The 144,179-nt window shown below is 39.9% G+C and overlaps 3 protein-coding genes and 1 long non-coding RNA gene across 11 annotated transcripts in view; 1 reads left to right on the top strand and 3 right to left on the bottom strand.

The window, feature by feature from the left end:
• Window positions 1-17,878, bottom strand: part of LOC115581070 (deoxycytidylate deaminase-like) — a 163,759-nt gene extending 145,881 nt beyond the window's left edge. The window contains exons 1-6 of one of the 4 annotated variants that reach the window (XM_030415927.1): window positions 17,790-17,871; window positions 14,942-15,026; window positions 12,469-12,601; window positions 10,284-10,400; window positions 6,158-6,254; window positions 4,493-5,654 (exon numbers count right to left, since the gene is read on the bottom strand). In XM_030415927.1, coding sequence (XP_030271787.1) covers window positions 5,639-5,654; window positions 6,158-6,254; window positions 10,284-10,400; window positions 12,469-12,601; window positions 14,942-15,026; window positions 17,790-17,830 — 489 coding nt within the window. In that variant the 5' untranslated portion in view covers window positions 17,831-17,871 and the 3' untranslated portion in view covers window positions 4,493-5,638. Of the gene's footprint in view, window positions 1-4,492; window positions 5,655-6,153; window positions 6,255-10,283; window positions 10,401-12,468; window positions 12,602-14,941; window positions 15,027-17,789 lie in introns of those variants that run through there. The other 3 variants (XM_030415932.1, XM_030415948.1, XM_030415917.1) reach the window with 3 other exon arrangements.
• An 8,237-nt stretch (window positions 17,879-26,115) lies between these two features.
• Window positions 26,116-26,797, bottom strand: LOC115592625 (uncharacterized). The gene is made up of 2 exons (XR_003986194.1): window positions 26,411-26,797; window positions 26,116-26,277 (listed from the first exon to the last, which is right to left on the bottom strand). It is a non-coding gene; the product is annotated as an uncharacterized LOC115592625 (long non-coding RNA).
• Window positions 26,798-46,342: 19,545 nt separating this feature from the next.
• Window positions 46,343-126,063, top strand: LOC115591152 (glutamate receptor 2-like). 4 transcript variants are annotated; one of them, XM_030432889.1, is made up of 20 exons: window positions 46,343-46,654; window positions 59,049-59,189; window positions 63,866-64,105; window positions 67,140-67,261; window positions 69,644-69,718; window positions 70,802-70,855; window positions 71,754-71,912; window positions 72,446-72,613; window positions 79,513-79,617; window positions 79,748-79,855; window positions 80,048-80,111; window positions 82,857-82,999; window positions 84,549-84,764; window positions 88,823-88,977; window positions 90,673-90,871; window positions 93,082-93,329; window positions 105,400-105,514; window positions 112,525-112,659; window positions 116,513-116,688; window positions 122,114-122,250. In XM_030432889.1, the coding sequence occupies exons 1-19, from the start codon at window positions 46,504-46,506 to the stop codon at window positions 116,681-116,683; spliced, it is 2,769 nt and encodes a 922-aa protein (XP_030288749.1). In that variant the 5' UTR covers window positions 46,343-46,503; the 3' UTR covers window positions 116,684-116,688; window positions 122,114-122,250. The 4 variants fall into 4 exon arrangements, with proteins under 4 accessions (XP_030288749.1, XP_030288762.1, XP_030288739.1 ...); XM_030432879.1 differs by lacking the exon at window positions 105,400-105,514 and adding an exon at window positions 104,293-104,407 and having other exon boundaries at window positions 46,346-46,654; XM_030432902.1 differs by lacking the exon at window positions 116,513-116,688 and having other exon boundaries at window positions 122,114-126,063.
• Window positions 126,064-127,503: 1,440 nt separating this feature from the next.
• On the bottom strand, window positions 127,504-139,542 carry LOC115591166 (zinc finger protein 239-like). Of its 2 annotated transcripts, none has more exons than XM_030432916.1 (3): window positions 139,380-139,542; window positions 136,965-137,029; window positions 127,504-130,476 (listed from the first exon to the last, which is right to left on the bottom strand). In XM_030432916.1, exons 2-3 carry the CDS (start codon window positions 136,980-136,982, stop codon window positions 129,367-129,369), a joined length of 1,128 nt encoding a protein of 375 aa, XP_030288776.1. In that variant the 5' UTR covers window positions 136,983-137,029; window positions 139,380-139,542; the 3' UTR covers window positions 127,504-129,366. The 2 variants fall into 2 exon arrangements, with proteins under 2 accessions (XP_030288776.1, XP_030288785.1); XM_030432925.1 differs by lacking the exon at window positions 139,380-139,542 and adding an exon at window positions 139,100-139,349.
• Between the last annotated feature and the right edge of the window lie 4,637 nt (window positions 139,543-144,179).

The raw sequence follows: 144,179 nt of genomic DNA, 5'->3' as shown, positions 1-144,179 counted from the left end.
CAGGTGCTGACCACTCTGGGGTTTCTGGTAACAGGAGCCTTCCAGAGGGAACTGGCCGACCGGTCAGGAGTGTGCCAGTCCACTCTGAGCCGAGCCATGCCAGCTGTGTGGGACGGGATCATAAGAATGTCATCCAGGTACATCAAATTCCCATACAATGCTGTTGAACAGGCCAACATTAAAGCGCAATTTGCAGCAAGAGCCGGTTTCCCTAATGTAATCGGAGCTATGACTGCACACATGTTGCTATAAAAGCGCCATCACAGGATGAATTTGTTTTTCCCAACAGGAAACATTTTCATTCAATAAATGTTCAAATAACATGTGATGCGCAAAGGCAGCTCACCAACATCGTGGCAAGGTGGCCTGGTTCAACGCATGACTCGTTCATTCTTGCCAATAGCATGGTTGGTAACAGGCTGGAGGCTGGCACGGTGCGCGATGGCTGGCTTCTCGCCCCGAATTTAACCCCGCACGTGCATTCAAATATGTGTATTTGTTTTTCCCTGGTGAAAATAGAGCGGCAGAGCCAGTGACGGAGATTTCTATCTTTTTCTCCGCTCCCACCTTGTGTCGCTTGATACCTCGATTCATTTTTTTTCTAGCTTAAACTCAGTCAACTTCCAACTTCCAACAACCACACTCAGACGGTCCACTCGATTCAGTCTTGAACTTCCCAGAAGGCATTGCTTCATTTTAACTTTTGCAAACAACTATTCAAATACAAAAAATGCAGGTCGATTTGTTTTATTTCAAACCAATGCACGTTTTGAACATCTGAATAAGACATTTCGCCACAAAACAATGCAGAGTGATATAAAAATTTGTGACTGTAGAAGGTAACCATGACTGTGATATAGAGAGACTCGTATGTGGCATATAAATTGTGATTAGAGCAATATTTTATGTAGTGCATAGGATTTGGAGAAATTTGGCTTCCAGTTGGTTTAAAAAACTTTATGAACGCTTGAAACATCCGTGAGAAATGAGTTTGGGACTGTTCTGTGATTTGTCAGCCGGCCCGAATTGCTCATGGGGGCCGCTGGCACCTCTGGACTCTACCTCTAATTCAAGATTACCGCTCCGTCACTGCATTTGACCCATCATCTCATCGATCACGAGACAATCCACTAACGACCATAAAACCTTATAATAGATTAGAGATTTATTCATTTGCGGCCGCCTATTGATGCAGCCGCTCCGCTTTATATTTATTCATTTAATTATTTATTTATTTGTGATGCGGCCGCATCACCAGGCATCACACACCTGAGAAGGTGTGCCGCATTGAGCTGGCCTATGGTGTCCTGCACAATGTGGCACACCGCCATGGCATACCACTGCCAGAACACATCCCCCCACCAGAGGAACCGGATGCCGGACCCGTCAACCTCCTCGACCCAGCCCGGGAAGCGATACGGGCCTGGCAGCATCTGATTTCAACGATGTAAAGAGGCAAGGACACAATTTACTTTTTGAGTGCATTTATTGCGTGACAAATATCTCCCAGGACATTGACAATTTGATCTAGACGATCACTGACGCCACGGATTGCTCTCACTATTTCCTCCTGTGAATCCAGCACAGCTTGTGTGAGGACACGGCCAGTCGGGCGGACGTCAGCAGCTGGCGTGGAGTCGCCGGGGCGCGTGGTGCTGGAGGAGCCAGTGGAGTCGCCAGGGCGCGTGGTGCTGGAGGAGCCAGTGGAGTCGCCGGGGCGCGTGGTGCTGGAGGAGCCAGTGGAGTCGCCGGGGCGCGTGGTGCTGGAGGAGCCAGTGGAGACGCCGGGGAACATGGTGCCGGTTGAGACGCCAGGGTGCGAGGTGCTGGTGGAGACGCCAGGGTGCGAGGTGCTGGTGGAGACGCCAGGGTGCGAGGTGCTGGTGGAGACGCCAGGGTGCGAGGTGCTGGTGGAGTCGCCAGGGCGCGCGGTGCAGATGGAGGAGCCCTCTCCTGGCTGGATCATCGTCTGTTCAGAAATAATGATAATAAAAAATGAAATAATTGAACATGAGTCAATGCGTTTATATCCTGGCAACTTTACGCATGAGCATGTGTAATGTGAGCAGCCTATTGAACGACCATTTCCACATTTCTGAGTTTAACACATTTACCTTGGGGATGATCTGTGTCGCCTTCATGGGCCCCCACAACTCCGCTTAGAGCTGTGTCCCCCACAATAGCCGCCACTCTCTGATCAAAGGGGGTCAGTTCCTCGCCTCCTGTCCCCCCGCCCGTTGCGGTCACGCTTCGGCGGTGGGCCGAAATCCTCCGCTTCACCTCCACCTTCACGTCGGACCATTTTTTTTTTATTTCAGTGGGTGCCTCACACCCACGCTCCCACTCAAATTTCTTTTTTTGTGTGTTCATCCCTGAAGAGAGGCTACCAAATAACACAGCTCTTCGGGTCTCCACTTCATTTAACAGAATTTCGAGCTCAGACTCGTTGAAGTTGCACTTCTTCCCTTTACTCATCGTGTAAATCTGATGGTGCAGCGAGGGAATCCCGGTGCAGGCCCTATTTAAATTGATTTGCATATTTAAATTGGGGCGTGGACAGGGAGGAGTTTAGCACTTCTACATGTGCGCTCAATTCCACGTCGATTGGGATGTACAAAGGAAAAGTGCTTGGATCCATGCATACACACTTTGATACATCTGAATTTTTTTGTGCTGTACGACAGTTTCTGGATTCTAGCGTACGCCATATTTCAGTAGGAAATCCACGCAAGTCTTAGTACATGAGGCCCCTGGAGAGGAGAGGTGCCTGAGATCAACCACCAGTTATATGCAATTGCTTATTATCATACTTAAAGAGTATAGCAATAATGATGCAGTGACTATGGGAGATCCCTACCGCAAATGATTGAGGCATAAAAATGTGCTGATGTGTGACTGACCATTCCAGAAAAAAAAAAGATCACTGCATTACAGTCCTTAAATAGTTCTTCATTAAATTCCACAATGTGAATATGCATTTTTATCCTTTCATATCACTATTTGGATCTTTCAAGGAGCCCAGAAAAAACGTTCACTTTCAGCAGTGAATTCGAAAACAACTTCTGGGGACAAATATTTACACCAACATTGTATTGCTTCATCCAATAATAATAGGGTGTTTGGGGTTAAATTTGGCTATCAATAATAATAAATAATTATCAGGGATAATTATTATTAGGCTAAATAAAAAATTTTTTTTTTCCAGTCAGATTACACTGTAGGAACACAAGCCCTTTCATCTCTGCATCTTAGAGAGGTCCTGTTCTGCCATGATGACCTTTGTCCCAAACTGGCTCCTTCCTCAACAAGCAAAGGGTAGGTGTCAGTGCCTTGCACCTCAGCAATGTCCAGGATGTGAACTAGCATCCTCCAACTACAAGTCAACATTATACTTTTTTGGGCCGAGTAGGACTTGAACTGACAACCTTCAAGTCTCCAAGCCAAGTCCCTATGGACTGAGCTATCCAATTTACATTAGATTGACACCACCCTTTGAAGAAGGCAAAACGATAGACAATTCACCAAATCAGTCTCATAAAAAGTTACTGTCAGTTTGTAACTCTGATTAATGATTAAGTTAATAACAACAACCAAAATTACCATAATGGCTAGTAACGGTCGAAGGATTTTAGAGTCCTTGACAGAGTAGAAGTTGGCAACATTCACTCAAATGCAATATCGAATAGCCAGCATGGAGTTTCAAACCTCGTTGGCATTGTTTGTATGCACTTGGTTTTCTGCTCAGATTGTTGTACCTGTGTTGTCATCTGTGGTGGAGAGGGTGATATTGCCCTCAGGAAGGGGGCTGGATAGGGGTGATGTGGCTTGTGGTCCCAGTCTTTTTGACCCCACTGTACTGTAAATTATTTTTTATTTATTATAGCACTTTATGTTTTTATTAAGTATTAATGACCAGTTCTAGCACAGAGCGAGGAAATTACAAATAAGGGAGCCAGTATGTACTCGTCAGTGGACTACTCCAGCCGACCTCGAATCTTCCTGGATTAGATGAACCATTCCAGTATATTTTTAGACTCAACTGTTCCACAGAGGATGCCACTTTCTCAATTGCATCTCTGATTTTTATGGTCTGACGTCTACTATTTTACTGTCTGATTGTGTTCGCTTTCAGTTGTTTCAGGAGTTTTGAGTTACAGGTTGAAAACCAAACATTTCCTGGATTTTGCTGCTTCATTGTGAAAGCTGTTGATAACAAAATAACGGGGACTTTTTATTGTAAAGATTTATGAGAAATTAAATGTGTGAGCGTTGTTAGTAGCAATTCTTCTGTGGGGATGAACAGTATTTACAGTTGCTTGACCACAATTCATGACAAGCAATTTATTAATTCAAGACTATGTTGTAGAAATAATAATCCCTGCTGTACTGGACTGACATGCTGAGTCAAACCGAGTAAAGCCAAGCTAGCACATGTATGGAAAAGCTCCATTAGATTAATGACATCTTATAATACACATCCAAGAATAATGAGCATTGGTCCAAAACATTTATTGACTCCAACTGCACTGACAACTGATGTGGTTATAAGAATGATGGTATAAAGACAGAAAAGTGTTTCTCTGTCATCCAAAGCACATGTGTACATATAGCAGTTGATACACATTACAGACAAATATTTAGCTCTCAAGCTCTTTGTCGTAACACATATTACACAGTAAACAGCGAAAGGTTCAATTGTTGTCGGCTAAATAGCAGCTGTTAAAGACTATGGTAAATTATCATGTTTTAAAAAGCCTTTTAGTAGCGTGAAGAAAATCAAAAATTAAGTGACATTTTACGTAACACACTCCAATTACATTACAACATTGTCTGACCGACCAGAGACAGCGACACCTTGTAGAACACAATAGCAAAATGGTAATTAAAATAAAGATCCATATCACCATACCAGGAATATGTTAAAAACCCTATATGCACACAGTAACTAACCCTAGAACATACAGATAAGGCCAACAATGGCTACTTTTTTGCAAAAAATACAAACCGTGCCAACACAAACTACAAATTACCAGTAAGTAAGCTAGTAAGAGACACATCAAGCTTGACAGAAACATGTCTAGTAAAAGCTATATTTATATTATGGTTAGGTAATTAAAAATCTGGCAATTCTTTACTGTGCACTTCAAATATTCATATTCATATACTTGTTGCCCCTGTTGTTACGGGGCAGACAGTAACACTCAGCAGCTACCAGTATTTAATACAACATGATTCACTTATTGGACAATTTCGACTGGGAATGTAAAAGGTCAAATTAACCGATAGATCTATATCTGTCTGGAACTTCATTTGAAGAGGGAAAGAAGATTTCAGGTTTTCCCCTGTGGAGACAACCATGACCAGATCTAATTCACAACACAAAAGAATTTAAAATCACTAAAGAAAGTGTGTTCACTGTCTGTGTGCATTCATAAACCCAAAGGTAGATTTAAAAGAATAAATGTGACAGTATAATTGAATGACCTTCCACCAGAGTTAGCCAAAAAGGGCGAAGCATAGACAAAGAAAACATAGACAAAAAAGGCATCAGGTTCCCTTTCAGTCTCGTCAGTCTTCCTCTGCTTCCTCATCTCTTTCAGCAGCTGCATTGTTCCGCATTCCAGAGTGGTTAATGGAATCAACAATTAAACTGCCTGCCAAAACACACAGAAAAAAGCAACATACAGGTAAGTCCTGGATGCACAGGTATGAGGGCGTATGTGAGAAACACCACAGCATGGATAGGGATAAAAGTTTTTGAAGTCCTACTTTCATCTCATCTGTTTGACACTCCTGTTAATATTTCACAAGATCGGGGCAATTTGTACACAAAGAAGTGTTTGTAAGAGAGAAAGGGAGCAAGACCCAGAAAGAAAAACATTACGAACACCCTTACCCTCAAAAAATGCTTAATGCACTGTCGTAGCTCTCTGGTTGTGTCTACCTTCACCACTCTCATCAGCTTAGTTTTTAAGATACAGCAGGCAGCCATTTCTCATGTTCATGACTGACAAAGTCCAACACAGGTATATATACTAAGTCTGGGGCAGATTTGATGATGTAAATAAGGTTACAAGGTCACCTCAGACAAAGTTCAAAGTTCTTAATTATCAAGTGTGCTAAGTAAATACAACACCAGAGAAAAATAGATACTTACTCGTATGGTATGCCTGCGGTGTCCAGCAACCTTCTTGAAGCCTTAGTCTCCTGTGTGTCATGGTACTTATCATCAAGATAGATCACTTTGCTAATACCTGGACACAGAGTGGGGAGAGATATTGAGGTGAAACAGAAAGCAGGAATGCAAAATACGTTTGAACCCATCTGTCCATCTGTCCATCCAACAGCCACACAGCCAGCCCTAGTAAATCAAGGCCGGATTTCTTATAAATATCAAAACAGGGGAAAACAAAAGAATACGACGACAACAAAGGTATTACCACGACATATATTATGTGATGTACAGCACTGAAAAAGTCATCCATGTTCTCAACGTTCGCTGTGCTGCCCATTTGCCGATTCTTTACTTATTTGGTATGTGGTGTAATAGGTCAAATGGATGAAGGTCCAGTAGCAACTAGCTGAAATCGGTGCATATCAACACCTACTGTGGCAGACATCAATCTGTCAATAAACCGATTCTCCCCGGGTGCTTGGATACTGGGGCAGTAGGTCTAATCAAGCTATGACTGTAGCTTGATTCAATTGTGCATGGAAATGTACTGACTGATACCTGAATTAACATACTCGTCAATCTCATTCTCCTTTATACAAACAAGTCACAGGTGTATTACAGTGCTTCTCATTGGCTGTCAGCATTTCTCCCACAATACCTGTATTTGCCCATGTCACCACAATAAAGGCTTCTTTCCACAATTGAGAGCATATTTTACATGTTAACACCCCCACTTGCTCTCACACTGTTAACTTCTTTAACATACGTTATAAGGTTTTCTACCTTAAACTTACATCATGTAATCTTTTATTACATGTTATTCTCCAAACATAAACTCTGCAAACTTACTCAACTTTATCTTTGTTGCAGGTTTTGTCTTCACATCTGCTACTATCTGGTCTGATGGACAATACTCCAGAATTAATTAATCATTCACAGTTGACCTTAAAAAGTGATATTTTATGTCAACATGTTTACACCTCTGTCTGCTTACAGGATACTTGCTAGCGCTATTGTCCCCTGGATACCCTCATAAACCTTGAGTAGTGTTTACTGACATCAGTCAATACCCTCTAACAGTTCTACTAGATACATACACTCCTGTATGGTTGAAGCTAATGCCATATACTCTGCCTCACAAGTGGATAGAGCAACAGTAGTTTGCTTTTTGGTTTTCCATGAAATGACAGGTCCATTTTCATTTAGACTTACACAATAACCAGTTCCACTATGTCAGTCAGTTACATCAGCCACCCAATCTGCATCACTGTATGCTTGTAGCCCTGGTTGCCCCCAGTTTGTATCCTTGAGAGGTTTGGTTGTTTCCCTGTCAACATAAGTAAGGTTTTTGCTTTGTGTGACTGTGATAGAATCTGTTTCTCACTAAAGCTGCAGCCTGCACTGCATAAGTCCAAAACTCTTTCTGCAACTCGCTCTCTATAAGCATAAATCTAGGCATGTCAAATTGAGTAACATTTTGGTGTGGTGAGTATGGCGCTGAGGTTTCATGCCTTATTCCAGTTTTACAGAGTAGTGTCTGATAATTCTTTTGTGTGAATGCCATCAAATCAAACCTGATACTTTTGATCTTCCCGTATGGGGCAACATCAGCAAGAAACTTCTCTGTTGCCTGCACTATGTCAAATGCACCTTGTGCCATCAGGCAACTCCATGCAGTGTGTGTCAGTCTGAAAAGTGTCATCAAGGCTTCTGAACTTTGTTATATATACTGTATATATATTGTTATATATCCATGATGATATTTGAAGTTCCACCATAACGCCTTTCTTCCTGACCTCATGTCCTTGCTGGATTTCCACTGAACGCATACTCTCTTGTTGCTCATCTGCTCAGAAATGTTCGTTGCACATTTTTCTAAGTTTGGAGGTCAGGCTTCCTTTTATAAAGTTCAGAAGAGAAAAAATGGGAACCCACTACCTCTAAATATTTTACAAGCTGATCTTGTTTAAGTCTTGGCATCTTATCGATTCTGGCTGAGTAAAATATAATCTAACCTCTGATGACGACGCTGAGTGTTTCTAACCTAGCAAGCGGGAACTATTATCTTTTTAATTGTATCTAAATAGTCATCACTTCTTTTGGATATGAATCTGCAAAAACCATTAAAACCATTATTGTATTTTCCATGGGGGGCGTTCCATAGTGTTCAGAAGGAAACATGAGATCTAGTAACACAGGGTGTGATCTGATTCAGTAATAGTTGAAAATTCAGTTTTCATGACCAAGGGAAAAAGTGTATTAATTTAAAAGATATCTATTCTACTGTATTAATGGCGTACCGGGAGAAAAGGAAAGACTAACTACAATGAAATAAAATATAGCCGCAAACGGCAATCCGCAGGTTCTAGCCCCTTTCGCCCCAAACCAGCCACCCTGACCCTCATCCCCCGCAGTCAATGACATCGGCCGCCGTGTTCCTCAAAGATCTGTGCAACACATAGCCATGATAAGCCCCAGATTTCTCCAAATTGGTTTTTCAGCTACATGCTAATGGAATTTATAGCGCCTCCTATAGGTTGAGCTCAACATGCTTTGGTAGGCAGATTCCCAGTACAGTTGTGAACCTACCCACCAAGTTTTGTGATGATAGGGCAAAGGGTGTGGGAGTTATGGCCAATTATTTCTAAGCCCCGCCCATTGCAAAGATACATTGGTCCGTGGTGGCCATGTTTTTTGACCAAGCTGGCTCATTTATATTAGAAATATGTCTTTTCATCCCCCGAAGACGTATACCAAATTTGATGTCGACAGAGTCAATCTTTCAAAAGTTCTATTCATTTGACTGTCACATTATGCTAATTAGCAAAAAATCTAAGTAGGCGGAGCTATATGGTCCAAGAGGCTTTTTTGTAGAGCACATGGAGCTGGACTTGTGTGTCAAATTTCAAGTCAATAAGACTTATGTCTTGAAGGTGTGGCCTTCCCAAAAACGCATTTTCAAGCCCTAATTACAGCGCCACCATCTGGCTGACTGGGCTCATATTTTAATAAAAGTTGATGCACATCATTTCCAATCATTGGGCCAAATTTCAAGTTTCTGGCCCATTCCAGCTCACGGGAATTTGAGCTCAAGCGGCAGACAACAAATAAAAATAATAAACCGGCACAATTTTAGAAGGGTTCTCCCCCTTCGGAGTTAGAACCATAACAACGCAGTGGGTCAGCACTTCCTATTCCATCCACAAAGAGTTTTTAGGCATCAACATAGCAGTTCCAAGTGTTCTGGAATTGAAATTAGAATAGAACATGTGGCCAGCCCAAGCTTTTCTTAAAGCCCAGATCAGACTGAAGATTTGCAATGCAACAAAACCATTTTGACTGTAACAAAATGCACTGCTTGACTGAGACCCCTCTACAGAGAATAAAAGAAAATATCAGTTGCAAAAGAAGAGTCTCAGTCCATAACCTCAACCCACATCACACGCACAAATAAAACTAAACCTATGCCTATGCTATCTCTGAGACAAGCTGTAGGTTAAACATTATTCCCCAAACCCTCTGGAAGTACAGCCTATTAACCAATGAAAAAAATAAATGGCAGTGGATGAGCACTATAACAGCTTTAAATCAATCAATCAGTACGAAAGCACATGATTGCAAATTTTAATAAAATGTAATTAACATACCTGCATGATGGGTCAAATGGAGTCAGGTATTAATAGCTAACCAAACAATAACATCAGCATGAAGGATTATACCTCGAGTTCTGAGTTAGAAAGTTAGATCTCCAAGCTGGATTGTCCAGGGCAAAATGCTAACGTTACAAGAATTGTTCAGAGATACCAGTCCATCCTTCCCCTCAGTAAATTTTAAGTTTCAACTGTTTGAAATAGCCTGAATTAAAAAAATATATATAAAAAAGGAAGAACAAAAGAAACATTCCTAATCTTGAACAACATAGCAACATGTGGGCACACAATTGGCACCAACTTTAAAAGGATATATTATCATTAAATATCAATAAATATTAATATGAAATATCATCCACAGCCTTCAACAATCTGTGTTAATGTAAGAACTGATTACAGAACTGAGTGTGTGTCTGTGTGTGTGTGTGTGTGTGTGTGTGTGTGTGTGAGACACCAACCTGCCTGGATGATAAGCTTGGCACACTCGTTGCAGGGGAACAAAGTCACATACATGGTGCAGCCTTTCACATCAGCACTGTTCTTGTTCATAATGGCATTCAACTCTGCATGGCACACTGTAGCACAGAGCGTTGAGACACAAGTTGTCTTGTTTAGGTTTCATTAGGTTGTATTGCAAACAAGCCCTTAAAAATAAAAGAAGAACTACTGCCTCAAGGTTGTATGCCTATTAGAGTTTAGATTCTCAGCCTGAGCCCGATCCGGCCCGAGCCGACCCGTGGATTGGGTCGGGTTGATATTTCCCGCCACTGACATCGGGCCGGGCTGGGCCCTTGATCAAGCATTTGTGGGTTTTTTTTTTGTTGTTTTTCTTTTTTGTGTTATTTCTAATCATTACATTATTAGCCTTATTGGGTGGGGAGAGAGCTATGCCATGATCAGAAATATTATATATATTTTCAGCAAAATAGGCCTAAATAACAAATGTGTACAAAGTTGCACAAAATTAAAAAAGGCAACACGTGTCACAGCGTAATGCACTCGGCTTTGTCGAGTGCATTAAGTGTGGCACTTGTTGCATTATTTATTAAGATCATTCTAAACAGATTTCGGTCGGCTTGATTATTATTATTTTATCATAACTAATAATTATCCCTGATAATCAGTAATTATTATTGATTGCCTAAATTAACCTAAATCTCCCTATCAATGTTGCATGTAGCACTAAAAAGTGCTAATTTTACTTGGAAGTACTTCAGTACCCCTTCAGTTCAATGGGAAACCTGTCCATTCAGTTAAAATATAGAACTGTACTTTATTAAAATTGTTGATCAATTGTTGACTACATACAGATGTTAAAATACCTAATTGGCTCCTTCAATATACTGTATATGGCACTGAATCATAATGTGAGTTAGACATGATGGTCTGGGCCTTTGCTTGAGGCAATTTTCTTTATATGGACCCCTTCGAATATTAATTGAATACCCCTCTTTGATTTATAATTCAATACCCTCAATGGTCTGAGGTCCACCCACCATAGTCTCATGAAGTCCTGTGGGAAACACTGGAAAGGCTGATGAGCAGGTGGTGAATTTCTTAGTAACCTTAGTCACCAGTGTATAATTGTGTCTGTGTGCACTTGAATAGTCAGAAAGACTATAACATCATTGTATAATTGCAATCCATTTATTAGGTAGTTATGTAAAATGTAAAGAGAGCATTAAAATTACTTTAGTAATACACAAAGTATGAATGGGTGACTGCTGAAAAGTATTTTGAGTGTTCGATAAGACTAGAATATGCCCCATCTAAACACAATACATTCACTATGTACAATAGGGAAAATGTGATGAAAGTTACATATTACAGTTAAGTACTATCATTTGATTGTTATTACTCATGCAGTAATGTAAAAATTGCATCATAATTTCATTATGAATTAATCTGCTGGTTATCTTCTCCAATATTGATTGACTTGTTTGTTAAGAATCTAAGTAATCAAAAGGAACACAGAAAATCCTCACATTTTATGAAACTGGAACAATAAAATTTATTTACATGAAAGATTAATGATCATTATAATAGAATTGAATTGAAGTTGATGATCAGAATCATTAAAATCAAAAAGATAGCAACCCTAGTTTTGTGAAGCCATGGTGACCTTTGACCAATAAATTCTAATCAGTCTATCTTCGAGTCCAAGTGGATGTTTGCATAAAAGGTAATGTAACTGCCCCAGTCCATTCTGCCTTCATTAAGGCCACTTGAGGGAATCAGCAGATCTAGTGCATCCACAATGGCTACTAGTAGGCTCATGCATGAACACTACAGCATCTATTGGACATTTATACTATATTAATAATTTGCAGTTCATCACATCCTAAATTGAGCAGTTAAATAGAGGGGAAGACAGGAAGAGAAAAGAGAAACATTTAGAAAGACATTTTAAAAGTACAATGTGAGGCGTCTTATCGTGGGACAGAGTTCTTCATTACTTATCCTCTACCACCCTCTACAGGCCAAAAGTTAGTACTTCAGACATGAAGCAAACCCAACAGCATTTTGTGGAAAACAAATGTGTTACAGCTTTTCTGTGCAACAATATGGTTTTATGTTTCTAAGTAATTAAGGAATTAGATTGTCTCGAATTAAAGCTAGGAGTGAGAGGGCATGCACTCTTACCATAAGGATATTTAGTGTCAAGCCGGTCATCAGCAGATCTGGTCCACGGTAGCTGGCCATCGCAGCCATTGGGCATACAATTGTAACCAATGCCGACTATCTTTTTCTCTTGGTTCACTATACATGCCCCCACCTGCAGAGATGGAAATAAGTTCAACAATTAAGACAAGCTGTAAATGTTTAACAAACATCAAATAGTCCAGTATATCATAAAATAATCCATGATCAAACACAACAATCCACTACCGTCAGTAATATCTCACACACTCTAAAGCCTTGGAAATGAACAGGGTTCCCTTGCATTCTGCTTGTTTAGTCATGTCCATTTCTGAATTTCAAAGCCAGATTTTTTCTTTCCATTTTGTTTACTTGCAAAAATGACTGTTTAAATGGCTCAAGGGATTTGAGTATGACTTGCATGAGGAACATACATATTTTAGTCTTTGTAATATGTTTTTGTTTTATTATTCTTATTCTTATTATTAATGTTATTATCATTGTTATTTATTAGAATTGTTAGAGCCATTTTTTAGTATTTGGCTTTATTTTTGTGTAATACCTGGATGTCACAGATTGTATCTAACAATAAGCACTGCAGAGTGCTCCAATGAATGGTTGTTGCTTCACTGATTATGTAAAATGTCACTGAGAGAAGCATTTATAAACCATATTAAATAAAAAAGAAGTAAACAAGTTTTTGTGAGCAATGAATTTTATAATTTATAATTTACACTGGAGCCATCATCTCTCTGCTAATGATTTTAATTTGGTCCTGAATTGTGAAGCACTTTGTCTGTTTGACCATGAGCTCTATAGATAAACCACTGATCATTCCTCTTATGTGTAGTAATAATGAATGCAATATCATCACTGGTGATCGTTTACTTAACCATGACACAATGCTAGCAAAGCAAAAACGTGCGTTTAGCCAGTAGTGGCCATAAACCTTGAACATTTGCAGGCTAAACAAGCTAGCAAGAACGACAACTTTAGCAAATGAACCAAACAGGCTACTCAATTTAACACCATTCAACAAGATGGTAAGAAAGCAATATTAATCTAAAAACTAGGGCTGTCAAACGATGAATTTTTTTAATCGCGATTAATCGCATTTTGTCCATAGTCAACTCGCGATTAATCGCAAATTAATGGCAATTTTTTTGGCAATTTTTTTGGCACATTTCTTTCTGTTCTAAATGTACCTTAATGTATTTTGTTCATGTTCTTAATACTTTTAACAACATAAGAAAGGGCAAATATGCTTGCTTTATGAAATGTTTATTCGACACTTAAAATCATGCACTTCAAATAAAAGGCTAAAAAAATATCCCCTCACCCAAAATGGGATCAAAACATGGTGATGTCTGCTTTTGACAAGGGGGGTGGAGGCGGTGGCCTCTCTGCATCTGCCGTGTGTTTGGCTTGCAAATGATATTCGAGACTCGACGTACTTCTATGGTAACTCATTTCATGTCGACAGTACGTGCAGATAACTTTTGTCCTATGAACCGAACCATCTGGCAGTGTTTTGAAAGTGAATTTGCCGTTCATAAGTCCTTTCTCCATTTACTCTCACTTTCGCTTTTAAGTCCACCGTGTTTTTCCCGAACGCCAACCCTGCTTCTTCTTCTTCTGATTCCCTTTCTTATTCTTCTGCCACCCTCTGGATCAAGACTACAGGTGCCACTGACTGCCGTAAATCAAACAATGCGCGTTCCTTTTTTTTTAATACCGAGTGTTAATCGTGCGTTAAATTTTTTTACGGAAGTTGCGTTAACGCGCGATTAACGCGTTAACTTTGACAGCCCTACTATAAACATAAAAACTACCACATTTACCAGCCAGCATAATATAACATTATTTGGAGTTTGGGCCACTTAAGTTATAACATTAGATTAATCTCTAATAGGAAAATAAGAAAATGTTGATATAATTTTCCAGGACAACACAGGGTTTTCCAGGACTTAGCTTTTTCTGGCATTTTCCATGCATTTTCCATGACTGTAGAATTGGAGGCGTGGGAACCCTGATTAACATGTCAACATGTAGAAAGTGATATTATAACCTGCTCTGTCCAGTCCCTCGTCCACTGCCACCATTTTTCAAGTCAAATTTGGACTCATTAGTTATATTGTTCTTAGGTTTTTGGTGCAAGTCACAGTGATTTACTGCTTGTCAATATCAAACTTGGACTAGGCAACTTGAGCACACCATTGTGTTATGATAGGGTGGACAGAATAGGCAAAATGTTCTGCACCATTTGTGAGAGAGCAGGTAGGACAAATCATAGCTGTGGTAATGAGCATGAAGTTTGCAGTAATGTATGTTAAAGTTACAGTTGTGAGCCTAGCAGCGCAGTTTGTCACGGCTATTATTGTCTGTGAAATAACGTTACAACTCCAAAGCCAAGTTCATACGTTGCTCGCTGCTGACTAAAGTGACGGATGTTTAAAGACTGTCTGAGCACACATACCTGTGTGTTCGGGTCCTTGCTATTCTGGGCTGCCCGACGGGCTTCATCCATAAACCTTTCCATTTCCAGGTAGTCTTCTCTGTCCCTGGTTGTGTTGTTACAGAGAAACACACAAAAAGGGAGAAGATGTAAACATTTTGTGACTCAAGAGAAAAATCTAATCTTTAAACAATTTCTATTGCTTTCGATTGACTACAATCACAGATCATTTCTGAGCAATCCCTTTGTTTACAAACCTATGCAGGTTCATACATTTGAATCACACTGAAAAATCTATTTAATAAAAACATTGTTCTCTTAATGCATGCACACAGGCCCTTGCCTTTTTTTCCTTATGAAGGTGCCAAAATTAAATAAAATCAAAACTTCAGGAATTTGTCCACCTGCATGTCTGTGGAGGGAGCTTGTTGTTAATTAAGTAGCCAGTCAAAACCGATGTTCAGGTGCACTTTTTTCTACATAACAGCATAAGTAGACCTACTTTAGGTAGGAGAGGTGACATCACAGTCAATGTATTTACTGGAGGGAGGTAATACCACATTGACTGACAGTAGATGGGAGGAGAAAAGTGAGGTCAGATTGTCCACATCAATCGTGGATGGCGTCATTCTCATGTACGGATTTTAAAAAATGAAAGCATAAATGCTATGGGTGACCAAATATTCTCAGACAGCCAGCCCAGGTAAAGTCTATCTGTGAGAGGCACTGACAGTACCCATCGTATGAACAAATTCACTTCTATGGAAGCATATTGCTGCCACCTGTCAAATAAGATATTATGGTGCAATTCCCAGAGGGACAGGAGGGATACGACAACCCCAACCTGCAAAAATATCATTTGTAGTATATCACTGTAAACAAAACTAGCCATGTTTGCAGTCGCAATGTAGTTTTCCTCAGTGGGCAGGGTGACAAAGTATTTGTTAACAGAGTTACAGCCCCACTTTTGGAGGCCAAACCAGGAATCCATGCAGTTGTGCCCTCTTAAGTCGATATGAGATTTTCACCCCTGTAGGTTTGATTTGTCAGATGAGTTAAAAAGATGACCTGCTCCCACCTCATATGTACTTTACAGCGCATGTTGTGATCATACAAAAAACATGTTTGCTTGCTAGACAACACTGCTACAACTCCATCCTACGCGAAACACTGAATGTGAAAAGCTGTGACAATGTCGAAAGTTGAAATTCCAATAAGTATGAGTACACTTCAAAATGCATTGGACTGAACAGAGGAAGAAATCCGTCCTCCTTCCTCTGTAGATCACATCATATCACATCGATCAGCTGGCACACCATGGATACAAGCTACCTAGCACAGACACTGACAGTCCCACATTTTAACATGAAGTTTGCTTTTGATCGTTATCAATAATGAATAAAGATGATGATGATAACTCTGTTTGACTGCAGTATGCTTTATTTAAATGCAGGAGAAGGATCACTGCTGTGCGTCTGTGTGTGTAATCAGAGGAGCTGTATAGGGGGAAAAGTTAGGACAATTCCAAAAAATCGGCAAAAATTATTATAAAATTATTAAACCATCATCATTGAGTATATATTTCAAATATATCAATGAAATTAATTACATCTTTGTTTTTTACTTGTTTTTGGCAGTAAAAGTTAAATATCCCCATTGACCAAAAAGTAAACATCCATATTGACCAACCAGCCACCCTGTATCTGCATGAAATGGTTTGGTCCTTCCTTAGCGCACTTAACAGTGAAGATGTTTAGTTGCAGTCAGTAGATGCGCCAGAACTAGTGATGACAATTGTCTTTTTAAAACTGAATTCAAGTAATGAGTAAATAAAAGAAAACTCTTTAAATGAGATGCAGTGGACTGAGTTTATTCAGGCAGGGGTTTCTCATGCTTCTCACAATATAGTTGAAGCAGGGTTATTTTAAGTTACATGACCCCTTGGAATTTTTTATCATCTAAATTCCTTGAAGGACACACAATGAACATTGTGCAAAATAGTAGAGCCCGACTGACTTATTTGTAGGCCGATTTTATCGATTTTATTAGACTATCACAGATATGTTGGTATCAGCGTATATATTGTCCAATATGAAGACCTTATATTTAAAAACTACAAATACAGAATGGAGAAAGTCACTCCAGCAGAGTGTGTTTCAACGGGAGATAGAACAGCTGGTGTCAGAATATGTAACAGCTACCTCAGTAATGGTTAAACTGTAAACCAGCACAAAAATGACTATTACCAACATAACATAAGCCACCATGTTCTGAACAGACACACTAAAAACACTTACAAAAAGTAACATTTAGTTGTAGAACATAAATAGCTAACTTACTATTAATATTAAACTGTCAGAAAAAACTCATCTCTGAAAAAACTTGAACATTAGGCTACTGAAAATAAACATGTCGTGTCTGCTACAGGTTTTATTCCGCCCTCCACACGGCATCATACCGTGAATGTATAAAGACAACTAGATTCATAGTGGGAATGTTTCAGAAGCCTTTTGCCTGCCCGACTTTGATGATCTGGCAATTTTACTATGTTCTGTCAGCTGGAAGCATCATCAGCTACCACAGCATCAATCACTCAACAAAGAACAACTTTAACAAGACAATTAAAGTTTAAGTGAGACAAAGGCATGAAGGGACTGAATGCACAATTGTCTTTATGATTTCATGATAAATGTAAAAGAGATGGAACTTAAAATGCTACACTGATTCACTAAACTAAACTAAGCTACTGAACGGAAAATAGTTAATCAACAGCATGTAGACAGGACATATCTCCATCAGCGTGAGCTCTGTCTCCTCAGCCAGTCAGACATGTAATATCGAGTGTAGCTCAAAGGCTCAAACTAGTTACCTGTCCTGATGAGAAGGCTTCGACTGCTCAGGTTCTGCCATAGTCTTCCAAATATTGTGCGTTGGATGTGAAAGTTAGTCACGTCAGTACAACATGCCACACTGGGTTTGCACCATAGATATATATACATAGACGCCTCACTAAGTGGGTTGGCCCGCTGCTGCGATACGTCCACATCACCGCTATATTGGAGGAGGCAGCTCCGCCCCGTCGACTAATACTGACTCCTGACAGGTAAATATGATGTCTGTGGGAATAAAAAGCACCAACGTCGTTTTTAAATACAGTGATTTTTGATAATCTAAGTATCAATGATAACAATCATGGAGACAAAATATTAACAAAGTCTGCAAATCAAGATAAGAAGCTGCAACTGGCAGTGAGCTGCTTTCTTTTCTTTCAGCAGTGAAGTGATAAACTCCATGACAGAACATTATAAAATATGATAATGTACACAATAACATTTAATGGTAGAAAAAAAAAAGTAAAGTTGCAGTAGGCTACTATTATACACCATCTCTTTAGGTTTGAACAAGTCAAATGTAAGACTTTTTAAGACCTCTTCAATTTAATTAAGGACCTAAATGAAGTATGAAAAAGTAAGGAAAAGTTCCATACAGTTTATTCAACAGTAGCAGAGGAGAAGCTGCAGGAAAGGAAATGACAAGGGCCTGTCACAGACCTCCCCTCACATCAAACTGGAGTAGAGAGGGACAACTTTTTACATCCAAATCTGTTGCCAAAATGTTTAGCAACGGTGTTCAAAATCCAAAGCACCTCTGTTTTCAACGTCGGAGTTGAGACGAGGACGGTTTGAATGCCGCTTGTCTGTGAGACGGCAGAGGCAGCGCTGAGTTCGGGTCGAGCAGAACTGGACGAACTTGGACCGCGAACTGGTGATATAGGCGTATTGGACAGGCACGTGTGATAGTGTGACTTTGCTGGAGACTTTTAGAAGCTAACGGTGTTTTTCCGATTTTGTTTGTGACACCAGCACTTTCACACCGAGTGTGTCAAAGTTGAGGGTCGTCTTGCAGAGCGTGCACTGCGCTTCAGATTCGGCTTTTAACAGACCGAATTCTGGATGTTCAAGCCAACATTTGTTAAATTTACACTTTCCAATAGTTGTAGCAGATTCCGCAGTCCAAGTCTTTATGGAACTGGGGCCTCATGTATCAATGTTGCGTACGCACAAAAACGTGGCGTACGTCATTTTCCACGCCAGCGTTCAAAAATGACCGTGGAAATGTGCGGTGCGCCACGCCAGCTTCATGGCTGGTGTAAGCACGTTTCTACAGCTATTGCTCCTTTGGCGACACTCAGAGGTGATGCTGGGAAACTGTTAATTCTGTGAAAACAATTAATCCTCAGAGTAATGTGCACATCAGAGACACATTAATGGACAATTAACACACACGTGTTTGCAATCATATGGATGGATATAAAAGCATGTGCAAAGTGATGAAAAAATGGCATTAACAATGGCAGCCTTGGCCTTGTTAGAGGACATCGCAAATGGTCATATCAGACGTGAGAGGATGTTAGGAGAACGGGAAGATCTGTTGACAAATGACGACAACTGGCTCATGATTTGTTTCAGGCTGCCGAGGCCAGTGTTACTGGAGCTGTGCGCAGAGCTGCGGCCGGCCCTAGAACAGTTTTGACCCACAAAACAAAAAAACGACTCCACTAAACACACTACACCAAACACTACATAACACACTAACTATACACTCCAAACACGCTATATGTCACATATATGCCTTTTTCCACCAATGTTTTTTACCTTGCAAACACTTCTTTCTTGCGGACACTTTCATGAGAGAGGGTCATTTTGACCGTTTCCCCCTGCACCAAATACGCAGCAAACAGGACGGCACTGCTCGCGAAAAAGTGTGGCGGACATTATTTATCATAAGTCCAGTTTTATTTGGCCTGTCAACACAATTTAAAAACTGCTATATAGTTTGAAGGCCGCACCAACACATAAGTCGGAACAGAGACCCACGGAGGCTGCATCTTGATGCTACGTCACCTTAAATTGGTCACGTGATTTGGACACGCCGGCGCATATGCGACTCAGGAGGTGGGGCATGGGGGTGGGCTCTGCAGTGTTTGGCTCTGGTGCGCACATGGCTGTGGTTGACAATGCTAGCGGAATTCGTAAATCATTTATTAAATAATTTATTAACAGTATCATTGTAGTCCAAACAAATCCGAGGTTGCACACCCTTCAACCATGCAGCAGCCATGTTGAATATCTCAGGTCAGTCTGATCCTGATCTGCAGAGATATTTGAGGCACACACACACACACACACACACACATACACACAGACAGACAGACAGAGCTTTATGCTTTTATAGAGAGATGTATCATCATAGTAACAGGGTTACATATATTAGCAGCTGTAAACACTCGTAAAAACATTATTAAACACATGCGGTGGTCTGGTGCTGACCTGTATACTGAACATATACTGAGTAGTTAACGTTTATAATCATCAGAGAATGTTACAGACGTTGTTTTTGGTTCCTCTTTGTTTCCTGTATATATCCGTATGAGTGTGAATGTGTAAATGAGAGGCATTAACTTTTAGCACTTTGTAGAAGGAGCTTTATAAAGTTTACTACATTGACTTGTGTCAATTCATGGGGCTGAGCTGCTACATCCAATATGGCGGCGATATCGATATACGGTCCAGCACTCAGTGAGGTGTCTAAATAAATATGTCTATGGTGCAAACCTAGTGTCCTAATGTCCTACTGACATGACTAACTTTCACATCCAGCTAGGGCTGGGTATTGTTAAGAACCTCACCATTCGATTCGATTCAATTTCGATTCTTTAGGTCGCAATTCGATTAAATATCGATTCGATTCAATATTGACTTAAATGCTTCAATATCGATTCAGTAATAAGTAGTAATAAACAAATAATTAATTAGAGTACCTGTTGATAATTTTTTAATTAAAAAAAGTAATCTTAAATTATACATCTTTCCTCTAGGAAGTTCTAGTTCAAATTGAAATGTAAACAAAGGTACTCGATGTGTTTAGTTATAAAATAGTGCAACCATAGTTAAGCTGAGAAAGTGCCATTGTTTCTGGGACTGCATGGTACATTTTTGTCTGACATAAACATAGAAATGACCGCAGTCCCTCCGCCCTCCTGCTAGACACGAGGGGGTAAACATTGACACTGAGCCCCCCTCTCTCCCCGGAGGAGAGTGCTACTCGCGGGCGCACGGTGCAGCGGCCACGATGAGACCGGCTGCGCTGGGAGTTTACAGTCTCCGAAAGAGCGGTGCGTCAGACATCAGCTACCCGCCTCCGCAGCTCCGACGGTGTTTCCGCGGCTCATCACCCTCCGACATTCGAACGAGGTCGTGGGCGAGACGCTTCCAGCTGCTGGAGGAGGGGACTGAGAGGTCTGGCGAGGGACCGCGGGGGTCGCTTGCCTGAATCGATTCAGAGGATTTTATTAATCGATATTGAATTGGGAAAATATATTGCAATGCATTGATGAATCGATATTTTTACCCACCCCTAATAAATATGCCTGTAACCAATTGCTTTAATATATCATTGTACTTGTAATCACTATCTATCATGCAAATATACCAATTAGAATATTACATGGCTAAAACAGTTATCAGGCACTAGTGTTCCTGGTCTAGGAGGAACACAAAGGAGTGATAGTCATTTTAAGGAAACTGACGGCAGCTATTTTGAAAATGGGGCCTTTCTTGGAGTCAAACTTTGGTAAACTTTTAGTAGGCTATGTTTTTAAGTACACCTGATAGTACTGTAAAGTACTGAGAAACCTTTTGTTAGAATTTGTTTGGGGTCAAACCATATTTGCAGCTGACTACTAGTAGCAGATAGTGTGTTACAAATCACAAGTGGCCGCGGTCAGCTCCGGCGCACTGTGGAGTCCAGCCGGGCACGGCTGATTTGTGATCCGGCTGCCTGGTTTATTTTTGACGAAAGCCTGAACAAGCTGCACAGAGCAAATCATGCCAACAGTAAGTCAGAAACACTGGAACGGCATAGAGCATCCGGCCAATTGTCAAATAAAACACCCTGTGCAGACTCCCAATTGTATAAAAACGAAAAATTACCAGATGATCAAATTTGGGCAGACAAAAGGCTCTGCTTCTGAAATGTTCCCGCTATGAATCTTGTTCTATTATACATTCATGGCATGATGCCGTGCGGAGGGCGGACGCGACATGTTTATTTTCAGTAAGGTTAAAGTTTATTCAGAGATGAGTTTTTTTACATTCATCCTGAGGAATTTAGATGGTAAAATATTCCAAGGGGTCATGTGCATCATGTAACTTAAAATAACCCTGCTTGAAGTGTATTGTGAGAAACATTAGAAAAACCTGCCTGAATAAACTCAGTCCACTGCATACAATTTAAAGATGTATTTACTCATTACTTTAATTCAGTTATACAAAGACAGTTGTAGTAGGTAGAGAAGGACGATAACGGGATAAAATGGAATTGTAGATTTAGAAATGTCGTGCTCCCATTGGGCCATCCCACTGTTAAAAATTTGCAAATAAGTAACAAATAGCTAGCTAGTGTCTGAGACGCAGTGTTAGCATGTAGACATCAGTGAATAAACGCTTTACCCCTGCGACTGTCTCAATGACGTCAGTTTAACTGTCTCGGTTTCTCTGTTATGAGAGCATCTGGTGTTCCTAGCTTGCTGTGCTGTAGCGTTAGCGTCGTTAAATGGATAAAGATGCTGTTAAAGTTGATAATGATCCTTGATGACAATCTACAAACCAGCTGATGGAAAATTTACATCAGACCAGGAAGAGGCCCTGTGGTTGGATGTAGTCTCTTTATTTCCCCATTCTGATGGTGCGTGGGAATAATTAGACAACAATTCAATCAGGTCTGGTAGGTTTCATTACATTCTCTAACAGACAAATGTCCAGTGACTCATTATGCTGTTCAGCCTAAACCTGTTCAGGTGCATACATGAATGATGACTGTACCAAAGAGTATTAAATCAGAGTTTCACTTCCTGGTCTTTGCTCTGCCTCATCTGATTCATCTTGTTCTTGTCTTAGACTTGAGCTCACCTTTGCCCTTTACTTTTCTTTTGTGGACTTCAGCCTTGACAACATCATTTTGTGTGTTGCTGTTCTGTCTATCACACTCACTCACACACTCACATACGTCATGTAACTTAAAATAATCCTGCTTCAAGTGTATTGTGAGAAACATTAGAAAAACCTGCCTGAATAAACTCAGTCCACTGCAAAAAAAAACAAAAAACGATCACTTACCCCAATAAGAAGCCCTGGGTAACTAAAGAACTTAAAGATGTGATCAACAAGAAGAAAAGAGTTTTCTATTCAGGTGACCTCCTGGTAGTGGCGGTTCGAGACCAGATTTAATAGGGGGGCCAGGTTGGGGCCGGCTTTTTTGTTAGGGGGCACATACAGCCCAGGAAAAAAAGACAAATCCCTCATTCAAACAAGGGATAAATGAGACGTCAAACAATGTTTACAGTTTCAACAATTTTGATTGGGTAGTAAACTGCTGAGACACTTTATTTCCACCTTTCCCTTCAGTACAACATCAGTACAAGAAATCTGTCATTGTATTATTGATGCAGACTCCCTGTCGGGGGGGCCACAGGGGGGTTAGGACTCAGAGTTATGAGGGCACTGGAACCTGTTCCCCCCCCCCCCAGAACCGCCCCTGCCTCCTGGAGAAAAAAGCAGTCAACTAAAGAAGTTAAGGAGCAAATAAGGAAGTCCAAAATAAAGTATAGAAATAACATTGAAAGTCAGTATTGTAGTGGAGATCTTAGAGCTGCCTAAGAGGAATAAAATCTATGGCATCAATTAATCAGTCATTTTGTGAGACCAGGCAGCTCATCCGGGTAAATGGTGAGGATGATAACAACTTGGCAAACTGTTTCAATTCATATTTCTCTCAGTTTGAAAGGTCTGATTTTATGAATAATATTTCCATGTTGCTGGAATCTCTGTCCCCACAGATTGATATTGTGATATTACAAGAAAAAGTCACAAATCTCCTCAAGAGGGTAAATATACATAAGGCTGCTGGCCCTGACTCAATCTGCGGTCGCATTCTGCGTCCCTGTGCTGACCAGCTTAGTGAAGTGTTCTCACTACTGTTCAAGATGTGTGTTGAGAGTGGCCAGATACCGACTATGTGGAAGACATCCACCATAATTCCTGGTCCTAGAGCTCGTAATCCAAGAGAATTCAATGAATTCAGGCCAGTCGTTCTCACGTCTCTTGTGATGAAGATTCTTGAGAAAATATTGAAGGATGAAATTGTCTCCCTTATAAATGGCAAACTCGATCCACTACAATTTGCGTATCAGTCCAGGAAAGGTGTTGATGATGCTAAGATTTTTATCTTAGATGGGCTATAAAAGCACCTTGAAATCCCAGTGCAAATGCACAGCTTTTATTTGCTGATTTTTCCTCAGCTTTAATAAGATGCAGCTTCATATTTTAATTGAACGTCTTGCTTCTTACTTTGATCTACCTGCTCAGATTTTATTGTTGCTCTTAAATTTCTTAACAGACAGAATTCAGCGAGTATTTGTGAATGGTCATATGTCCACCACCATCACTTCGAACACAGGCTCTCCACAGGGCTGTGTCCTTTCTTTTTTGTTATTTATCATGTATACCAGCGGTCCTCAATAGGCGGCCCCCAGGCCGCATCCGGCCCGCCGGCCTCCTGTTTGTGGCCCCCGAACTATTATTCCTTCACTATGAGTTTTGGTTGGGTCAGCACGTGTATACCGGGACTTGTCTCCATGCCAACGATACACAGACAGAGCGCAACTTTTAACTTTCACTTTCGTTTTCGGAGCACTTCGCGTATTCACATTTTGCTGGTGGTAAGAGATTGAATATGGCGTGTTTCCAAGTAAACTGTTATGACAAAGTGGACAATGATAATCGGCAACTCGCAGAAATACGATCTTCAAAGTTGCATTTATTCTGCCTCCAACCGGGACAATCTCCACGTACCTGACAGTGCAGCGGTTTTAAATCCTTCGTCTTACTTTACCACTCGCGTAGTTTGACAAATTTTAGTTAACGTTAGCGATCTCATGTATATGCAATGTTGCATAGAGTGTAACGGACGGGGAGTTTCTCCCGGCAAACACCCTTTCACTCACGGTGCCAAAATTTGTATCATCCTTGTTAAAACCCCATTTAATCACAGAACAAATGACGTGAAATAACCCACAACCATCTTACATATCATCTTATTCACAAACACATTCACGAACCATAATTACACCAACAACAACAGAATACCCAAGATCCATTGCGCCACAGTCCACAAGTGGCGTTACAATATGCCAGGAGAAGCTGTGATGAAGATTTCCAATTTGAAACGGCATTATGAGACGAAGCATAGGAACTTTGAAGAGACATTTCCTCAAAATTCAGAGATAAGCACAACACAAATAAATGCACTGAAATCGTCATATCAAGCTGCAAGCAGGATTCTTGACACATCTATGTCACAATGAAATAAAAATAATGCATGACTGAAGTGATGGACACAATGTTTGAAGGCAAACCAAAAGAGGAAATACTCAACTACGTATTTTAATTTATGTTAAAATGGAAATTACATTTTATTTTAGTTCATATTTTGTTGTTTAGAATGAAAAGGACATTTTGTTTTGAATATAACAGTATTATTGCATGTGGCCTGACCGACCTCAATACATGGACCTCTGAGTCATTCAAAAAAATCTTTGTGGCCCTTTAAGATTTGTATTTGAGTACCCCTGATGTATACTGACAGCTGCAGGTCTTCCCAAGTGAGCAGCCATCTTGTTAAATTTACTGATGACCGGGCCCTACTGTCACTCCTCCAGGGGGCCCAATCAGATCATGGCTGTGCATTACCTTCATTTGTGGAATGGTGCGGTGATAACTACCTGGACTTAAATGTGACAAAAACCAAGGAGTTAATCATTGATTTTAGGAGGAACCGTCCTGATCCTGCTGCACGCACTATCCATGGAGGAAGTGTAGAAACTGTGGAGACATACAAGTATTTAGGCACAATGTTTGACTCCAAACTCAAGTTTGACGAAAACACAGAGTCGATTGTTAAACGGGGCCAACAACGTATCCATCTACTGCGGAAGATGAATTCTTTCAATGTTTCTAATAACATTTTATGTAACTTCTATCAATTCTTTTATTGAAAGTCTGTTGACATTTTCTTTTATTTGTGTTATGGCGGGGTTCTAGGTCAGGACCCAAAAGCAGAAGGAGCTGAGGCAGAGGTCGGTTTAACTTGATTTATTTAGGTTCAGAGCTCGTAAGGAGGTGGGGTCCGCAGGCGAGCGGATCGGCAGGTGTAGTCGGTGTAGGCGGGCCGGCAGGCAGGTGGACAGGCTAGCAGGCTGGCTGGCTGGCGGACTGGGCTCGAGAGGCGCAGAGATCTATCTGCCGGGAGGCAGGAGCGCAGAGGAAGGGAAAGAAAAACAAAATAGTGAGACGGGCTCACAAAAACACACTAGACACGTTTAGCAAGTTCAAAAATTCACATAAAGCTATGCGAAGGCTTTGATAAATTCACCGTAACTGGCGGAACAATCTGGCATCGGAGTGGAGGCACGGCTGGGCTTAAGTAGCAGGGGGATGATGAATGAATGAAAACCAGGTGCGCCTCTCCGCTGGAGCCGGTGCGGTTGGCACACCCACAGGTCCGGGAGCTGGTAGACGGGAAGCCGGTGAGGGAAGAGAAAGGGGGAAAACACAGAATACCCCGATACGCGCGACTGCCTCCACTCACATCATGACAATTTGTCGGTTTTATGGTCTGTCTGTCTGTGAGTGAGAAGAACTGTCTCAGTAGCATTATCAAAGTCTGTTCCAAGATCATTGACAGACTTAAGCTCCTTCTGGAAAAAACGAGTTATCCAGAAAGCCAGAAAGGTCATTAGTCATCCTGACCACATCCTCAGTCAGGAATTCTGTTTGATGCCCTCAGGGCAGCGTTACCTTGCCAACCCAAGGAAGACAAACAGATTCGCAAATTCATTTATTCCCTCGGCCATCATGCTTTTAAATGCTGCTGACAGCTAATGAACACAGGCCAGGCATTGTAAACCTGAGAGCCTTAATGTGTATATTTATTTATTATTTATTTCCTATTGTTACTTGCTGCTAGCTATGGTTGCCTATGCAAACCTGCGGTACTGACAGAGTGGATACTGTATGTGTTTTTTGTTTTTGTTGTTGTTTCTTTGTTTCTATGTGACTGAGGCTGCAAACTGAATTGCCCTGCGGGGATAAATAAAGTTGTTTGGATTGAATTGAATTGATTTGAATTGAATATCATTTAAAGATGTATTTACTCATTACTTTAATTCAGTTATAAAAAGACAATTGTAGTAGGTAGAGAAGGAAGATATTTGGATAAAATGGAATTGTAGAATTAGAAATGTCACAGTTATGGTTAAGGTGTCCTGCAGCAATGTCCTTTGGGAGGTGTACATAGGTGTGTCGGAGCAGGGTGGTGCACCCATTGGGCCATCCCCCCATTAAAAATGAGCAAATATGTAACAACTAGCTAGCTAGTGTCTGAGACGCAATGTTAGCACATAGACATCAGTGAATAAACGCTTTACCCCTGCGACTGTCTCAATGACGTCAGTTTAACTGTCTCAGTTTCTCTGTTATGAGAGCATCTGGTGTTCCTAGCTTGCTGTGCTGTAGCGTTAGCGTCGTTAAATGGATAAAGATGCTGTTAAAGTTAATAATGATCCGTGATGACAATCTACAAACCAGCTGATGGAAAATTTACATCAGACCAGGAAGAGGCCCTGTGGTTGGATGTAGTCTCTTTATTTCCCCATTCTGATGGTGCGTGGGAATAATTAGACAACAATTCAATCAGGTCTGGTAGGTTTCATTACATTCTCTAACAGACAAATGTCCAGTGACTCATTATGCTGTTCAGCCTAAACCTGTTCAGGTGCATACATGAATGATGACTGTACCATAGAGTATTAAGTCAGAGTTTCACTTCCTGGTCTTTGCTCTGCCTTATTTGGTTCATCTTGTTCTTGTCTTAGACTTGAGCTCACCTTTGCCCTTTACTTTTCTTTTGTGGACTTCAGCCTTGACAACATCATTTTGTGTGTTGCTGTTCTGTCTATCACACTCACTCACACACTCATCCAATTCCCATTCTTAATCTCCATGCACTGTGCTCAGGTGGGAGCCACATAGGGCAAAGTACATTCATCTGGAGGAATTTAGATGGTAAAAAATTCCAAGGGGTCATGTGCATCATGTAACTTAAAATAACCCTGTTTCAAGTGTATTGTGAGAAACATTAGAAAAACCTGCCTGAATAAACTCAGTCCACTTCATACAATTTAAAGGTGTATTTATTCATTACTTTAATTCAGTTATAAAAAGAATATTGTAGCAGGTAGAGAAGGAAGAGAACTGGATAATATGGAATTGTAGAATTAGAAATGTCACAGTTATGGTTAAGGTGTCCTGCAACAATGTCTTTTAGGAGGTGTACATAGGTGTGTCGGGGCAGGGTGGTCTCCGATTGGGCCACCACCTGATAAGATTTAACAGATCATCTACTGGATTTAGTATCTTGAAATATAGATTTAGTATCCCAAAATAATGAAAAAGTATCTCAAAATATTGACAGAATATTTCAAACATAATGGGATAGTATCTCAAAATATTGACTTAGGATCTCAATATATTGACAGAATATTTCAAAAATATTGATTTAGTATCTCAAAATAATGAGATAGAATCTAAATATATTGACCTAGTATCTCATATTGACTAAGTATCTCAAAATAATGAGACAGTATCTTAAAATAATGAGACAGTATCTCAAATATTAACTTAGTATCTAAAAATAACGTGATCATCACAAAAATCTTTGCCAGCTGTCACAGTTCATGACTGAAATCATTGAGTGTATTCATTTATTTTCATCTTTGAGCCAAGAAATTGTTATGTCAAGTTAAGTAACATTTTGGCGGGCATTAGTTTACGTTACTTTAGGTTGAGGCTTCATTGTAAAGGAAATCTATGGCAAACTGACCATTGTAAGATTGTTTTAATTAATACATGCCTCAAGTAAGCATACTTGATGTGAGCATATAGTATTCATAGTTTAAACATCTAATAATGATCATACATGAGTTAGATTGTTCTGTTGTTCTGATAGAATGTAAACAATTCGTAAATTAAGAGAACACAATATACACTGCCTAGCGAAAAAAAAAGTTGCCACCAAAAAAAAAGGTCACACACCCTTATATTTCGTTGGACTGCCTTTAGCTTTGATTACGGCACACATTCACTGTGGCATTGTTTCAATAAGCTTCTGCAATGTCACAAGATTTATTTCCGTCCAGTGTTGCATTCATTTTTCACCAAGATCTTGTATTGATGATGGGAGAGTCGGACCACTGCACAAAGCCTTCTCCAGTACATCCCCAAGATTCTCAGTGGGGTTAAGGTCTGGACTCTGTAGTGGCCAATCCATGTGTGAAAATGTTGTCTCATGCTCCCTGAACCACTCTTTCACAATTTGAGCCCAATGAATCCTGGCATTGTCATCTTGGAATATGCCCATGCCATCAGGGAAGAAAACATCCATTGATGGAATAACCTGGTCATTCATTATATTCAGGTAGTCAGCTGACCTCTTTCTTTGGGCACAAAATGTTGCTGAACCTAGACCTGACCAACTGCAGCAACCCTAGATCATAGCACTGGCCCCACAGGTTTGTGCAGTAGGCACTAGGCATGATGGGTGCATCACTTTATCTGCCTCGCTTCTTACGACCACATTTCTTCCTCGAAGACGATGGTTCTCTACTACCCTTTCAGTTTTTAATAATACACTGGACAGTTCTTAACCCAATTTTAGTAGTTTCTGCAATCTCCTTAGATGTTTTCTCTGCTTGATGCATGCTAATGATTTGACCCTTCTCAAACAGACTAACTCCTTTTCCACGATCACAGAATGTCTCTTTCAACATGGTTGTTCTTTCTTCTTGACTACAGTAATCACAGCTGCCAGTGACATGTTTTCCTATTTTGTGTAGTGAACTGATCAGTCCAGTGTGTCCAAAAATAAGTCTGGATGTGACCGTCTCAACTTTTCTTTTCCTTCCTTTACACCACATTTCTCCTTCTTTAAGTAGGGGTAATTTTCTTTCTTCTTTTCATTGCTTTTGCCACCTTTCCTTCAATCAGTATTTTATAATGGGAATCAATAATATGTAATAATCTGAACTTCATAAAAAGAAATCAAACATAAACTAGAAATTATGTAGTCTTTACTAGACAGTTAACAAAGACAGTTATCAGATGAGTAAATGAATAATACGTAATAATCCATAATTTGTATCAAACTAGACAAAACATTTTCAGATATAGAGCAATTGTTGTAGCCCTGAACAGGAAATACATAACTTGAGTGAGAAAAAACAGTGTTATTATTAATAATTCATAATAATAATTTATTAATAATTCACAGCAGGGGAAGACATAACTTGCATTGGAAACAACAGCAATTGCTCTGCTCTCCCACACCGGACCAGGAATCTCCTCTAGTGGTTGTGTATGGAAATTACATCATTAACTACTTTCTCTTTCAGTTTCCTTCAAAATAAGACAATAATAAAAATTAACACATAACATTAACATGAACAATTATAGCATTATATCTGACACAAAGTGCAAGAGTAAAGTACTTAATGCTTTTTATATCACCCACTACACACGCCCCCTAAAAAACAGATGTTGGCCCCACACCTTGCACCCAATATGAAGCTTACTATGGTTCCCAGTAGCAAAAGAAATACTCATTCCGATCCAAGCATCTTAACTTTTATTAACATCGACACTCACCAACTCTGAGATTAAGCATTTTAACACTTGTTGGCAATTTGTAATCATTTGCATATGGACTTAACAGTAAACCTATTCCATGTTTATACAAATTGCATTTAACACAAACTGAATGTACTGTAAAATAAATTTGCATGTTGACAAACTGCCCCCTTGGCTGGTTAAAACATAATAAACTGCCCACTTGGGAGCCAAAACTCGTATTAAAGTGCCCTCTTTACTGGCGAGAACGCACTGTGTGTGCCCCTTTTTTTCTTTTCGCCCCTGCCCTTCAAAAAAACTGTGCACGCCACTGAATGTATATATGCTGTTCAGGAAACAGTCCCTGAAGTGTGTTAATGTGTGTTGTTCAGTATGCATGTAAGGAACCTGGCTGGTGGTGGAGGAATGGCACAGCATGGTGGTGAAGGAATAGCACAGCATTTGTCTCTGCTGTTTCAGGTTCATATGTCAGGGGCTGCAAATGTCTGAAGGGCTGGAGATCTGATATTGTAACCAACTGGTTTCCTCAGTTAATTGTAGGTGAGGACTATAATTTCCACTCAGGCCAGATGATGGGGGTGTCAGCATGCTGTCAAAAGCAGCCTCACCTGGAAAAGCACTTCCACTCAATTTGGGGTGCTCCTTTGGACCAGCATGTGCGAGCCACCTTGATCCTCATCCCTCTGCGGTTCTAGTTCCTCCCTAGACCCAGTATTCATTGAATCATTGTAGTTCTCGATTTCAGCTATGTCACTCATGTCAGCTGCCTGAGGGAGAGGCTACTGTCAAGCAAGATTCTACTGTCTGTCCCTTTCCATGGCTCAAGCACTTCATAGATTTGGAGGTCCTTGCTGACATGGCGGATTACTTTGTAAATACAGTCTTCCCAGTGGTTGTGGAGCTTGCCTGTTCATGTATTGCTGGTGGTCTGCGGTTCCAGTCTCTGGTGTTAGTCGAAAGAATAAATCTACAGGAAGCCACAGGACTCTCCCGAACAGGAGACGGGAAAAAACCCTGTAACATCACTCCTTGTGCAGTTGTATGAAGACATAGGCTTGTTTAACCCTCATATTGTCTTCCTATTTACTACGCGCCTTTTGTCATCTTGGGTCAAATTTACCCAGTCTGTTTTGACTGCTTATAAAGCATGAGGTTCAAAATGATCACCACATTTTTTTCGTTTCACCTTTTTAATTAACATATATCCTATATATCTAACATATATTTTACACTTATGTGTGTAATTTATGGTATGATAGACATGAGTTAAAAAAGCAGGAATTATGAATTATTTTTACTATAGTTCAGATCAGAGGCACATATGTTGATGCATTATCACAGACTGGTATATGTCAAAGTTTAATCAGGATATTGTTTTGAAACCATTTACATTTTTTTTAATGGCAGCAAATAGTCACACCTGGTGTCCTTGTGGACTCAACTGTTTATAAAGCGTTAAATGATCACACCATTCTAACATAATTTTAACCAACTATTTCTATATTTTAAACTTGTTTTAAACCTCTTATTCCTTTTACTATGCTAAATTTATGAACAATAAACCTAATTTACATGAAATTATACCATGTTTTTGAATAAAATAAGCAGACATTATTAGATATTTCAGATAACCGCTACATTAGCCAGGATATCCCCAGATCAAGCACAACATTTATTTCAACATTTATTTCAAAACTTCACCAAAACTATTTTCAACTTGTTTAAAAAAATACAACAGAAAAACTGTGTGTGTGTGTGCATGCGTGCAACTTCATAAAATCAAAAACGGAGAAAAACAGTTTGTGTGTGTGTGTGTCTGTCTGTCTTCCCTTGCATAAGTATCAGGTTATGATGCTATGGGTTTTGCAAATTTTGTTGTCCCTCGTGCAGAATCAGCACCTCTTCCTTTTGGGTTATGGGTGAGGGGGAGCAGCTGCAAAGGCCAATGCATCCTGCTGGACTTCCATGACCAAGCTGGCAGAGGCTGGCATGCGGGGAAGTGCCTGGCGTCGTCTCATGAGAAGTTCTCTTCCAAGTCCCTAAAGGAACAGCCTCCACAGGTTTGCCTGTGTTAATCTGCATGTTCCAGGCGTAGCTGGTCTGGGCATCGCAGACTACCCAGATTTTGATGCCGTACTTGCCAGGTTTACTTGGCATATACTGTGTGGCGGGCGGTCATGAGGTTGACCAGCAAACCAGTATAATATAGGAGCCAACAACGCCACCTTGGGATTTCACCCAAGGAATAATACTTATACCTCAGACTAAAAAACTGACATTCAAAGACACAGAGGTTCGCCATACTTATGAGGCTAGAGAATAGAGATGTGGTTCCATTTAACAATAATCCATTTTTATTTTACACAAACACCATACTTATAAAAGGTCAATAACACAACAAAGACATTTATGGAGGGGGGGGGGGGTGGCCCAAGCTAAGGCTTACCAGTGGGAGGATGGGTCACCAGGAGTGAGGTATCCAAGGGAGGGAGTTGCCCCAATCACATGTGCACACACCTCTACGCACACACCTCCACGCACACACGGGGAGGATTACACCATGGGTCGACAACACAGCACACAATGAGGACACCACCCATCAACAGGCACCAACCACCGCCACTTTTAGGCTCTTTACACCATGGGTCGACAACACAGCACACAATGAGGACACCACCCATCAACGGGCACCAACCACCGCCACTTTTAGCGTCAACACAGAAAAGGAACAAACACAACAATTAAGCTGCAAGAAAATAAGGCCAAAATGCTGCAAGAAAATAAGATACAAGCCCACCAGGCCTAGAAAAGATTTGACCAGATTCTTTGAGTGAGGCCGAGGACTGTTGCGGATGGCCTCCAGTTTGTCCATCTGAGGTCGGATCTGGCCTCCACCAAGATGGTATCCCAGATACTGCGCCATACCCCCTGCCCAGTTGCACTTCCGCTGGTCCAAACTCGGTACTTTTTGGTACCGGCTCCTAATTGGGTCGGTACCAGGGTACCTTTAAGATTCTGGACAAATGGAACTGTTATTGGTACTTTTTTATTTTTTTATTTTATTTTAATGATTTTTTATCAGCTTTTGACATGGATGGTTTTTGAACGTTATCCCAACTGTAATCCGAAAACAGGTGGCGCTGCCACGGCGCTGCAGTCTTTTGCATTAGCCGGGCTGCTAACTTTACTTTGTTACAGCAATCAAACACGCCGCCCTCCTTTAGCTTCATACGATGCACGCGCTTCAAGTGTTTGGTGATGATGCTTACCCCGAATTTCTACTGGACACTGTCTGCTGCGTTACAGTTCAGATCTGGTTTTGCTCCACCATTCGCCATCCGCCATCCGGTAACGTTAACCCCCACAGGTTTCGTTTTGAGTCCGCCACAACGCAGTGCGGTAGACTGCTGCCGTTTCCGCGATAATCACATAATCACTCGCGACTGCAGTTAAAGGTCTGTGTTATAACAACAACGACAGCAAGTGTTACCGACCAAAGGATTAGCAGAAGAGCTTGCGTTTCTCTCTTTTTGGAGATTTCTGTGCTGGTGTCAACACAGAGTGTTTTATTTTGAAAAGTAACCGCATGTTATATTGTTATATTGCTTGACCTCCTGTCAGCTTAGTGCTAAGTTCAGCTGAATTGCTGTGTTGTGCTCCGGCATCCGCCAGATTTTTTTATCTGGTCCTGGTCCTGATTATCTGTTGTGGAGTATTTGTAATTGTTGTTAAAGCTTTATTATTACCTTGTGGTATTAAAAAGAAGGTTGAATTTTAACATCTTCTAAAGTCTTTAATTTTTTTTACACAAAATTACATGTTGTAGTATCGATAAGTATCGCTACCAATAAGGAGTATCGGAATCGGTATCGGTATCGATATCGATAAAATCCTAATGATATCCATCCCTACCTGGCAATGCCAATCATTTCAATCAAGTCATCAATCCTGGGCACTGGGCCTAGGCATCAAACCTTGACACAGCATTGAGTTTCCGAAAATCCATACATACCTGGAGTGTCTCATCCTTTTTGGGCATGATGACCACTAGGCTGTGTACCTCACTTATTGAGGCCTCAATGACTCCCAGTTCTTTTATCGTCCTAAACTCCTTCCTCAAAGTCTCTTGGGAATGTGGGAGGGTCTTTGATAGATGGGTGGGAACTCTCTCAGGTGGGTGGCATGCTGCAGCACTGATGTCTTCCCTGGACTCTCTTGGAACAGGTCCGGGTACTTCCTGAACACCTGCTGCAGGTCCACGCGTTGGTCCTAGCTCAGGTGACTAAGATCCATGGGGGCTCTGCTCTTGCCTGATTCTAAGGTCACGGGGATCTTTGTCTTCCTCCAACTTCCTCACCATCAAGGCATTGGCTAGACTCTCTTCCCACTCCTTCCATTACTTTATAAGATTGATGTGATAGGTCTTCTTCTGCTTGCCTGTGACTTTTTTCCATCTTCTGGGTGATGGTGTATGCCCCCTGCCATTTTGCCAGGAATTTGCTTGTTCAAGTTGGCAGGAATTTGGCTGGTACTCCCGCCGTCAAGCGTGTTCGTCATACCAGCGCTTCTGGTTGTGCTGAGCTTTCTTCAAATTCTCCTGAGCCTCCTCTAGGTACTGCTCAAGCTGGTCACACATCTGCAAAACATACTGCACCACTCTAACGTTACCTGGACTGCTGGCAGGTGCTTCCCAGCTTTTCCTCAGGAGTTCAAACGAACCCTGCATGGACCACCCGTACAGCTGCTCAAATGGGGAAAAGCTAGTTGACGCCTGTGGCACCTCCTGATATCTGTGTGTGGGTAGTACAGTGTTGTGCAGATAGCGGTGATGCCAGACTGGTGGTGAAGCTGTTTCATTAGGCGAGATGTGAGGACTGGTGAGGATTTCCTCTGGGAAGCCTGACCTAGAAAAGAGCTGTACCAGTGCGCTAATGACCTTTGGTGTGGTAATGGAACACAAGGGGAAGGCTCCAGACGCATCTCGGTTTCTGTCCGTCTCACTCCTTCTAGTCTCCCAGCTCCCTGGGTTACCTCAAGTGTGGTGCCTGTCTCTGATATCACGGGTACCTCGAGGCAGAGATGAGTACTGACGTGGTGGTACCCCTTTGTGTGCATTGAGATACTGCTGGGACAGCTTAGCAGCCAACTGACCACCATTTGGCTCATGTTTCTTCGACCACAAGCAAATGTCTACAGGAATTTGCTGCAGAAGCTGTTCAGGGATGATGGCGTCTTCGACGTCCTCCTTGCTGTGCTGCTCTGGATTTATCCACTGCCTGTAGAGTCCCTTAAGCCGATGGAAAGTCTTCGTCGGTGTCTCTCCCATTGGTATGGCTGCCCTCAAAACCGCTGGCAATAGGTCTCAGTAGCGATGTCGAATTTCTGCCACAGCGCCCCCTCAGATCATCATAGCATTCAGCTTGGTCCTCATCCATAAGTAACCATCCAGGGCTCAACTGGTCAGCAAAGGCACCAGGCAACATACCCACTCATCTGTTGGCCACTGCCATTTGCGAGCCATGCGCTCAAAGCGGATGAGGTAGTTTTCAATATCTTCCCCCTGCTGGTAATCTGGCATTTTCGGGTCATGCATATACCCCCTTTTCATGTTTCCTTTATGAGGGCTGGCGCCTCCAGCAGATGGAACTGCTGGCTGATATGGCAGAAAGTGGTTGTCATATCCTCCTATGGCTCCCCCTGATCGTCATGGCTCTGGCATTGGAAACCCAAGCCTTGTGGCAGCCGTGCAATATAATATTCACACTGACAAATCAACAAAAAAAAAAATACAAAACATTTTGCTTCATTTTATTCGTTTGTAAATCTCAGGCTCAACTGTACCTACTTAATTTAGATCTCCACATCAAATGCCCGCACCAGGCTTCCTCAGCCAGCTTTTAGCCCTGTAATGCCACCCCCATGGTCCCATCTAAATATTGCAGGGATGTCACAACATCATATATCTTTATGTTACAGGGTAGACTTAAGCATATGAATTCACATAGTCTTCACACAATATGAAAAATAGTAATGTAATGTGTGACATGGTTATGTGTGTGTGTTTTGACAAGAGATAACCGCCGCTAAACGGTGCGTGTACTCACTGTCGCAGCTAACACAAACAGAGGGAAAGATTAGTGGTATGTTATGATGGAAGGTTGTCGTGTTCAGTAACGGAGCCCACTGTCACAGTGATGCAATAAAGCATCTTTCCTGCCTGCTCTCGATATAAAACTGCAAGAGGCCCTGATTGGATGCATCTGTGTGGAGGACGAAAGGTTTGCTGAAATCTGGAAATGCCCGGATCTGTGGCTCAACCAGACAGTTTAGCAGTTTCTCAATCAACTGTTGGTGGTTCTCAGTCCAGGTGATGGGCTGATGGGAGGGAACCCCCTTGCATTTCCCTTTGACTGATGTTGTCTTTGACTTTACACTGTCAGCCTGCTGCATATCTGGGGCCTACTGCATTTCATTAGGTTGTAGAGAGGGCCAGCAATGCATGAGAAATGTCTTAGTAGCTCAAGAGACCCAAAATAGCCCTTAGCTCCCCAACAGTGCATGGTTGTTTTTTTTAGAGCCCTTACTGCCATGATGTCAGCTGGATCCATTTTATTGCCCCCTGCTGATTGAATACACCCCAGATAGCGTACCTCTAGCTTAAACAACTCACACTTGCTGGGATTTAGTTTAATGCCATGTTGCCTTAGCGGATGGAGCACTGTTCTGAGATCCTCCCCATGAGCTTGAAATGATTTGCTAAACACGATTGCTTGATCAAGGTAAAGAATACAAATATCTCTCAAACCTTTGAGGCAGTTCTCCATACATCGCTGGAAGGCAGCGGGCACAGTCACTAGGCCAAAGGGTATCCTTATCCACTCATATGACCCAAAGTGGTACGGTGTCTGCTCTCCTCTTCCATGAAGGCTTTTCTTTGGTCTAACAGGCAGAACGAGGAATTGCCTCCCAGGCAATGTATGATATCTTGTACCCTGGGAATCAGCTGGCGGTTGTGAGAAATGACACAGTTTTCCATTCAGTAATCAATGTACTTTAAAGAACATATCAGGATGTGATAGGAGGAGGGGAGATTTCCCTTTAAGGTGTAAGGGTCAGAAAGTCACATGAGGGGCAATTCTCTCTGCCTGAGGTGTTACAGGAAGGTAGATGGGAAGACATTTACTGTCCTAATAAAACATCAAAGGTTCACTGTCCTGGAAAAGGCATAATCCAAACATCAGGGGTCATTGTTTTGGGAAGGAGTAATTACTAACTGTTGTAAAAGCATGTATCCCGGAAATCTCCCTAATTTTCGGCAGTTAACAACAATTTACAGCCTGTGAACGTCACGTTCATCTGTGTCACATATTGATGGAAACCAACCATTACATATGTGGAGCTAGCGGAGGTGCTAATGGCTGTAATTAGCATATGAGTAGCAGCGAAACCACGCCTGGCCAGAGAATGCGTGGCCTGGCTTGAATTTCCTCACTCAGTATTGGATGAAACCACTACTTGGTGATTGGTTGGCAGATCTGTCACTATTGGTCACCCTGGGTCATTATAAATGATAACAATATCAATTTCTTTTTCTCCCACTGACATTAAAATGAAAAAAAATAAATAATAATACAATTCTAATCAAATCTTGTGTTAAGTTTTGCACCAGCACACATACACACACACACATGTGTTTGGAGCCATCAATAGCAGAGAGAGAGAGGTCTGGTCAAGAAATTGCACTTAATGTGACTGGTTCTGAATGTCGTTCTTTTATCAAGAACAGACGTCTCAACCGTTTGGTAGAGGACGTCTTTTATTATGAACAGACGTCTCAACCGTTTGGTAGAGGACTATATCTGAAATATTGTAGGGTCTAATTAAAAAAAAACTATTGATTGTTGTTATTGTTATCATGATTGAATAAAAAATGCAAAGAAATAATTGTTCCTTTGCTTTTTTCTTGGTGCATATCTTAAAGGGTTAACAACTGTTGTTCTATCTTTAACTTGTCCCCAGGAGAGAAAAAAATAAATATATAAATAATTTTGTGTTTATTTTTACATAACATTGGCCATTGCTAATGACATACACAGTAATCAAGTTTACTTTTATTAAATACATCAATTCAAGCAAAAATTTAAGAGTCTATAATTGGGCTATACTTAGCCTGATCTATTTATACCAGAGATTTTCTTAAAATGAAGTTAAAGTCCATGTAAAGCAGAAATACATTTTTGTTATGAGTTTGTCACACCACAGAAACATGTGTCATTGACCACTGAGCCAAATTTGAAAGATTAAAAAAATTGCCAAGTATATAAAATTAGGTCACAAAATCATGGAAAAACAAGCACTTCTCTCTGCCATGAAACGCTGGGGGCGTGTCAGATAGAGGCGCTGGAACCACGCCCACGCAGGGAGGGGAGCCTCCTCCGTGTACTGTACAAGGACGTAACCTACAGTAACAATGGAAGCTAACAGCATCATCGGACAGACCCAGCCCGACCTGTTTGAGCCATCAGAGCCAGAAACTGACTCTGAGTCAGGCACTGATAGTGCTCAGCCTCTTTCCTCACAGTCCATGTTTTACATTACACACAAACGTAAAACCCCAGTCTACATCCTTGTCATAGCTATATTGGTGCGCATAAAATATTACCTGAAGATTATCATTGTGCTGTCGGATGGAGGCCAAATCATGTCATGATTAAATGCAGTAACATTTACTAACATTACATGGGCATGACAGGATGCATGATGTAAAATCACTTTCAGGATTTGCACCTTCAGCAAAATGCATTTATTTGCCCAAATGTACATTATTTATAACATGCATAAGCACACACTTAGACTTAGAGCTTAGATCTGGCCCAAAAAAACCAAGCCCGACCCAACCGGAGCCGAGCCCATGCAGTGATGCCGGTAATGCCTTACTCTAATCTGACCACTTTTTCAATGAGGAGGAATCTTACGCGGTAATATTACCGCGTAAGATACCGCGTAAGATAAGTATAAAGTAAGGTATATAAAATTTGTATAGTATATAAGCATATAAAATTAGGTCTCAAAATCATGGAAAAACAAGCACTTCTTTCTGCTGTGAAACGCTGGGGGGGGGGGGTGCTTCCGTGTACTGCACAAGGACGCAGCCTACAGTGTGACGGTACACGTCATGTTGGTGACGTTGGTGTTTCCCCAGGTGTTCCCCTTGTCTATCTAAACCCGCGGACCGTTTATAATCATATGGATGCTGTTATAATGAGTAGTGATTAAGATCCTGACCCACCAAACATCCTGGAAAGTGACGGAGTGAAGTTTTTCGCGCTAAATTACATAATCACCATCAGTAAACAGGACGCTGTCTGACTCTGTCAGTCGCGGGGACGGAGGCTGTTTTCTGGGGGAAAGCTCCCTGAAATCTCGGTCAGGAGGGCTGGCGGTGATTTATTTTTGTCACAAACACTAAGTAACAACTAAGTAAGTTAAAGTCTTTGCCAGTGACTGACGCTGTTTTCTGAGCAGAAATGTGAGGAAGAGTCGGGAGGACAGGCGGAGGATGGACAGGAGGACAGACACTTCTCCACATACAGCTGCGGTATTTGTGTTCCTCATAAGTTGCCAAAGACAGTAACAGTTACTACGTTACTTTTGTTCGGTCATGTAACGTTGCTTTGTGGGACATTTCTCTGTATTTAGTTGAGTGAAGGACCTGTGTAGTTATCAGATTGTCAGACCGGCACGCCCTCGCTCCGCACCTCCGGATTATCCGTTCACACTGGGACGGCTCACCAATAATGCGGCCCTGATACTACCGCCACATACCGCCGGTGGGACCCGCCGTCAGCGGGACGGAGAGGGTCCGCTGCGGTGGCCACATTATGCCCAGTGACCAGCGTCAACGGACTCTGCAGAAATCCAGACATTACCTGGTGATAGTTGCTGAAACTATCAGGGGTAAAGTGGACACTGCAGAGAGGTGTTGGTGGTGATGTTTAACTCCCCGCAGTGACGTTAGCTCCTCTTGACAAAATCAATCCACGTTTCCTTACGTTGTCATCCGAAGGAAACTTAAATAAGCTAACAGTGCCGTCACCCTGCACACTGTGGCATCCAGGAAAGATGCAGAGCGATGTGGAGGAGACATGACTGGTTAGCTGACTGGTTGGCTGGTTAGCTAGCTGCAAACTATTGTAAGCAATGCTATCCACGACTGGAGAGTGAGTGGGAGAACTGCTGAAGCGGACGCGCTGAACGTATTTATACCACTTCCGCAGCAGGGCCGGGTTTATGCAAATCTGGTGCAATGATTTGCATGATTTCTGACCCGCTCATTAAATCCTGAACACAGAAATGTTGAAAAACAGTTTGTGAGCCTCGCTCCAAATTAAATTCTAAATGGTCGAATGGCTTTTACATGTTTTAAGTAAACACATTTATGACCTGTTTAATGTGTTTAGAAGAAAATGGCTGATTTTGCTTTACACGGACTTTAATACCTTTTAGAAAAATGTCCCTTTTGGTAAAACTCCCCCTGCTACCCTGATTTGCATTTCTATAGCTCACAGCATTTTCATTTACATGTAAAATCCTCCCCTAGAATTGGGGGCTGTCCAGACGAGAATGCTCTTTTGTGAAAACGCACACGTATTGCATCGTTTTGGTCGACCGTCCACACAGATCCTGAAAACGCACTTATTTGAAAACGGGTCTCAGGGTGGAGAAATCTGAAAACACAGCCCTCCCGTTTTCATGTGGACAGTGAATCTGCATACTTTCCAAAACGCTGAACCCTGCGACGTCTCATAACAACAACAACAACAATGGCGGACTACATGCTCGTGTTCGTGCCACAGAAGATATTGAGCCTTTCTTGCAACTTACTCACCTTGTAGTTGAGTGTGAGTCGCAGCAGCAGTTCGACCTCATTAACGGTCCACACGAACGATTCTGGTTTCCTTGCACTAGCCATATTCATCTTCTTCTTGTTGTGTTCGGTTTCTCCGTCTACTGTTTGTTTACAGCGCGCAAGCTGTATGCATGCTCCATCTCTTTTTCTCCATTTTTGGTGAATGTCAAGCGCCACCTATAGGCCTGGAATATGAACTACAGCGTTTTCGGTCGTTTTTAGCGGATCCGTCTGGACCAGGGCATGTGAGCGGAGCGCTAGAAATATAGTCGGAGCGCAGAGCGGGTTTTAATCCAAAGTCCAGAGCGATGGTTCCGTTTTGCTCCAGTTCCGTTCCGATACCGCTCTCCACGAGTCTAGGGCGTGCACAAGTCCACACAGACTCACGTGTGCCTTCAAGGAGGTAATTCGTTGAGAGATGGAGTTTGTAAAATATTTCGAAAAGCAAGCAGACAAGTCATAAAGGTGCAACGTCAGGAATTGCTCCCTCTTTTAAATTTTAGCAAGCGTGGAGCGAATGAAATTTTAGGAGAGCGGTCTTTGAGCGGAGCTGTCTGGTATAACTTTGAGCGATGGAGCGATGGAGCGAAGGAGCGAACACCCACGTAAGCGCTCAGCTCCGCTCACATGCTCTGGTCTGGACGCAAATATTCTTGAAACGATGCAGAGGAAGACGGAGGAAAAAAAGATAGTTTTCGTCCGTGTGGATAGCCCCTTATGTAGATCATGCAGATAGTTCTTAATTTCTCTAAACAGTGGTTCGGGCGCAGACAGGTAGGTTTTTGCAACAGGCTCAGTGTCTTTAAGTGAGAAGGAGAGCTGTAACCTCTCTATGCACCCGATGTCACTTTCATCTTTTGTACCACATTGTTACGACCAGGGCCTAGGGACATGTGACACTCCCCTCTTCCCATCCTCCAAGCACCATCAGCAGCAAAGCGTTTTAACATAGTTTTATTGAAAAACAAAGCTGGTACACAATCACATGCTGGCAGTTTTGGACAGCAGAGGAGAGCCTACAGGAACTGGAGAGAAGCCGGCCTTTAAACCCTCGTCTTCCAGGCAGGAACCAATCAGCCCCCAGGGACAACCTACAACCACTCAAACACACCTGCAACCAATCACACACTCATAATTTGACTCGGGTAAAAAAGGGATATTTAAAACAGTCAAACATTTATGACCTCTAGGGTCGTAACACACTTTCCTTTCAGGCTCGGAGAGATGACTTAAGTCAACTGGAGGGTCCCATGCATCAGGAGAGTTTATCCTCCTCATCCAAATGACTCACTATAGTTGAAGGTGAAGGATGGGGGTGCTCAAAAACAGAGGCAGGATAAACAGCTTTGATGGTTTGAACTGTTCCAATTATTGTTCTCCCAGTTATGGTCTGCGGGGTTCTGTACGTCAACAATGATGAGTGGTTTTACTCCCTTTTTCAGTTTTCACAAGAGTCTCACAGAATTCCAACCACTCTGCCCACTGCGGGTTTACATCAGGCTCAAACAGCAGTGTGGTGGTTTCGTGGAAGGGAGATGTCTGCACACGGCTAGACTTAAGCTTTGATTGAAGTGTGCTTAGGTTCATTCAGTTTCTCTTTTGTAATCTTAACCATGTACTCAAATGTCTGTTCAGCACTTACTTGTTCCACACAGGCTTGGACATCATTTGTCTCAAAATGAGGGAAGGCCGCCGCATCAGTATAGATCAGTTGGTGCTTTTCAGTTGTGTTGAAATGTTTTAGTTCTGTACCAAGTAGTCCTATTACATAAGAGACCAATGATGGGTTGAGCCAGGCTTGCACCTTTCATGTCAAGTATGGGGACAATAACCTCTCCATTAGAGGCTAATTTGAAACAAACTTTTTTTGGCCTTTATATGGCTTTATTGACAGGACAGATTGAGATTGACAATGGTACATCAAGGTACATTACCTCATGACGCTTCTACTCATCTGCAAGTTCCTCCACAACTTCTAGAACCAGCTTATCTCACCCCCTTGTATAGCATCAAATAACGAAACTTGTCAGAAAAGGACATTTATTAAAAAGGGGGTAATTGAGATGTTTTGGCTTCCCTTTTGGGGAGCTGTTGTCCTGTCCATCTTTATATCAAGTCTAAAGGCAGGTGAGAGTGAGTGTACTTTAACATTACATATTTAAACATTATATCTAAACATAAAAACTAAAAGTTCAAGTTTGAGATGGTTTTAATCTATTTTATACAGTATTTTTAGAGATTTTTCTTTTTCTTCTGGAATAAACTTTTATTTTGCAATCTTGAGCATGTGTTTACACTCTATTAAAGGGGGGAAATCTGCCAAACTTCAAACAATATCACTTTATTGAAGGTGTTTGATTGTAATATTTCAGGGTAAATCTAAAAAAATAAGAGTATGTCACTGCAAAACCTTTATTGTAATTTCTTGAAATGTGTTGTTTTTGTATTTTATTTGAATTAAAATACAATGCTTTTATTTTTATGGTTTTTGTGTTGCAGCCACTGCTGCCAGTCATTTGACAATTGTTTTTCTCTTTTTTTTACAGTGTACTTTACTTTGCAAAAGGACACTTATTTTGCAGAGAGACATTCAAAATTGCCATAATTGAGTTTTGACCCAAAATCGAATTAGGGAACAACTGAAACCATGTTTGCCATCCTATCTATCCAACTTCAAACATTCTAAGGTGAGAAAAAAAAAGAAACTTTTTTTTTTCAGTGAAATCTAGCCGGATCCATTACACAGTGCAAGAAGACGCTTATCCAACTGAGAAAAGCTTAAATTTGCCATTAGTGAGTTTTGACCTTAAACAAATTATAGACAACAACTGAAACCATATTTGCCATAAAATTAATCCAACTTAAAGCATTCCTATCCAAGATCTCAATTGAAAAACCCTTTTTCACTGAAATACAGCTTAATCTCCTTTTTGTTTTTTTTTTTGCAAAAAGAGGCATGTTTTGTGGAGAGACGCTCAAAAATGCCATAATTGAGTTTTGACCAAAAACCAATTTAAGAAGAACTAAAATCATGTAAAACCACAAAACTTTTTTCAGTGAAATGCAGCTAGATCTATTACACAGTGCAAAAAGATGCTTCTCTTGCTGAGAAAGGTTCAAAATTGACATAAGTGATTTTTTGACCAAAAACCAATTAAAGAACAGGTGTAACCATGTTTGCCATCATATTTATCCAACTTCAACCGAAGGTAGGAGATTTACTTAAAAAAAAACCTTTTCACCGATAAACATTTCATCACCTCAGCTGTCCACACAAGTGATGACCAGTTCGAAGAAAGTCTTCCTTTACTGCTTTCTTCCCTCACTAGACAAAGTTCAGACAATGTAATAATGACGAGGGGAGAGCTCTGTGAGGTGTGGGCCCTAGGGTGACCACCCACTCTGCCCTGGAGGTAGCTCCGCTTCTGGCTGTATAGAAAAGTCCTTGTGACTGAAAGACCCTCCTTCTTTCAATAGATCAATGCAGGGTTGGTAAGCTGTTGCAGGAAATAACTCTTTTTCTTGGAATCATTTTTTTTTCTTACTTTATACACTAAATCTTGGATTTGGATCTGCCACCGGAATACTTAAAGTTAATCTGTAATTACTCCTTCTTGTTTTAAGTTTATGTACCAGTAACTGTCATGTCATGTCATCATCTGTAACCGCTCTATCCCTTTTTCAAGGGGTCACAGAGTTTGTTGCTGGAGCCAATCCCAGCTGTCTCCGGGCGAAGGCAGGGTACAACCTAGACAAGTCGCCAGCTCATGGCAGGGCCCTCAGGAGCAATTTGGGGTTCAGTATCTTGCTCAAGGACACTTCCACATGCAGCTCAGTTCAGCCCAGGAGAGCCGGGATTTGAACCAGGGACCTTCCGTTCAGTAGCCGACTCTACCCGCTGAGCTACAGCCACCCCACCAGTAACTGTATGTATGTTTTTTTTAATTTTTTTTTTATCACACCAGAGCCCCCAGAGCGGTGTGCTCAGCTCCCTCCCATTCGCACTGTAAACCCATTACTGTACTCCCACACATCAAGAGAACTCTAATGTTATGTAACTTCATGGGCCACATTACAAACAAGGATGAGAATTCATATTGTGAGGAAATCAACAGTCTTTCACAGAACAATCTACTGCTCAATACCAGAAACCTTAACATTGTTAAAGGAGAACAGGTACTGTTCTGGATCTGGAGTTTTAATTATGGTTAAGCCACACATTATGTGGTTTAATATGGATTGATCCAGGGCTATTTAGTTTCATATTGGATTAGGCTTGACAGAATTAAAGCAGACTGGGCCTTAATGGCGGTATTTGTCTACTGAGTTCATGCATTAAATCAGCATGAGTCAATCATTAGGTAAGCACTATGTGAGTATTTATACCCTGTTATAACGTGTTATATGTATGAATTATGTTACTGTGCGCCACCGTAGATACCATAGATCTATCAGCGTAGTCACTGTTGGCCTTTTGTGCGATATCAAATGAAACGATTGTATAAAAAATATTGAGAATATAATAGCTAATCCTGTGCAGCTGTAATGTTTGCATTGATGATAGTGTACTGTACTGTCCCATAGCCTCCTCTTGGTATGGTAACACTGCTTCATGTGCAGCTGTAATGTTTGCATTGATGATAGTGTACTGTACTGTCCCATAGCCTCGGCTTGGTATGGTAACACTGCTTCATGTGCAGCTGTCGGCTCTTCTCGGCTGTCTCGCGCCTCGTCGATATGCCTTGGCCAGCCGCGGCGCGCGCCCGCACTCGAGCAGCAGCAGCAGCAGCAGCAGCGCGCGCGCATCTCAGGAGAGACGATAGGGCATCTGCAGAAGTCTGAGCGAACCTGGAATGACGCCATGAGCTGGTATTATGTATGATAGAGATGATGTTTTGGTAGGATCCGCCACCGTAGGCTGCTGTGGGCATCGCGTGAGGAACCTGATCACGACCATGAAGCTGCTGCTTGTGGTGACACTTTTATGTCGCGAGGCGTTGTGCGGATCTCCGAGCGTCCAGATCGGTAGGATTTACATTTCTGTCATCTCCCCTCCATTGTGATTTTCGCCTCTCCCTTTCATCGGTGTGTCTTAAATTATTCGCACATTTCGCCTTTCTCCTTCCCCCATTCATCGTTCAATGACTGCCTCCTTCTAATGTGGGCCTCTCGCATCCTTGCCCTCTTTGTAGCGCCCTGATTAGAACAGGCCTCCTGACTGTATGGCTGCTGCAGCGCTCAGTAATGTCAACATTTTCATCTTTTAATAATCGTGTACGTGATTATATGCGCGTGCATCTTTCAGGCAATACAGTGTGTGGACGCCCGTGTATGTGCGTGTGTTTGTCTTCAGTGTCAACTGGGAAGAAGGCAAATATACATCATGATAAAATCCAGCACATGAGACGTCTTTCCCGAGCGCTATTCCATGATGCGCATCACACACACACATACACACACTCATGAATATGTGTATATATGTATAAAGTATATCTCAATCTCTCTCTCTCTGTCTGCCCCCCCCCCTTATATATATATACATATATATATATATATATATATATATATATATATATATATATATATATATATATATATATATAGATATATATAGATATAGATATAGATATATATATATATATATATATAGTGCGTGTGTGTGTGTGTGTGTGTGTGTGTGTGTGTTGGATTTCCGGCCACACAGCATAGTTTGTTCTATTGGTCAAAGTAAAATGTTGCATGTAGTTGGCTATCTGAATGATTTTAGCTGGTGCCCCTTGCATCTCAGACAGTTACTATTGCACACCAATCAGGTCCATACTCTCTCATAGAAACCACATTGCTTTATGATCATCGATATTGAATAAACAATGGCATAATACAAAATGTAAATACGATATAAAAAAGGTATTGCATAGAATATATAGTGTTCGAAATCAGTGAGAACATACTTCTTGCCTTATCAGTTCAAACAGATGGCCAGTCTGCAGGGTCGACTGGTGCAGCCTTATAGTAGGTGCCTGTGTATCACTGGGATGTGCTGAAATGGAGGGGACAGGTGCACTTGATGCAGTATCACTGGGCCCTTCTCAGGTGGAGGGGACAGGAAGACCTGCTTTCTGCATCCCTAGAAGCTTCTAAGGTGGAGGTGTTGGTGGCTGAGGTTTTGCAGTTGTGTGAACAAAGTATTTCAAAAGTCCATCTGAAGAGAGACTACTAGGTGTTACATTATATTAATACAACTGCTGATGGTGAATCCTAGCACCTAAGCCACATTAGAGCCAGTGGTGGAACACACATTCAGATTTCTTACTCAATTAAAATATGTTATTAGACTGTATTAGATTTAAAGTACTGGTTTGGCCTGTCTGACTGATTATTAATTATTATATATGGCATAATTAGATCGTTGATATTGAAGCATCAGTGTGTAAGGAGCACATTACTGTTGTTGCTGCTGGAGGTGGTGCTAGTTTGAGATTCTTAACATACAGTTTCATGTACGGTGACATCAGATAAAGCTGAGGGTTCATGAGATGATTTTTAGGAGAGGACAAGGAAAAAAAAAGAAAAGTCTGATCTGTTTTTAGTTTTTGAAATTTTTTCCACTCTAATCCTCTCACATGGTTTCATTTCAATAAATGTTTGATGACTCAATATCTCACCAAAATGCAGTGGTTAGTGAAAAACACTGTGTGTGGCACCATGCATAGAAGTATAAAAGCTTGTTACATTATCCATTGTGTGAAATCTTTTTTTTCCCACCACTGAGTGTAACCTATAACATTCTAACACAAACAGCAAGGGTAGTTACACTTTGAACAAAACATGTATTCAATGAGAACTTGTTTCACATGACGCATGCTGTTTGCTTTGACTTATGAAAATGCAAAGGCTTGAAACCAGTTGGTACAAAACAGGATTGGAATGGGAGAGCATTTGGTTGGCTAACTGGATTGAGATGTCAATAAAAATATATGCCTGGTTTCTTGAGGCAGACAGTGGATGGTTGGTGCATCATACTTAAAAGAAAAATGATGTTTTCAAAATAATTTTGTTGGTTGTTCCCCGTACATCTGAATAGCCTTCCCAATTTGTCAGTATATATATAAAGTGGGAGTAACTGATGCTAACTCTTGCTCTTTATTAAAGCAAAGGTGCCGCTGGGTAAGTGTAGGCAATAATATCTGGGCATGTGTGGAGCTGCTGCTGGCAATGGACGCATTATTCTTCATTTAGATTAATTTAGATATGCAAGATTCTCAAGTTTAAGCTTGTCCTGCAGATCATTCCAGGAACAAGGACCAAAGTTGAACAAGCTTGATTTGCAGGCCTCTCATCTAACAGAAGGAGCTTTGAACAGAAGCCATTTATGTGCCCTGAGATTATGACTGTTTTGCAATGAGAAAGTAAATCTGCATTTAATGATAGGGAATTTATAACATAATCTTGTAGATTAAGATGTTCAAATTGTGTAGCCTACGCAAAGTGAGGGATGACCATCCCACCATGCTGTATAATGGTACAGTTATGGATCAATTTGAGTCAGAAAGAGGCCAGCAACTAAGAGTTTTTGTAAGCCATAGACTACAGCCTGTAAACAAAGACAAGAGTGAATTTCAATTTCTTAGAACAGTGGTCTATATTACAATTAAAATTTAAACTCTTGTTCAACCAATTGGCCAGGTAATTGTAGTTGTCAACAGACTGAAAAGTGAACACAGTCCAGAGTGTTGATGAGGAGAGTTGGAACCTATGTTCGCCCAGGTGAAAAAAGCATAGTTGTGGTCTTGTTTGGATTTAAAAGCAATTTCAGATCCAACAGCATGCTGAAGGGTGTTGAAAATCAGTCTGCGGATTTGAAAAGGCCATCTCTGCGGCTGGAGCTCATTACTGCGTTACTGATAAATAATCTAAAAAGCAAAGGTCCCAAAACCCTTCGTAACAGTGATTGGATCAGACAAGACATGGCCATGTTTAACAGTCTGCAAGAGGTTAGTCAGGTAGTTGAGGAACAATTTTGATGCTTTGAATCCAATGCCAGCACTGAACAAGATGAAAATGAGTAATCGGTGATCACAGTATCAAAAGCCTTTGTAAGATCTATGAACAGTGAGTGAGTTTGTTGTCCAAGGCTTCTTTGATATCGTCAATGACTTACAGAGTGGCAGTTACAGTTGGGTGGCAACCAGAGATACCAACATTTTTGAAAAGACAGAGAGGTTAGAAATTGGCCTATGGTATTGGCTCGACCACCAGCTTTAAGTTGAGGTGTAACATAAGCTTGCTTCCAAGCAACTGGGACCTGATTAAAACCAATAGACATGGCAAACATTTATGCGACATGCTTTGCTATGACAAAGGCAGTAGCTTTTAATAGGTAGCAGTCTGGACCATCAGGCCCAGGTGCCTTTTTTGGGTCAATTGTATTTAGAGCATGAAGAACACCAGACACATGCAGGCTTCAAAATGAAATGAGAGAGATCAAACAATGAGGAGATAACTGATTGTGTAAAGCTCACTGACTAGTCATCAAAAATAGGACCTCCTTTTCAAGATAAAAATAAATGACTTGTTTATCTGTGATGGAGGCATCTCCAATTTGCAATTACAGTCTTTTGTCAATATTAGATAATGATTTGATTTAGATTTCTGGATGAGCTGTTCTCTCTCAAATATTTTTTTATAATGAAGCTTAATTTCAAAATAGCAATCCACCAAATTCTTATTACTATGCTTTTTTTTTTTAATAAAATCAAAATATCAAAAAGGACATGAGCAAAAATAAAAATAAACAAATAAATAATAGGAAAACAGAGATTAGCAAAACATTTATTTTAGAATCCCCTAAAGGTCGCAAAGTTTTCTCAAAGGCTTTAAGTTTGTTGTTAATGAAGAACCGGATCCTCTCAAGGTGGAGTGTGTCCATCAGCTCCGTGAGCCATGACTTCTGTGTGGGGATATCCTTCTTATTCCAGAATAAGAGGATACGCTTTATTGCAGTCCAAATGCAAAGAAGCACTGTTTGCCAGTGTCATTTCTTTGCATAAAAAGGATGAGCAAAGCGCACTGACTTCTCAAAGCCCCGAAAAGCTGCCAAACATGAAAACTTTAGGTACATTTGGGTTAGTATTTTTGAGGATCTGAGAATGAGGAACAAAAATCATCTTTCCTTAGAATCGTTTGAGGAGTTTGCCTACGTTAGTGCTACATTGTTTTGCTTTAACTGGCGTCCTTAATGCACACACACAGGCTTGCCTCTCCTTTCTCTTTCTCTCTTATTTTAGTTTTCTCTCCATTGGCACTGTTATCTCCTTTCTTAGTCAGCAGTAAGTTTTATAAAGTTGACCAAAAACAACACTCCTCTGGTCGCGGATATTTTTTTTATCCACAATTCTGTTATTGTAGCAGCAGGTAAGTCAAAATCAACAGGCACCAAGCGACATTGCAATAATCAGCTATACCTACAAGACTGTTTTTAAGACAAAATACCAGAGAGCATCTCTCTCTGTGTCTGCAGAGCATGTGTGATTGACAGTAGATGGGTGGGGAAGAGCAGGGGCTGATTGTTCACTAGTTAATCCATCGTGGATGGTGTTGTTCTCTCAGATGGATAAAAAAAAATAAAAGTAGCCCAAAAAGCGATTAAAGGATCACCAAATACACTCGGGCAGCTGTAAGTACACCGTGGCAACCCGTCCAAGTAAACTGCATGTGTGGGAAACACTGCTGACAATTATCACAGGGCAGAAGAAGCTTGTGTGTAACGTTAACAGCAGAGCCAACTGAGCTTGCGTTGCAGTATAAGGGCCTTTGTGTGCACGACTGCTAGCAGTAGGATCTGGGCTGAAGTGTCTGGTGAGAGAAAATAACGCTGCATTTGGTTTTTATCAGTATTTTTTATCGGTATTTAATCAGCTTTACATTGTAAAAAGTGTGACCAGTGGTGACATAAATGAATTATTGCAACAAATTGACATGTAATATGGTTAAATGGATTAATCACTGCAACTTTGACTAAGAACTTTTCAATCATTTAACTACATTTAATCAAAACAAAAAGTTCAATGAAGTAAAGCAACAGTTTCAATGTGTTGGATTAACTTAATAATATGCAAAATGATGACTTGTATATAATATAATATTAAGTAAATACAAAACAATTTCAATTTCAAGGAAAAATAATTTAGAATTACTAGGTTTCTGAGTAAAAGTAATTTAGATTTACGGAATACATGGGTGAAAATGATTTATATTTACTAAATATCTGGGTGAAATTAATTTACATTTAACACACTTACACTGCTATTATTGTACTCAATAATGACTATCCTAGTTACTTAAAAATGTACATACACCTTTACGTGCTAATGTAATTCAAGTACTGGACTACCCTATGCTTTGAATTGTTGCTTATATTCCGACCTTAATGTCTGTTCAGTTTAATGAAACATCTTCCACTGTAATGCAGTTCAATACAACACCACTTTTAACTGTGACCTCAATGATAAACAAAAACTCAACATTATAAATTTGAACAACTCTATCTTTTAAATTTGACACTGGCTGTATATAACTCTTATTGGATAGCCGGCAACCTCAACCCCATGATCCCGCCCACAGGGTGGAAGTGGTGGAGCTCTTGATATAAGATTCAAGTGAACATTTTTTTTAACATAAGAAGCATACTCATTCTGATTAGAATTGTCATGTTATTTTACCGTCTCAGTGATCATTGGCAGACAAAGACGTGCGGATCTTAAAATGCTATTCTAGCCCAAGGAAAGACACAAATATTTTCAAGATTGTTGTTACATAACAAGAGAAAACAGAGAAAGTGGGCTCTGTTATTTCCAAGCTGGTATCAAACAACATGTTTTTACAGCTAAAACAGGCCACTACACTATGTTACTAAATGTTTGCTCATAACCACCTTGTTCTGTAGTTTCATCAGAGCTATTGTAGCTTCCATTTTAATAGTACATTAAGAAAAAAGTGCAGACTTCTGGTTCACAAGCTTTCTCTGTTTTAGCTAAGTACTACACTAAAAATGTTCTTCACAGCATGTTAGGGGATAGGCAGTGTAGCAACAGATTCTTGGACTATATTTTAGCAGGACAGCCAAGCGGCTCTTCTTCCGCAGATCTGTCTGTGCTCCTTGTCTCTGTGGACACATGCTGACAAAATACGGGACAGAATTCTCTAGTTGATCCAACGGCCCTGCAGCGGCCAGATGAGTGTGGGGTGCCGGGAGACCTGTCCTGATGTCCATTGAATAAGAATGAAGAGATGCACTGTAATGCAAATGATTTGTTTGGCCTCTGTCACCTTCCGAGATTTTGTCAAACCTCTTCCATAAATTGATTCCATCTCTTTTATCAACTGCCACTGCATGAGAAATTTCTGAAAAAAATATAAAGAATTACATAGCAATGACAATCGTTTCTACTGAAGATTTGTTTGAAATGACTGTAACACACCTGTCACCTGAGTATAATAGGTCATGAGTCTTGTAACCACCCCCACCCTCTAAAATATTCAAACCAAATACTATTTAATTATTATTGGGCCACCGTATCATGAGGTCATCAATAGTATCCTCCATATTTTTGTTTTGCAACAGTACTGCATGAAAGTGAAAGTAATATGACTAGGGATTTATCAGGAAGGAAAAAACTGTCTGCTGTACTCGTCTGAGCGACTGACTTGATCTGCAGCAATACCAGGACAAACTATTATATTGTAAACTGGGTCAATATCAGAGCAAATGAAGTGGAAGCCTTCACAGAACCCATACATGCTGTGGACAATAACATCAAGTTCCCACTGGAGGATGTCAGAGGACACAGTCTGCCCTTCTTGGACTGTGCAGTACACACTGAAGAAGACAGAAGCCTCAACATTGAGGTTTACAGAAAACCTACACACACAGATCAATACTTGCTGTTTGACTCTCATCGCCCACTGGAGCACATGCTGGGTCATCAGAACCCTAAACCATTGAGCTCAGACTGTGCCCACAAAGACAAAAGCACACCAGGGGAGCACTTAAAACCTGTGGTCACCCAAACAGGACCTTTGTAAAAAACTCTACAAGATCCAGAGCAGACAGAGGAGAGGAGAAAATGTGACAACATCTTTATTCCTTATGTGGCGGGAAAATCTGAGAATCTCAGGAGGATCTTCAATAAACATCATATCCAGTTCACTTTAAACCTACCAATGTGCTGAGGCAGAAACCTGTCCATCCTAAAGACAAATCACTCAGGCAGAAACAGAGTAATGTAATTTATGCTGTTCAATGCAGGCAGGACTGCACAGATTTGTACACTGGGGAGACAAATCAACCTCTCGATGAACAAATTGCACAACACAGGAGGGCCAACTCCTCAGGTCCAGACTCTGCTAGCTAGCCGTCAACGTTAGCTGTGTAGCTAACGTCAGCGATCGTCAAAATGGACTTGCCACATCATGGGTACCATGGGTACATCTGAAGAACAAAAATCATTCCTTTGAGGACAACAATGTAACATCTTGGCCAGAGAAGACAGGTGGTTTGAAAGAGGAGTAAAATAATCCATCTATGTCAAACTGGAACGAAGATGGTCTAAGACATTACTTATCACCCACCTACAATACAGTACTGAGTTCTCTCCCCTGGCATCTTAGCAACCATTCACACCTGGGCCCACCTAGCTCTAACATCCCACATGAATGCTAGTTAAGTCAATGGCCCAAAGGTGGCCCTAAAGACTTAGAGCAAACACATGTCCTTTACAACTCTGTAAGGGCACTCGCACACAGAGTGCAACTCCCCTCCAGTTAATTAGAACTGAAGATCTTGGATGAGAGGTGTATTGTCTTTGGGGAACTGAAACAAGTCCAGCTGCCTATGATACAGCACTTAGCATTACAACTACCTGGATGCCTGAGAACCTTAATCAACATGTAAGAGCTGAAAAACAATTACTGTTAGACCACGCTGTCAGGTGTGTGTTAAAATCTTAGAGCAAACTCTGTTAATTCACTGTGAAATTATAGTTTATGTGTGAATTTCAAAATTTCAACATTTTGACTTTTTGAGTTTATACATGCAGTCTTTATTCAGTTTGGGAAATACCACCATCTCTGGAGCATTCAAGGCGGACTCAACAGGGACTAGATATCATAATCGCTTCACCAAACGAGGCTTTTTCTTGTCTGTGTTTTGTGTGGCGTAGGATTGCTTCCGACTCGCATAATGTGAATATTTCTAATAATATACTTTTCAAAAGTCAAAATATATTGAAAAAAGATCAAAATTGATAATAATTCCCAAAATCACCAACATGTTTTTACCTACAAAATATGTGCAATATGTGTTTGATCACAAACAACATTTTCAATGTAGCAAAAAGAAAGTTTGCCCTCGATTCTGCCCTCCGTAATCAAACAGCATGAGAAATTAAGTCTATATAACTACAATAACAAACAAGAAACAATAACTTTTTTCGGCACAGGATAATAATTTGTCACGGTACCACTGCAGATCATGTCAGCCACTCAAAGGATTGTCACTCATGCAGTTTCTGTTAAATCATTAATTTCCCGGCCATATTACTTTCACTTAGGGAATCAAACTCTGTCATACACATCACATACTGTATGCCTATGATACAGTAAGAACTTCAGCCTCTATCATCACTGCTCTTGGATAGATAAACCACTACAAGTGGTTTCCACACATGGTGCTTAGGGGCATTACTATTCAGCCCAGCATCCACTATGTCATCACGGGACATCCGTTGAAGGACTCAACCAGGTCAGAATCACGGACCAGTCACTGATCGGTTAGGGCCCAGTCACGGAGGAAGATTGAGGGGTCTACATGTATGAAATTCAGTACATATGTTTACTGCACAAGGCCTTAAAAAATCCCTCCATTTGACTCCAAGTTGCAAATCTAGGAGCCATTTTTGTGTGACATATAAAACTTTAGTTAGTAGTTTCTGAAGTCCCTTTTCAGTTGCTCCTAGAATAAACAAACTTTACTTTTGAATATTACACTGGCTTAATAAGTTGATATTCTATGTAAGCAAATATATAAGGTTGTAGCCACTGATGACTGAAACACAGAGGTTAACAAAGATAATTAAAGGCTAAAGCTTGAGCTGGATATTTCAGGTATTGTAAAATTGATAATAGTAGCTAATAACCTTGTGCTAGTTAATGCTAACCTTATGCTTAACCTAGTGCTTTGGTAAACTCCCCACTCAAAGATATCTTTATGTATGCCCCTATGTTACAAGAAATATTGATAATTTTGATACTTGCAACCAAAGAGCAGCAACATTTACATTTATGAGAGTACAACCTTCTGAGGACACAGTTCTTTCCCCGTGCTGAAGGTGGAAAACGTTTGGTTTTTGGAAAGTGCCCTGAAGAAGAGATTGTCCATTCAAGACAAATAAAGTTGAAACAAACAATATAACAAATAATACATTAAAACACTTTAACTTTCTCACAAAACTGACATATTGACATACATACTTACATAATGTTCATTAAATGATTTATTAAAACCCTGAATAACACTGAGCTGTTGAGTGCTAGTAGATGAAAATCTTTGAATAATGTGTCAAAAGGTAAGATGCCATGGCAATCTCAGTAAATTCATGATGCCTCAGTTACAAAATCCTTAAGGTAGCCTATTAGAAGTACATTAGGTTAGGGTAACATATTTACTCTCCAGCTAACTGCATGTCCAACTTCAATTTCTGCTCTCTGCTCTGACTTGCTGCAGCTGGCTGTCCCGTCCTCTCCAATCTGTGTTCACCTAGTTCTTTTTTTTATTCTACTCACTGCCTGTCCTCATCTTTTGTCCCATTCAGCCTGTTCAAATACAGGGTTGCTATGAAAAATAAACACCACAAGCAATACTCAATTTTGAAGCCAACATTATAGCATTAATAACTTGCTCAAGACTTCTTAATGACACCTCATCATCGAACCTGTCCTCTACTCGGTCCCGCACTCTATTAGCGGGGTTGACTGCAGCTAAGAGAATGCTGGCCTTGCGCTGGAAGCCCCCCCATGCACTCAAGCGCACCCAGTGGATACAATAATTTTTTAACATACTCTACATGTAGTTGTCTGTAGCAAGAATGCATGGTCTAGTCAGAAAGCAATCCAAACCTGGGCCTCTGCAGCGGCAGTGGTTAAAGATTTACTGAGTTGATTAATATGTCTTTATTTGTAATTTCTGTATTTTTTTTTCTTTCTGTGCACTTACTTTGGCCTATAGGACACTGATATGACTGATGCACTATGTATATCACTATTTGTATTGTATGTGACATAGTAGATCGTGTTGGGACACTGAGGGAGGGGGGTTGTCGCCTTTCTGGGGGGGTATTCTGGAGGGGTGGGTAGAGGAAAGTGGATACTACTTGTTGTATTACTGTCTTTGAATTGTGTCATGCCCTTCTCTCTTGAAAATAAAAAAATAATTGATCGCAAAAAATAACTTGCCCATAGACTTCATCTTGAAAACATTAGCAAGGTAACCACTCCATATTAGCACACAAAAACCATTCACAACTTAAAAATGTATCCTTTTGACTTATGCCACCAAACAGTCACATTATTGAGAGACATTATTGATCTAATGTTACCCATGTTGTTTGATTGGCTGTCATTTGTAGGTAGTCACACAGATTATAACTCCTCAGAGTTGTACTTATCAAAGCACCCACATTTCCTGAAGGCAATATAATTGAGGAAGGACTCGAGCCTTCTTTGTCACGCAGTCAATTGTATCAAAATTCAACAGAAATTGAATTGAACATTTCCTGCACCTATTTTTAGTTTGAATACATTACTTTATCTTTTTATATACTGTACTTAAACTTTCAGTCTAAAATAGTATTTTTTCAATTAGTCAACAAACCTTTTTGCCACGATTTGACTCTATAAGAGCTTAGTTACTCAGTCAACATAATTAACTAATTAGCAAGCAATTCTTTTTAGCAAGGTTCTGCCAGCAAGCTGTTTGTGACTGTGGGGATAGATGGACTGGTAGCACAGAGTACCAGTCAGTGTTTGCAACTAGCTCTGAGACAGCACTGCGTAGAGAAAGATAACTACAGTAGATCAGTGATGTGCACAAGGGGCACTGGCAACTTTGAGTTTGGAGTTACAGAGACTTTACATCAATGTACATTTTATTAATCCTTTGTCAGAGATTAAAATAACCAGATACGAGTAGTGACCCGGTGGTGGGGTAGTGGCTTCAGGGAGCAAAACACCTCTGTAGACTGAGACAATTGAAATGTTACTGAATTCTGTGTCGTACTGCTTCTCTTTTTGCAGTTTACAGTCAACATTTCATTTTCTTTTAATCAAATCAATGAACTATAGATTAAAATAAAGTAAAGAAAGGTCCTTTTGTTTGCGAATCGGTATTGGCCGATACTGCTTCCAGCAATCAGTGATTGGCACCAAAAATCCTGACCGGGGCACCCTTACTGAAATGGCATCAACTGCAGCACAATCATGCATTACGTCAGTTGTCTGTGTCACTAACCAGTAACTTCTCCATTACTCCTATTTTGCCAAGGAAGTCCCCAGACCCCCTTAACTTAGAGCATATAATGCAAGTGGGTATTCCATGGGTGTTGTCATGGGCTCCACCTTGATCACAAATGCCACTTCAGTGTTCCCCACTTTAACTGTGGCAGTGGCTGTCCAGCTAGGGTGCATTCGAGACCTCCTCTAACTTCCGCTTTAGCGCCGAGCTAACTTGAACGGGGGTAAAATGTAATTGCCGGCTCTTCAAGACTCCCCAAATGTTTTTTTACAGACGTGTCTGTCACAATGTTAGCTTTTGGGAAAACGCCCCTAGTGCATCACGTGACGATGTAATTACAAGGCTTGACCACAACAAAAACTGTCTTCAAGGCCTGGCACTCTTTGTGGGGGCCTTATCTTGACGATGAGGCCAGCCGTCTTATTTGCAAAGGAAGTTACGCTCAAGCCAACTGCTTTAAATAGTCCTTCATTGGTTTCACCGATGGACTAAAAACCACACCGACATCTACTGTATCGGAGTGTATAACATCATACTATTCACTGACATGTGCACTGTCTTGAGTGGGAGAGAATGGGACGCATTACTCCAAAAACAGAAAAATCACGTGGTGGCCAATATTGATTGCAGCAAGAAGCCACTCTTACCTTACCTGATCTTAATGTACAGTTTAGTTTTGATGTACTGAAAAGCTAAATAATGTTTTGACTAGCTGTTTCCTACAGAAAATTCTGTAGTCATATTTTTTATGATCTATGTTGTTTACAGAAATTTAAAATTCTGCTGTTGGTCTTCTTCTTCTTCTCTCTTTTCTTGTCCACCTGACTCTGTGTGTCCATATGTCTGTCTCAGGTGGTTTATTCCCCAGGGGTGCAGACCAGGAGTATAGTGCATTCAGAGTCGGCATGGTTCAGTTTGGGATGGCAGATTTCAGACTGACTCCACACATAGATAACCTGGAGGTGGCCAACAGCTTTGCTGTCACTAACTGCTGTAAGTATCACTTTCTTTTATTCTGTTCTGAATACAGTTTGATATACTACTGATATTATCCACCACAGTCATTGTAGCAGATCATTTTAAGATGTTTTTATGCTTTTGAGATAACGGAACATTATTACCATTAGTATTACAGAGCCTGACCAATGGGCTGTATTTTGAGTCATTATCAGTATTTGATCTGTTGTCATTCTGTATTTGGTCAACAAATCTGATGAAATGATTCAACAAAATGTGTTAATCTGTAAAAGATATGATTTATAGTGACATTCTGAGGATTGGTATCAAAACAGATCCTGACATATTTTATCAATCTGATCTGGAAAATGGGTTAGAAATTAGAAACAAGTGAGAATTTCATTTGTTTTTCCTGTATCAACCAAAGATTGAAAATAGACATGTATTTTTCCATTTGGCTCGAAAGGTAGTTTCCCCAGTAAACCTACCACACTCGTTGACTGTTACAGTCCCTCCTGACCTGCCGGCTGCTGCTCCTCTTGGATTATACTCCTTCTCCTAAACTAGTCTTCGCTGCAGGAGATTATCTGGGCGAAAGAGAGTGGACAGGCTGAATGTCCAAAGGGCAGGCTGCCCCTCAACGCTAAAAACCAAGTCAATCAAGTGTTTGTGTGGAGAGGTAACCCTCCCTGCAGACACTGCCTGTCTGCTCTCTCTAGCCCAGAGACACAGATGTGAGCAAAAAGAGTTGTTGTGTTTGAAGGCAAAAATACAGCTGGCAATCCGTTCAACGCCGCCAGCAACACAGACATGCCAGTGCACATGTATACATGCTCACTAAGGCGTAGACCAACTGTGTAGGTCACGACATTGGCACTGCACAGAGCCAATAATAAAATTGAAGAAAAACATAGATTCATCTTTCTATTTTGTTTCGTTTTTTTATTTATTAGATTTTCTCTTTCAAGCAGAGATGCGAAACAAACCAGTTTTTTTTCCAATCACTGATGGATACAGAAAAAACTAATAAACTAAATTCTCACTTGATTTGTCATTTTTGTATGCCAGATCGGATTGATTAATGATTAAGAATAAACACACGATGATCCACGGCCGTGTAGTTTCTTTGAAACTTTATGCAGAGAAACAAGTTGTTAAAAACAGGGTAGAGGTTAAGATAAGGACTGAATCTCTGTCATTTGTACTACCTTGTTAGAGGAGGTTGTTTCAGTTAACTGTTATGGTGCGGTATTAATAATAGTATAAGTAAGGTCATATACCACGTTATCTATAATAGATCTCATAATATCTTTAAGTCAAAAGCATGGATAACACGCAATCAGTCAGTCCACACAGATGTCCTACATTTTTATACACCTCACTACAGGCATATGCTATGGTTGTTTTAGTAGTGGGCTCAGGCCACAGACCTTTGATATTCATTTGGTTTGTTATTCTTTTGGTGTGATACGTTTGCCCAATAAAATAGATTCAGTTATTTTTAACTGGGTTAGTGTAGAGTCATGTTACATTCCAAACTGCAATATTTAAAGCAATGGGAATGAGGACTCATGGATGCTGTATCCTCTGCCTTCATCAGAGCATGATGTAATGATGGCCTGAGGCTCAAAGCTCTGCTATTTAAGGAAAGTGCAGTCCACTGAAATAGCAGTTATTGCATGGAGTCCTCATTCTGCTTTCTACACTATTGGCTAGCAACTGCTACAAAGACATATAATGTGCAAATACTGCACTTCACAAAGACAATATGCCTACCTTATGTAGTTATGGAGATGTTCCGAGGAACTGTTGTAATCAGGAAATCCAACAGGTTACATGCAGTGTTGCCAGATTGGGCGGTTTTCCGCCCAATTGGGCTACTTTTGTTGACGCCAGGCGGGAAAAAAATACATTGGGCGGGTGAATAAAATTTGGGCTACTTTTGTCCACATTTGGCGAGTTTTTAATATTGTGAAAACAGCACTCTGAACTGCGGGAGCCCATGAGGAGCGCTGGAGGAGCAAGTAAAAAAAAAAAGAGACAACCCAACCCCCCGGCTGACGGTGAGGAGCGTCTCTCCCTCTCTCCCTGGTTTTGGGCTGGTTTTTATTGGATTGGGCGGGTTCTAAGATGTGATTGGGCTGGAAACTGTCAATCTGATCTGGCAACACTGGTTACATGTTCAAAGTTTTGATACATGTTTAAGTGAGAAACAAACAAAACAAACAGTAACGTTTTATTTTTAGGTTCTATTTTGCGAATTAAGGGTTATTAATAGGATTAATTCTATTGGTTTATTTATTATTGTCTAAGAGACTTGTTCATAAACTTCTTATCAATGTTTATAACATGTTGAATTAATAAGAATATATATGGGTTAATAATAGCATAATTAAGACCTTTTTTTATAGGTTTATAAGTTAACAAATGATGCTCCGCTCAGGATTTTGGTGGCCAATCTCAAGTCACTGATTAGCAAGAAATGACACAAGTAGGCAACATTTTCAAAATAGAACAGGAAACCAGAGAACATAGACTGGGATAATAATAGGCGGGTTAGCAATTTGGAATTGAGATTCGAAGACAGTGAGCATTCCATTGAGTTATACAACTGACTGTTGGGGCAGCAATACACCTGTGCTGCTGCTAGTCTTCCCAGGGTTTAAAGTACTCTGACGTGCTACCGGACTTCCTTCAGCGCAGCAAAGGTGTACTTCTACCTACCAATAGTATGAGGCCGACCAATGAGTGCTAGCCAGTCAGAGGCAGAGTAGGGTGAGTCTCGTCAAGAAATGTGATTGTGGTGTGGTAGCCCTGCAACTCAAGTGAAGTGGAAGCAAATTTTATTAATCCTGGCGCAGATACTGCCTTACTTGAGAGAGGAGTTAAGAACAAATGGCGCTGAGCATTGATAGGGGAAAATGGTGGAGATGGGAAGCCATTCAGCATTTGGTGCCACAGATGAGGGCGCTGCATCCCTGCACTCTGTCATATGAGTACGTTACCAGGAAAGACGGCTATAGTTGCCACTGCGCCTTCAACTACCAACCGTGTTTGCGACCAGAATTTACACATTGTGTGCACATTCATAGCAGAACATGATTTGTCATTCACATTGGCTCAGCCACCGGTCTGAAGACAAAATTGCCTTGACAAAGTTGTCTGTTTCAAATCAGCATGCAAGCTATTTAAACACACATGGCCTTGACCCAGAGTTTAGACAACGTCTATCTGAAAAGCTAAAAAAAAAAAAAGCAATGTTTTCAATGAAAGTTGTTGAAGCTATTAATCTCAACATCACAACATCTGTAAATAAGTGATAGTGGCCATCATCAGTTTAGCAGTTCTTTAAATTTTACATTCTTTACATACATTTTAACTGTATTTTCTCTCTATTGTCAAAATGTATTTTCTATAATTTCATTCATGTTAAGAAGGAAGCACTTCAAACGTTTCAAATTGTCAACTTGTTGCTTTAAAAATACTGCAGTAGTATTTTCAGCTGACATTAACATGCTTACGGCAACGCAAATACCTGTATGGAGAAATAAATTGTGTGAAGTACACACTGACACATTATATTGTGCAATTCTTCTTACAGAGAATTTAAATTGGATAACCAAGTAAGAATTTTTGATAAAAAAAATAAAAATAAAAATCCAACACTGTTTGCTAGTTATTAGTGCCATAGTTTAGTGGCATTGGAATATTGAGTAAAAAAATCATGATATTTATTTTACATTGATTTAAAGAAAAGGGGTTAAAAGAAAATTAAATGTTGAATGTTAACTGTTAACTGTAAAAAAAAAGAAGTACAAAAAAAAAGTGGGACAAAGAATTCAGTGTCAGTTGTCTTAAAAATCAAAGTTGCCCCTGCTCAGTTAAAGTACTTCAGTGCATGTATTCAATGTAAACTTGTTAAACTGCAGTTCACTGTTAAACCGTTCATGTTCCTCTGAAAAGAAACTACTGTCCTGGAGTGTGCCTCTGCTGTAAGCCATTAGCTCAGTCAGCTATTAGTTATCATGCTGTAGCTACAGCTCGAAAAACTCCTACTTCCACTCCCACTCAGTACAAAATATATTCATCATAAACAGACAACCCCAATGAAAAACTGAACTGAGAACTTGCTCCCAAAGGAGGATCTATTGAATATGCATTCAAATGGTGATTGTAGAGGGTACAGTGTTTACAGGGCTGACCCTGTAGTAATAATCTGTCATGTGCAGCTTGTTTGGTGTTTTGTTTGTTCATTCATATATGTGTATAACATTACATCTGGACTGTTTTGATGTAACATTGCCATAATCAGTTAATTCACCACCTATTAAGTGCCTTTCTACTCTGATATGGGGATGAAGACCTGCAGGTCTGATTGTATAATTGTATATTTAATTTGGGCTACTCATTTGCATTCCAGTCAATTCACACCTATTCTAAAAATATTCTGATATACAGCTGATGTGTGTATCAAAGACACCATAATATATCAACATCAGATGTATAATTTGCACAATCATCAGCTGCATAAAAGCCTAAATGTTATAACAATGAGTTAAACATTCATAATGTAGGTATCATCATTGGTGTTGGGCACAAGAACACCCCTCCTTTGACAATTTATAAGATTTTTTTTAGCTAAATTCTGCCTGTCTGTCTGTCTGTTTGTTTAACTTTACTTAAAATGTTGCTTTTTTTTTTCTTTTTCCTAGTTTGCTCCCAGTTTTCTCGAGGTGTCTACGCCATTTTTGGCTTCTATGACAAGAAGTCGGTTAACACCATCACATCCTTCTGTGAGACACTTCATGTCTCCTTCATCACGCCTTCTTTCCCAGCAGAAGGAATGAATCAGTTTGTTCTGCAGATGAGGCCGGATATCAAGGGGCCACTAGTTTCATTAGTGGAGTACTACAAATGGGAAAAGTTTGCCTATCTATACGACAGTGACAGAGGTAATGAGAGTCTTATTATATTACATTATATTACTTACATAGAGCATTTGAGGTGAGTTGATACTGATTTTAAAGTCTCCGTAGACAAACAATCTAATGACAATACTGTTTATAAATCACTTCAAACTTGTTTTTGCCATTTCTTTTTATAAATACCACAAGACTGATATATCTGCAATTTACCATATTCAGGGTTCAAGCCTGAAAAACTAGAACGTTATTATTTGTCTGTCCATTTGTAATTATTTGTCTTAATGCTGCGGCTCAAATTTGGCCCAATAACTGGCAATGGTGTGCAAATCCTTCCCGAGAAATTTGAGTCAAATTAGCCACATGGTAGTGCTTTTACAAATGCAATTTTCAAAGGCCATAGACCAAACATAGTTAGTCTGATAAAGTTGAAATTGTACAGCATGAAGTGGTCTACAAAAAGCTCTCAGAGTGCGTGAGGGCCCTGCCTTGATGGATTTTATGCCAATTAGCATAAATCTATCTTTCTATAAATACGAGTAACCTCTGTCTGTCTGTCTGTCTGTCTGTGTGTGTGTGTGTGTGTGTGTGTGTGTGTGTGTGTGTGTGTGTGTGTGTGTGTGTGTTCCTCAAATATCTCTGCGGATCAGGATCAGACTGACCTGAGAGTTTCAACATGGCTGCTGCGTGGTTCAATGGTGTGATATTTCGCATTTGTTTGGACTGCAATGATACCGTTAATAAATTATTTCATAAATGCTTTACAAATTCCACGAGCATTGTCCACCGGAGCCACCACAGTCACGTGCGCACCAGAGCCAATCACTGCACACCGTGGCCATGTGCATACCAGAGCCAATCACTGCAGAGCCCACCGCGACCCCCCACCTTAAGAAACAAGCAGATTTATACCTGCAGCGGCGCGAGCTGGACCAGGATTTTGCCGGCGGTTCGGTCCCGTTCTGTTCTGTTCTGTGCATCTAAACTGACTGTTGTGGATTAATGAGATTAAACGAGTCCGGACCGAGTGTGTTCGGGTCTGAGGAGATCCGGAGACGCGCGGACAACAAAGTGGAATCGGAAGCAAAAAAACATTTAGATAAACAACAATTTGTATTTGCATTATAAGTAAAAAAAAAAAAAAATGGATTGTTAAACATATTTGTGGTTAAAGAAATCTAACTTTTTCTACTCGGATTTCATGTTTTTTTGTGTGATTTTAGGTCCATTGTGTTAATACAGTATGTCAAAATAAAAAAAATAACTGTACAATCACACATGTGAGGTTGTGCTGAAAATAATGACACCAAGTAAATAGCTTTTAAGATGAAATATAATGGCAAAATCAAAAATAGTCAAAAACAGCCAATTATACCATGGAATATCAGATTTCACAACAAACCTAAATATCCCTGACGCCCCACCTTCAAACACAGCCTCATTTGGCCATCCATGAAAAAGCTCCTTAACCTCCCACTTTTTTATAGGAAAACACTTTTCTTTCGGGCACTGCACTAGTTTTTTCAAATTTGTCTTAATCAAGAACAACTTGGGTATACAGCATTGTGGGTCAGAGATACATTTTAAATCAAAAATATCTGTGCAATAGGCAGGGCTTAGAATAAATTGACCATGACTAACCCTAACCCATAAACCTGGAAAAAGTCTACCAAAGCATTTTGACCACTACTCATAGGGGGAGCCAAATGCAACAATTGCAAAATTGAAAATCCAGTGGACACAATTTCACCATTTTTGGTGTGATAAGTATTTACTGATATCTGAAGTGCCAAATCGGTGAGGTCAATCACAAATTGGCTCAAAACTCAAGATGCCTTTGAGCAAAGGTCTGCCATGATGAATTGTTTTCTAGTTCGTATAAGTTGGAAAAACAAGTAAAGTGAAGTCTTTTTTCAAATTTGGCTCGATCATCATCAAATATAGTATAAATCATTGACATTATGATTTTGAATAAGCGAGAGTGTCAAAACACTTCGCAGGTATTGATCAAAATATCCTCCCAAAGGGCTGGACTTAGAATTGATTGGACATAACTTAATAACCATTGATCCAATCATCATGTAACTGAGATCTTCAGGCCATGTTTGGTAATAGGACTGCCATAGCATTTTGAGCCCACCAATACCTCAGAATGTGGACCTTCAAACCTGGTGGACAGAATTTCATAATTTTTGCAGAAACCTGCTCATTGCTGCTTGATTCTTTAGTTTCGACCGACTGAGTTCATTGAGCAAGCACAGCTTGACCCCATCTAATAGCTGCATGCAGCTATATTTTGATATACATGTTTTTATTTAAACTGTCTGACTGGCCATGCTTTTGTATCTTTCTCTTATATCCCTGTCTATCAAGCTCTTTCAACATCTGATGTATTAGGGTTTTATGAGCAGCACGGCATTTCAATGTTATTTTTCATTGGCTTATACTTATTATATTGGATTCTTATATGACTTACGCATCAAAAGGCTTTAAACCCTGTAGGGTTGCTCATACATAAAGAGTATTTTTACATGTCAGTTGCAAGTCCACCTGCCTGACAGTCATTAGATCGTTGCGTCAATTTTTAGCTGCTGCTTGTTTTTCAGGTTGATGCTGAATAGCTGAGCTCAGCCTGAGGTGACAATCTCACAACTCCCCACACTGTCACAGATTCTGTCAGTGTAAACTCTCCTAATATCTTCTCTCCTTTATTTTTCAAGGTAGTTCCCTCCCCAGACAGCTTAACTACCATTCACACCTTGGCTCACCTAGCCCTAGCAACCCACATGAAGGCCAGTATGGTCAACGACCCACAGGTGGCCCTAACGACTCTGAAACTCAGTGCTCACACGTGTGCTTAATGACTCTGTAAGGACACTCCAACACAGAGTTAAAAAGCCTGCAACTCCCCTCCTGAAACAAGTCTAGTTGTCTACGATACAATATTATTATCATTATAAAAGGGATGTATCTCTGATTAACCTTTGATGTTGTTTTTTTATAACTTCACAGTAAATCAACAAGCATTCTGATTCAACTAATCATGTTTTGTTTATTTGTGTAGGTCTTTCTACTCTTCAGGTAATACTAGACACTGCAGCAGAGAAAAAATGGGTCGTCACAGCAATAAATGTAGGCAACCTGAAAGATGAGAATAAGGACGAAGCCTACCGCTCCCTGTTTCAGGTACTGATATTCTGTTCACACACAGCACTACATCCACTTACTACCACCAAGCATTTTTAAGATGCCATGATGGTCAAAAACAGACACTATGGTCAAAAAGGTGGTGCATCTCTCACTCCACTACCACAGATTACATTTCAAGCTCAATAGTGCAGTGCCCATGGGATATTTGGAATGCCTTTTGACCCAGTGTGGTATGGAATGACTCTTCCTGGTGTGACAGGGAAGTAAACCGTGCTGTTAAATTTGTTTTACATGTATGCAAATTTGGTCACATTTTCAGAAGACCTATAGTAAATTCAGTTTTGAATTCATTTGTGACAAAGTAGTGTGTTCAACTCACTTCATCAAAGAAAAAGGAGAGTTTCAGAAATCATTGGAACTCAAGACTGCCATGATATACATGTTCTTCACAACTTTGACCATGACTATATGTAATGTTCATGTTTATGGAGGTAAAGTTTTTTTTTGTTTGTTATTTGCTTCTGTGTTTAACAGCCACTCTCTCTCTCTAGCTAGTCCATGCACACACTACACACTGCCTTTTTCCATTAAGGAGCCACGCTACTCTTTAACACATAAACACTTGAGACAGTGCCCTTGTATTTTATTTTTTTTCCAAATATATTTTCCATTGAACAAGTTTCGCAAAGCACATAAAAGACAAAGCAGACAAGTACAGCGCCAAAACAATTCAAGGTGCAAAAAAGGCAGCTGAACACAACAAGAAATGAGACTGCCGTTAAAATTAAATAAGAAACAAACAAACAAACAAATAAAATAAAAAAAATAGTTTCAGGGAGCATGTATTGGAAAGCAAACTCTATATCTGGAATGCCGTACATACATATCTTGAACAAGACAAGTGGCTATTCCCCAACTCTTTTATTCAGACTAAATCCATCATTCCTGATTTCATCCTCTGGGCATTAGCAGCTCCCAGGTGGTCATAGAAAGAGTCCCAGATCCTGTAGAATTCAAAGGACTTGTCCTTTAAGGCTGTGGAAATGCTTCAAAATGAATGACATTTGTCACAGTACACAATCACTGATTCAGCGTTGGAGCTTTATCAGTGATCCAAATGAGTAGAATACACTTCTGGGCAAAGTGCAGCAGAATATTCTAAAGTTTTCTGTTACGAAGATCAGCAGGTATCTCATCAATCAGTCCCAGCAAGCAAGCCCTGGCACCAAGATGTACAGGGCACCTAAAGATCTTATCACGCTGTTAAGCAATTGTGATCCAAAACTGTTGGACATGGTAGAAGCTCCACAAACAATGAAAAAATGAGCAAACAGCAGATTGACACGTAGTACAAAGTTCTGATATGGCAGGATTAATTCTGTGTCCTGCTTCAGGAGTAACATAAATTCGATGTAAAATCTTAAATTGCCGCTCAGGCTGAATTAGATGCTAAGACATTGGTAGGCTGGATACCCAGGGGATCCCAGTCCTCTGGTTCTATTATAGTACCTAGGTCAGATTCCCATTTGCCTTTAAAGTTATTGGAGTTGTCCTCCCTGAAGCTGCACAGTAACATTGATGACACCAAACTTGTTTTTAACTTGCTGAAATGAGAGGATCGAGACACCTTGAACCATGTCTCTAACTACTCTTATGCTTCTGTGGCTCCAATCAGCGAGACCAGCCCGAAGGCCAGGTGGGAAGTCTGGGTTATCATGAAGAGGGGTTAATAACGAACAAAGAAAAAATTGTACCCTTCTAACTTCCTGACCTGCCTACAAATATTTAACATATTCTTTAAAAACAAAGTGTCTTTTATCAATAAAGATAATTTTTCAGGAGAAATACACAAGTGGTTGCACGGGGGGATCCCATCAAAAGAGGCTTATTCACGACAATGCCAAGTAGATTTATAGTCCTGTATGAACCGTTCCACGAAATATTTGAACTGTGTGGCACAAAGATCAAAGAAAATAACAGACCAGCTCAGCCACCACATTTGGCAGGCAGACTTAGAAAACTGCATCTTTGCACCGAATAAATGATATGATAGAACTGTTTAGAAGTATTTGAAAGCAATACAAGAGACTCTGGAAAATATTCATTGTAATCAGATGGATATGGCCTAGTAATGATAGGGGTAGGCCAGAGGGTAGACAGCAATGCGAGCTGACCGAGCATCCGATATCTGCCATTACTACATCCTTTCAATTTCAGCTTGCATGAATACAGCCACCTCTTCCTGCTTGTGTGGTTTTTCCTTCTGAACAGAAGTTTTTGGCACAATCTCTTCTCTTCGAATCTCTTTTCTTTTGTAACAAAGAAATTATTTCTCTTTTAGCTCATATGTAGGTGATATTTGATATATGTAGGATATATTTTGATATTTAAAACTTTAAAATATTCATCTGTTTTCAGGACCTAGAGATCCGTAAGGAGCGACGCATTATCTTGGATTGTGAACAAGACAAAGTCAAAGACATAATGGAACAGGTTGGTCTCAATTGGTCACATTTACTATTACTACTTATATGAATAGATTATCTAATTATATAGATAATCATATTCATCCTTCACCAAGATTCTTCGGCCCCTTCAACATGCTTATGATCTCTCCTTTTGCAGTATATCTCTGTCAAATATAGTACCATTTCCCAACGTACTCTTTAGGTGATCTGGAAGTTTATGGTTGCTGAATTATTCTACCAAATTGCATTATGTATTATGTTTATGGTTTAAAAAAGAAAATACTTCTTCCTGTACATTTACTGAGGTTAACCTTATGTAGTTGGTTTTTCAATACCTTTTTCTCAGCACCTGAACACCAGGCTTTATACCGTGCCTCCTTATCTGCAAATAACATTGTATGCTGTATTTCCTTGTGGTGAAATGTGATTTTTTGCGATATAAGGACGTAGGAGAAATTGTTCTCAGGCACAAATCTTTGGTTGTAATCAGTGGGTCCAGGTTTTTTGCACTGATCCTCCTGATATTCTTCAAGAAAGTCAAACACACATTGAACACGCTGATATCAGAACAAACCCTACCACCTACTGAAGAGACACTACAGCTATTCAGCTAGCAACAGCTAGCCTGGAAGCTCGTCGGAAATTACACTCTAGAACAGAGCCACTCACCCTGTGTAAATCCTACATAGGAGACAAATCAACACCTATCAACGAGTGTTGTTCCCTTGCAAAAAGTCCAGCTTGGTGCTGGTGTTGTCCAGCGGTAACATCTGAAAACAGGACAAAGGTTTTAATCTCTATCCAGCAATTAGCAGACAAAATGGTTTAGAGCTGCATTGTGTCACTAGACTGTTGAATACTGATTTTTGCTAGCTTTGACTTTGATAACTGCTATAAATAAAGAACTGCTAATAAATGTAGCCCTATTCAGTACTGCAAACAATGTGACTTTAGTGGGCCATAGTGTCACTGTCCAGTAAAAACTGAGGATGTTATAATGTAATTATTTTGCATAATTATAAGCTGCTTGCTTTTTAACTGTTTGACAATTTCTTTTATAATTTGTCGTTGTTTATAATTGACACAGTTTGCAATATTTTCCCACCAGGTGATCACTATAGGCAGGCATGTGAAGGGATACCACTATATCATCGCTAACCTGGTGAGTCTCCGTTTTTCTCTAGGTTCAACCTGACCAAATACTGATCAAATATTGTTAAGAATGTTGTTCGATCAGGTGTCAAATAGCAGGTTTACAGTCAGTAACCCGCTCGCTGGCAGAGTAAGCAATCACATCAAAGTAAGCTGCAGCAGGGCAGGTAACAGGCACGCATATTTACAAAGAGATAATAAGCGGGCACATATTGCTGTAGTAGTAAGGCTCATTGAGCAAGATAAATGATTTGGCAATGGGTGATCTTTGACTGACTGATGACAACTGAGAGAGACATAAAATAGTTGTTTGTAATGGTTTTAATTGAGTAAAGAGTGTGTCACAAAGGTTTTGCAAAGCATTGCATTTGTAATTACAGCCAAATTATTTTTATATGCCTTATACACAGCATACAAACTGTTTTGGAATCAGGGTTTGAAGTAAATGTTAGCTAATGTTAGCATAGCGCCATAGCAAAGTATAGCAAGATAAAAACAAAGCTTATTTTTGCTGATAATTTTGTTGATAATAAGTTTAATTTGTTGGTTGTTCTGTGGTTAATATGCCTCTGTTTTATAAGTGAATGACACACAAACATGTACACACACACGGTATGTGTCTGCATGTCTGTCTAATGCCCTCTCAACAGGATGGTAGTTATAGTAATAGAAGTTGTTGATGGTGTGTTAACCATCATTGTTTTTCACTGTGATATACAGTCAAACATGGATACCCCTCTTACCATTCTGATTAATATGTGGGCAAAATTATTGAGACACAAATCATGGCCCTGCATGGTCCCGGGGCTCCATTAGACCCCGACCCAAAATAAGAGACATGACAAACATTTGTACAAAAGCTTCAAATAATTTTTTTCTTCTTTGTTCATGTTGTTGGTTTGTTCCAGGGCTTTGTAGATGGGGACCTCTCTAAAATTCAGTATGGAGGTGCAAATGTGTCTGGCTTTCAGATAGTAGATTTTGATGATCCAGTGGTGGCCAAGTTTGACCAACGATGGGAGGCTCTGGAAGAGAAGGAGTATCCTGGAGCTGATACACGGATCAGAGTAAGATTTGCTCATTCAACATTAGTTCATATGGTGTTCCATTTGATTTGAATTGTTCTAGGGAAAAAAAAATCTGTGTGAAGAGGTTTCAGATTACATGGAAATACTCCAAAGATCAGAATAACATTAATGCTAATATTTTTGTGGCTGGGCAACCAGCATATACAACGCTCTTTCCACTCTTTCTATCTTCCTGACCTTGAAATTGTCTTTGCTTGTGTGTGTGGTATTTTTGTGCCCAGTGGGAGAAGAGGCACAGAGGGGTTCATTTAAATGAACCAGCATAAACTGAGTTTTTGGCATTTTTGTGGAAACCGGGTCTCATACATTGCATTGAGAATAGACATATCAGAAATATGTCTGTTTCTTCTGAAATGGGGTCCTTTATGATTGGAAGATCCCTGTTCTTGTCAAGAATTTTATGGGTTTGACTTTTTTTCTGACAGCCTTCACCTCAGTGTGCCAATGTTTTTGTAATCTCAGCTCAAGCTTGAACATATAATACTCTTTGCCAATGTTTCTTTGTCTTTCAGTATACATCAGCCCTCACCTTTGACGCTGTTCATGTGATGACTGAGGCGTTCCGCTTCCTTCACAAGCAGAGAATTGACATGAGTCGTCGTGGCAACAGTGGGGACTGCCTAGCCAATCCAGCAGTGCCCTGGGCCCAGGGGGTGGAGATTGAACGTGCCCTCAAACAGGTAACCATGGATTTAGTCCCTCCTTAGTAAAAAGAGATAGACTGACCCTGTTCTATTAAAGCTAATAGAAGTCAGTGTTTGCTTTTGGTGAGGAAGACATTTGAAAAACTAAGCTGAAAACAAAGACTGCACTAAAAACCCTTATGTGTGTAATCGCTTTAAGAAAGCTATGACCTCCGAGATGTCAGGATTTTTAGCCTTGGGTCATTGCAGCCCTGTCCATTCATTTAATTGCTGCGATGGCTCAGTGGTGCTGCTAATACAGAAGGCTCCAGCAAATAAAAGCAGGGATATCCAGCAACTACAATTCTTGACAGGAAATGCCCAAAGGCAATATCCATGCCTGTCAGGGCACTAGTTCTAGCATTCTGTTGGCCCTTTCCAGGGATAGCAGCCGCATGTAAACAGATATGGTCAGGTCCCCCTGGTACACCAGTTTTCCAAGAATGATTCCTCCACCTTGCCTTTAGATCTCAGCATTTGTTTTGTGGTAACTGATTCTTGCTGGCTAGTTTCCCTGCTGAAAAAAACATCATAGACCCGCATGATTTCCATGTTGGTCTATGCTGGTTAGTCCTGGTTTGGCGCTGGTTTAGCTGGTGGACCAGCTTCATCATGCTGGTCCACCAGCTAAACCAACCAGCTAGACAAGGTCCCATTAATTATACTGGCCTACCAGCATAGTCTTGCTGGTGACATTGCTGGTTATTAGATGCTGGTGACCAGCATCCAATCACCAGCATCCCAGCATCCTCCAATCACCAGCATCCTGTGCTGGTGCTGGTATGCTGGTCACCAGCTATGCTGGTCTATACTGTTTTTTCCAGCAGGGTTCTCCCCTCTGCACTGCAGCGACAGGGTATTCAATTTAATTCCATCAGTTCTGACACATAGCTCAGTTTAAACTGCCATAATATCAGACCCAAAAGATGCTAGCTTGTTTTCCAGAATGGCCCTGACCACTGTATCCAGCATGCTGACAAAGGCCACTCATACGGTGGGGGGCAATATGTAGCATTAGCAGTAGCAGGCATGCTAAGCTGCACACCTGGCTCAGCAGCACCCTCTGTAATGGAGTAATATTAGCTGATGTAAGCATTCAAGGTTAACTTGTGTTGCAATAGCAATCTTCCTCTCCATGTCACCACACTTGCCCTACTAATTTACTTTTTCAAGGCAGCTCTCTTTGCCGATTCTTTTCTTCAAGTGTTTTCCTTCACTTGGAGTGGGTTATGTGCAAGGGTAAATTTGCTAGTAATTGATTTAATTTGTAGATAGGCCAGAAACGCTGCTTCTGGTAGTCCAAATTCTGCTTTTACATCAGAGAAAGGACAGATACCATTTTCATTGCAGAGCTGGCCTATGGTGAGAACGCCTTTATGTTGCCATAATATATTGTTTAGTGGCTTACCCCCAGCAGTCAGTAATGTATTAAGCCAAATAGGGCATGATGGTAACATTAGTCCATTTATACCCAATCTTTTGTGAAATAGTTTGGCAATAGAGCATGAAAATCTGATAATGCTGTTATTGAGGGTGGCTGGGGGTTTAGTAGAGTACCATAATGAAGCTGGTGTAGTGACTTTGGTTTCAAGTATAGTTTTCCTCTCTAACCACTCCCAGCCCCCCTTGACGGGATCAGATTTGTATGCCCTGGCAAGGGGGTATCTTGCATTAAGCGATAGATAATAAAAGTACACATCTGGCACCCCAAGGCCTCCTTGAGATCTTGGTGTTGTAAGCTTTTTATAACCTATTCTCGGTTTTTGATTGTTCCAAATAAAATGTATAAACAATGATTTGATTTGTTTAAACCATGATGGAGGGAAAAAAGTGGGGATGGCTGATAAAATATACATAATCCTGGGTAGAATGTTCATTTTAAGTGTTTTAACCCTTCCCCTTATTGATATGGGTAGAACAGTCCATCTTTTCAGATCATCTTTAATCTTGACTAACAATTTAGAGCCATTTGTAGTAAACATTTCAGTAATTGGAGAAATAATATCTATGCCCAAATATTTCATACCTTTGCTTTTCCAAATAAAGGGTGTGCCTGCTAAGTGTACTTGAGATGTTTGTTGATTCAAGGGCATCGCCTCACTCTTACTCCAATTTATCTTATAACCTGAGAGGTAACTGAAGTTTTCCACTAGTTCAAGCAGGGCAGGTAATGACTCTGAGGGTTCATTTAAAGTGACTAATATGTCGTCAGCGTACAAATTCAATTTGAAATTATAGTTATGCATTGAAATCCCTTTGATTTTGTTATTGGTACGTATTGCACAGGCAAGTGGCTCTAGAGCAAGAACAAATAGCAATGGGGAGACGGGGCATACTTGATGGACCCCACAATGTCGACTAAATGGAGCAGATATCAGCCTGTTGGTTTTGACGCTTGAGACCCAGTGCATAAAAAATGGGCCAAAATTAAATTTAGATAATGTAAAAAGCATAAATTACCATTCATTGCGGTCAAAGGCTTTCATTGCGTCCAAGGACACGGCGATTGCAGGAGTTGTGAGGTTATTTGCAGCTGTTATGACATGCAAAAGCCTGCGCATATTATTGGCTGAGACCCGTCCTGATATGTACCCCACTTGGTCTATATGAATCAAAGATGGAATCACTCTCTCCAGTCTAAGAGCAAGTATCTTTGCTAGAATCTTCTAATCATTATTTAAAATACTGAGAGGTCGATAGTTTTCCATCTTTTTATGGTCTTTTCCAGGTTTGGGCAAGACAGTAATGATGGCTCGTCACATAGAGGGAGGCATCAGTTCAGTTTCAATTGCCTCATTGAAGAGCATTAAGAGAATAGGTGAAAGATCTTTGCTGTAGCGTTTATAAAATTCTATAGTGAAGCCATCTTCACCAGGGGTTTTACCTGATGCTAGTTTGCTGATTGCTTGCTCAATTTCTGACTGAGTGATAGGAGACTCCATCTCTGCATTATCACTGACACTAAGAGCTGGGAGATCCAGCCCATTAAAGAATGTGTTAAGATCTTGATCCTTTGCCTTATATTCCGATGTATAAAGATTAGAGTAAAATTGTTTAAATGCCAAGTTAATGGAGGTATTATCAGTATGAGGAGTGCCTTCGCTATCACTAACAGCTGGTATAAAGTGCATATTCTCCACTTGCTTTAATTTGTGGGCGAGCATTTTGCCTGCCTTATCACCTGATTCGAAATGTCTCTTACGTAGCTGGAAAAGAGCATTAGCTGTTTCTTCGTGCAACAGGCTTTGCAGGTCAGCTTTAACCGTGAATATAGACCTCCTTAGTTCCAAATTAGAAGGGTTGGACATGTGCTGTTCCTCTAGAGCTTTAAGTTTGTTGCCAAGTTTAATTTTTCTTTCCATGTGTTTCTTTTTTTCTGCTGACGCATAACTAATCACCCATCCCCTACATGTGGCTTTGAAGGCTTCCCAGACAGTGGAGACTGAAGAGACTGATTTTAAATTTATATCAAAGAATTCAATAGTTTTTTTTTTCTATAAGATCAGCAAAATCAACATTCTTTAGTAGAGAATTGTTTAGCCTCCACTTTTTGGTTTTATACATACTGGGTGATATGATATGATGGGAAAAAGTGAACAGAGACAGGTGCATGGTCGGATAATATGATGCTGTGTATATGGGCATCAGTCACATTCTGGATAAACTGCTTGGACATTAATATGTAATTGATTCTTGAATAAGAATTATGTACTCTAGAGTAGTAAGTATATTCTCGTACATCTTGGTTCATCAGGCGCCAGATGTCAGTTATTGCCAGTAGTGATTGTAGCTCTTCCATTGCTCCTCCAGAGGTTCTGTCCAAGGGCAATGGGGAACTAGAGCGGTCTACCAGTGGGTCTTGTACCAAGTTAAAATCCCCACACATGATGATAGGGCCCTCTACAGCTTTAGTGATAATAGAACCAAGGGATGTAATGAAAGTTGCCTGTGTAGTATTGGGGGCATAGACGTTAATGAGAGTACACTTGACATTGTATAGAAAGCCAGTTATAATAATATATCTGCCCTCCTTGTCTATTATGCTCTGGCTTAGTTTAAATGGGATATGTTATGCTATCAAGATACATACTCCCCGAGATGTACCTGTTCCTGGAGAGGAAAAGATCTGTCCTACCCATTTCTGCTTTATATTCATAGACTGTACATCAGTCAGGTGAGATTCCTGTAACATAGCTATGTCGCAGTTCAGAGATTTTAAATGTGCAAGGATTTTATATCTTTTTTCAGGGTTTTGGGCACCATTGACATTCCAGCTCACCACTCTGATGTTACTAATAGTGTTGTTCATACAAAGAAGTGGGCAGAGTTGGCATATAAAATCCCCTACCATGCTTAACCCATTTAGGCCTGTGGCCGCCTGAAAAAAAAAAACCCTAAAACCTATGGCATTTCTATAAATGACTCTCTAAAACCTGAAGGTTTTCTGAATTTTTTTTTAAAAAGTGCCAACGTTTACAAAAAATTTAATTTATCAGGCTCTGTAACAGATAGAAAGATGAAATAAAAATCATTTGAAAGATTACACCATTGGCTATCTATAAATACATCCCTGCCTGGAGTGACGTCTAGGTCACTCCAGGCAGGGATGACTGGGTAGGGGGGACTGGGGGGACTTAAAATAGTGAGGCAAGTGCCTCTGTATCCGCGAAGGAGAGGTGAATACAGACGAGGCTAGTGCAATAGGCCCGTGCCCAGGCCCTACATTGTAAGGATTTCAGAAACCAAAAGAAAAATAATAAAATAAGGCATAACATTACTTTAGTGGGGGTGTCAGTTCTATAATGAAAGTACCTCAAACCCTTTTCTATGCATGACTTAACATGTTTCTTAATGCACATTGGGCAGTCAAAAAGATAATAAAAATAATAATAATCATGTTTATAGTGTCAGAATGAAGATAAGACATAACTGTTCTTTTTTTCCCCCCTTTCCTTTTGTTCCTCTTTTCTTTTTTTATGCATTTTAGCAGATTATGCCATATTTTAGTGTTCTCATACCACTCAGAAGTAGTTAGGTATCTTGGTTTTTAGGTCTTCGACAGCTTCATGTAGAGAGGAGTAGATGCGCTGCTGCCCATCTCCCAGGGTGACGCGCAGCTTTGCCGGGTAGATCGTGCCGTACTGTAAGCCGGCTTTCCGTAGCGTCTTTTTGATGTCCACGAAGCTGGAGCGCTGTCTTTGAATCTCGGCTGATAAATCCTGGAAGACCGAAAAGTGATGCCCTTCCCAAGTGAGTCGCCCCTTCTTTCGTGCCGCGGTGAGGATTTCTTGTTTGTCGCTCCATCGTAGTAGTCTGATGAGAATGGGACGCGGTGGTTCACCTGTAGCAGGTCTGGGTCTGGATGTGCGGTGTGCACGCTTGACATCAGGAGGTGCGTTGGTCTTGTCAAGGATGTGGCAGAGCAACTTTCCCACAAAGGCCACTAACCTGTTGCCTTCCAGGCTCTCAGGAATTGAGGTGAGTCTTAAATTATTGCGTCGAGACCTGTTTTCAAGGTCATCAATTTTTTGAAGTAGCTGTTGAATTGTCTTGTCATGTCGTTTCGCCTGGTCGGTGGCTGCTTCAAGCGTGTCTTCCAGTGTTGATATGCGTTCCTCTGCGGTCGTAATTCTCTGATGGATTGCTCACGTGTCCTCGTTCAGGGTCTTGATTGCCTCGGCAACGCTGTCAATCTTCTCATCAACTTTGTTACTGAGCGTTTGTAATTGGAAGAGTAGCTGCTGAACCCATTCTGGCGTGTCTGAGCCGTCAAGCTTGCTTTTATTTCTCATCGATCGGTTTATTTGTGCAGATTCTGACATGGCCGCAAACTTACTTGGTTCCAACAAAGTTTTGTGGCGGAGTTTTGAGTTGTGGTTTCTCTGTTGAGGATTTTAGAGGAATTTAAGGTCTGAGCACCGGAGCTGTTTGTCTAGCGTGGCGTCTTCACCTAAAGCATCGCGAGACTCTTTTTTCTAAATACACACATATATTATATATATATATGTGTGTGTGTGTGTGTGTGTATATATATATATATATTTATATATATATATATATATATATTTATATATATTTATATATATATATATTTATATATATTTATATATATATATATATTTATATATATATATATATATATATTATATATATATATTTATATATATATATATATATATATATTTGACGTCTTTGGGGCACACTACCTTGCTGGGCATGACCCACCCTACTCTGCTTCTGATTTGCTACATCCTGCTCATTAAATAATGCACATGTCAGGTGCAACTCCCAACTAAGATTGAACAGAGGCGAGGTATCCCACTTCCCACTTATCACCCCTCTATCCCTCTCCCCTTCATCCCTAATCCTTTAAGTCCTCAGTCCTTTGTCCCTCTGCCCTCATCCCTTCATCCCTTACGCTTTTTCACCTCAACCCTTCATCCTTCGACTTTGCCCCCTAAGCCACAATCAACTGATCTCTATTAGTGAATGTGATGTAAGGTGTGTAAAAAATCACATTCGAAATTGACATCCTAAATTGCTTAGCACTGCTGACTTGAACTTGGTCTGTCATTAAAATTAACCTATGTAACCACACAAATATGCAGTGACATTTTTGATTATCTGTAGATTTGTTGAGGCCAGGCATTTTTATTCAAGAATGTTTGTATTTTAATTGAAGAGTTATATAAAGACAATTGACTTGGCTTTTGACAGTTTTTTTTTTTAATCCGCTGAGGTGCAGGAAGGTTTCTTCCACCACATTTCATAATATAATTGCAAGATCACTCGTCATACTTATTTATGTACTAGTAGTTTCACCACATTTTTTAATTTTCTTGTTGGATGTGTTTGGTTGCGGCTCTAAAAACCTTTGTCTCTGTGTGTGTCTATAGGTGCGCGTAGATGGCTTAACGGGTAACATTCAGTTTGACCAGTATGGCAAGAGAATCAACTACTCAGTGACAGTCATGGAGCTGAAGAACAATGGGCCTGTAAAGGTAACTTAAGAATCAGTTTGCCATTATGAATACCATGATGGTATGTAGATATGTGAAAAATATATGAAGAGTCAATATCTGTGTGTGTGTGTGTGTGTGTGTGTGTGTGTGTGTGTGTTTGTTTCCTTAGATTGGATATTGGAATGAGGTGGATAAGATGGTGGTGACAAAGACAGACCTATATCCTAATGACACCATGGGAATGGAAAACAAGACAGTCGTCGTTACAACCATTCTGGTAATGATGCAGAATGTAACAGTTGCAGTGGAATTAGCCAAAATACAAAGGCTGTATTTTCTGAACATTTAAACCAAAATGCATTAATATTAGTCACATGGCAATATGGAAAACACATTTCAATTCATACTTAAGCAAGTCATTGTTAGACGATAAAATAAAGTGTGTGTGTATGTGTGTGTGTGTGTGTAGGAAGCGCCCTATGTGATGCTGAAGAAGAATGCTGAACTGTTTCAAGATAATGATCGCTATGAAGGTATGTCTTTATGGACTGTGAGTGTGTGTTTAATAATGCTTTATAAATGTCACATATATATATATATAGGGGCCATATTGCATAGTAATTGCATTTACTTGTGTTTACTTGTCCTGTATTAATTATTTACTGAATGACTGTGATGTCACAGTAACAACAGTTTTACACTTCTAGGTAGACTCGTGTTTGTTTTGGTTACCATTTTTCAGCCATAACTGTAACATTTAAAGATATATAGTGGCCTGACCTAGCTAATTTCTGCTGTGCTTACTTTATGAATTATGTTGCTTTCTCTTTGATATCTTTTCAACAGCGCATCTCGGACTAACTGCCAATATGGGTTAACTTAAAGGAGAAACGTCGGTCAATTTAAACATGCAGCTTCATTGCTCAAGCTACCCTTGACTTGCCAGTACCGAAGACGCAAACACATTTGGTCCAACCATTACAGAGCTCCGTGAACAGAGATTTAGCGTTTACAGCTAACAGCATGGGGTCAGAACTTTACACTGTGTTTTAAGTGTCTTAACATGCTCCACATCTCACACCAAAATTTATGCAACATCAGCAGACACCTTACAACACAGCACTGTAGCGTGTATGACTCAAAATGAATAAAATAGTAGTTAAAACAGTGTTTGTGCAAGCAGCTACATATCGGTTTGTTGACATCCGTGTCTTCCGGTAGCTAGACCAAACTAGTCGATCCGTCGAGCGTGCACTTACTCCCTCACTGGCGGAGACGGAATCATATTTCAGCATTTTTGTGTTTCTGTTCATAATGTACATGTACATGTTACAGCCTGTCATGAGCCATGAGCCTTACAATAGCCTGTTAAGCCTGTTAAGTGCACACTCGATGGATCGACTAGTTTGGACTAGCTACCGGAACACACGGATGTCAACAAACAGGTAAGTAGCTGCTTGCACAAACACACTATTTTAACTACTTTTTTATTCATTTTGAGTCATACACGCTACAGTGCTGTGTGCTAAGGTGTCTGCTGATGTTGCATAACTTTTGGTGTGAGATGTGGAGCATGTTAAGACGCTTAAAACACAGTGTAAAGTTCTGACCCCATGCTGTTAGCTGTCCATGCTAAATCTCCGTTCACGGAACTCTGTAATGGCTGGACCAAATGTTTTCGCGTCTTCGGTACTGGCAAGTCAAGGGTAGCTTGAGCAATGAAGCTGCATGTTTAAATCGACCGAAGTTCTCCTTTAAGCTGTCCTTTTCTTTCGTATGTGGTCCAAAAGCAACCAACCATTGAGTGAAAGTGAAAGCTACTGATAAGCCTTGATAGCATGGAACATACATTTTAGATTAAATAGATGTATAGATGTAGAATGCTGGCTTTTGAATGTTTGACACATCAGGGAGCAGATAAGTATCTGTTTGAGGTTTGTTGACCAGGATCTGAACAATATTGAGGACTTTATAAGATTTCATGAAATTGGATCAACCTCTTCTGACACTTTTCTGTTCTGAATGGCACACTGTTTAGACTTGGTTTGACCAAGTCTAGCAAAGGACAATGTTATGACATGGCTGCAATTATGGCTGGGTGCACATCTGATTTACATGCACACTAGCTGTAAACTAATGTTAGCGAGCATTGGCACATCAAGGGTGTGTGTTTCAGTGTGGTTTAATTCAGGACGACTCTCTCTCCATCCATTTTTTTATCCCAAAATTTAAAGGTAATCTCTGAGCTCTCTTTGCAGTAGTTAACGGTATAACTCATCAGAGCAGAATTTGAACCGACTAGGTGGTCTTTATTCTAAAAGCCACTTTGTGTAAGTGATATTGCTAGGTTTTCAATATAGTCACCAGCACCCAGTGGTGGTCATTTGAAGTGGGCCCAGGGAAATTTAGTGGGTCCCAAACATAATTAATGATGTCTGGCAAATTGTGTTGAACTTGTGTTTGATGTTATATAGTTATAATCATGGTTAAATGTTTGGTCACAATGTAAGATTAAACAAACAAAAACAAATATCAAATCTGAAAACAAAAACTGGCACATCAATGGTTGCCCCTTGAAAGTTGATGATCCAGTCAGTCAGAGTAAAACAGGATATACAACATAGATTGTTGAAATCTGTGGGTCAGGATTGGTGCTGTTGTAGCAGAAAGTATCATGTCACGATGATTGCGCAGACGGTCAGGAATGGTGAAAGGCAAATGGTTTTTTGTCTGTTTCATAATTATTTCAATAGAAATTTTTGGTTTGTAGCATGTAGCATTGTCAGGTATAAAATATGGTGCGTGGGGGTTGTATCCTTGAGTGGTTGCTCAGAAGAGCAGCAGGGGGGCCGCGGGAGGTGGGGGAGCTGGAGCCAAACCAAAAACGGGTTCAACTAATTTGCTCGCTGTTCATTTCCATCAGCTGCTCCTCCACATCTCCTCTGGAAGCCAGTTACCTCCCTCACCTCATCCCACTCGATACATCCCTGGCGTTGTTGTTGTTCTCCAGTTTGTACTCCAGTTTTCTCCTGTAGTTGTCCTTATGCACCCTGATGCTATGTTTTAGTTCTCTTTGAACACACTTAGCTCCCTGACCTAAAGGCCCTCTTCTTCTCATTGAATAGGGCCTTTAGGTCGCTGGTAAATCAGGGTTTGTTTTTGGGGTAGCAGTGGACCTCTTTAGAAGGGATGGAGATGTCCATGCAGAACCCAATATATTCTGATACAGACTCATATGTGTTTTGTTTTTTTTTTCCTTTTTTTTTGACTGATGCTAGGTTACTGCGTTGACCTGGCTGCTGAGATTGCAAAGCACTGTGGTATACGCTACCAGCTAAGGATTGTGGGAGATGGCAAATATGGAGCAAGAGATGCAGAAACCAAGATCTGGAACGGTATGGTTGGAGAGCTGGTGTATGGGGTAAGATTTAAAACATACTCACAATAATACAACATGAATGAAAATTCTGTTTTGTCGGTAAGCCTTGACTTGTCAGTCCATTGCCCTTTGGCATGGCATCCCATGTACAAAAGAAATTCTAGTCCTGGTCTTCCTTGACAATTTTGGACCAGATATAGATGTTGGTTATGCATTTCTTTGGTAATAAAACAAACCAGGATAATCCACTTCTTTGAGTCAGACCCTTTTAAATCATCCCTTGATGGCCTGGAACCTCAGTAGCAGGGTTCCTCCTGACATGACATATAAACCATAACAAGATGGTTGGCAAGATGGTTAGGTGGATTAAATGGTACATATGTGTGTGTTTAGGTGTTTGGGTAGGTTGTGGGGTGAATACATGGTCAAATGTTGGTAAGCAGTTAGATTAAATTAGGAACAGGGGTTAATGCTGCTGCTCGGTAACTGGGGAACCAGGGATGAATCACAGAGCACCTCCTCAGCCAAATTATGTGGTAAATCAGTGAAATACATATATCCCATAGGTAAACTGGTTCAATAGGTTGTGATGAATAGATTGATTAGGTGGTTAAACTGAGTCAGATAAATTGGAGTTATTGAATGCCAAGATGGTTATATGGATGAAATAAGTGGTAATCTGTAGGAAGGGTAGTTTACTGTTGGGTGTGAAGCAGCTGGATAGAGCAGGACTTAAGATGGATTGAGTGAAGTCTGTAGTCAGGCACCAAGTACTGACAGGTTTTTATAAATAGACTAGGTGAATGGTTAAAGTCAATAAGTTAGTTAGTTAGTCAATTAGCTAGTTTGGTGAAGTAAGTTGGAACCCACATTATTTTTGCAGGGGTCAGATAAAGTGTGCCATTTGTCAAAGGCTGTTATAAACACAGTCACATCTGCTCCTTTGATATCTTTTGACAAGATTCCCATGACATAGTGGTGTCAATCAATGTAATGAATGTGACAAGGTAATTCACTTAAGATTTTCCTTAATATCTATTATATACAAATGTTTCATTGCCATGTCTAGAAAAAACTAGGCCTTTGTTTTGTTTAGACTTTGTACTTCTATTATCCTAAAATGTTTCCTAAAATCTGTACTAATATCCTAATGTAAGTTTAAATTGGTCAAGTTGGTATAATTTCTTAGAGTCAGAGTGAGGATGTATCAAGACTAAAACTGTAACATGACAAAAAATACTGAGCGTGATCCTGTTTTGATACATTTCTGCCCAAATCACTTTAAACACATGTAATTTATTACAACTAACATTAACACACACTGAACAAACAGGGTTGTGTTGTCACTGGAATCAGCAATCAAAGTAGGAAAAGACAAGTGTTACCTTTTATATCTTTCATAAATGACCCCCCACTATCTGTTAATTATCTGTTAAGCTCAACAGGGATGGCCTCATAGACAGTGGGATTGCCATCAGACCAGATAAAAAAAGTGTCTTGTACATCTTTCTCCTCTTTTCAACAGCTTACACAGGTACATGAATGGATCACTCTGTCAAACACTCTCATTCTGTCTTTGTCTCTTTATCAGAAAGCAGATATAGCAGTTGCTCCACTGACGATCACTCTTGTTCGCGAAGAGGTGATAGATTTCTCCAAACCCTTCATGTCTTTGGGAATCTCCATCATGATCAAAAAGCCACAGAAATCCAAACCAGGAGTCTTTTCCTTTCTGGACCCACTGGCCTATGAAATCTGGATGTGCATTGTCTTTGCCTATATAGGAGTTAGTGTTGTTCTCTTTCTGGTAAGTCAGTCTGTTTGTGTATAGATGTGTTTTGTTTCCACAACAGTTCTCAGATACGTTTCTGTTAGCATGGCTGTTAGATGTTCCTAATGTGAGTGTGTTGATGGCATGCATAAATAGTTTGCCTGAAATTTGGTGACCGGTTGTAGTTAAAGCCTGAAAATAAGATTCAGATCTCAGTAATACACATGCACAATGTGTGTGTAAATATAGGTTTATTAATGACAACTCAAGTGTATGTGTTCTATCACATGGACAGGTAATCACCAAAATCATGTTAAAATGTTGCTGAACTGCTTTGACAGCCTGTGACCCCCAGATTCCACCGGGCCTGCCTGCAAAATTTCATAGCCACATTATGTCCATCATACGGCAGTAAACAGCCACTGGAGCAGCATCCCAGTAGTGGTTCGCTTTGCTCCGCGGTGATAACATGTCAAGTCCGTTTATTGTTGGCTGTGGACTGCAGCTGCGTCAAGCTGCACAGAGCAGATCGAACTAGACAGGAAGTCGGACAGCGGAACAGCACAGTACAGCTTTCCAGTTCTGAGAGTGAAAGTTTGCCATTGGTTTTCGCAGATCAGTGGACCACTAATGCAGGAGCTGCTCCTCTCCAGAAGACACACCGTCTGTCTTATGCTTTGTTTTGATAGACAGCCTACTAGCGGTGGACATTACATATTGTACTTTTAAGCACAGCTGCTCCTGATGATCAAACATGAGCCTTTGCTATCAATGTCTGTGTGAATGGGTGAATGTGACAAATGTTGTAAAGTCCTTTGAGAGTGAGAACAAGGGAGAGAAAGGGGCAAGATGGTGGAAGACATCATGTGGTGGTCAAGTCATTCAAGAGTTCAAGAGGCAGAGCTGACTTTACTGCTGAATCTTGGGAGCTCACACATGACAGGTGCACTACTGCTTTTGTAGCCTATGACATTTTGAATCGCCTGCCACATATCTTTAGTGTTGTTGTTGTTGAGGTCCCTCTCAAGTCTCTGCTGATGTTCCCTTGTGTTTCAGTCTTACTCTAGTGGTGTTAATTAATCCCTTTCACCTGACCGAAAAAGGCCATCAACTCAACCTTCTCATAAGTCATGACTACTGCAAGCAGTCAAATCAATCACACAGTGTCAAAATCCTTATAGCACCAAAGGATCAACTTAGTTTCAGTTTCATCACATACCATATTCCTACATTTTCAAATGTTAATAATGAAGTGTTACTTTGTGTCTGGCCTGCTGCACTTAATGGTCAATTTAAATCGTGCACACTGAAAATATATTTTTTGACATGCATACAATGCACTTCATCCAACCACCTCATATAAGCATTTTATATAACCGGTTATTGGGCTTTTCATAGCTATATTTGACAGGAAAGACACAGATTGAAAGGAAAGATGAAATGAGAGGGGATGACATGCAGCAAAGGGCCACAGGTTGGAATCTCTGTGGCAGTGATACAGCCTCTGTGCATATAGCGTACACAAATTGAGCAACTGGTGCAGCTTGTACTTTACTTGTACGAGTACTTGTACTGTCAAAGAACACAAACGATCGCCTTTTATACAGTGTACTATTCATTTGTAAGGTCACTTAGAAGGATACACTTAACAATGTAAAACTGGAGTCAATCCCTTGTATGTGTATACATACAGTAAAGCTGATTCTAATCCTGATAAATGAACCGCAATAGATTGGGGAAGATGGGTGACCCCATTTATGTTCTTTTAGTTGGCTTGTAAATGTTCTCGCAGTTAAATAATCTGGTCCAAATTTAAATTGGGCTGAAGCTCTTGGTTAGCTGTTAGCGTTTCCCTATGAGGTAAGCCCTTTTAAGTCCTTGGGCTCTATCAAACGCAAGTATCAAACGCAAAACACAAGTAGCTTTGTGTGCGGATCTCAGGCGCTGTTGCTATTATGCTGGCGGAATAAATGACTCTTGCGCCCAACGCAAATCTAAAATGGGTTGGTCTGAAGTAGCTACATTACTCATAGGTGTGGTTTGGGCGTAACGTGAAATAAACCAATCAGAGCGTCATCTCACATTCCCTTTTAAAGCAGGCGCGCTTGTTCCATGGCGGATTGCTATTATAATGGTGAATTTGCCAGGCGCACGCCAGGAGCGGTTCATAGCTGAAGAGACCGACGTTCAGGGCCGTAAAAGACCGAGAAGTGGCATTGTATGGGGATGGGAGAAATCCATCCAAATTTGCTTTGGTTAAACGGGCGTGGGAGGAAATTGCTACAATTGTTGGTACGGCTGGCATCCCCAGGACATCATACCTGGCCTCAGGAGCAGTGCGCACGGGCCGAGCTGATGAGGGGGCAGCGCAAACACCAAGGTGCAGAGGATCCAGACCCACTACACGCCGTGGCAGCATTGTCAGACCGGACCGCACTGTCCGGGATGTGGCAAGGTATTAATGCCCGTCTTGACCGGGTGGCGATGTTGCTGCGGCCTCTCAGGCGCATCGCCTCAAGTCTCCAAACGCACTACCTGCTCCTGTTGTGCCCCCTCCTCCTCCTCTCCCCCAACTCTATCTCCGTCCACCCGCTCCACTAGGAGCACATCGCGCATTGCCACTCCCGGACCCTCACGGCTACGGCGGGCGCGTCGCATGCCTATCAGAGGGAAAAAGAATTAGTTCAACTTTTTTTTGTATGGTTTGCAAAAATGGGAACTGCTTCCTTGTAGATGAGAGAAGCAAAGTGTATGCACGTTGAGCACACACTACATTATGGCCAAGCATGCGCCCTTAAAATAGCATCTGAATAAGCGCCACTGACTTTAGACTAGGTTTTTCCTGGTCTGTTGCGGAATTGTTTTCTGAAACAGCAAAATAGCACCAGTGAACGTTTGCGCCGGAACATGCCTCCTCTTTTCGCTGAACCGCCCCAGGAGCGCAAGTTCATTCCCTAATTTAAGGACGTGCGTCTGTGGAGGGAAAATTCCAATGTGCGTCAAATGCAAAATAGGAATTATACAAGCGCCAGTGTACAAAGTCAATTGCGCTTAGTGCAAGATAGAGCCCCTTGATCGTCTATACAAATCCCCACTATTGCTCACATGACACAATCACACTAACAGTTACCCAGTCTATTTAGAGAGTTGTAATTATTAAATTAGACATAGAATTGATTGTGCATGAGACAGACAGTTAAAGACCTGTGTAGATAACCTTTTATCCTATTTATGTGATGACATGTGAGCTCAGCAGCTGTTAAATGGTAAATAGACTGTATTTATTTAGCACATTCACCTACTTGCGCACACAATCATATGCACCCACACACCAGTGGAAGAGCCACTGTGGGCAAAAGGGGGTTTAGTGTCTTGCCCAAGGACACCTTGACATGTAGTTTGCAGGGGCTGGGAATGGAACCATCGACATTCTACCCCCTGAGCCACAGCTGTCACTGTTAAGATTTTGTACTTTTTTTGGTGAACCAACAAAGTTACACCAAACACTCAGTTACCAGAACTGAGCAAACTCTATAATAAAGATAATGAGATGTAGCTGTAAGTGGACCTAACTGTAAAAAACATTTTTGTTGAACTCTTGTTTCCAAGGTCTAGAATGAACTTCTGCTTGCAACTTACAGCTATTTTAACACAAGATCAGGAGGAAAAAATAGTATATGATGTTCAATCAATGTACAGGTTTTGTGGTTGTAATTTTCAGATGTTTGAAACTAAAGATTCAATTTTCCAATAATGTGTTGTCTATCACATCAGAAAAATCCAAGTACTTTTTCACAATAGTTGAGCTATGGAGCCACCAGCTGGTGATCCACAAGCAGCAGTCTCACACACCTGTCTGAGTTCTCCAGAAATTATGCATGAATGTTAGACTGTCTGTAGTGATTGAGCAACCTGTGACTCATCCCTTTATGTTGCATGTATATTTAACGTTGTATTTTGTCAAAACAAATCTTGCTTGTGTGCATCCAGTTGAATGAAAATCATCATATTTCTGCTAAAGTAAGGATGTTTACATCATGTAGGTATCATGCAATAAGGAAATGGAAAGCAATACATTCTACATTATCTTGTAGGTATCAAGATTCAGTCCCTATGAATGGACGCTAGAGGAGCCAGAAGATGGAGCTCTCCCGCTGACAACTGAATCCACCAATGAGTTTGGGATCTTTAACTCCCTGTGGTTCTCTTTGGGTGCTTTCATGCGGCAGGGTTGTGATATCTCACCAAGGTTGGTATAGCCATGCCTTTACTGCTGATTTATTTATTTTAAATGAATAATTTATGATAGTTAGTTTTATGAGACTGCACATTATTGACTTTGGAAAAAACTCTAATAATTCTTGCCCAAGGAAACTTCCACATGCAGACCAGGGGAATTGAACCAGCAGCCTTCTGATAACAAGACACTGGCTCTACCCCCAAGCCACAGCCACTCTATACATACTCATCTGCCAGTGCAAATGGCTCTGCAGCAGTCTTCACTTAATGTTCATCGATAGACAGCATTGTGACTGGGATCAGAGTGTTTAGATTGCTCTACAGCAAATAAATTACACAAAGCAGTGAAAGTGTGAAAATGAAAGTTAAAGTGAAACTGTTAATGCAGTTCACCACAGACTGAAAAAAGTAACCAACCTTCTGGCAAACTCACCATGTGATATGTGACAGGTGATTTGCCTAAGGCACAAACTCATATGCTTTTTACACAGCAGCCTTGACCGCTGCATACATTTAACTGTCAGTCCCAGTGAGTACTTTGGACACAATGTAAAAGTATGGTCAGGGTCTAACCGCTCTCTACTCTGGGCTACCCACTCAAAAAGTGAGAATGAAGTGTCCCAGTCTTGCTCAGAGAACTGAAGAACCGACTGCAAATTAGTGCCAAGATTATAAAAGTAGACCTTCCAGAACAATTGGGAGAGCTACAAGATGCTTTTGTAAAAAAAGGGAAAAAAAGCAATTCTTGGTCTCTGCTAAAATGTTAATCCAGCCTCACTAGAGCCCAGGGCTTCCAGCCCAGGACCTACAGCATGCAATTTGGGCATGGCAACAGTAAAGTATATCAATAGCCTTAATGTTCTCGTTCATCCTCTTCTCACTGACAGCCAAGTTTAAAAGCTCTGCAATTTTCACCAGTTTTTCCCACAAACAGCGCTTCAGTAACCCTTCAGGTGCAGCTCTCAAAAAAAAAAAAAACTGCCGTTACTTCAAACACAACTCAGTTTACCTACCCAAATGTTCAAAAGTGCTGACCAGGATGATTCATCGACCGAAACCTAGTTGCCTATTGTAGAAACAAGTTGATTATAACAAAGAAACATTCACATTGAGTGTGTGGCAAATATGTGAATAGTTCACAAAAGGTTTTTCCATTATAATCCGAGATAATGTTCTTTAATATAACTAACTAACCCTCTTATGCAAATTAGTTGTGTATGTTCAGAATGTTGACTGTAATATTCATAATGTTGACAGTCATGTTAGCAGGTGAACTGTGGGTAATGTACATATATCTAAAATGTCCTGAAATATCAATGCTGTCTCAAATAGCTGTATGTGGCTTGGTAGCCATCTTGTTGCAAAAACATTTATAACTAAAAATCCATTCCTATAACTTAGCTAAACAGTAGTTAACTCAATTTGTCCAGACAGGGATTGTAGGATTCAAAAAGCAATGTAATGTTTATTTAATCAGACGGCTGAAAGAAATTAGAATTTTATGAATTTACACAAGCTAGTGAGGACTTTGACTCTCTATGTTTGTAACATAGTAACTGCACCAGAGCTTGAGCTGGTCAAAAACCTCAAATAATTCTAGTTTAATCAATTTTGCATCCAACATGTTCACATCTAACCCATGAACTTCTTATCTTAGTGCTCAAGTTATAACAGCGGGCCTTTGTCTCTGTCTTTCTCTGTGCAGGTCTTTGTCAGGTCGTATAGTGGGGGGGGTGTGGTGGTTTTTCACTCTGATAATCATTTCATCCTACACTGCCAATCTGGCTGCCTTCCTGACGGTGGAGAGGATGGTTTCTCCTATCGAAAGTGCCGAAGACCTGGCTAAACAGACTGAGATAGCATATGGAACGCTGGACTCTGGATCCACCAAGGAGTTCTTCAGAGTAAGAACTTAAGACACGTTAAAAACCGATTGAAGGACTCCACTAATTTGCAATGTGCTATTGCATGCTATTACTTTATATACAGGTGAAGTTCATACACCGATCAGGCATAACATTATGACTACCAGCCATATATGTGTTGGTCCCCCTTTTGCTGCCAAAACAGCCCTGCCCCAGCATGGACTCTACTAGACCCCTGAAGGTGTGCTGTGTTATCTGGCACCAAGATGTTAGCAGCAGATCCTTTAAATCCTGTTAGTAACGAGGTGGGGCCTCAGTGGATCAGACTTGTTTGTCCAGTACATTCCACAGACGCTTGATTGGATTGAGATCTTGGGAATTTTGAGGCCAAGCCAACACCTCAAACCCGTTGTTGTGCTCCTCAAACCATTCCTGAACCTTCTTTTGCTTTGAGGCATGGCACATTATCCTCCTGAAAGTGGCCACAGCCATCAGGGAATACCGTTTCCGTGAAAGGGTATACATGGTCTGCAGCAATGCTTAGGTAGGTGGTATGCACATCCACATGGATGGCATAACCCGAGGTTTCCCAGCAGAACATTGCCCAAAGCATCACACTGCCTCTGCTGTCTTGCCTTCTTCCCATAGTGCATCCTGGTGCCATGTGTTCTCCAGGTAAGCCACGCACACGCACCCAGACATCCACGTGATGTAAAAGAAAACATGATTTATCTTACCAGGCCACCTTCTTCCATAGCCCCGTGGTCCAGTTCTGATGCTCACATGGCCATTGTTGGTGCTTTCGGCGGTGGACAGGGGTCAGCATGGGCACCCTGACTGGTCTGCGGCTATGCAGCCTCATACGCAACAAACTGCAATGCACCATGTATTCCGACACCTTTCTATCAGAACCAGCATTAACTTCTTAAGCAATTTGAGCATCAGTAGCTCGTCTGTTGGATCAAACCACACGGGCCAGCCTTCACTCCCCATGTGCATCACTGACCCTGTCACTGGTTCACCACTGTTCCTTCCTTGGACTTTCCTCGACTTTTGATAGATACTGACAACTGTAGACCAGGAACACCCCACAAGATGCTCTGACCCAGTCGTCTAGCCATCACAGTTTGGCCCTTGTCAAACTCGCTCAAATCCTTATGCTTTCCCATTTTTCCTGCTTCTAACACGTCAACTTTGAGGACACCATGTTCCCTTGCTGCCTAATATATCCCACCCACTAACAGGTGCCATGATGAAGAGATAATCGGTGTTATTCACTTTACCTGTCAGTGGTCATAATGTTATGCCTGTTCAAGGTATACATACATACATATATATATATATATATATATATATATATATATATATATATATATATATATATATATATATATATATATATATATATATATATACATACATAATACATCTATCTATCTATCTATCTATATATATGTATATATATATGTGTGTATATATATATATATATATATGTATGTGTATATATGTATATATAGATAGATAGATAGATGTATGTATATGTATATGTATATGTATATATGTATATATATATATATATATATATATATGTATGTATATATATGTGCACTGGTGTAATATGATTTCCTAGGCCACAATTGGTCCTTTATACATTACTGAAGGCTTCTGCAATCAGGTGGTTTCTCTGAGTAGATCTACAAGAGACGAACCCAAATGTTAACATGTGGCATGGGTTTTAATCTCAATTGGAGGGCTCTATGCACAGGCATGAATTCAACCATGAGGCACTGAGGACCCATTGAGATCTGATTGCTCTAACAGCTCCATATATGGTAAAGACGAACTTGGTCATCAATGAAAAAATGACAAGTGGTCACTCAAGATGCATGTTTAGACACATTATAATGCAAGAGGTGAACTAATGTACTTGTACATTGCTGTGGCCTCTGGTCGGTTACTAAGAACATTGATTAACTAGCTAATCAATGTATCATTGACATTTTAAACATATCATAGTGACTGGAGAGTGTTCCCACCTGCTTCAGCCACCATCTGTGCCTAAAACATCTGCAGTGTCTAGACTAAAAAAGGAAGATGCATTCACTTAGGCCTAAGTGGCACGCAATTGTTGACAGTTATACTCCACATACCATTCAGCATCCTGTGCTTACGGATATAACAGTATTAGAACTATCCAAGTTGTAAAAAAGAAGTCGGAGTATCTGATCAGTGTCTGTCTTTCTTTTTAGCGCTCTAAAATTGCCTTGTTTGACAAGATGTGGCAATACATGAAATCAGCAGAACCCTCTGTCTTCGTCAAAAAAACATCAGAAGGTGTCCTGCGTGTCAGGAAGTCGAAAGGGAAGTACGCCTACCTGCTTGAGTCCACCATGAACGAGTATATTGAGCAGAGGAAACCCTGTGACACCATGAAAGTGGGAGGAAACCTGGACTCCAAAGGCTATGGCATTGCTACACCCAAAGGATCCCCATTAAGGTGGGTGGATCAGTATAACAATGCTAGCCAACCTGCACTGCCATGTACCATTCAGACGACTAACCTGCTGCCTAGCAAACTTTCTCTCTCCCCATTAAAACAGTTTATTTCTCCATACTCAAAACTCTATAACTTGAAACTGTGACACAAGTTCACTTACAGCAGTGGGTAGATTTAGAATTCCCCTCACTCGTGAAAGTCACATTCAGAATCCATTGGCTGACCACCTCCTAAAGTGGTGAGATGGTTTTCGGCCAGTGTGTGAGCTGTGGCTGCGCAGCCCTGCTCAGGAAAATAAACCACCATGGGGAGCAATGTAGTATGGTCCCAAGTGGTACCAATTGGGTATTGCAGTATGCGAGTGTGATGAATGAGGCATGGCGGCTTACTCGTTGTTATAATAATCCACCTACCCTGATGACATCATCTCAGTGGTTTGTATGTTTACCATGGTGACCACCTCTGACCAATGGCTAGTGGTGGTTGCTGTGATGAATGGGGGAGGGTTGCAAAAAGTTTGAGATTTCAGGTCTTAAAGAAATCATCACAAACAATCTCAATATGTGCTGTATGGCTGTATAGTGAGTATTCTGCTGGTTCTGATTGTCTGATCATGATAAGATGATCATTGTGAAATAATCTTTCCATTGAGGAGAAATTGGTTGCAGATTTTTTAAAAATTAGGATGAGCAAGCTCTTTAAGACCTGGATCAAGTAACTGTTGTTGTCTATGACCTAAATGTGTCTGTGTGTGTGTGTATGTGTGTGTTTGTTGTGTGTGTGTTTGTGTGCGTAAGTGTGTGTGAGTGCGTGCGTGCAGGCGTGCCTGTGTGTGTGAATGTTTGCCTAGGAATGTGTCTACATTAATTTTCCATGAGAATTGCACTGCATGCACTCCGAGTTTCCATTAAAAAGGAAGAGTTGGATATGTTTTTTTAATATATTATAGGTACGTGATTTTTGTCAATTCCAAATCTCTCAGAACTTTCTATTTTAATCCAGTGTGAAACCCAGTCTATCAGAGGTTAGTTGAATCTCTCAGGATTCAAGGTAGCAAACTTTGCTGGCACGGGAAAAGGTATTATATAAAATCCCTCGAATAGTATTTTTTAGTAATTTATTTTACAAGAAAATGTAGACAGTGTTTAATTGATATGCATCAATTCTATTTGAAAGGGGCAGTTCACCCCAATCTCAAAAATACATATTTCTTCTCTTAATAGTGCTATTATCCATCAAGATTGGAGAGATATCAGCCATTGAAAAGTCTTTCCCCCTTTTGAATATAATGGAACTTAATGGCACTGTGTATTTGGGGTGCTTAAAAAAGCTCTGGTAATTTTAGGGTTATCTCTCATGATAATGATGTAATGTCACATATGCACTCTACTTCTGAGTAGTTGCCCTAAATAAGAATGAAAAAAGCAGTTTACAGCCTCTGTAGGGTGAGGAGGAGCGGAAAAAAAACATTCTTGTTCTGAAAAGCTGGTTATGAACACAGGATTCAACTTCTGGATGGCTGAGCTCCCATCATCTCTGAAAATGAGAAGATGGAGATTGAAAGTGAACAGAAATTAAGCAATGAGTCAAATAAAGAGATGTGCATTTTTAAATGTGCATTTGAAAGTCCTGGACTTCATTGTAGTACAAAACATTCAAAAATGAACATAACAGAGTAGAAGAAGAAGCCGTTCTAGATTTGTGTCCAAGATGCCTTAGTAAGTCTTTGGAGAGGTATTCACTGCTGAGCAGCCAGGGACAGGCCATCCCTTCTTGTAATACCACGTCTGTTGCCAGAGGTGAATATAAGTCACTGTAGTCTCTAGTCTGCTGCAGGAGAGGATGAAGAAGTTGAGCGGACGAGAGGGAATGGCTACTGAATGGGTAGAGCCAGAAGTTCCAGAAAAAGAAATGTTTTCATCATCTCAAAACAACAGCTCCTGGAAAGACAACACAGCTACGGCAAAAAAAAGAAGCCACGTAGTAAAAAGCAAAACAAGATTCCATTTTGCTGGGGGTTTTCAACGCTGGAGACAAACTTGCAACATTTCTATAGACTGGTAGGTAACATCTAACATTGACTGTTTACTGAAACATATCTTCAATGTAACGAATGACCACAAAAACTACAACAGTTAGCATGATTTGACCGTTTATTTGTTACTGTGGTGTTGCTAAAACTGACCAAAGTAAGCTATAGTGTAAACTTATACACAAGCGCCACACTTGAAGAACATAAGACAGCAGTCTTATTTGGATCGGCTGTCAGAAGTTCAACAGTTTGGTAGGCTTTTCCAAATTCTTGCTCTACTCTCAGTTATTTTGCCTTTATTTATAGCAAATGATTGTAAATTGCGATTGTGTGGACCTAGTAGAAGAAAGACTGAAAAAATGTATTTCAGTTCGTCATGTTGTAACCAGTTGGTTGCTGTGAGAGGAAGCAAGATTTGAGATAGGAAAACTTTGCTATACATTTGTGAGGACAGTATTAGATGTATTACGTGTTTCTAAATCTAGCATTGACACTGTTAAATATTGTCTGCAGTAATACTAAGTGGTATAACATAGCCCACTGAACTTGTTTCATTTTCTCGAAGACGTTTAACCTCTTAAACCAGAGGCTTCTTCAGTTCTGAACCAAAGCAGCCTCTGAAACAACTCTAGTTGCCTAGACACTTTGTATGACCATGACCTGGATGACTGATTTCACTTATTTGTACTTTGTAAACAGTGTGCCCAGTGAAAACCATATGACTGTCTGATGACCATTTTTTTCTTTGTAGTAATATAAAGTATTTAGTCTTGTACACAACTGTTCCTTTCTTTCTTCCTAAAAGAGAACATATGGCACTGTGATGTATGTATTATGAGTACTTACATCACCTTAGTGAAAGAATGAATAAATCCTGGCTGTAATATTAGAATTAAAGATCTAAATACTCATATCTTATATATACAAAAAACCTTACAAAAAGAAATTCAAAACACAACAGTGTTCCCACTGTATATATCTTAGCCTGATCACATCACTGTTCACACTGTCTAATAAACACAGTCCTAACACACTGTATTAAAAGCAATGTGTCTGAACTACATTAACTGTCCTGCCATTCTTCTGTCTTTTTAGGAGCAGAAATCGAGTCCAACCACCCTGCCCTAAATTTCATCTGCAGCTGGTCTCATCAACAAGGCCCCCAGTCTGTCTCTATACATCACATTTGCTACATCTTTGATCATCATCCCATGAAACATATTCTCTGTACTGTAACTTTTGCACATCCTGTGATGAAGAAGTAGGGGGCTGTGGCTCAGGGGTACAGCAAGTAACTTGTTATCAGAAGTTTCGCTGGTTTGATTCCCCCCGGTCTGCATGTTGAAGTGTCCTTGGGTAAGATACCGAATCCCATATGACTGCAACTGATGTGATGGTCGGCACCTTGCATCAGTGTTTGAATGTATGTATGAATTACTGTGACTCGCTTTGGACAAAAGCGTCTGCTAAAATACCCTGAAATTGAATTAAATAAGAGGTTTACACAAACCTGTACTGCTTTTGAGTCTAATAAACATACTTACTATAGTATTTCCCTATTTTTATTAAAATTTTCCTATTTTATATTGATAGTATTGGCTGTTGCAGTAATAAGCCTTAGATTAACACCATGGCAAAAAAGGGATTGATATATTGTCCACTATTGCATTGATATTTTGTACATCTTGTAAACTTTGTATCAAATGGCAGAGCATGGAAGGCTGATAGTGCTGACAATAACTGAAATGAAACATTCCAACCTACTGGAAAGGCTTTTGTGATAGCTTTGCTCAAATATGGGTTACAATGGTTGTTTAGTATGCCTGCTTACACAGACTTACCGAGTATCAATTTACACTACCAGTCAATTGTTTGGACACATTTAATGGTTTTTCTTTATTTGTATTATTTTTTACATTGTAGACCAATGCTAAAGACATCAAAACTATGAAGGAACACATATGGAATTATGCAGTAAACCAAAAAAAAGTGTTCAACAAACCAGAATATGTTTTATATTTTAGATTAGTTAATGCCCAACACAACTGATGGTCTCAAACACATTAAGAAAGCAAGAAATTCCACAAATTAACTTTCGACAAGGCACACCTGATAATTGGAAACCAATCCAGGTAACTACGTCATGAAGCTGATTGAGAGAATGCCAAGAGTGTGCAAAGCTGTCAAAGCAAAAGGTACTTTTTTATGAAGGTATTATTGGTGCAAAAGGTTTGAGCACCTGTAACAGTGGAATTTGTAGTTGTGTACAGTGATTGTGTATGTGTATCAGTAAATTTGAGGTCATATACTCTATGAGTTGTGTACTTGTAGGTTTTTTTATCTCCACAAATACAATACAGTACTTACAAATTCACAAATTTTTCATTACAGGTACACAAATCCCATTTTACATATTTCATATTGTTGTAGTATACATATATATCAGTGTACACAACTACAAATTCCACTGTTACAGGTGCTCAAACCTTTTGCACCAGTAATAACTTAATACTTTTTTGTTCAATACATAATTTCATGTGTTCTTTCTTAGTTTGGATGTCTTCAGTATTGATCTACAATGTAGAAAATAATAAAAATAAAGATAAAAACATTGAATGAGAAGATGTGTCCAAACTTTGAGTAGTAGTGTGTACTTCAAAAATGTTGCACTTATTGTGTAACAGTGCATCTGAGGAATATATGGGTAAATTCATACATGTAAAGTAGTAGTTATTTTGTTCTCTACAATTTTAACTACTTACAATAATGAGTTTGCATAGAAACTAGGGCTGTCAAACGATTAATTTTTTTAATCGCGATTAATCGCATTTTGTCCATAGTTAACTCGTGATTAATCGCAATTTTTTGGGCACATTTTTTTCTGTTCTAAATGTACCTTAGTGTACTTTTTTCATGTTCTTAATACTTTTAACAACATAAGAAAGGGCAAATATGCCTGCTTTATGAAAATGTTTATTCAACACTTCAAATCATGCAGGACAATAAAAGGCTAAAAAAATATCACCTCACCCTAAATGGGATCAAAACATGGTGATGTCAGCTTTTGGCGAGGGGGGGGCGGGGGCTCTCTGCATCTGCCATATGTTTGGCTTGCAAATGATATTATAGTCTCAACGTACTTCAGTGGTAACTCATTTCATGTCAACAGTACATGCAGATAACTTTTGTCCTATGGACTGAACCATCTGGCAGTGTTTTGAAAGTGAATTTGCCTTTCGTAAGTCCGTTCTCCATTTCCTTTCACTTTCGCTTTTCAGCCCACCGTGTTAAGAAAATTAATGGCGTTAAGAGGATGTTGCGTTATTAACGCGTTATTAAGTTAACTTTGACAGCCCTAACAGAAACAAATTAAATATATAAGATAAATAACAAAATTGTTGAGTTACAACATTGATACGGGTTGAAATGCTGCCCCCTGTTCGTTTGAAGCAGGTGACTGGAAATTGCACAAAGCTCCTTTAAGGTCAGTTACATGAGAGTAGTTTGTAGTAGTTTCTGCATTCAGTTCACGTTTGCCCAAAACATGAACGAGTTCATGAACGATCTTTAATTGAACGCGTTCAGGCACAACACTGCTCCCATATATGTTAAGGGGCCAGTTGTGACTCCTAATTGGTGTGCGTTTAAGGACACTGGGAATAATACACTCTTTGTAAGACTGATTTTGTCGCCTGAGGTCATGCCAAATTGTAATATAGTGTCCATGCACGTTGGGATCGAAACCTCAGGATCAAATAGGAACAACAAGAGGTCATCCACGTATAACAAATCTGTGGTCACCTGTCCGCCCCTAGTGATACCGATTATTTCATTGTTTTGCCTCAAAGCTATAGCTAGTGGTTCAATAGAAAGATCGAAAAGGAGAGGGGACAGTGGACACACCTTTAAAGATCCAGAGACACGTGTGTATGTGTGTGTGCACGCGTATGCGCACGCACGTGTGTGTGTGTGTGTGTGTGTTGAGCTGCATGGTAGTTTGTTTCTCACTTTTGTGTCTTTCCAGCACACTACAGATGGCTATATGGTTGTCTGCCTGAATGTCTCACTATGTGTCTTTGTATTGCTGTCTCTGCAAGTTAAAGGTGCAATATGTAAGAATTAGTCTCTTGCCAATTTCAAACGAAAAGGGGAACCATATCAACAAAGTAGCCACTAACTGCTATAGCTACTGTTAGCTCAGATAGCCATGCAGTTAGGTATCCTATTTCCTTATCAGCTCAGACTGGAAGCTCAGAGCACCAGGCAAGTGGTGGTGTTGTTTACACCACTAGCACACAGGTACAGTACCTTCCGGAGTTAGGCTCCTGACTCTAATGACAATGACGACATGGTTGGTCCAGGTAGGGAAGAGAGAGGCGTAAAGCAGGAGAGAAGCAAGAAGGCAGTCGGGCATGAGTCGGCACCAACCTCCGGAGGCCTGAACTATACTAATCAGACTAACCTCTCTTTTTAGGTATGAAGTGGTAGGACAGGCCTGGGCTAGCTGGTTAGCATGCTGACATCCGTAGATATCTTCACAACACAGAAAACGGATGTCTTTGACATAACGTCAACACTGTAATTTATATATTCAGAGTTTGTCCATGATATTAGGTCTGTTCTTGCATATTTCAAACTAAAATTCTTACATAAAGCACCTTTACATTTTAAAATGAACTTTGTTCAGCAGAGTGTTTTAAAACAACTACAGTTACTTGTATTACTCAAATTTACAGTTAAAGCTACATTAAGCGATTTTTTTTAACACCAAAGGGCAGTAGTAACTCACAGTCATTAGTCTTATATAGTCCAGTATATTAACTAATCAAGTTTATAGCCATTGGGGTTTATTATTATTATTATTATTGGCAGTATGAAAACATGGACAGCTATACAACCCCAAAAGTGATGCCAAAACATCTTGACTGTCCTGCTGCATCATAGGTCACACATCTCTCCCACTTAGTGTTAGCAGATGGTACAGGGAAGGGAAGGGAAGGGGTACAGGGCATTGGCCAGGGCAAAAACTCAAGTGCATGTTAAATAAAGAAATATTCTCCAAAGATGCTGTATTAGGGATATTTTGGCTTCACGTTTGCACAGGGGAGGAAGTGGAAACATGTTATCCATCTTAATATACTGTAGGTCTTTCACATCAGGGGTTTGCTTCAATAACTAACTCAAGGGTGCTGGCACTGTAGTTATCTGCTGGGCCCCTACTGGCCTCCTGGTACTGCTCTACTCTAGTAGTTTAGTGCAATATGTGCAGTAACCCCCTACTAGAATGTTCCATTATTCAGCATTAACAAAGTTGGCTTAAGGTTTACTAGGAGCTGTTATCATACCAAAGGTGCAGCAAAATACTGACAAATGACTAACTGTAGATGATAAAAGATGAATTATTGTGAAAATGCTCTCTGTTAGTTTCATCATCACAATTTATTCTGGTTAACTTTCACAATAATAAGTAAAATATCTCAGAATATAGGCTTGGGATACTATGAGTAAAGGAAACATACTTCTATGATTGCATTTCTATGTTGATATTGGCTCTCTTGTAGTCTTGGCTTGAATAGTCTTAAACTGCACATTGGGCCTTAATTAAACCAGTAAATAAAGCACTATGACATTTAATTTAGAATTATGAAATTATGCATCATGTATGAATATGACACAGTTGGGTTAAAATAATCAATATTAGTAAAATTTCAGTCCATTTTGGAAATTATAGTGGATTTAGAAAGGCTAAGTCAGACTCCTTACTGTTTGCTGGAAATGAGTCATCCAGATGAATCTCTTGTCATGTGCTTAATGAGAGATTGTGTTAAGTTTTATTCATTGAGAAGAGCAGGTCATTTGGCTCAGTTTTTAACAATTATATCGCTTAATGGAGCTTTAAGACTAGACTTTGGTAGATATACTGTATGACTCCTGTTGCTTTACTATAGCATAGTAGAACCAGAGACTTATTTCAATTTCTACAAGTTTGAATCAGGAAAACGCTTTATTATGAATTAAGTGCTGGTTGAATTATAAACTAAACTTCTGCAAAGATTATCAGTCAATATCTTCTCACATGTCTCTGCTTCTAGTATGATCTAACTGTTGTCATGTAGTGTTTTTTTCCTCCATTATCTCAGTGAAAGTATACAACAAATGGTATTTCAATGGTGGGGTCAGTTCATAAAAGAAATAACTCAAGTGCTCACAATCATTTGGCATTTAAAAAATTCATTGCATTCAAATCATGAAACAAAAATAAAGTAATGATTACTCAGTGACAAAAAAGTTGCTGATACATTACCATATTGCACTAAAGTGAACTGAGCCCAGACCTAGTTATTGATAACAATTTTATACCACATAATGAACAAGGTTTCAGGCATCTTAATAACATTAGCCTTCAATAATAACTAATTGATACAATACAAGGTTTGCTATTGACAAGCTTGCTTTATTTAATTAGGCTCAAAATAGCACATAATAAGCAATAATGTCACCACCTTTACGTTATTGCAACATTACAATAATGTAAAAGTTCTTCCTGCTGGATTGTATAATCAGCAAATGACTTTTTCAAACAAAAAAGCTCTGGTGGTATGAGAGGAAAGCCCCAAAACCAACCACTAGGCTGGATGCACAAACATCAGAGTTGTCTACAGATTTAGGTACACAGATAAGCTATAACAAGCCATACTTTGTATCTAGACAGTATTTTCTTCATTAACACTAAACAAACAATTATACCCCATAAGAAACGATGCACCTAAGATGGTCTAATTAGACACCATATATAGAAACCGACACAGTTTTACAAGATCATAATTAAGTTCATTTGACACAATTCTAACCTTACTACCAAATTATGCTGTAATTTGACATAACATTTAATGCTACCAACATGCTACCTTTGATATCTTAATTAGACAGGACAGGCTGTAAATGGACAAATGTAATGCCATATCATGTCAGGTTGTAATGTCTTCTGATGCAGTCTGATGAGGTATATGATATAATTATAAATGGTGACCTATAGGTAAATCACATCTTTAAGCATGTATATGTGTGAGATATACATAGACATATCCAATATGGCATAAAATTGATTAGATCCACCTCAGGTATTAATAGTTATATAATCCCAAAGTTGCATAATAAATTCTTCAGCTGGAAGTAGCTTAAGAATGAGCCGTCCCGTCTCATCCTACTTTATGTTCGTTAATTTTCTATTTCTCTTTTGTCACAAAGGTTAAGACACAGAAACCACTTGGTTATGGTTAGGAAAACATCATGGTTTGGCCTAAAATACCTCTTTTGGTCACAACAAACACAGCTGGAAATGTACAGAGGTTTCCTTCCTGTTGTCACCACAAACCTAGCGAGAGATGGCCCAACACACTTAAAAATGCCAAAATGCTGACTCAAACTCGAGCCACCTGTATGGCAGGCTCGTCACATATAACTCCACCACAATCCCTTCCACCACCCAAATGTGAAAGTAATAAACATGGCTACCAGGTTGAAAACTTGTGATGAGAGAGGGTGTCCTGCCCAGTAAGATAAAGGTAAAGGTTTTGTTCATGAGATGGCCACCATGTAGATCATAACTGTGTAAAAGGCCTCTCCTTTTTATATCAATTATTGCAGGATACACACTCAACCACAGTGTACTGAAAGCCAATGGTGGGCTAAGACTCTCAACACTCCTCAATAACCTGCTATCTAGTACAGTAGAGAGAGCAAGTGGAGGAGGCTCTTGTAGTCTGTGTCGTGTAAATGACCTGCAGTGGCAGCTGGACCGCATTAAGTTTCCCCTTTCAAAGATCAAGCCCAGAGAGTTGGTAGAGAAGATTATAGTTAGTGATTTGCCTGCAGGAAGCTGAATTATTTCTGCTACCCAATGATGGATACCCAAAGTGTATACTAAATAAATTTAAAAAAGGGAGAGACCCTGCGTGAAATAAGATATCACCCAGAACTAGACAGGGTTTAGTTTCACCCTCATATATTCTACCAATGGTACTAGTCTCTCCACCCAGTTAATAAGTTAATTCTCACCATACCAGAATCCCTGACTGACTGAATTTCAGATCATAGAAAAGGTCCTCTATGCATGAGAATAGTGATTTGCTGAGTGAATGTAATCAGGCTCAAAGCAAGGTCAGAGCATATTAAATCTGAATCATTTTGAATCCCTTATTGAATCGAATTTGGTTGAGTTTTTTAAAAATGTTTTAGTAAAGTTAAACAGGTGTAGCTTTTTTACTTTTGCACACTTTATTCCTCAAATGGGCTCTAATGTAACAATTTGGAGTATTTGGGTGCATTAATCAACTGTATTATTGGCCATATGTCAGTTTACAGACCCAGTTGCAGTTTTCTGTATATGTTTGTGGTGTTTCCCTCCTTTTGGCTTGTTTACAACTGTCAATGAACCTGAGCTTGCAAAGATAACATTAACCACAATTTTTTATTTAGGAAAGTATTTCACGACAATTGAGTTGTTAGATATAATCTGTAGCTGGGGATGGTTGAAACTTTAACAGGCAAAAACAATGGTCAGTGCTAGCTAACAATGGGACAAGAGTTTATACAGTGTACTTTGCTAATATTAATGCTTAAGGAGAGAGAAATTATTCAATAACAGATTTGTAATTTATCAACCAAGAACCAGCTATCAGAACCCAACCCTATAGCTTTGGTGTTAAAAACATTCAACTTTATAAAGACTCAACATTCATATTCCCAGGGTTATTCTGCAGGCTGATCTTAGCCTCTGAGAGACTCTTCTGAGTTTGCTGCTCAGAAAAGAGAAGAATTACAGCTTCATGTATTCTGTTCATGCTAAGGATGAAAAATGTATGCTGCTGACATGCATACCAGCAGGAGAACTGAAAACAACTGAACCTAACAGCTACTGTGTTCATGTAGAAATGCGGTGAACCTGGCGGTGTTAAAGTTGAACGAGCAGGGGCTGCTGGACAAACTGAAAAACAAGTGGTGGTATGACAAGGGAGAATGCGGCAGCGGAGGAGGGGAGAGCAAGGTTAATACACACACACACACACACACACACACACACACACACACACACACACACACAGAAACACACACAAATGAAGGTGACACTGGGTTAACAGGTGTTAAAACAAATATAAAGAAGAAGCACAGTTACAATGCCACATGTGAAGGCAAAAGGCAGCAATGTCAGCAATACTATACTATATACTAGTTCTAGCCTTTCAGAGAAGAAGAAAAAAAAAAAAATTCATAGATGTTACATTCAGTAACGACACTAGATTTAACAGTTTCTGAAAAGCATCCCCAACAGGTAGCATTGTAGTCTGTGCTGCTTCTTCCACCAATGTGTTGTACCCTGTTTGGTGGAGGTCAGAAATGAGGCAGCCGTCAAGGGCAAGGCCAACGCGGGTGACCTCACACCAGATGGCAGCAACACTGCAGGAGAAGAGCTGTTGATACAAAGTTTGGGCACCCAGACCAAACTCTGTTTATCTGTGGCTCTGGCCTGGAAGAATACTGCTTCTAAAAAAGGCAGAAAGGCTTTTCACTGCAGCGCCTCTCATTCTTTGTCTTAGGGGCCAAACAGAGGGGCCCTGACAACATAGTACCTCATTGTAAACAGCTTTATTTCATTGATTATGGTGAAAGCAAACCTAATGGTCTACACAGTCTTCCTAGAGGCTATGATAATCTCTGCAATACAACATGTTAGCATATAGCATTTGACAATATATGCAAGATCATTTAAATTTGCAAGCATTCGCTCAAAACGGTCATGTTAAAATGATTTGTTCATGCATTTTGGCTAGTCCTTAAATGTAATGATTTTCATGTGGCAAATCAATTGAAAGGCAACTGTTGTTTTATTAATGACAGATAATGTTCCTGCAAATAAAACAACATTAGTGGGCCCTGTCTTGTTTGCTAGACCAGAGACCAGAGATATGAGAACCGCTGCCCAATTAATAACATAAGATAACATTGATAATGATGTTATTTATGTTATTCCCATTGAAGAGTGCCAGTAAACCTTGCCGTATTGAAACTGAATGAGCAAGGGACCCTAGACAAGATGAAAAACAAGTGGTGGTACGATAAAGGAGAGTGTGGCTTCAAGGATTCCACCAATAAGGTTAGTTGTATATGTCTGTGAATCAATCAAGCACACTGTCTCTTCACACATTTAACATGCACCTTAATGTTGGATTTCTATGTGTCGTGAAATGAAACCAAATCCCTGTTTAAGATTACAGTATTCCTTTGTGTCTATATGTGTGTCTGTATTTGTGTATGTGTTTTATCAATTATTTCTCTTTCTTTTTTAACACATAAGTTAATGTCTGTCTACTTGAGTTTACAAGGGCTTGTCTAAAAACTAAGAGGAGAAAATTAGATTCATTGTAAATAATCACACATTAGATACACAGAGAAGTTGATGTGTTGTAACACCTTACAGGGAGTAATGAAAGAGATAATGAAGGTAATGGCCGAAGGTTAATACTGGTGGGCTAGACCGTAGGGCACTGGGACCACCCAATCCAGATGTATATCAATGACATGGTAAGGGAAAAAAGTATGGCAAATGAGTAAGAGAGGGGAGGAAGTGGGAGATTTGAGAGAAAAGTCAGAGCTAAGATGCTTTGGAGCTAGGCTTCAAAGATGCCTTATAACACTGGGCAACAGGACTGCAATTAAAACTAGCTTTTCATTGTACATTGTTACTATTTAAAATATCTTTTAATGAAGAAGCTATAGATGTTTATTAAATTGGTTGCATGTAATATCCTAATACAGAAAGAAAAAATAAAACCTCAGGTTTAAGGCTTTAAGGTCCCAGTTACACAAGCAACATAATATTTTTAAACAAAAAATAGTGAATAAATAAATTAATTAATTAATTAATTGATTGATTGATTGATTGATTGATAAAGTAACACATGATCTGAGAACTATGTTGACAACAATCCTTCTGTAAAGAGCCAAGAAACACGCAAGATCATCTTGGAACCCCCCATAGCATAATAAGAAGCGTACGTTGCTTTTTGTGAGGGCTGATGACAGCAAAGAGCTAGGTGGTACCTTAAAGCTCTCAGCAGGCCAAAGATGACTGACAGAAGCATACCTTATACACAAACAAGCAAACAACAAAATACAGCTGATGTAACTATAAAGCTAAATACAGCCTTTTTATGGTGGAGGGTGCTCCTACTATAGATATTCTAAAATCTTATTTGTGTTGCTGAAATAAAGGAGATGCCTGCTTTAAAAAGTTGTATGATCAGGTAGGGCAGTAGATTTCTCACTGCATGGTGGTAGAGAGAGAGATATTCAAATTGAATGCTTGGCAGAAATACTAGAGATGCCGCAGAACTGAATGCACTGTCAACACCTTACAGACCAGTCAGTGAAACATGCCAATTTCCTGCAAAGTATTTGTACATAGGCCTTAAAAACAATGCATGGAAGCAGCCTATGAGAGAAATATTCTGCATATGTCCAGATCAATCATTTTACATTTTGTATTGACAAGAGGAAGTCAGCAGCACTGAACAGGGCAGTTTTGCAGGAATTTGTCAAAACCTATATTGTCCCTGTATTGTATTTGTCACAGGCTTGGTGTCTATAATGTGAACTGTCCCAAAAGCCTTTTTTTAAGTTTACTCAAGTAACAGATAGCATAGCATGGTAAATTAACCTTTAGTTAAAAAATAGGTATAAATGTAATTGCAGCAACAATACTTTCCACTCATATCTTGGGAACTTTGATTTGAAAGAGAACATATTTTATTTATTAATAGGTCTATTTATATTATTTGTTAATGTCCATTGCTCTTTCTATTTATTTAATATATTTAATAGGGACAGTGTACAGATGGAATGTCAACATCAGTGAGTGCAGAGCTGAGCTTTTCACAGACTTTTTAAGTAATTTGCTTTATTCCTAATAAAGCTGCAACTCCTGACATGTATCTGTCATTGTGGTTTGTAGCAGTTAAAGAGAAAGTTTATCCAAATGCAGTGAAGCAAAATGGTATGGTACAATCTTTTTTAAAGGATATTCCGTAGTTACTACTTAACTCTACATTTTATTTCTTTAGTAGCATTTGCCCCTCTGGCGTTTTTTAGTGTTTGTAAGTTGTAATGATCTTAACCATAATTTTAACATGTTAGAGTACTATAAATACTTTATACATCGCAGAGCATACAATGCCAGCAAATTAACTCTAAGGGGACATTCAGATCAAACAAGAGTTATTCGTGCATATAGATTACATCCAAAGACAACAATGAAATGATACAAATTAACTCAAATTCATGGTCGGCCAGCAAGAATGAGATGAAGTTTGCATCATTCGCACAATTTGTGAACTGAAAATACTGAACTCAAGCAAAGATTTTGTATGGTGCTGTATTGCGAAAAGCCGATCGCCATTGACATTCACACTGATGTCATGACGTTGACGTCACTAATGTCCAGACGTTCATCAACAGCCGTGGCGTAGAGGATAATAATCACTGATCATGGCCGTTTGCAGACACCCAGAGCTGTACAGTAACCCATCTACTCCTGCCGAGACAGGACAAAAAAGGAGGAAAGAGCACAAGTAAGTCGGACTACCTGGTAAGTCATGGAAATACACTATATTGCCCAAAGTATTCACTCACCCATCCAAATAATTGAAATCAGGTGTTCCAATCACTTCCATGGCCACAGTTGTATAAAATCAAGCACCTAGGCATGCAGACTGTTTCTATTTGACATTTGTGAAAGAATGGAGCTCTCAGGAGCTCAGTGAATTCCAGCATGGTACTGTGATAGGATGCCACCTGTGCAACAAGTCCAGTCGTGAAATGTTCTCGCTCCTAAATATTCCACAGTCAACTGTCAGTGGTATTATAACAAAGTGGAAGAGATTGGGAACGACAACAACTCAGCCACAAAGTGGTAGGTCACGTAAGACACTGGAGCGGGGTCAGCAGAGATCGCCAACTTTCTGCAGAGTCAATCGCTACAGACCTCCAAACTTCATGTGACCTTCAGATGTGGCCTTTCATGTGCAATGCAAAGCATTGGATGCAGTGGTTTAAACAACTGGACTCTGGACCAGTTGAGACGCGTTCTCTGGAGTGACGAATCGCACTTCTCCATCTGGCAATCTGATGGATAAGTCTGGGTTCGGCGGTTGCCAGGAGAACGGTACTTGTCAGACTGCATTGTGCCAAGTGTAAAGTTTGGTGGAGGGGGTATTATGGTGTGGGGTTGTTTTTTAGGAGCTGAAAGTTCCAGTGAAAGGAACTCTGAATGCTTCAGCATACCAAGAGATGTTGGACAATTCCATGCTCCCAACTTTGTGGGAACAGATTGGGGGGGGCCCCTTCCTGTTCCAACATGACTGTGCACCAGTGCACAAAGCAAGGTCCATAAAGACATGGATGAGAGAGTTTGGTGTGGATGAGCTTGACTGGCCTGCACAGAGTCCTGGCCTCAACCTGATAGAACACCTTTGGGATGAATTAGAGCAGAGACTGAGAGCCAGGCCTTCCCGTCCAACATCCGTGTGTGCCCTCACAAATGTGCTTCTGGAGAAAGGTAAAAAATTCGCATAAACACTCCTAAACCTTGTGGAAAGCCTTCCCAGAAGAGTTGAAGCTGTTATAGCTGCAAAAGGTGGACCGACGTCATATTAAACCCTATGGATTAAGAATGGGATGTCACTTAAGTTCTTATGCGAATCAAGGCAGGTGAGCGAATACTTTTGGCAATATAATGTATGTCTCAACACAGCGCAGCCTTGATCGATCCGAACTCTATCTAGTGAATGAGCATTTTAAAAGTTGTATGCTTGTTGTCTACATGACCAACCTGACATTTCAGGCTTTTTACAAGGTGACATTATGATGTTAGTTCTGCGTGCTTTTGATCCATTTAGAGCAGTCAGCCCACAGCAAAAGCACTTTGTTTTGGGTTCATACAGATGTGGTAAAACAGGTTAATTCAGTCTATGTCTACTTGCTGATCTCAGTTACTGTTTATATTGATTTTAACACAACTATTAAGAAACTGCCACTCTCTGGAGATGGATGGACCTTAATGGTGCACTCAGACCAAACATGAAGAGAATATTCACCTTGTGTTAATGGAGTTTCTCAATGGATAGCAGAGGTCATGCGCCTTCTGGTTTGCCCTGTGGGACCATGGGAAAAACTTTTTTTTAATCCCATTGGAATTGTATCTTTTCTAGGCCGAGTTGGTGATGTTGAGGATGATGATGAATGTTGCACAAGGTGATGTAGTTCACTGAGTGGTTTATAAAAAACTAGATGGAATTTACTTTATTTATAACAAACTGCGACTTTCTTGAATAGGAAAATTATCTTTTAAATTGACATGCGTCATATGTGTGATGCATGACACAATTCAAATGGTATCAAAATATTATTTGTCTCTCCCCATTGACTACTGTACAATATCTTTTCCAAAATAAGGTGCTATGTGGTTCACCAGAAGGGGCACCAAAATTACAACATTTTAATGCCACCTTGTAAAAAGCCTGAATTTTATCAGGCCTTTATCAGGTCTGTTGGCAAACCTACAAGTAAACAACTTTTAAGTTGCTAGTTTCTTGAATGTAGTTCAGAATGATCAGTCCTATGCTGTTCTGCGACTTACAGTATGACCATGGCAGGTGGACCAACTTCCTCACTCACTCAAGACAAAGCTCCAGAGCTTGATTAAACTTTGTCTTGCCTCGGTATTGTACAAGTCTATTTGTCCACAAACGGCCAAGATTAGTGGTTATTATCTTCTCCTCCATTGCTTGTTGATGAATGTCCTTATATCAACACATTAATGTCATGACATCATTTATTGTACAAAAAAAAATCAAATATCATGCAGCCCTAGAGTTAATTTCAATGTCTCTGCCGTACCCGGATTTGTGTGTGCAGCAGTGTTGTCTGCATTCATTTTTAAGTCTACATCAGAGCACTGTTGAGGTAGATCATGAATATATAGGCTAAACAACACCTAACAGCAATCTTGTAGAACACCATTATACACATTTGTACGCAGTCTGTCACAAACATTTCTAAAATTGCTAATTCCTTTATTAAGCCTTTGATTAAGCCATTTGATTTGCTTCATCAGCATACCAGTTTTGGTGGGATGACTGGTGAAAATTGCTTATATTAAGAAATGCTGTCACTTGTTTGATGACATCTGTCTCTCCATATGAGAGTATTGGCAGTATACTTAATAGGCTTATTGTTACTGGCATCTAGGCAGCCTCCACATTGATTGACAGGTGTGATAGTGATACATTTCCAGTCATCAGCGAAGGAGCTTTATGTAACTCTGTGGATGTCTCTTGCTTCTCTCAGAGCCATTCTGTACTGAGTATTACTGTCAGAGTGATTGTTATTTTATGTGCTAACTCTGTGCTCTACCCCATATCTTTGGGCACATGGAGCGCTACGCTACAGACACAAGCAGCATGACGAGGCCCTGAACATCTATTTTCTGCACTGAGTGTTATTTAGCCATGACATCCTACGTGTACAATACAAGTACTGAAAAATAATAGCAACAGAGGAGAAAAAATACTGCTGGGATCTGAGCATGTATCTCTGTGCCATGTATTTATTGATAAATTCACAACCACAAATTATATGCAAATTTCTGTACTTCCGTAGATATTCTGTATTATACCAACGAAAGCACCTCAGCTGAACCTTCAAAGTGCCCTCTAGAGTTCTCAGCTAGAGCTCCCAGCTGGACTTCCTGATAACAGTTACCTAATAGACAACAGTTTATTCATTTTGAAAGAACAATCAGGAAACCCCAACGTTCTGCTTTCTGCCCCAATTCTACACTCAGCTACTCAATTACAGTTAGTCACGTGAAACCAGGGTATAAGGGCTGACTCTGTGGACTAGCCAAATATAGGGATGACAGGACGTTATGTTATATAAGTATCATATATATTGATTGTTTTATGTAGTCATTGTGGCACTAGAAATGCTAATTAATATATATATATATATATATATATATATATATATATATATATATTTTTTTTTTTTTTTTTTTTTAACATCACCTGTAAGGGGGAGTAAAGGAAAGTCACTAATATGATACAGTGAGCACAGAGGTGGTGAACCATAGACCGAGAGTGGGCTGTAGGTTAACCAAGTATAGATAGGAAATAGAAAAGTGCTGGTCATGCAGTTACTATTTTATGGCCATATGTTGATGATGATGTAGGCTGCAGGCTGTAACTGGCTGTTGGGCACAGTAATGCATGACAAGCTAGCCAGATACGTGTTTGACCAGCCAATTTTAAGTGCTGATATACTTGCTTTTGAGCATGTGCATGATGGCTACCATGCAACAAAGCACACATCCGTCACACCAAACCCTTTCAGTGACGCTGGCTGAAGTGTAGTGTTAAATTAAAGTTGAATTTAAAACTGATGATACAGTATATATGACATTTTCCATTGTTTCTGTCGTTTATCATAACATATTTAACTGCTGAGTTCTGTAATCATAGTGACACCACTAAAATGAAGTCAGATGGGCCAAGAAACCAGAACAGTCAGATGGACATTTTTTCACCCATTTCCTGTTATTAATAAGGAATAATTATTTACATTTTGGCTGCCCTTACTTGTAGCTTGCCCTCAAAATAAAGTAGTTGAGATAATCTGGAGAAACTTTTGGCATGTTTACAGGCTATCATGTTGTGTCACTGTATATGTTTGTGGCCTGTTAGGACCTATTTCTTGTGATGTACCAACATTCAGAGATTTCAGCAATTACTTTATTATGTGCAAAATTGTAAATCTCATTAAGGCAATGTCTAGAACTGCATGTAAAGAAAACTTAATTGTGACTAAGTAAGTAATTTACACAAAAACAGTACATACAAGGCTATACACTGACGTATACACAGTAAAACCAGTAGAGAAGAACAACGTTGAAAATGCATATGAATACGTTAAGGTCACCTTTATTCTGTGAGAAAATTAAATAGTTCACTGATGCTGTTTCAGTCATTAACATTTGCAGTTAATATAACATCTCACAAAACATTTCTCTGTCGGCCTGCCCCTTTTTTCCCCTCTGTGCGTTTTTACCAGGAGAAGACCAGCGCTCTGTCTCTCAGTAATGTAGCGGGAGTCTTCTACATCTTGGTTGGAGGTCTGGGTCTTGCCATGATGGTTGCACTGGTAGAGTTCTGCTACAAGAGCCGTGCTGAGGCCAAAAAAATGAAGGTGAGTTTTGTTTTCAGATATCAGTTTTAAATCACATTCTACATACAACAATGACTGGGAATAACAATTAAGAACAATGACTCAAAATAACGACTTAGAACAGGAAAATATTTTAATTCTAATTATTGGAGTTAAATCTGATACCAGTTGAACTGAAGTTGACCGAATCTCCATTTGTGTGATGCTTAATGTTACTAGACAAATGACCTAATGTCTGCCAGTCTAGAAAGTCAGACAAGCTAAAATGCTGGTGGTAAATTTAATTGTAATTGCATAGTAGTTTTCTTATCTCATTTAAGTGAACTCAGTGTTATGTAATTAATAGTTTGCACATGATTTGCTGTCCATGAAGTAAGGTATCACTGAGATGTCAGTTTATTAGGAACACTTCCTATAGTAAATTTGGATATTGAAATTTGTGGTGCTGTTCATTTGCATTGTGTTGTACTTTATTATATTCATAAACACTGTGTTTGTAACATTTTCTCCACCCTATATAGATTATGGATGAGCAGCAAAAAAATGAATAATTCTTCAGTGTAGTGCAATAAATTCAAATGCAGAACAACCACAGCCTTTGGATGACCATCAATCGAGCTCTCTCTTAAAAAAATCAGAAACTGTTGAATCTAACTTTCAGGATACCAGGACTGACTGCAGGGCTCTTGGACTGGACTGCATTCGTTTTAGCTCAGTTGACCCAAAAAACTAGCAGCTGAGTGTGTAGGTGATCTAAAATGCACAAGAAGTCTAACCTTAAATGTATACTAGATGCATCATGTAGGCTGTCTGTGTGCTACAGAAGCAATAACCCCATCAATGAAGTCACTGTACTCAGAACTAGATGTTTCCTGAGCAACACAGCCCAAAAGACAGTGGTCTTACCAGGCTGAATTGATGACTTAAATACCATCAAAACTTTTATCTATTTATTTGGCAAAATTATTTCTAATATTAGTTAGCAAACATTTTAGGCATATACAGATAGAAAATGGATGATTAAGTCAATTACTTATAATCATAATTAATTAATAATGAATCAGGATATACTATTGCATATGAGCACAGAGGTGTGTTTTTACATCCGTGTATCTAAAGCAATACATCACATTCTACAAGATCATCATATGTCAGTAGTGTGGCTGTCCACAAAGGGCCAAGTGAAAAACATAACACAAAAAATCAGCTCTGTGTTGATGCATTATCTAGCTGAAAAGCGGGGAGAATTTTCTTTATCATCCTTCAGTTTATCACAAACATTCAACTTCACCACATCTGGAGATACATGGTTTTTACTGGACAGGAAAGGGAGGAATCCTACAAATCTGAATAGTAACTGTGTAGTGGAGTAATAGTTCTCATCTTGCTTCAAGACAGCCACCATCATCCCTGTAAGTCTGCAGTGTCTAGGCTGAATGACTACAGCACCTCGATCACATCAAAGACAACATCCCCGACAGCCTGGAACCTCACCAGTATGCATTCAGAACCCACAGATCCACAGATAATGTTCATTGTCTTCCACTCAGTCTGCACACACCTTGAGAATAAGATCACCTTCATCAAAACGTTGTTTCACAACACCCTGCAACTGGATAATTGACTTGCTCACAAACAGACCTCAGACAGTTGGAATTGGCATACCTCTTCTACATTAGTGCTCCACACTGGAACCCCTCAGGGCTATGTGCTCAGCCCCTTCCTGTTCACAACGTACAACCATGACTATATATACAATAGAGATGGACAAATTGATTACAAAAATTGATTGACCAGATGGTTGTGCGCAGCGTAGCTGATGGGAAGCTTTCGCTGGATGATGATTTTCTCTGACCAATCAGCAGGCGTACGTATCGCCTTGGCTCACTTGGAACCTCAGCAGAGGTGCGGCGATAAAAAAGGACCAGGTACTTTTCACACCTTTTCCCGGTGAAAAGTGGAAAAGCACGGGTCACTCCTTAGATATTAGGGTCGGAATTGCAACTCTGCCAGGGGAAACTACAACTCACAACAGCTCCACTGTTGGCTGGTTGTTTTTACGATGCATCCATAAGAAAACACAATGCCATGAGAACCCGACAACCACTGAACATACAGTTAGGAAATAATAATGGGTCAGTAACACTGACGGAGATATTCATGGCCCTGATCGTCCATTGGACAGCACAAGAGAAGGAGATTGATGGGACCCACAGCCCCCATGTCACACCCCCCTGGGTGCCCTGGTAGACTTGCTGTACAACATGAGGCAGGGAGGGTTTGCTACTGGCTGTTGGCTGCAGTATTGTTTTGCAACTGTACATGGCCCAATGGTTAATTTTTACACATGCTTAGGTCATCGCTGGCTACCTTTTTGTACTATAGAAGCAAAGCAGAAGGACCTTAAGTAAAAAGTACAAACAAATTGTGTTTGAATATTTTTTCATTTAATATTGTAACAAGTACCATACTGTGTTGTTCTCCTGAAAAATGTTTCAGCTAGAATGAATAATGTAGTTATTACTTGCCAGACTGCCAGGTTAAAATTATTGTGTCTATGTCCAGTTTAATTATTTTTACAAAACATATTAAATTAGCTAACAAGAAACAAGGTTATGTCAACAGTTACACTGCTTCCGGGTAGCTAACAAGCATTTTAATACATGATTTTTTTTATTTTTTAGCAAAACATTTCAGAATCAACAACTGTTCTGCTGTGTTTAGCGCTGCTGCAAGCTATTGGCTCAGCTTTGAGATGTCAGCTAAATCAGCTGTTAGCTCCTTTAGCAGTAAGCTTTCATGTTGAAGGGGTTCAAACAAACAACATTACGTTGTCCGCCCACTGGGGACTACAGAAAGTGTAAACATACAATCCCAAATGATTAATTGAACAGACTACTTCTGACTATGCCTACCTACAGCTGAGTAGTGTTCTCATGCTGTAATCATAGTTACCTCTCTCTCCATAGCATTGCGTCAGTGCTGGTTATCATCACTGTCTGGCCTCTCAGCGAGATGTAACATTAAGAGAATTGTTCCGAGGCACAGGTCCATCTTTGGGAAAACGTTTTCAGTGTATGGACAATGTGTAGACAGGAAAACAATGTTTTTTTTTAGCATGTCTCCTTTGTGGCAGGCTTCTGATTGGCCAATGTGGCCTTACAGTGGAGGTTATATTGCCACCTGTTGGCAACAGTCTGCATTTGTGTTTTTATACCGTTGATGTGGATAGGAATTTTTTTGAAACTGGAGGAGGGGGAAAATCTGTTTTTAAAAATACCCGTGTTCGTGTGGACTAGGCCTGAGTCTCAAATTGCTGGCCTGTAGGACCTTGTGAATATATTGCTCTGGTTAAACCAAAAGGGCACTGAAAATCCATGCTGACAGGAGGATAGCTAGTGAGCTGTTAGCAGCAGGCAAGCAGCAGAGTCCTGAATGGCACATAGACAAACTGTCTCATGTGTTTGTCTGGTCTGATCTGATTGGACACCTGTTACAGAAAAGAAAATGGCACATTAAGAAGTCAAATACTTAGTTGTAATTGTATTATTATTTATGTGAGGCATATTGATCTCTCTCTCTCTCTCTCTCTCTCTCTCTCTCTCTATGTATATATATATATATATATATATATATATATATATATATATATATATATATATATATATATATATATATATATATACATTTATCTATTTATATCTATCTATCTATCTATCTATCTATCTATAGCAAATCGGTATTGCTTTTGCAGTTGGTGCTATCAGTACTCAGAATATTGCTTGCACTTGAGTCAGTCACACAGCTAGAGTCATTGTTGTTCTGTAAGAACAATACGTATAGCAATAACAATGACTTTATTTTTGTTATAAAGGTGGCAGCCAACACCTTGTCGTCTCCCCAGCACACAGGAAACTACACACACACTCTGTCTTCTCCTCAACATGCTCCCAACTTCAACCTGCTGTCCCCCAGCCACCAGCCAAACTACGCAACCTATAAAGAGGGCTACAACGTTTACGGCATTGAGAGCGTCAAGATCTAACACGGGTAGGAGGGTGATGATTGATGGCTAAAGTTTTCCTCACCTCACAGTCATAGACAATGTTTAGACAAATTACTTTTAATTGGCATTTATATAAAACATATCAACAACAACTCAAACAGCAGATTTATTCATATTGTAGTGGTGCATAGAATCTTTAATGGCAAGCTGCATATTCACTGTGCCTCAATGATTCGAAATACTGGTGATAATAATGGCAGTCACTTAATAGCTTTTGAAAAAATTGCAAAGTCAAAGAGGAGACAATTAGTGAATGAAAACAGGGTTTTCTATTAAAAAGAGAAACTAAGGGCAACAGAGTTAAAGCATAAAAGCCTAAAGCATTAATTTGTGATGTCATTATGCATATTATAACTATTATTGATTTTTGTATTTATTTATGTTTTACCAGCCTGCAATTCTTTAATACCAAATGCCAATTTGGAATGGCTGCTTTTATTTAAAGTTCAGAGAGCAAACTGTCACACTTGCAAAAATTCAGTTTACCTGTAGGAATGTTCAGGTATTTGCCTGATGAAGGTGTATTGTAGTACCATAACATCACAGAGAAATGGGATTTTGCTTGCAAATTTAGACAGCTGGTCCCTCTCCTATGTACCTCTCTTAATAAATATATATGCAAAGTGTTTTTCTGTTTAGGTAAAACTTGAAAAATAAAACCCATCATTTAAAACACCAAGAGCAAATCAAGTGTTCCATTGTGTAACCACTAAGGACAACATTTCTGGAACATCCACACCACATTAATAGAATGACAGTTGTTTGGTTTCCCTTTCTCTACAAAGACAATGCTCTTATAGACTTGTCTTGTTTAAAGACAAAAATGTGACGGCAAATCCTAAGTTTTCCTGAGCTACAAGTTGCTGTCTTGTCACCAATTGATTAATTGTGTTATTGTATGTATGTACCAATCAATATTATAACTGGTCTGAATTTAAAAGAACAGAATTGAAAATCCAAACCATGCTTTTTAAACATCATGAATACCCACATACTGTACATGGTATCTATTTGCTTAATAAAATCATCACAACTATGAGACAAATGTTTCCACTGAGTTTAAATAGCATTACTTAGTGGCACTATGTGAATGCAGCAGTTGCTCTTCATAACAGTAGTGACATGTAGACCATAATAGAGACTAAATACAATGTATCTTGTCAAAATTGTATGTGGCTGTGATACTCCTTTTCCACCTCCTCTTTTCTTTTTTCCTCACCTCGCCTGACTTCTCCTCTTTACCAGTTATCTGTCCTCCTCAAATTCCCTCTTTCCACTCATCTTTTCTCCTCTCCTAGTTGTCCTCTCAACCACCTCCATCTATCCCTTTTCACTTTTTTAGCCCCCTGATTTTCAGTAATTTTCCTGTTTCTCCAATCCCTTCTCCTTTCTAGCCAATCATCCTCTTTAATAGACTGACTCATTGGCCACTCACTCACATCTCTCTTAATGGCATTTATTAGGTAGCCCAATGATTTAATTTGAAAGATGGAATGGTTTTGACTGGCAGTGTCATCATCTTGGTGGAAGAAATATGTAAGCACTGTGTTATGGCAAATATTACTGTACCCTGTCAGTCGATTTACTTAGTACAGCACCTAAAGTAGGGAATATTACACCCATAAGTGGCCTGATTGAAGACACCTCTATACATGCCATACAGGCAGATGGGTGGTGGTGATATCTGTAGCAAGAGCTAGTTAGTATTTCATGCAGTATCTCATTAGCTTACCCAGGACCTGGTTTGGAATCAGCTTGAATGTTCCGGTTTGGCAAAAACATCAACAGCCTTAGAAAGTATAGTTACAAAGCCAAATGAGGAGAGAAAACGTTTCAGCCCGCCTCCCAGTTGTGTGTTGTTTCTTCTGCACAAATGGTAATAGCAAAAATCCTGTCAGGCCTGCCTGGGGATTATCTCCTCTCGGAGGTTGTTGGCTGAAGTTGGTGTTGTGCATCCCACACTCAACCCAGGTTTGGTGGGTTACATTTATGATATTGAAATGAAGTTGGAGAGTCAGGATGTTTGGCCAACATCCATGCAGACGGCTGGATTATGGTTATATGGAATCTGGTTTGCTGAGCTGGAGTTGGAACTGTCTGAGGGCACTAATCAACATCACCTTGAGCTTTGCTAATTGCCATGATGACTTTGACAGCTGGATATGCATGGTCTGTTGAAGGATGAATATTTATTCAAGATGACACAACATCTCATTGGAATGCACCTCTCCTTTGCTGACTTAGAAGCTCTTAAGGTCAACAGGGATTCTCCTTCCCAATGCTACCAACTTTGGGTATTAGACAATGTGTCTGATAAAGCTTTGTAAACAAGAATATTCTTGCCACAGACTACATCCCCTTACATAGTTTCCCACTTCCCTCTTCCGATACACCAACACACTGCTTTTGCCCTAGGTCTTAGTTCCTAGTTAAAATGTGTTACAAGTGTCTCAGGTGACCATAGACAGTGTTTCTAATGCTTGTCAATTTCCCAGAGGTGCCTTCAGTTCATAAACAGTGCTTTTTGTGCTTAGAATACGACTGTCATTCCAAATTTGCTTACCAGAAAGCTGTAGCCTGACACAATAGCCAATGCAGGTCAGTATGCTTGCAGGTGGCTCCTTGAGTGCATGCACATGTGTAGACTCAACATGTCTAGAGAGATCAGTTGCAATGGGTTATCACTGTAAATAACACAGTTGTTGAGGACAGTTGTTAGGGTTTGGCAGGGCAGCCATTGATCTGTTAACCTCCAGGTAAAATTGCGACTCTTCTTTACATCCAGGGAGAATCCCTCCTCTTCTCTTCCATGACACATACTTAGATCTGTGGTTTAATCCATTATTCCCTCTTTGAACTAGGCATATGCGGTGTATTACTTTTTTTCTTCTTCAAAGAGATTGGGTGATTTCCTTTATGTGCATCCATCTGGCATCCAGTTAGATTCAAATAATTTCAAGGTTACATTTCTCTCAAATATACCTCAAGTACCAATGGTTACTGTATATGTGCAGTTGCTTCAAAGTTTCTTTTTTTTGCCCACCTCCTCTTGCATCTGAGGAGCAGAAAAGGTTGTATACCTTTTGTGTGAGTATCACAAACCTACATAGACTGCACTAGAGTGCATTTAAGTGACCATGTATTGACCAAGGGGCTAAGCCCTTTCGGGGCCGAGGCTTTTCCAAGCTTAATAAACAAATGTCTCCCTTTGCCTCATGGAGAGAGGTCCCTCCCAACCATGGGCTATGTCCTGCAAGTTGCTAAAAAGTGTGTCAGTGAGTGATATTTGGGCTGAGCCAGTTCTCAGTTGGGGTTGTTTCAATTACATTTGTCTGCTTGTTCTACAGTGTACTAATGTTAATGAATTTCCTCCATCCTACATCCATTCATCCATCCATCCATTATCTGAAACCGCTTATCCATTTCAGGATCATGGTGGGGCTGGAGCCGATCCTAGCTGACAGTGGGGTGCACCCCCCAGGGCTGACATATAGACAAACAACCAGTAACACTCACAATCATCACAGACAATTTACAGTAGACAGACAGACAGACAGACAGACAGACAGATAGACAGATAGATAGATAGATAGATAGATAGATAGATAGATAGATAGATAGATAGATAGATGCCATGTTGCCCAGTGGGTATACAGTCGTGAACACTGTATATCATGGGTGTCTTCAATTGAATGATTTCTACAGCTCTCATTTTTCTGTGATCGAATTCAAATCTGAATTTATTATGGGTCTTCGAAAATGTGATCAAATCTGCTGAATCAAAAATATACATACAGTTAATTGAATGATCAATTTTGGTGCTTATAGAAAGCTGTGTGAATCAAATGTTATTTGTAACATGACATCTTAACTTCAGTGATTCTGATTATTAACAGAATTAGAAGCTGGAAGGCAGGTGTCAATGTCCACAGTCAAGTGTGTTTTACATCAACATGAGCTGAGAGGCTGTTGCGTTAGAAAGAATCTCTTGGTCCAGACCCGGCACCTTAAAGCTCGACTGAATTTTGCTGGTGATCACAGGGACAAAGAAAAAAAAAACACGTAAGATCAAACAAAAATGTAGCTGTTTGGCCATAATGAGCAGCAATATCATTGGATGAGAGAAAGTGAGGTCTTCAACCCCAAGAACACCACACCTACTGTCAAGCATGGTGGTTTTAGTATTGTGCTGTGGGGCTGTTTTATTCTGCTACTCTAATGAAAGTAAATGGAATAATGAACAAGGAGGATTATCTCCAAATTCTTCAGGAAAACATAAAGTCATCAGCCAGAAGATTGGGTCCTGGGTGCAGTTGGATGTTCCAACAGTTGGATGTGCAGTTGGATGTTCCAACAGCACATTGAACCCAAACACTTGTAAAAGTGACTGTGCTGAAGAAACAAATGTGTGCCAGGAAGCCTAGAAATTGAGTTGAACTTCACTGATTCTGTCAAGATGGGTGGTTGAAAATTAAGCCAGAGGATGACCAGAAGCTTATGGATTGCTATCAAAGGAACCTAGGCCAATGAACATTTAACCAGCTATAAGAACGACTGTATTCTGGCCCAGCAGATTTGGTCACATTTTCAGAGGACCTACAATAAATGAATTATTGAACCAATCAGTAGAAATCATTGGAACTGAAGACTGCTGTTATATACATGTTCTTTACAAGTGAATTTAAACTTTTGACTGCAACTGTATATGTCCTGTGTCATGTTTTGTACTGAGTGAATCAGGGACTGTATCTTGCATTTTGTTATACAAACCTTGAATCTTAAAAAAGTAATGAAGTGATGACTATCAGCTATCAAACTGAGGAATTTGCAGTTGGGGCCTACTACTCAGAACACATTAGACACAATATCCTGTGTATATTGTGTTGTACCTTGTTTATCTCCTTCGGGGAAAAAGAAGGATAACATATTTCAAAATTGAGCAAAGCTCTCTCAAGATGAATATTTGAATATATATATAAATAAATAAACCAAGTTTTGGGTGATAATCCCAATCCTCAATGAGAGTCCTCTCCCACCCCACCATACCGCAACATACAAACATACATAGCTTTTCCACCACATCTCTATTAAACTGTGACATAATTCTACAGTGTGTCATTCTTCAAGAAGTGGCTTCGGGAAATGTTGTAGATTACAAATTAATTTAATACATTTCTGCCTTTCTCTCTTCTTCACTGTCTTCTTCTTTCTCATATACATGTCCAAATAGATAGATAGATAGATAGATAGATAGATAGATAGATAGATAGATAGATAGATAGATACCATGATATCAGTTTTCTCATGTCACTCTAAAAAAGAAAGCAAACTAGCATATACGGAGGCAGCTGTCTTTAAATTTTGGTTTTGTTGTAAATTTAAAAAATGTAACGTATTTTTTTTGTACAGATGAAATTCACAGATGCGATGCGCTCCAAAGCTCGTCTATCCATCACAGGATCAACAAGTGAGAATGGTCGTGTCCCGGTGGCTTACCTCCGTCCAGGATTACCCATGAGCCTCAGCATGACTGATCTCTCCTGACCATGTCTGAGCCAGTGCCTTACAGCCAATGGACACACATCATCCCTTCCCCTCAGAAAGTGAATGGAAATGCGTGTCTACTCCTGTGGTGACCAAGCACCATGGGTGATCCTCCCTGATTTTCAATATGGAGTTTAGCCAATTATATCTTTCTGAGGACCCCTGATCTCGCTCTTTATCATCTAGCCTGGCTTTTTAGGCTAGGGTTTGTCCTCCCACGACTTGGCTTTCAGGCTTTAGCAAAGACCTGCCCACCCACAAACTGAATCACTTACCATCAGTGAGAAAGATGGCTGGTCATGGAAGAATTCATTCAAAACAATCAAGCACAGTGGACAGTTTTCTAAACAAACACACCGTATTGTTTTTGAGATTTTTGCCATGGAGGCTTCTCTTGTATAGAAAATAAGGACAATTTAATGGCAGACTTAATGCAATAACAACATTAATCAGGGATGTGATCGGGAATTGCAGATATAAAGGCAGAATCTTGGTTGACATGAGTGCAAGTGGTATTAGTGGAAACAGAAGTCTGGAAATATCACATTTGTGAAATAATAAAAAACAGTAGTTATTGTGTGATAGCAGATAATGATAAATTATGTTATTGCTCCTAATTGTTTTCCTTATATCTGCCTGAAAATCCCTAATTAGTAGAGACGTTAACCTAAGTGATGCATGGACTTACACACACACACACACACACACACACACACGAACAAACAAAAACACACACACACACACACACACACACACACACACACACACTTTTACAACAAAAAACAATCACAGTCACCATTAGAAGAAACACATTCACCCTACACAGGGATGGGCAAAAACAAGCAAAAATGTATGTTGATACGAAATGAACACACTTTATTGTGTGCCCACTTGTGGATATCTGACATCTGACTTTGGTCAACTACTCTGACATCTAGTGGTAGCATAAAAAAGAAAAGACTAGTTTAAAAATCTTCACATTATTACAGTGTTAGGTCTTGAAAACATGCATTGAATGCTGTGATCCTATCCTCTCACTGAACTGAACTGTACCATCAAAATGATTTTAGTGCTTTTATTTTAATGTAAATAAGTTACATAATGCTGCTTTAATGAACTTCGCTACACTGCTCATTGATAAACTCAATGATTGAACTACAGCCAGAAATACAGAAACTGCACAAATGTGGTAATTTGATAGCATTGTTAGCATTTGGTTCTTAGTATTTCTTAGTGTTTCTTAGTATTTCTACTCGGCTTACAACTTACAGTATCCTATTAATATGTTTTGTAGTGTCTTAAGTGTTTCTGTATATGCTTTTTACTCACTACTTTATGATATCCTCTTATTTATGGGGAGCTTAACAATCAAAATTATTATTTAGGCTGTGCACGCATCTCTTCTATAGAGAGACAGATATTGTATAGGAAAAGTACAGGCAATATGAATCATATGAAGTCAGCTACATTATTTTTTCTTGTCTAATCCTTGTCAGCATTAGAGTTATTACATTACTTTAATAAGATATTACCATGAATAGGGTCAGCCCCAGAGGACAAATACTGGACTTACTATAGATTTAGTCCGTCATACACATGGTAGTGTTTGTGAGTGACAAACTAACTGGGGGTTCCCTCCTGGTGACTCCCAGTCACGGGTCACGCTCGTGACAACGGATGTCTTCCTTGTCAGTGAAAAAAAGGAGCATAACCCATCTTGGGTTGACAGAAACATGCCGTATTACAAGTTGTCACAGGCCAGGTCAGTGACGGTGATTTGGGCGAAACAAAACTTAATGATAAGACCTGCAAATTGAAATGTAATGCTGGCAACTGAAGTTGATATTTACAGTCAACTGAGTCGGTGTTCAAACCAAATTTTAAATAACACTGCACTTGTCTGAAACAAATACGACAACAAGTAGCTACCCTCCCAGAACACAACAGGTCCCAGCAGTGTACCTGGCTTCAGGTTGGTCTTAGACCATTTTGCTGTACAAAGGGATATACTCGAACCAAGAAGTTTGGTTATTTTAAAATATAATTTTATAGGAATTTTCGCTTTCTCTGTTGGTCTGCCTGTTTAAGTTCAGACTTCACAAGAGCTAAAGTAGCTTGAATTTCAGTTCACACAGATTAAAAAGATTAAAAAGAAGTATACTGTAATAGTTCGTGATGTTGAATTTTTAAGTTCACAGTCCCAACATAATGAACTCATTGTCAATGTTAATTTTTTCAGTTTTTTTAAATGAGATGTTCCAAGCTATTATTTTTCAATAGTCAATGTTTCAATAGTGATCTTCTCCTTTGTTATAATTTAAACAGATCAAAGAAGATATAACTCGATATATGCCAATTTGATGCCAATGTGGCTGGTGATGGCTGTTTTTTTAGACCATGCAGGCACAATTGCATGAACATGAGATTTTTCTGTTGGAATCTGTACGGATTGGCTCATAAAACTCCACAGTATCACAGCTATCTGTGACTACTGAATACTACTAAGAACTTCTATTACTAAATACTACACTGGAAGGAGTTAACAACGTGAGCATTCTTACTGAATTTTTTTCTTTTGCATGCAAGACTAGGGCTGGTATGAAAATATGTTCTCATGGTAGGTTGAGGTGTTACATAACTATAATTTGAATTTAAATTTGAATTTTCACATCACAAAGACCCTATTTCCACCTTATTGGTGCAGCATTCTTCCCATTTAAGGTTGGAGAAATACCAGTACAGCATAGACTTTCACGTATGGTCTAATATTGTTGGCTTGTTAAGTTTCATTTAATACTTTGAAAAGAACTGTCAACACTTTTCAAGAACACTTTCTTAAAGGGCTAATGTGGTAGTGACTTACAGTATAGTGATACATAAGAGAAATTCTGCCCATCCCTGTTATAGGTCAGCACACCAAATTCAGCAACATATACACTTATACATCCCAAATCACTTATACAGTGTATCACAGTCATAAATAATGATAGGTGAAACACATCTCTACCATACATGTGCACACACACATACACATAGTACTGTCTTACAAGTTCTGAAGCCAACTGGATGATGTGCCAAACATACTGAGAACCAATCAGAGCTCTCCATGCTCAGCCAATGGCAGCTGCTGATACTGAAAACTGAGCCAATAGGAGCTCTCACTGCTGTGAGGTGGAAACAAAACTGTGAACAAAAACCTTCTTAAATAAAAATAGATATTGGTGAAGATGAGAAGAATGAAGACGAGGAGGACGCAGCGAGGACACAGAGAGCACGAAGAGAACGTTTGCATGTCACTTTCAGTTTTTTGTTTTTTTTCCAGATAAACTTGTCAGCCTGAAACTTTGCACCTGGCTGCATTTTAGTGATTAATAATGATAGTAATAAGAATAATATCAACAGTATTAATTGCCGTATTAATGTGGTTCTTGTTATGTATAGTGTATGCTTTTAAGAACTCAAGTCTGCTTTTTTCTTTCACCAAGAAGCTGTTTTTTGTGCTGCTAGTTAGAAGCTAGCTGGTTAGTGAAAAGCTTCTCCCACAACTTAACAAATGCCCAAGGTGTGATAAAGGCCAGGTAAAGTCAAGCTGAAAATGAAAAGGTATCTGCTTCCATTTATTCTTATGAACTCATACTTGCAATGACCACGTGTTGTAATTATCATGAGATTTTCATGTTGTTATAATCAAGTTATAATGAGTTACCATGGATGGCTCCCAAACATGGCAACCACTAAGAGAAATGTGGGAAATTATCATTCTTCACTTGTGACATGACTTCATTTTCTATTAAACTTGAAAATTTTCACCAAAATGTTGTAATTTCCTTTTTAACTGAGGAAAGTAAGTATTGGATGAATCGTTTCTGCCTTCAAAATGTTACCCTTAAAAAACACATTAAACAACACTCTGAGTGGACTGTACTCAGATGAAAAACAATTGGATTTGAAATTTGCTCACTCTGCTTAAAAATTATGATGCCTCCAGTCAGGGCCAGAATCCCTCTGGACATGTGCTGTTAAATTAGTGACCCTTGGTGTCACTGACCAGAGACTGGAGTTCACATCCTTTTGAAAACAGAACAACTGAAGCTCCCTGTGAAGAGTCTCTTAATCATCCATGTATCATTCATTCATTCATTCAGTTATTCAGTTCGATCTGGGAAACGAAAAAAATGTAAACATTTTGTAAAATGCCATTTACTTCTATGTCCACCATAGGTTGAAAGGGAAAATCAGACAAATAAGGAAACAAAAATAAAATAAGTCAGGCAGGTCCAGTACTGAGCTCACCAGGGCTCAAAGGTGTCGGAGGATGATCCTCTTCATGGTTTTCATCAGGTGAGAGTTAAGGGCCTGCGCTCTGAAGTGGTTGGGCTCCCTGGGGTGTGCAGTCTTTAGGCACTGGAACCACACAAGAGGTTTTCCACATGACTACGACTCTGCCCAAATGGAAAAGTATGCAGAACCACCTGACAGAGCTGGTCTGCACTGATTGATTGGTAATTGATTTGTAATTCCAAAAGCCACTATCCTGTTGTAAATATATATAAACTTGTAAAACTAAATTTTATAAAAATGTTACATAGGTGACTGAGGTTATGCCCTCACTCCATGGCTGATGACCCCCTGGCAAATCCCCAGACCAGGCAGGGGCACTGTTACAACCACTTCTTGTGCCCGCTCTGTGGTAGAGCACACAATCTGAGTGCTTTGAAGGCCAGGTGGATGTGGCCTTATACTGCAGGTGAACAGCTCATATACACCCTGGAGAAAGCAATTTCTTCTGATCTCAGTAACTCTCACTCTGCTGACATTGCATTCACAGCATTCCAGATGTTTTTGATGTTCCTGTAATTCTAGTGCTGACCCTGTGGGGGATCACATGTTACCATTGTTTAATTTGATTCCACAACACCTCAAGTAACACTGCTTTAGAGGTTATATTTTAGATATCTTTTAGATTCATTACACATACAGTGAAATATGTCAAGCCTTTTTCATTTTAATGTTTATACAACCAATAGTGTGTGTTACTGACTCACTATCAGGGCACTGTTCTTGTTTGTTGAAGAGGTTTGCTTGAACCAGGTGACCCACCATACTTGAGAGCCATCTCCTTAATCCAGTTGGACAGCCCACACTTCGGGTTTAACAGGTGTATACAAACAGTTGCTTTCTTTTATTTTAATGACATTTGTTATTTAATCAATTACCTATAATCAATTCAATATTGATCTGAAACAGCTATTTAGTACACATTCAAAACTTTATTTCAGTTAATAATCACTTTAATAATCATTTGTTTATATTACAGTCCATGCTCATATATTATATTATGACTCAACTTTTTATCCTCCACTGAATCACTATGCACTATATACAATACAGTAACAATCCTAGTGTACTATTTTAAGGGTTAGTAACATACATGGATTTAATGTAGTTGACCACTCATGAACTGGAATGGTAAAATAAGTGCAATGATGGTCATTAATCCAGCTGTGATTCTGGAAAGCTACTGTCATATTTTGAAAACTATTTGTTGTATTTAGTTGCTCCTAAATTGAAATGTTGATAGGTGTGAGTTAAAGTCACATTTTGGAGCCTGTATTAACAACAATCTATGTTAAAACAAATACAGAGTACTATCCAAAAACAAACAGGGTTACATTTTAAAATCAAACATGCACAGTAGGTGGGACAAAACAATAGAAATGCATCCATTTCCATTCTTTGGTATATTGTACAGTTCTGAATGCCGAAGACCAAAAAGATTGGGAATTAAATAACACAATTGAATATACTTCACACAAATTCATTATTGAATTATACTTAATAGAATACGCTTTAAAATAAACACATTATTTATCTTTTCATCTAAAATGAACTTTGAATTAATACAAAAGGCCAATTCATATTCCTTCAGCCTGAGACCAAGGCCTCTACTTTGAAACAGGTGTTGGTGTTGGCTGGGTAACTTCAGTGTTAACCCTTCATTTTCCATGACAGCAACAGTAGTTCTCTTCTTATTGGGGCACTTCATGGAAATGTATGATGCACACCTAAGCTGCTTCAGAGCTGAATGTATTAGATAACAGATCATCATATATGAAGTCACCACCCACTGACCAATCAGTTTAATGGAAAATCTTTCATCATTCATAGAGGCTGCCCCAGAGCTTGGTCCATGGATTGTGATAGGTGTACCCCTGTGAAGGAGGCCCCCTCCTGTCCTCTTCATTTAATTTTTCCCTGTTGGTTGCAAGCAATGTAAAAGGCATTTCATTGTGCTTTATTTGTATTCCAATGTATACCAATACCATCAAACAATAGAGCCCAATTTAAGCTCTGAGGCCTTGATTGTTGTATTTTTGTACAACAATATTAAATTGATTGAACTCCTGCCCTATTGCCAAGGCCTATTAATTTACGCATTGGTGAAATTTTTAGCCACCTCTCCTTCCTGTATTTGGCAGCTTTCACTTTGCATAATATAATGGTTTATTTTTCAAAAATCCTTTCAATCAGAATCAGAAATGCTTTTTTGATCCCCCCACTTTCCGCCACACTTGTGCCAGAAGACTTGTCCTTGACTTGATAAACACCTTCATGAGACAGCCAAATGTGATTACAGTTCTTGGGTCAAGATAAGAAAAAACATGTCCTGGGTATGTTAATCTTACTTCACAGTACAGGCCTCTGGCCTTTATTCTGTGATCTGAGTGTTTTGGGCAGATTCTTACAGACTCCTAGAGACTTAGTTAAAATATAGGGTGGTGATATATTCCGTATGTTTTATTTGTGTCCAATGAAAAGACAAAAAGACCAGAAAAACAAACAATGGAAATGTCATGTTATCAAGTATTGTCTGTGTGCAAAGCCAAATTTATGCTATTCTTCTGTGACAAAGAATTTTATTGATGAAGAACACATCAATGAATCACACAGTATTTAGAGATGTGGTTGTTTGTTTGTTCTTTAATTAGTATCCCCATTAGCTCCTGTATTTACACAGTTGCTACTCTTCCTGAGGTCTCCATGTTTTCATTAACAAAACTCAATTAACAAAGTTAGATTAATAACATGTCCCTTCATTACCATGAACGGACACACTCTTATTTTTTTGGGCTCTGTTGGTTTGTTGATTCAGTTGGCGAGCAGTTTGATTCTGCTTCTTTGTTAGACAGAGTCGAACCGTCTTCATCTACTTCAACACAGTGGTGTTTCTTTAAGGACTGTGATCGAGTAAAAAGTCTCTTACACAGTGAACACCAGTACGGTTTTTCTCCAGTGTGAACACGTAGGTGTCGGCTGTAACTGTACGAACTATTAAAACATTTCCCACATTGCTCACAGCTATAGGGTTGCTCTCCAGTGTGGATACGAAGGTGCCGCATGTAGTTGCTTAGTCGGCCAAAGCCTTTCCCACATTCTTCACACTGGTATGGTTTCTCTCCAGTGTGAGTGTTCACATGTTGCTTATACGTTTTTGAAATAGAGAAACTTTTGTCACATAATTCACAGCGAAATGGTTTTTCTCCTGTGTGGATACGCATGTGTGATTTGTAATTGCCTAGCTGTGAGAAACTCCTCCCACACTGGTCACAGCAGTATGGTTTCTCTCCTGTGTGGATGCGCATGTGTATCTTATAACCACTTAAGTCACTGAAGCTCTTGTCACATTGGTCACACTCATATGGTTTCTCTCCTGTGTGATTACGTAGATGCAGACTGAAATGCCCTGACTGAGTGAAACTCTTCCCACAAAAGTCACACTGGTATGGCTTTTCTCCACTGTGGCTGAGCTGGTGTCGCTTATATGAGCTTAAAAAGCTAAAGCTCTTTGGACACTGGTCACAGCAGTATGGTTTCTCTCCTGTGTGGACACGCATGTGTATTTTGTAAATGCTGAAGTAAATGAAAGTCTTTTCACATTGTTTGCACTGGTATGGAGCAGAGTGGCAACGCAGGTGTTTTCTGTATGAACTCTGGGTGCTGAAATTACTCCCACACTGGTCACAGCAATACGATGTTTCTTCAGTGTGGGCCTGCAGGTGTTGCTTGTATGCATTTAGCTGGCTGAAAATACTGCGACATTGTCCACAGTGATAGAGTTTCTCTGTGGCGTGAGTGCGTTCGTGTCTTCTGAGATTACAGATGCGACGAAAAGTCTTCCCACACATCTGACACTGAGGATTGGTCCTGTCCGTGTCTGTGTGTTTCAACTGAAAAAAAAAAGACAGAGGAAAAAGTTCAGAGCAAGGGACTTGATAAAACACTAGAAATTAGTAGCTATTAGCTAGCCATGTAATGGAACTTCACCACCTTGGTCTCACTTGTACACAAAGCTTGAAAAGGTATTTATAGGGAGATAGAAATACACATACAGGGGAAAAACAATACACCAAAACTCAACAAAGACAGATACAAAAAAATTATGATATTTAACCATCATGTACATTAAAGAAGGTGAAAAGAATTTGTCTTTATATATAGACAAAGTGTAGTCATTGATGTAGAGAGTAATAAATCATCTCAGGGATTGCTGATTTAATAGGATCCTTTAAGAATGAAACGCATTTCATAGTTTTTGGGAACACAACTGAGTACAGTCGAATTAAAAAGTTTGGACACCCCTGACCATTTGAATTATTTTCAATTATAAATCATTGGGTGTTTGGATAAGCTCTTTCATTTTGATCCATGACATAACTGATGGACAAAGTAATATTTCAATTGTGAAATTAGGTTTATTGGATTAACATACAATGTGCAATATGCATCAAAACAAAATTGGACAAGTGCATAAATTTGGGCACCCTAACAGAAAAATCACAACAATATTTAGTAGAGCCTCCTTTTGCAAAAATATCAGCCTCGAGATGCTTCCTATAGCCACTAATGAGTGTCTGGATTCTGGATGAAGGTATTTTGGACCATTTCTCCTTACAAAACATCTCCAGTTCAGTTAAATTTGATGGTTACCAAGCATGGACAGCCCACTTCAAATAATCCCACAGATTTTCAATGATATTCAGGTCTGGAGACTGGGATGGCTATTCCAGAACATTGCTCTTGTTCCTCTGCATGAATGCCTGAGTAGATTTTGTGCAGTGTGTTGGGCGTAACTTTGTGGCTAATTCTTAAACATTATTCTCAAGAATCTGCTGATATTGAGTGGAATCCATGCGACCCTCACCTTTAACAAGATTCCCATTACTGACACTGGCCACACAGCCCCACAGCATGATGGAACTGTCACCACATTTTAAGGTGGGTAGCAGGTGTTTTTCTTGGAATGCTGTGTTCGCCATGCATAACGCCCCTTGTTATGACCAAATAACTCTTTGTTTCTTCAGTCCACAGCCCCTTATTCCAAAATGAAAAAAACAAACAAAAAAACGGCTTCTTCAGCATGACTCTCCCGTACAGCTTATCCTTGTGCAAAGTGCGCTTGTTAATGATGCACAGTGACACCATCTTCAGCAAGATGACGTTGTAGGTCTTTGGAGGTGGTCTGTGTGTTGTCTTTGACCATTCTCACCATCCTTCACCTTTGCCTCTCTGATATTTTTCTTGGTCTGTCACTTCTGGCCTTAACAAGAACTGTGCCTGTGGTCATCCATTTCCTCACTATGTTCCTCACAGTGGAAACTGGCAGCTGATGTCTCGTAAGATAGCTTTTTGTAGCCTTCCCCTAAACTGTAATGTTGAACAGTCTTTGTTTTTAGGTCATTTGAGAGTTCTTTTGAGGCCCCCATGTTGCCACTCTTCAGAGTAGAGTCAAAGAGAAGAACAACTTGCAATTGGCCACCTTAATGACCTTTTCTCATGACTGGATGCACCTGTCTATGAAGTTCAAGGCTAAATGAGCTCTCCAAACCAATTTTGTGTTCCAATTTATCAGTACTAAGTAGTTACAGGTATTCAAATCAACAAAATGACGAGGGTGCCCAAATTAAATCAATCACATCTCAGGACTATTTTTGATATCCATGTGAATGAAAGGCAAATGAATGGCACTTTCTCCTTTTATTGGTGACTTTTTGCAGGACTGTCAAAACAAAAAAGAATGTGCAAACAAAAAGTATTCCAAGCTTTCAGGCTCGTTTGGTGTGTTTTTTTTCTTTCCGTCACTTTGTGGTTTTGAGTTAAAGTTAGTGCTTTGTCACATCTTCTCGCTGTCTCTGTGCTGTTTTTCATGTCATGTCTTTAAGTGGTAGAAAAGATTAGATGTTTTTTAGTCGCTTGTAACAACTTGTTTGCGGCATGTTTTGCAGATTCATGTTGTCTGGTCGGACTTTTTAAACCCAAACCAAAGCCAAACAATGGAGCTCCGGTTCCCCCTTTTCGGCTCGGCTTCTTGGGGTTCTGCTTCTTTATCCGCGTCTGATGTAATGTCACTAGTAATGTTATTTTCATCTTCCATTGCGCTCTCCTCCGTGTCCGCCATGCTGCTTCGCCTCTGATTACTCCTGAGCAACCGGTGCCGTAAACAAGTCCTTGCGGGTGACGTAAAAATGCTACCACAAAGCAGTGTCGTTGGTGCACTTAACATTTGCCTTCATACAATGAACTTGTTTTGAACTCAAAATTTGGATATCTAATGGTCATTCCAATGTTGAGTTGTGCTTTACACACCACATTATATCACAACCGTAGTGTATGTTAACGTTAGTGTAGCAACAGTGCTAAACAAGTAGCCTACATGTTAAAATTACAATATAAACGACAGAGGGTTATATCCTACGATAGACATTTTTATAATCGCACTACAATATATATCATAATATCATAATATAATAACTTGCACACAAGTTTGTTCAAATCTGTTGTGATGTGCATGTAAATTAAGCAGCTACTAGCTTCCTAAATTTCTTTTCTCCTAAATTACATATTGCTTAAGGCAGAAATATACTCATCAACACTGAAAAGGAAGTGTGGGGTTTGGGTAAGGAGTAGCAGACTATAAGACTGCCAATCGCATCTCAGGACCAACCAGACCCGGGAGATCAAACATCAATAAAAGGAATGTAATTGTCCCAAGAAAAGAGAAGAGAGCCTGGACCAGAGCTTAGCTGACATCATTTGGACCTCAGGCTATTTCTGAACCCAGCCTCCTTCTGGCCTACATTGGTCGCAAAGAGATACAAATGGACGAAGAAAGACTCAAGGTCACTCAGTAACAGGAAATCAGAGACTGTCATGTTCGCATATTTATAGAGACATGGCTACATCCCATACTGGAACAAGTTACCCAGAACAGCTAATGACAGTCCTATCTTTCTTCATGGAGTTTGCCTTTGATAGGCAGTAATCAGTAAAGATGATGATTAGTTTTGGCGTGCATCTGAGCTACACAGATGTCCTTAGGTTGATGACATCACAATAGGACCGGGGACTCAGACAACGTTATTGCCCTTAGTCTAAGCATCAAATAACATAGACGTTTATTCAGGATCTATGTACAGATGTTTCTCCCTTCAGGAGGCCAATGCTGCGGTGTTAAAGGATGACAGAAAAGGAGGGGAACTATTATTTTATCCTGCTGATTTTGCATTGAGTTTCTCTCTCCTATCTCTCAAACCATACACACGGTTTTATTTCTTTATTGACTAAGTCCGTATCCACGAAGCCTCCCTAGGGGTAACATGGTAGAAAAAAAAAACGGATGTGGAAATCAGCGCACTAATAAGATGCTCATAAGGGCTCAGTATTCAGGGCTTCATAGGCAGGTTCACAACGCATGTACACTGTGCTTTAATGATTTGAGGTACTGCTTTCAGTCATTTAAAGATTTCCTTTCCATGTGTCAGTAATGTTATGTAGCAAACACCATGGCTAGTTTAAGCAGCATAACTACAATCTGTAGTTATTAAACAGAACGGTATTCTCTAGAGGAAACAGCAGTGATCAACTCAGAAGTTGGGACACGTCAACAATCACGTCAAACCAGTAGACCAAGGAATATGTCAGCAGTTTAGGACAGAAACATTGTGATAGCTTTAGAGAAAAAAAAACCTAAAACATTCTACGCAAGATGATGCAAACCACTCATTAGCAATGAGATTAGAAGGGCCAGAATCGAATTTGCCAAAAAAGTACAGAGACAAGACTCAAATGTTCTGGGTTTCATGGACTGTTCAGACAAAGATTACCCTTTACCAAAGTGATGGATAGGCTAATGTGTGGAGAAAGAAAGGATCTGCTCATGATGCCAAGAACACAAACTTATATTATTGATCTTCAATGATGATGTAACACATGATGGCATCAGCAAAATGAACTCAGAGGTCTACAGACACATTTGGTCTACCAACTGAAAGATAGCCTGGAAAAGAATCACTAAAGAAGAGTGCAAGGTTTGCTGATGTCAGCGGGTCGCAGGCTTGATGCAGTTATTGCAAGCAAAGGATTTGCAACCAAATGTTAAGTATTAGTCATTTGTAAGTCTATCTGTTGCTATACTTTTGCTCAGCCTAAAAATGGGGTTCCATTACAAATGATGCAATCTTGTAAGCTGTGTAACAGATCTTGATGTAAATACCTGGAAATAAAAGCTGACACACTGATCTCTTGTCTCATATTCAACCTTTAATGTCAAACCCAAATGTTTTTTAGTGTACAGCAAAAATAAAGGAATTGGCCTTGCTGCTCCAATAGTTTTAGAGGGGACAGTATGTGTCCTCCCTGCCCTCCTCTTCACCGTGTCCTTTTTGTTTGTGTCCCTACTGCTGGACTGTTTCAAAATGCTTGCATTGAATTTGCTCAGTGTCGGCTTAGAGATGCAGACTCGGTCTTTGTCAGTCAGTTCCCCAGTTTGCTGGCAGGCTTTTAAAAATCTTGAGACATGTAGGTATAACATTGTCCAAACAAAAGAGTATATTAATCTGTCACAACTGTAGTAAGCCCATCTCAGTTTTCACCGGTGTCTAAAAAGATGTCCCATGATGCACAGGCAATACATCCTCTCAGACAATCCACTGTTTCATCAACCCATGTCTGGAAGGTTGTGCCTGCTGGTTTTAAACTCATGTTTATAGGGAGGGACCATGTGGACACAATAGTTTGCGTTACCTAAGCTGTTTTTCCACCAGTACCTTTAGCTATGCTGAGTCAAACCCAGCCGTGCCAATTCTGATTTCCCATCATCAGTTTAGTGCAACGAGCGGGGCCAAGCTGAGCCTGCAATGGACCTGCTCCAGAGTAGGTCCAAGTCGCACCCTCCTGCCACCAAGCTGGCTGCATTAACATATTGCGACAGTGGACAGCTGTTAGCCTAGCAATGCTAACTTTCAAACCAACGTACTCAATACTCTGTGGGCTGTCCATCATTGCTCCGTCAGTCCTCCCTCCACCACAACCTCGGTTATTCACCGCCTGGCTCCTTTGTCGCTCTCCTCTTACTTTGTTAAGTGTCCTTGGGTACCCTGAAAGGCACTATATAAATTAAATGGATCATTATTATTATTATACCTGGGAGGCTGAATAGGCTAAATTAACATAACAAGCCAGCGAGTCCAACAAACAAGTTACCGGTAAGCAAGTTCACAAGCTGTTAATCTCATTCCAAATCACTGAATCTATTGAAATCTTCATCCTCGTCTCACTTCTGAACAACTCCGCCAACTCTGGAGGAAGCCTAGAGCGCCCTCGCGCGGCTGTATATGGCAATGTTTACTCCTTATATATATTTTGATATATAAGTCGCACCTCACTATAAGTCGCAGGACCAGCCAAACTATGAAAAAAAGTGCGACTTAAAGTCCGGAAAATAGGGTAGTTACTGCTGGTGAAAATGTAAAGTTTCCTGTAATGCTGTTTCATAATGAAAGCTTTGGAATGACACACTAACAAGAGCTTTTACTGTGAAAAACTAACAGGACAACTGAACCAGCAGAGCCACTTTGTTAGCGGTGATTCTTCAATAGTACTGAGTACTTAGCCCAGTTGTGGTGGAAATGCAAATCTTTGCCATGCTGGACTAATGTGCCGAGTCAAACCGAGTAGAGCCAGGCCAGCAGATGTGATGAGAAAACTGCTAAAACGCACGTCGAGTTTCCTTCCTCCCATTGTGGGTTCAGTAACATTCTGATAGAAGTGCGGGCAGAACACCATAAAAAAGCTATTGAAAACCCCAAATACAAATTCAGGGGCATCAGGAGCAGTGTTTTCTAACCTAACCAAAGTATAAAATCTTACATCTGCAGCGGCTTGAATATTTGCTCTCTGATGAATATTGACAAGGGTGATGGTCACACTGCTGTGTAACAGTCAGCACAGGTACCGAAAACAAACCCTAGCTAGTACATGTGCACTATTAGATTGGCTTTTTAATGATAGCAAAGCCAATACTATGAGCTGGAACTCATTTGAATCTTTATATCTATTCAAAATGAACACAGATTTTTCATCGCTCAGTTTACTGGCCAGATTAAATATATTTTGGCAGTTCTTTTGTCCTGTTTACCAGCCTTAGCAGACTGGGGCTGGGGTGCCATTTAGCTCAGTTGGTAGAGCGGGCGTCGCATGTACAGAGGCTCTGTCCTCACTGCAACGGACCCTGGTTCCACTCCCAGCCTGGGGCCCTTTGCTGCATGTCACTCCCCCTCTCTCTCAACCTGTTTCCTGTTACCTCTTCAGCTATTCTGTCAATAAAGCCATAAAAGGCCAAAAAATACTTAAAAATAAAAGTTTGGAACACTGATCTCACCTCTTCTGAAGAACTCATGTCCCTGGCTTATTCGTAAACGTCCTTCCCGTCAGCTCGTCTCAGCTCTGAAAACATCAAATAAAGACAGACAAGTCAGAGCCAGAACAACTACTTAAACAACAACAATACTGCTAAAAATACTTCAGTGTAAATGGATTCGGTAAATGAGCGAGAGATTTTAGATTCTTATTTCCAACGATTCTGAATTTATTCACGAATGTCACAAATCGATATACAACCCCAATCTTTTTACAGCTCAAAAAGATCTCAAGGAGATTTATTGTGATTTATTAAATAGTGTAGACTTAAACTTTGGGCTGTTGTTTGGGTGAAATGATCTTTTCACAATATAGACCTTGGATATGCGAGGGTAAGGTAAAGGCACATTTATTCAAACAGAATAAATATTTGGTCCACAAAGATCATGCAGCAATCATTTGGCCTAAGTAAATATGATAAACTTGTTGCCACTTGAGGTGGATTAAAATAAAAAAATACACATAAAAATTGACATTCTTATCTCCTATGAAACAGAATCTATTTACAAATGTCAAAATTCCATGTTGCAAATGTCAATAAATAGCACTGTGTCAACAGTGAGGGACGTGCAGCAACAGGACAATTTACGGCGCGCGCATCTAGAGTTAACGTCAAATTGATCACAGAAAAAGACAGCAGTTGCAAGTATTTCTTTTCGTTAATGACTGAACAGTTACCTGTGCGGGACAAACGTGAAGCAGTCCACATTTCTGTGATTACTTACTATATCATCACTGACAGCAGAGCAGAGAAGCAATCCGAAACCAACAGATCAAACTAAAACACACCATGGTGTTACACATCTTAAGCACTGTGGTGAAAAAAACCCATCTGTATCATGTGTTTCACACACAAACCAGTTAGCAACCTACAGACAAAAAGACACCGCTTCACCCAGTTTGTGCTACTGTGTACTCAGCTGAGACTCTTCTACACGTGCCCTGTTGAGTCTGAGAATGTGTTAATAACGAACTCGGAGCATGTTCTGCTGGACAAGGTAAAATCACCTAGAGCATCATTTTCTACATTACATGGTCTGTATTTTGTCTGATATGCCTTCATGAAAACTGTTTCACAGATGAAGCATCTTAAAACTTCCCGTTCCTCTGTGACGGGGCCCTAATCGCTCCATGGCCCCAATCATCATGTGTAAAAACCAGTTGCAATGGTTTATCTCTCCACCAGGAGGAGCAGTGATGATGGAGGCTGAAGCATAACTTCAGCTGTTCTCACTCTGTCAAAGGTACATAGTTCTTGACATGTGTGAGAGAGTGTGATTCCCACAAAGAGCATATCTAACAATAAGCTACCATATCATGAGGTCATCAATATTATGCTTCGCCTCTTCATCTCTCACGTTTTTCAACAGTACTGCATGACAGTGAAAGTACTATAGCCAGGGGATTTTAACTGGAAGGAGAAAACTGCATGTGCAGCACTCATCTGAGCACGACTTGTCAAGCGCTCGGAAATTATTGGAAATGTTCACATTACCAGAGTCAGGAGGAATCTTATGCTTAACACTATGCAAGATCAAAACATTTGCTATTTTTTTTCCATACTTTGCACAAATGTGGAAGGAACATTAGAGCATTTTTTTTTGTGAAGTGATGATGTCTAGTCCCTGTCGAGTCCGATTATAACCCTAACCCCAAACTGATTAAATAATGCACTGCTGGACACAGACGCCTACATTCATTCCCCAGCTTGCTTTAAATACATTTAGAAGATCGAAGGTCTGTGAATCTTTGATTGTATGGAGGCATTTCCTTTTAAGAAGTCAGACAACGTAGGTATGGGTTTTAGTCTGTTTGTTACTGCAGCTCCCATAGACTTCAATACAGCTCGGTTAACAGACAAAAGCACAGAAACTTCTCTAGCCTCGCATTCTTGACATCTGGGATCTTCACCAGGTAACGAGACCACCAATTAAACTGTCACACCGGCAGATGTAGCCACACGTGCACCTGTGTTGTGGTGGCAGGTTACCAGGGGCAAAGCGTGAGCGCAAAAGACAGACACCATGACACACAGAAAAACACATAGAGACACATAGAGAAGAAGACAAGTCTGAATTATTATTCTGTCTTGATTACCATATTTGTTAGATTTACACATTCAAGCGGAAGACGGGAAAACAAACTCGGTTCTGTGTTCGGCAGACGGGACAGAGTGAGCGGATGATACACGGACACCTGCAGCCAGTGTGACGTAACGCTCCAGCAACAACAACCAGGCTCACAGCTCCAGAGAACATCACACACCCAGACAGGCCGGCTCACTGTCACTAGTTAGCAGCTGTCAACCCGGACTGCTATCAACAAACACGGAAGTACCACTGCAGACTGACAAAGCGAACAGGGACAATAACGTTACCTTTCACCCTCCCACAGTCTCTCTCCTGCCAACACTGGCTGACTGGTGATAATGCCACGAATGTACTGCTGTCTTGTCTTGTTTTCTTTCTTTCTTTCTTTCTTTCTTCTTCTTCTTCTTCTTCTTCTTCTTCTTCTTCTTCTTCTTCTTTTTCTTCTTCTTCTTCTTTTTTTTTTTTTTTTTTCTTCTTCTTCTTCTTCTTGTTTACTTTAATGGCGGCTCGCAAACCAGCGTAAAGGTGTATACTGCCACCTACTGTACCGGAGTGTGCCTCAGTGCTTCAGGTTACATTCTACAGGTAAATGCTTTCACAAATGGGAGTGGTAATAGTTAATAGTTTATTTTTCATCAATGTTTCACCCCTTTGCCTTAAAAAAACAGCATCAATTCTTTTACATACACTTGCTCACAGGTTGTGAAGGAACTCGGAGTAGGTTGTTCCAAACATCTTGGAGAACTAACCACAGTTCTTATGTGGATGTAGGCCTCCTCACATACTTCTATCCCTTCATGTAATCCCAGACAGACTAGATGACTGACTCGATGACAGACTGCCTGAAGTCAGCAACCATCCTCCCAGTCCCAAAGAAAGGTACAGTGAACTGTCTTAATGACTATCGCCCAGTTGCTCTCACCCCCATAATCACCAAACGTTTTGAGAGACTCATCCACTCTAACACCACATCTGCCATCCCTGCTGACCTGGACGGATATAGAGATATAGATCTATCAGATCTAAAACAAACAGAATGAAGAACAGGTTCTTCCCACAGGCAGTGAAATGCTCAACCCCCCAGTTCCTATGTTTTTGTGCATAGTTGAGTCACTTGGCCTTGTTTCCATGGCGGAGGTATGGCTTTTTGGCTGCAATTCTTCCATGAAGTCCACTTCTGACCAGACTTCTCCAAACAGTAGATGGGTGTACCTGGGTCACTCTGGTTTCTGCCACTTCTGAGCTGATGGCACTGCTGTATATCTTCCAATTTCGTAGGGAAATAAGCTTGATGTGCTTTTCATCTGCTGCACTAAGTTTGCTTGGCTGACCACAGCGTCTACGATACTCAGCGTTGCCATTTTTTGTGTTTCTCCAAAAGAGCTTGAACAGCACATCTCGAAATCCCAGTCTGCTTTGAAATCTTTGTCTGGGAGAGATTGCTGATGCAGTATAACTGCCTCGTGTCTTGTTGCTGTGCTCAGTCTTGCCATGCATTTGACCTGTGACATGAAACTGTCTTCCACAACCTCACCTTGGTAGCAGAGTTTGGCTGTTCCTCACACAGCTGTTTCTGTTTCAGTTAATAATTGTGTTTCAACCTACATTATGAAATTGATGATCATCAACTGTTTGGTATAATTGGTTGATCATACACCTGACTATAATCCAACAAAATCCCTGACTTTGTGCAAGTGTACCAATAAGAATTGATGCTGGTTTGAAGGCAAAGGGTAATAACACCAAATATTGATTTGCTTTAGATTTTTCTTTTGTTTGCTCACTTTGCATTTTGTAAATTGATACAAATAATTAATAATTGTTTTTATATTTTTGGAAGCATTCTCAGTTTACATCATTTTTTCACACCTGTCTAAAACATTTGCACAGTGATGTATATACACACACTAACATACATTTTGTTATATGTAACATTCCCTTACTGTGACACTCATCTCTAAAATCCCTTCCAAACTAAATCTCTGCCCTAGTTCAAATATTCTTCTATGTAGGATATCATCATTTTTTTCCTTCTTCTTCTTCTTCTTCTTCTTCTTCTTCTTCTTCTTCTTCTTCTTCTTCTTCTTCTTCTTCTATGGTGTTGAATGGCACTTGGCATCCTTTGTGTTGCATTACTGCTCCTCTGTGGTTTTAACCATCCATTGCTTCATATTTAATCAGTTTTATAGTCTCTTAATTATTCCAGTTGATTCCAGAAACAGAAATCACTCCCATCCATTATTTTTGTTATGTTTTGCTTGACTTCACATTTTCAGTGCAAACAGAACTGCACACAGCATTTGTTGTTGTTGCCTTGGATCCTGTTTGCAGTACCAGTATTTCCTTTCCCTGGCTGTAATATTTGTGCAGTAGATCTGTTGTTGTATTCCTATGCTTGATATTCACTTGCTTCATAGCCACACAAGCATACTGCAGCACACAGCCTGGTCCTACAGGCCACAACACCACTGAACTTTACAGCTGCTTTGACTGAGAAAAAAAAAGAGAGAGAGAGAGAAATATTTTCCCCACCTCTCAACAGTTCTTGCACTTTCTCTCCAGTAACTATGCATTACCCCAAACTATTACTACTACTGCTACTACTACTACTACTACTACTATTTCTACTACTATTTCTATTCTTTCTGATTTTTTTTGTGCCTCTGCAGTACAGTTTATCACCATGGCCAGGAAAGCAAGGATCATGTCCTTGAAAAAAACACAACTCTTGCTTCCTGTATGATTTATCCTCCCTTACTTCTGGACTCTATGGTATCCTGCCTCCTCATGGTTGAACCGTCTCCTGGTTCTGACTATCATTACTTTCCCATCTTGTTTTCCCTTTTTTGAAATTCTGTTTGCCAGGCCTCATTGTTCTGCAAAATAGTTCCTACACACGTGAGCTGTGTCGAAATCTCCAACACTGACAGCACTGAATGGGTTTGGGACCAAAAGGCCTTAATGGGTAAGTGGTATGATCTAGAGATACTTGTCTAGCATTTGTTTCCATCACCCATCCTAAACATTCTATGACTTTCAACCACCCTTTTACATTCTTTGAATCATCTTGCATTGAGAAAAGACATCCAAAATAACAGTCTAAAATCATTTATAAACCATTCAAAGGAGGGCTTGGAATTTCTCCATTTACTACAATGAATATGATATTCAACCATAAGTAAAATGATATTTACCATGTCAGAGACAGATGAGTCAAAATGATCCGAGCAAAGAAGAATGAGGGATTTCAAAGGATGGACTGTCGCTAACTTTTATTTTAATATAGTTTTATACATATCTGTCCAACATCTGAGGGACACAGGCATAAGAAAAACATGAAACATGAGTGAAGAGGTCTATTCACTCTCATTACAGACGGTACATGGGTCCACTTCAAGTTTAAATCGTTTTATAAGAAACTAAGCCAACAGATAAATCTTACAGGTATGAATTATTTTAAGATGAATTTCTTTCATTTTGGGGGAAACTGGCTATTTGATACATTTGGTATGTGCTTTATCCATAATACATGCAACCCTCAGTTATAATTATGAAACGCTTTGGATTTCAGAACAATACACTTGTTACACGGCTGTAGCTCAGCGGGGAGAGCAGGTCGGCCAGTGATCGGGAGGTCACTGGTGACCACTGGTGGTGGGGAGTACCCTGACTTTGCCTGGAGATGGCTGGGATTGGGTCCAGCAACAAACCCTGCGATCCCTTGAAAAAGAGATAAAGTGGTTACAGACGATGACACTACACTTCCTGTCATTTTAAGTTACTCCCTTCAAAATTTAGACATGTCAATACTGACTTAATATTTGAATACATCACAATACACATCACTTCATATTTCGTGTGGAGGACGGTAATGTCAGTTTTGGGCATATCTATACAAAATAACTGTCTGTATTATGAGTCGGGCTGTATTTCAGTGTAATAAGCTTTTTCAAGCAGGTTTCCTACAAAGAAAACAGGCTATTTCAGGCTGTGGCTACAATCATAATACTTGTTAGCAGGATCAGTTCATTGTTGGCTTTAGTCATTTCACGTCATTTGCTGATGATGAGATCAATAAGAATATCCCTAGTGTGAGACCAGGTCAGTATCACCAACCACAGTAACTCGTGGGAGCGCTTAAAAGAATCAGTAACAGAGTCACACTCAATCTTCTGTAAAGTTGTTAACACAAAATATTTCTTAGGTGTACATGCTATGAAACACCTGTGGCTTGCTGGCTGCCTGAAATATGATTCATACAAAAGAAATGTGTGGCTCTGTGACTTTCACAAGGACACACTGATAGCTCCAAAGATGTACAGTGGAAGGCTTGGTGTGCCTTCCATGTTACAGCAAGTATTTTTAAATCTCCAGATCAACGTTTAGAATCTTTTAATTTTGAGACCAGCATGTATGAGGAGTCGAAGGTTGAGAAAAATGTTTTATATGTAAATATCCCAACTCTAACATTGCCACCAAAACATGTCCTTTTCTTTACCAAAGTATACCTTGGAGCTATTTTTGTTATCCTCCAAATCCTGGAGGCCCTGAAGCAGAAACACCCACACTTGCTGGCACTGAAACATACCTGACTAATAGCATTCAGCTGCAAGGACAGGGATTTTACATGCCATACGATGATTTCTCCCTGAAATATGCATTTTTAGAGTAGCCTGGAGATGGAAAATAAGGCAAAAGTTTAAATGATACTTTACGCCAGGTGTGCTGAAATGACATTTTAACTAACAAAGCCTGCAGGTTTTTAGTTTGAAGTGTTCGGTGAAATGAATCTGAGGACAACTCAGTAAAGTTGGTAAAAAGAGATGGAAAAACACATTGTACTGTGTTGTATTTAGATTGCTGTTAAATCCACAGACATTTGAATGGTGTCATTGTAAAAAAAAGCATCCGTTTCACTTAAGAATTCACTACGCATGAGTTTTACTCAAGACTGTTTCAGACTTGTTGGAGCAACAGATGTAATTGAAAGATCACACGTCCATCATAGGATTAGAAATGTAGGCTAATCCAGCCGTTAATTAAACTTCTTAAAGGTTACATATTACACATGGAAAAAAATCCAGGTT

Source organism: Sparus aurata, chromosome 1, assembly GCF_900880675.1.
Source record: "Sparus aurata chromosome 1, fSpaAur1.1, whole genome shotgun sequence".
NCBI lineage: Eukaryota > Metazoa > Chordata > Actinopteri > Spariformes > Sparidae > Sparus > Sparus aurata.
The sequence above is the reverse complement of the archived record's forward strand: the minus strand, read 5'-3'. Positions and strand labels throughout refer to the sequence as shown.

Coding starts and splice junctions, on each gene's coding strand:
- LOC115591152 (XM_030432889.1), top strand. CDS start 46,504: ATGTATGATAGAGATGATGTTTTGGTAGGATCCGCCACCGTAGGCTGC. Junction 79,856..80,047: donor TCGTCGTTACAACCATTCTG/GTAATGATGCAG, acceptor GTGTGTGTGTAG/GAAGCGCCCTATGTGATGCT. Junction 93,330..105,399: donor CCCAAAGGATCCCCATTAAG/GTGGGTGGATCA, acceptor TTCCCATTGAAG/AGTGCCAGTAAACCTTGCCG.